This window comes from Camellia sinensis, chromosome 10, assembly GCF_055761805.1.
Source record: "Camellia sinensis isolate YWXY chromosome 10, ASM5576180v1, whole genome shotgun sequence".
In the NCBI taxonomy this organism is placed as follows: Eukaryota; Viridiplantae; Streptophyta; class Magnoliopsida; order Ericales; family Theaceae; genus Camellia; species Camellia sinensis.
The window spans coordinates 56,260,012-56,394,938 of record NC_138970.1 but is presented as its reverse complement, the minus strand read 5'-3'; the positions used below and the strand labels follow the sequence as shown (position 1 = coordinate 56,394,938).

Genomic DNA, 134,927 nt, shown 5'->3' with positions numbered 1-134,927 from the left:
TCACATCAGAAAAATTGATGTGACTTGCCAATAAATCTCAACCACACAATGAAACACTCTAGAAAACTTTAAGAAAAAATCACTCTAGAGGATCCTTGCTCCGTTGTGATAGCTTTTCTTCTTTTCTTGAAAGAGCGGTTATGTTAAAAATATTTTTTTAAGAAAGGTTATAATGTAGTTATATTAAAATAAAAATTATAATTCAATTATATTAAAAGTTTTTTCCAAACGAGATCTTCATCCGTTAACTTTGACTATACATAGAATTCAAGTACATAAATATTTTAAAAATTTTATTGTATGAATTAAATTTATTTTATATGTAAACTTTACAATACATAAATCTAATCCAGATCATATTATAATTTTTTAAACTAATTTTTTATGTATAAATTTTGTGTACATATTTTTACTATTTTGGATTTGCGGAAGGTAAAATAATCAATAAAAATATAAGCAATAAAGATATGTGAAAAATAAAAAATAAAAAAATAAACCAAAAGATTTATCATATGATTTATATTTAACTCAGGTAACATTTAAAATGAATGAGCCATAAAAAATTAAAAATTAGCGTATGAGTTTGACTTTTCACCTCACCGCGACACTTTAGCCCAAATTTGCGTTCACGTTAGAAAAGCAACTTTTGGATTCACTCTAGCCTCAACTGATTGGTTTTTTGGGTGATGGTGTTGATTTTGAAACTATTAAATTGATTTAAACGATTCATTTTTATCGTGTAAGTTATTTTAAAAAGTTTAGATTAATTGAATATTTATTGGCATATGATTATATCATATTATATTTATTTTTTTAAAAAAAAAATCTATATTTATTATACAATACTTTAAAATAAACATAATTTTAATAATTTATTCAATATAATCTATATGTTGAACGATTTCAATTATCTTAATCAACTTATCCCAGCCAAAGGTGTTGATTCAACCCAATGTGAAAAAATGAACTTTTGGCCAAATTTCTCAAAAGACCAAAAACAAAAAAAAAAAAACAAAAAAACAAAAAAAAAAAAAAACAAAAAAACAAAGAAAAAAAGACACAAATTATTTTGTTGTTTCACTTCATAAATTGTACGCAAATTTAAAATCTAAAGCATGATAAAATGAAAAAATAAAAATCTAAAGAGAGAAAAAAGTTTAGTATTGTAAATAATGGCAGTCTATTAACTGTGATTATTATTATTATTATTATTTGCCGTATGAGGATGTTAGTGGATCAAAGTTAAAAGGTTTGGCTTTTCTTAAATTGTCATTTCAACTTAAGCAAACGTTTGGACTTAGTAGATTCATTTTGAGATCGATTTCGGTAATTCAAACTGTTTATTTTCTAGGACTCTTTGAGTAGAATATATATGCTAAAAATTTAGATGATTGAAATCATATTTATTTTAAAAAAATGAACGACAAATATAATTTCAAAAATAGTCATCTATTTTTTACAATACAGATCTGATTTAAACATATAGCTACTGATTTCTAATCATCTTAATTTTTACATATATATTCTACTCAATGAATCTTAAAAAATGAATGATTCACATCACCAAAATCGATCTTAAAATTGGTCTACTAAATCCAAACGCTCTATCAAATTGAGATGATCAATATGAGAAAAACCAAACTAGAAGTTAAATTACTATAAAGTATGTTGATATGCTATTTCATTGACTTGAACATGAGATTTTATCTTACTTGCACATGGGCAAATGGTTGTTGTGATGCTTGGGGAGATCCATCTCGAGCCTATTTTAACAATCCAAGTTGTACAACTTATAGTCCCGTTATGTAGATTGTCAATGAAAAATTAGTTTAGTCAGACATTTGTAGTCACATTACTAGATTACATTTGTTTTTGAAAGAATGAATAAGTATTCATTGAAACAAGTCTATTTGTGAATATTCGGTGAAAATCCAAATATTCCTCTTATTTTTCTCTCTGGAATTTCCAGTTAGGAGAGAGGGAGACAGTGGTGGTTTTCCTAATAGAAAACTTTGCAGAACATAAACTAAAAACCATTAAGGATTCAATTCTATACATGAAAACTATATAAATTTCTACTATACAAAATAAGTGAGTACGTACCTTGATCCATGATAGTATTAAATCCTCTTGTAAAAAAGAGAAACCTTGAAAGGAAGACCTTGATCTTTAAGTTCTTTACTTGTCTAAGATTTTCAAACCACTTCTCTCTCTCTAGGTGATGGGAGCCTTTTTGTGGTGACAACTTGAGTTTTTTTTTATGGAGAGTGTGGTTTGGGACCTTACACTATTTATACTAGTATTCTTTCCATCAAGAATCCCCTCATTCAATGAACTTCATTAAATAGATTAATGTATCTTATACATTCATGATACATAATGCATCTTCTATATTAATGAATTCATTAGATAGATTAATGTATCTTACATATTCATAATAGATACATAATGCACCTTTAAGATTCATTCATAATGAATCTATCACATTCAATGCATTGACATTATCTCCATTAGTCTTCTATACATTATGTATATATAGGTGCATTCATCAATGATTAGTCACCATCTAATTGATGTACATGTATCTTACTTAATGAGATGAATCTAGTATAATCATGCATAAGTCACATTAAGCCATATTTAGGAAAAATTCTTACAATCTCCCACTTGGCTTGCATGATTATATTACGTCATTAGATTATCATAATATGGCCAACGTTTTCCCACTAGAAGATTGCACCATCACCATTAGATTCTGTTCAATGAAATTATTAGCCCCAAATCATTGTAGTCAGTGATTTACACATTGATCAAGACTGTACAACGGTTATAGTGTTAATATTTTCCATCAACATGAATAAGTGAATCTTAAATCACAGAGATGACATTAGCAACATAATGGTGATTAATGCTAATTCATTTATAACGGTCCTGTTGTTTACATTTTCTTCTAAATTGTGCACAAGTATGAAGAATGAAAACAACAAACATAATCATTAGTAACAGAAGATGATTATAACATAACATTTATCCCGAACATAATACACTCATTTCAAGTCTAAACATGATAAACTTTCTACTAAGCCCATGCGCGCAACATGTTCTTGAAAGAGCTTAGGTGTGTGACCTTTAGTTAAGGATCTGCTAACATGAGTGTAGTACCAATATGAGAGATGGAAACAATCTGATTCAGAATCCTTTCTTTAACAACTAGATACTTGATATCAATATGCTTTGATCCTCCTGAAGTTTTGTTATTATTGGAGAACCGCACATCAGCATCATTATCACAGTAAATCTGTAAGGGCTTCAAAATTGAATCGACAAGTTGTAATCTAGATATGAAATTCTTTAGCTATACTGCATGACATATGGCTTCATAACATGCTATGAACTCTGCCTACATAATGGAAGAGGCTGTCAGAGACTGCTTATGACTCTTCCACGAAATGGGTCCATTAGCAAGCATAAAAATGTACCCAGAAATGGACTTTCGAGTGTCTTTACATCCAGCATAATCAGCATCTGAATAACCAACCACTTCAAGGTTGTTTATTCTTTGATAAGTGAGCATGTAATCCTCAGTGCCTTGTAAATATCACAACACTTTCTTAACTGCTTTCCAATGATCAAGTTCGGGATTGCTTTGGTATCGACCAAGCATACCACCTACAAATGCTATGTCAGGACGTGTACAAACTTGAGCATACAAAATGCTCCCAACTGCAGAGGCATACGGAATTTCTTTCATTTGTTCCCTTTCTAAATTATTTTTGGGACACTGAAATTCAATAAATTTATCACCCTTAACTATAGGGGCAACACTACTTGAACAGTTCTGCATGTTGAACCTTTTAAGAACCTTTTCGATATAGGCTATTTGGGACAGTCCTAAAATACCACGAGACCTATCTCGGTGAATTTCTATCCCAATGACAAAAGAGGCTTCACCAAGATCTTTCATTTCAAAATTTCTCGTAAGGAATTTCTTTGTCTCATGTATGATTCCCAAATTATTGCTAGTAAGCAATATATCATCAACATACAAAACTATAATGCAGATATTGCTCCCACTGATTTTAAGGTAGACACATTGATCAACCACATTATCCTTAAAATCAAATTTGGTGAGAACTTCATGAAATTTAAGATACCATTGTCGAGATGCTTGTTTTAGACCATATATGGACTTCTTCAGCCTATATACCATATTTTTCTTGCTTTCATCCTGAAAACCTTCAGGTTGGTCCATGTAGACCACTTCATGCAAGTCACCATTCAAAAAAGTTGTTTTAACGTCCATTTGATGTAACTCTAAATCATAATGAGCTACTAAGGCCATGACTATTCTTAAGGAATCTTTATTAGAAACAGGAGAATATGTTTTCTTATAGTCTATCCCTTCTTTTTGAGTGTATCCTTTAGCAACTAATCTGGCCTTGTATCTTTCGACATTACCTTTAGGATCACGCTTGGTTTTAAAAACCCATTTGCATCCAACAGTTGTGGCTCCCTTAGGCAATTCTACAAGATCCCAGACATTGTTGTCTTTCATGGATTTTAATTCATGTTTCATGGCATTTAACCATTGAGTTGCATTTCCATTTTTCATGGCTTGGGCATAAAAAACAGGATCGTTCTCCAAGCCTATATCACACTCATTTAGGTAAACCTCATAGTCATTTGATATGGCTGGTTTCTTTTCTCTTTGTGATCTGCGTAAAGGTTGTTCTGTAACTCGGACAACCTCTTTTCCAATGTAAGAAATCTCTTGTGTACCAATAGGTTCAGGTACTACATTTTCTTGGATAATCGTGGAAGGCGTAAAATCACAATTTTCCTCCAAAGAAATATTTTTGAGATTCATACTTCCACTAATGTTTTCATCCTCTAAGAACACAGCATTTCTAGTTTCAACAATTCTTGTGCTATGAGTGGGACAATAGAATCTAAAACCTTTTGATCTCTCAGGATATCCAATGAAATAACAATTTATAGTTCTAGGGTCTAATTTCTTTGTTTGTGGGTTGAAAATTTTTGCTTTAACAGGACAACCCCATACATGTAAATAATTCAAATTAGGTTTCCTACCAACCCACAACTCATAAGGAGTTACAGGCACAGCCTTACTAAGAACCCTATTAAGAACATGTACATCAATTTTTAAAGCTTCACCCCACAAGTAATCTGGCAAAGAAGAGTTACTCATCATGTCCAAAAGAGTACGGTTTCGTCGCTCAGCTATACCATTTTGCTCAGGTATACCAGGCATTGTGTAGTTAGCAACAATCCCATTCTCAGCCAAAAATAAAGCAAAAGCACTTGGATTTTGACCCGACTCATTGAATCTACCATAATATTCACCACCTCTATCAGATCTTACACTTTTAATCCGTCTATCAAGTTGATTTTCAACTTCAGCTTTATGGAGTTTGAACATATCCAGTGCTTCTAAGTTTTCATGAATAAGATACACATAAGTATACCTAGAAAAGTCATCAATAAAAGTAATAAAATATTTATGTCCAGAAATAGTTGGAACAGTAAAGGGACTACATATATCAGTATGAATTGGGTCTAATAATTCAGTAGTCCTAGTAGCACCATTTTTCTTTGTCTTTGTGTATTTTCCTTTAATGCAATTCACACAAATACTAAAATCAGAAAAATCAAGTGAACTTAAAATTCCGTCTTTAATAAGACGTTCCATCCTTTCTCTTGATATGTGGCCCAAACTCTTATGCCACAACATGGATGAATTTTCATTCACTCGCTTTCTCTTTTTATTTACCAAGTCGTTTACATTAAAGGATAAAAGAGATTGTACATAAGTGGAATCTAAATTCAATGAATAAAGATTACCATATAAAATACCAGAATCAATCATATGAGAATTGTGGAATAAGGAGACTCTATTATTTCCAAACTTAAATTCATAACCACAGGAATCAAGTTGTGAAACAGAAATTAGGTTTCTAGTAAAAACAGGAACATAAACTGTGTTTACTAAATCTAAAGTGAAACCAGAGTCTAAAATTAGACGGAGGGTGCCAATAGCCTCAGCGTCCACTTCTATTCCATGCCCAACCGTAATGGTTCATTCCCTTTTATTTAGTTTCCGACTTGTAAGGTATCCCTGCATGGAATTTGTTATGTGAATACTTGCACCAGTGTCAATCCACCAAGAATTTGGTGGAACATCTACCAAAAAGGATTCATAAGACACAAAGCATTTAGTGTTATTTTTCTTGTCCAACCAACTTTTAAAACCTGGACAGTCTTTTCTTATGTAACCTTTTTTTGACAGAAATGACATTGAATCTTATTTTCTTCATTAGCCTTGTGAGTTTCATCATTTGCATTCTTCTTCTTCTTACTTTTGCCTTTCTTGAAAATCTTTTTGGTTGGACCCAAAGTGGTAAGGTGAGCCATATTAGGCTTTTCAGCTTTAAGCCTCTCTTTTTCTTGAACACACATGGCAATTAACTCACTTATCTTCCACTTATCTTTCTACGTATTATAATTGATCTTAAAAAGACCAAATTGTGCAGGAAGAGAAGTCATAATGAAATGAACAAGAAAACCTTCAGAAATTTCCATGTCCATTCCCTTTAATTGAGAAGCCATGTCATTCATCTTTAAGATATGTTCACGAACACCACTCAAACCATCATATTTCATTGTCATCATTTTAATCATGAGAGTACTAGCAAGGGATTTCAAAGTTCCAATGAATTGTTCTTCAATAGATTTCATATAGCTCACTGCACTTTCAGAAACAGGGATTGCTCCTTGAATTGCAGGCGTAATTGAGCCTTTCATAATCATTAGACTTAAGCGATTAGAGCGTTCCCATTTTTCATATAAAGCCATGTGTTCCTTAGAACTTGTATCATTAGGCTTTGTAGGAGTTGACTCTCTTAATCCATAGTCTAAATCCATATTCCAATTTGTTCCTTCCATTTCTTAAAATTAGTTCCACTCAAAGCTTCAATACCAGACAAGTAACTATTAATTGCAGTAGGATTCTGTACGGGGAGCAAATATTCCGGCGTGCCCGTATTCCTTTCTTCCGAGCTCCGTTGATATCCGATCACCTGCGAGCAAATAACGGTGAGCTACCCGGCAGTGTGTGGCCGGAAAAACCCTCCGACGGTCAAGTTAGCACACACCTTAGAGGGAATAGAGAGAAGGGAGAGAGTGTTTGAGTGTAAGGATTTCTTACAGAGATGTTCGTGTTGCGTATGGGGGGCGCAGACATGCTTATATACCTTCTGAGCCCCATATCCACTCCCAGTCATCTCCTGACACGTGGCTCTGCTATCCCATCTGTCAGCATAAACCATGCCATTCACCACCTAACCTCAACTGCCTGACTTCACAGTTGGAGCTCGGCAGCCGAGCTGCTCTACCTCGGCCATGTCATGCTTCATACTCATGCGCCTAACCGGACAAACACGTGGAGGACCGGGCTAGGTAGCATCTCGGCAAAGCCTAGCCCGGGCACCTCCTTTGGTTGGCCTTCCTGCCGGTCAATCAACTACCTCGGCTGACCGCGCCTTTCCGGGCGCCGGTCTCTCAGCCTGTCTGGCTTCGACCATCCTCGGACCGAGCATCCTGGTCTGACCGGTCACTTCCTGGCCGGGCAGTTTCTGTACGGTCCGGGGTGGCACACACTCAGTCCAAACTCTGCCCGGCCCAAGTTCTGGTGGCCCATTTCCGGGCGGATAGTTGATCAGCTCGGCCCCATACACCGTCGGGCCCTCAACCTGCTCGGCCGTCACCTCGGCCCAACTCCAGATCATAAATTACCCTCTCAATTGCCCCTTAATTCCGTCCACGAAAGCGTGACTGGGATTACTCACTTCGACCGAGATGACGCTTCCCCGGTTCCCAAGATGCCAAAGCTTCACCGAGCTAATCTGCAATCCTTCCCCGGTCATGTTCCTCGGCTTACAGCCTTTTCGTCGAAAGTAGCTCGGCTGGCTCTTCGTCTCTTCATCCCGTCGCTTCAATCCTGACGTAGCCATAAATGGGGACACGTGGCGGGCTCCCATTGGTCATCGAGAAGCCAACCCGCCGTTCTTGTCAGATTTTGAATTTGGGCGGTCTCTTTCACCTATACATACTCGCCCCCCATCGTTCCATTTCTTCCTACTGCTGCCTCCATTTCTGACGATTCTGAAGCTCAAGCTCGACTGCCATCCTTCGTGATTGTGGGATTAGGCCCTGCCCTTTTCTGGTAAGTCATTCTACCTTTATTCTGTTGCCATTTCCTTCCACATTACACACATTAGGGTACAAAAACGTAGTTCTTAGGGCATAGGCCATAGAATCCGTCCTAAACATCCCACTGTTCTTGGTGTTCTTCGTTTTCCTGAAGAACATTGAAGAACTGGGATGAACCGGGCTCCCGGTCTTCCTTTGATCTAAAAACCAATGAAACCGAGCAAATAACAAGTTTGTCTCAACCCTAGCAAAAACCGAGATAACAAAAGGACTTGGTCGCTCATCCGGGCTAACATCTGGTCTGCTTGGGCGACCGGGCTCCTTAGATAGAGTAGACAACCGGGGTGGTTTGGCACTCTTAATGACCGAGCTAAAATCCTGCTCCTTTTGCGCGACCGCGCTCACACTTAAACTTGCCCTCCTTTTTCTGCAGAGTCCAAGGGGACCACTGTCGTTCCTGAGTCTCTCAGAACCGAGCAGCAACCAATTAGCACAGTGCCAAACCACTCAACTGGGCTATACCAAGCCGGCCAGAAATGGGGAAATTCCGCTTCCTAGTGGATACTCCGGCTGCGCTGGCTGCGTTCAGGGAGGAGTACGGCGTCCCGGCCGATGTCCATCTGGATCTCGCAGAGGAGGAGACCACACCTTGGGGTAGGGAGGAGTGCCCCTTCACCGTGCTGTCAATTGTCGAGGGGGGCCTCCGTTTCCCGCTCAACCCTCTTATAACCGAGTTCCTCCGCCGCACCGGGCTGGCACCCACACAGGTGTCCACCAACACTTATAGAATAATCAACGGCGTTCACGAATTGAACAATCGGCTAGGCACCAACTTAGGTCTAGCCGAGATACTGAGGCAATACACGATGGGCCACACCGGTGATGGCCTAGCTTACTATTTGAAAATAAGACCGGGCAAGGAAAAAATCATAACCGGCACCCCGGATAAAGATATGCATGACGACGATTTTTTCTGGGTGTCCGGTAACTACGAAACAGCCGAGGTACCGGGCTGGTTTATAAACAAAAACTTCGGTTCTTCATGTAAGCCGCTCACCTTGCTCGGTTGGTCCAACTCTTTACTCTGCATCTAACCGGTTTTCCTGTTTCCTTTGCAGCAATCCAAGCCTTACAAGCCAACTATAAATTCCCAAACGTCGAGGCAATTCGGGCCGTGCTTAGGTACCGTCACCGAGATTGCAACGAATTGCTCGGCTACACCCCGACTTACAGATATTTCGCTCCGCGCCGGAGCAGAGTAACTGACTTCCTCAGAGCTCCTTCGCCACCTCCAGATCCTACCCTTCCAGACGTTCCACTCATTCGCCTGACCGAGGAGCAAAAGATGGCAAAGCGCAGCAGAATCAAGAACCTACTCACCGCCACATCCGCCGAGCTGCCGAGCGTCGTAACCCGGTCGCCAGCCGCCGGTCAATCCAGCGGTGCTGTGGTCGCCCTTGCCTCTCCATCTGCCGGGCAATCTAGCCGGGAACCCTCTGCACGGCGCGCCGGGAAAAGAGCTCGGGCAGACCCGTCTGCCGAGCTCGTCACCGAGCTTACCACCGAGCATCCAACAGACGCCCCCGCCCCGGTGCCGGCCTGGCGCCCACATTTGAAGCACCGGGGCCAAGACATCCCGGCGACGGCTTCGATCAAGGGTGACAAGGAGCATCTGCTCGCCTTTGATCTGTCCAAAGCTCTGCTACTACCGAGCGACGTGGTCGGCTGTGACCACGTCCCTGACACTCGGTTGGTTAAGTCGTCAGTGAAGTCCATGGCCAGGGTAAGTCAATGCAGCTCTTAAAATTTTCCCAAGTGTTTGCCCGGTTTCGTTTCTAATCAACTTTGTTTCTTTTTGCAGGCCATTCAAAAACAACATCTGGTTTTGGAGCGCATCCACCGGCTCAGGCAGAAAGCCAACGACACGGCCAGCCAGGTCGAGAGCCTTCAAGCCGAGCTCGGCCGGGCTAAGGCTTCACTTGAGATGGCCAACACTGATAATAAAGGCTGCTCGGTCAACTGAATGCAGCCGAGAAAAAACAAAGCGAGCTCCAGACCGAGGTGGATACCTTGAAGAAGTCGGAGAAGAAAGCTTGCCGGGCTGCCAACAATGCGGGTTTCAACGAGGCCGAGAAGAATTACAAGAAGCAAGTCTTTGCAACACAAGACATATACTTCAAGGCTGGCTGGAAATCCGCTTGCGAACAGCTCGGCCAGGGCTCTGACACCGACGTTTTTTCCAACCCTCCCAAAGCTTCACTACCGGTCTACCTCGTGCCATATGCAAACGATGTTTTTAGCGCTTTACAGACTGAGGCCGAGGAGGGACTTGAAGATGGGGACGGGGAGACAGATTCTGAGGAAGAAGAGGCCGAGGTGCCTGAACAGCCCGGCAACGATGAGCCCGGCGCCCAAGAAGCAAGCCAAGCTATTGACCTTGATGCTGATGATGCCGAGGATGAGTTCACCAATCTTTCCCCCTTAGTTTAGGTTTCTTTTTCCTTGTTTTTGTATTTTTTGCTTTCAACACTGCTGATGTAACCGGGCTTGGTCCCCACCTTTTGTAATGAATTTCTTATCAATGAAAATTTCAAATTTTTGCCAAGTGTTTGCACGGCTGTAATCAGTTCTGTCTTCAGCAAGACATCTCGGTATAACTCATAGCTTGAACACTTTGTCGACCGGAATACATAACACGGTCGAAGCACTTCAGCAGAACAAGACAAATACATGAACCGAAATAACCACCTCGGTTGTAACACAATCGGACAAATCAACACTTCCAACCGGAATATAACATCTCGGTTGGGTATCCTATGTTGGACAAAACGCCAACTCTTCCAACCGGAGTACATCATCTCGGTTGGGGATCCGAAGTTGGACAAAACACCAACTCTTCCAACCGGAGTACATAATCTCGGTTGGGAATCCGAAGTTGGACAAAACACCAACTCTTCCAACCGGAGTACATCATCTCGGTTGGGAGTCCTAAGTTGGACAAAACACCAACTCTGCCAACCGGAGTACATCATCTTGGTTGGGAATCCTAAGTTGGACAAAACACCAACTCTTCCAACCGGAGTACATCATCTCGGTTGGGAGTCCTAAGTTGGACAAAACACCAACTCTGCCAACCGGAGTACATCATCTTGGTTGGGAATCCTAAGTTGGACAAAACACCAACTCTTCCAACCGGAGTACATCATCTCGGTTGGGAGTCCTAAGTTGGACAAAACACCAACTCTGCCAACCGGAGTACATCATCTTGGTTGGGAATCCTAAGTTGGACAAAACACCAACTCTTCCAACCGGAGTACATCATCTCTGTTGGGAGTCCTAAGTTGGACAAAACACCAACTCTGCCAACCGGAGTACATCATCTTGGTTGGGAATCCTAAGTTGGACAAAACACCAACTCTTCGAACCGGAGTACATCATCTCGGTTGGGAATCCTGAGTTGGACAAAACACCAACTCTGCCAACCGGAGTACATCATCTCGGTTGGGAATCCTAAGTTGAACAAAACACCAACTCTTCCAACCGGAGTACATCATCTCGGTTGGGAATCCTAAGTTGAACAAAACACTAACTCTTCCAACCGGAGTACATCATCTCGGTTGGGAATCCTAAGTTGGACAAAACACCAACTCTTCCAACCGGAGTACATCATCTCGGTTTTAAACATTAAAAGAACAATCCAAGTGCTAGTGCTAGGCGAAATTACTTCTATAAATTGACAAAAAGAATTACATTCTGCTTTGCAAGCCAAAAAATTTCTTTACAAAAAGAGGAAAGTAAAAGCTTAAAAATAATACAGTTTCAAGTTGGCCGCATTCCATGGCCGGGGTATGGCTTTTCCCTCTAGATCCTCCAAGTGGTAAGCCCCCTTGCCAGCCAGACCAGTGATCTGGTAGGGTCCTTCCCAATTTGCCCCTAGTTTGCCTTCTCCTGGCACCAGGGTGTTGCCCATAATCTTCCTCAAAACCCAATCTCCAACTTTGAACGGTCTGGGGTGCACTGTCTTGTTATACTTCTTGGAGAGCTCTTGTTGGTAGGCGGCCACATGGATGAGGGCTTTCTCCCGGCGCTCTTCCGCTAGGTCGAGCTTCAATGCAATAGCCTCGGCATTTAGCTCGGGCTCGAAACTTTCGCTTCTAAGGGTGGGCATTCCAACTTCCAAAGGTATGACCGCCTCCATGCCATAAGCCAAAGCGAATGGAGTTTCCCCGGTCGAACGCCGCGGGGTTGTTCGGTATGCCCAAAGGACGCTAGGTAATTCTTCAGCCCACTTGCCCTTAGCCTTTTCCAACCGTTTCTTCAACCCATCCAGTATAGTCTTGTTTGATGCTTCGGCTTGACCATTGGACTGCGGGTAGGCCGGGGTGGAGTTGTAGAATTCTATCTTCAGATCTTCACAAAATCCTCTGAATAGGCGACCGTCAAACTGGGTGCCGTTGTCAGAGATCAAAATCTTGGGGACGCCAAACCGCGTGACCACGTTCTGCCAGACAAATCGCTTCACGTCTTTCTCTTTGATGGTTGCCAAGGGCTCAGCTTCAACCCACTTTGTGAAGTAATCAGTGGCCGCGATGAAGAATTTCCGGTTGCCCGGTGCTGTTGGCAGTGGTCCCACTATATCTAGCCCCCACATGGCGAAAGGCCAAGGACTGGTGAGGGGAAGAAGTTCCCTGGCAGGTTGGTGGATCTGATGGGCGAATTTCTGGCATTTTTCGCACTTGCGGACATATTTTTGCGCGTCGGCCTGCATGCACGGCCACCAGTATCCCTGCGAAATAGCTCGGTAGGCTAAGGACCTGCCCCCGATGTGGCTGCCACAAATGCCTTCATGAATTTCAAACAAGAAGGCCTCCACACTATTCGGGTGCACGCATTTGAGATAAGGACCGGTGAAGGACTTCTTATACAACGCGCCAGATGGAGAGAGCCAAAACCGCTCTGACTTCACCCGGATTTTGTGTGCTTCTTTCTTGTCTGTTGGAAGAGTCCGGTCTCTGAGGAACAGGATCAAGGGGTCCATCCATGAAGGACCTAGCTCGGCGCAGAGTACATCCGTCTGCCCGGCGTTTTCAATGCTCGGCCGCGGAAGAAAGTCAATCAACAGGGGGTTTGGAGACGTACTATCTACCATGGAAGCGAGGCCGGCGAGTTCATCAGCCCGGCTGTTTTCTTCCCGGCCAATCCGTTGGACTCTGATTGCCTCAAACTGCTTGATATGGTCCCTGACCAGAGCTTGGTACTTCGCCATCCTATCGTCCTTCGCTTCATAAATCCCTGAAACTTGGTTAACCACAAGCTGGGAATCACTGTATACCAGGAGCTCGGCAGCCTTCATTTGAATCGCGCTCTTGAGCCCGGCGAGAAGCGCCTCGTACTCAGCCTCGTTGTTAGACGCCGGGAAGCCAAGTGTGATAGAATGCTCAATGGTTAGGCCGTCCGGGGATATAAGAACAATACCTAGGCCGGCACCATGGCGATTGGACGCTCCATCAACAAAAAGCTTCCACATGTCCCCCACAAAAAGCTTCCAGCAGTCAGATGGGTCCTGAGAGTTGCGAAGGGCAATGGGATCACAACTGCTCGGCTGTGCGGTGTCAAGTTTGGTGTTGACCGGTTCAAATTCAGTGCCCCTTGGTGATTCGACACCGGACTCAGCAAGTTGGTCTGTAATGCTCAAGTCCGTAGGCGAATCACCAGGTTGCGGTGTGAAGCCGGCCGCAGGTTCTGAGCTGTCTGGAACCATTCCTTCCCCCCTTGATGATTCGGCACCGGACTCAGCGAGTTGGTTCAGAATGCCCAAGTCTGTAGGCGAATCATCAAGTTCTAAGCTGTGTGGAACCATTCCTTCCCCCCTTGGTGATGCGGTACCGGACAGAGTGGATGGGTTGGTGATACACAACTCCGTCATCGCATCGCCGGGTGGTATTACCGTGCAAATTGAGGGAACTTCGATGGTGCGCGCTAACTCCGCGGCGCGACCTTCTTCAGCTGGTTGTTTCTCGGTTGGCATTGTGTGCGTCTCATCATCTGCCTCGGCAATGTCGACCGGGCATACCGGATGAGTACCAGGTGAGAACTCGGCAACAAAATCGGCCAAGGTTTGGGCTTTGATTACGGTGCGCGGCTGGAACTTCACATCGAACTGTCCCAACTCGACCGCCCATTTTAAAATTCGGCCTGAAAAGTCTGCGCGCTCAAACAAGGCCTTGAGGGGAAACTCGGTCAGTACGACGATGGTATGGGCGTGAAAATAATGTGCCAATTTCCTCGAAGCCATCATCAGTGCCAACGCAAGCTTTTCCAGCGGCAAGTACCTCGTCTCAGCCGGCAGCAAGGTCTTACTTACGTAAAAAATTGGGAGGTGCTTGATTCCTTCAGCCCGGACTAACACCGCACTTACTGCGTGCTGGGAGACGGCAAGGTAAAAGTAGAGTTCCTCACCGGGCTCTGGTGTAACCAACAGCGGCGGAGAAGACAAATAATCCTTGAGCTCGGCCAAAACTCGGTCACACTCGTCATCCCATGAGAACTTTGACTTCAATGCTTGAAAGAAAGGGCGGCAGCGATCTGATGACCGGCTTATAAATCGATTAAGCGCGGCGGCCATCCCGGCCAGATGCTGCACGTCCTTAGCCGAGCTGGGCTGCTTCAACTCTTGCACGGCTCTAATCTGAGTAAGGTCTGCTTCGATGCCTCGGTTCGTGACTAAGAACCCCAAAAATTTCCCGGATCCCACACCAAAGGCACACTTCGAGGCGTTCAAGCGCAGCTTGTGCTTCTTCAGAATGGCGAACATCTCGGTTAAGTCGGACAAATGGTTTGCCTCATGTCGGCTCTTTACCACCATATGATCGATGTAAGCCTCCATTGTCCGACCGAGCAAAGGAGCAAACATTTTGGTCACCATCCTCTGAAAGGTTGCCCCGGCGTTTTTCAAACCAAAGGGCATAACTCGATAGCAGAAGAGTCCCCTTGGAGTCGTGAAAGAGGTGATCTCTTGGTCAGGCCCATGCATGGCAATCTGGTGATAGTCGCGGTACGCATCCAAGAAACTGAGCCGATTGTGTCCAGCCGTCAAATCCACTAGCTAGTCAATGCGCGGCAAAGGGAAGCTGTCTTTTGGACAAGCTCAGTTGACTGTCTTGTAGTCGACACAAACTCGCCACTTTCCATTCTTCTTAGGCACCACTACCGTGTTGGAAATCCACCGAGGGTAGTGCACTTCCTGTATTGCTCGTGCCTCAAGCAAGTTTTTTACCTCCTCTGCTACTACCTCGGCGTGATGCAGCGCCGATCTCCTTGTTCGCTAGATGACTGGCTTTGCTCCAGGGAAGACATTGAGGTGATGGCAGATAAAACTTGGGTCAAGGCCAGGCATGTCGTAGGGCGACCATGCAAAGACTTCGATATTCGCCATCAAAAACTCAATCATCTCGGTTCTCTCCATGGCCGAGAGACTTGAACCGAGCAAGAAGAATCTGTCCGGCTGCTCGGCATCAATCCGCACCTCAACCAATTCTTCAACAGCCTTGTCTTCGGCTTTGGTGCCAACATCATCCAAGACACTCCGGTCCTCCGGTCCCTCGATCATTTGAACGAATCCTTTGGCGGCCCGGCTCCCGTTGACCGCCACGAAGCATTGCTTGGACATGACCTGATCACCCCAAATCTCCTCGATTGCCCCCATAGCCGAGGGGAATCTCATCACCTGGTGGTAGGTCGATGCTACGGCTTGCATGGCGTGAAGCCATCCTCTTCCAAGGATAAGGTTGTACGTTGAAGGCACCTGTAGCACCCAAAACTCCACTTGCTTGACCACGAATCCCGCTTTGACCGGCAGGATAATCTTTCCCAACGGCCACTCCGGCTGCGAGTTAAATCCAACCAGTGGCGAAGTGGCCGGAGCCAAGTCTGTCTCACGGAGTTTGAGCTGTTTGAACGCATCATAATACATGATCTCGACTGAGCTTCCCTGATCGATCAAGATCCGTCTAACATCAAATTCTTTGACGCGTAGTGTTACTACAAGAGCATCGTTGTGCGGCGTCTGGATACGCTCTAAATCTCTTGAGGTGAAACTTATCACGTCTTTCTCTTCTGCCTTCCCCCTTTTGATGGCAGGCTGTACTGACAGAACTTCCCTCATATGCTCTGCCTTCTTGATCATGCCCCGGAGTTCGCAAACACGCTCCGGTTCCACGATGCCGTGGATGACATTAATAACTCCCTGTGGTGGTGCATCCCGGTCATCCTGTCCCCTGGGATCGACCGGAGCCTGATTCGGTTTCACGCCGCCATCAATGTAAAGGTCCAGATGCCCGGCCGCAACCAGTTCTTCCAAGTGTTGTCGCAAAGGCAAACAATCCTCAGTCCGGTGGCCCCTCTCCCGGTGAAACGTACAACGATACCGCGAATTGTAGCCCTTTTGTCCATCGCCCAACTTAGCAGGAAACCGGACATACTCCTCGTCTCGGATTTCACTAAGTATGCGATAGATTGGAATCTTGAAGACCATGGTTATGCCAGTCCTCGCCTTCATTCTTCTGTTTGCGTCCTCATCGTCATCTCGGGGGTAATCATCCCGGTCATTCCGACGTCCTCTACCCCGGTTTTTACGATTTGAACCTCGGTCTGATTCCTCTGCTCGGTCATTTGAGCGGCTGGACTCTTGCCCAACTGCGTGCACTTTGCCTGCTGTCTTCTTGTCTGTACCGACCGGAGTGGCCTTCACGGTGGAAGCTGACGCATCATCCTCTACTCGGATGTGCTCATTGATGCGCTGCATGAGCTGGCCCATGGAGGTCGGCTGGTGCATGGTAAGCGAGTCCCGCAGTCTATGTCCGACCGGGAGACCACGCTTATATTGCGTGATTGCAAGGTTGACCGGGCAATCCAGGATCTCGTTGAAGGTCTCCCAATACCTTGAATTGTATGCTTTCAGTGTGTCGCACGATTCCATCTTGACACTCAGCAAGTGATCGACTTCCTTTGGTGTTTTTGTGTTTGTTTTGAAGCGCGTAACAAACGCTTCGGCCAACTGATGCCACCGTTGTATGCTCCCTTCCGGCAACCTCTCAAACCACTTTAAGCCCAGCTCACCTAAACTGGACGGGAAGATTAGGCACATAAGTCCGTCATTTCGCCTATGTCCGACCATGACCTGTCGGAAGTGGCTCACATGCATATAAGGATCGGTTTTGCCGTCGTAGAGCGTGAACTTAGGCTGGTGGAAGCCTGCCGGAAGCGGTGTTGTTTCTATTTCCAGGGAAAAAGGGGTGGCACTCAGCCTGGCCAGGTCTGTATCTTCAAATATTGGCACTGCTTGGCGGGGTGGAGGCATTCCGACCTCCTCGCTGGTGTGAGCCCCGTAGGAGAGCCGCTGGAAAGCTGGTATTCTCTGAGCTTCGCGCCGGTGAGCCCGCTCCCTCAACACTGCCCGTAGGTCCTCTGACTGAGCAGAATAAGAGTACCTCGACGTCGTCGCCGGACGTGAGGGTTTGTAGGTACTGTCTTGCGCGCTAGACTTTTCTGCATGCACGTCGGAATCACCAACCTGGTAACTCCTGGTGACGGAAATGGACTGAGTACGTCGCTGACTCTGATCGCCTGACCGGCGGGATGGGGTGCGCTCACTGTGGTTTCCCACTCCAGCTACACCTTTCCCTTTGACATGCCGCTTAAGATCCTCCATCTCCGCCGCCATCCGCCTGATGACAGCGTCTTGGTCCCTTAACTTGCTTTCCAGTCGCCTGGCGTGTGAGTCTCTCCGCCGGTGACCGTCTGGACTCCATGAATGCCCATGACTCCTTCCGCGCTTATCCCGCGCGTCTCCTGACTGTCCTCCAGTGGGCGTCCCCAAGTCAGCCATTGGGTGGATGGCAGGAGGTCCCTCTCTCCTTCGGGTATACTCCGGGGTGGCTCCGTCGATGGCGGACAACGGGAACTCGTCGTTGTTCGCCATGGACGGCGATCAGATGAACCTGGAAGACAAGGTTTTGTCTGTCAAGCTTCCCACAGACGGCGCCAATTGTACGGGGAGCAAATATTTCGGCGTGCCCGTATTCCTTTCTTCCGAGCTCCGTCGATATCCGATCACCTGCGAGCAAATAACGGTGAGCTACCCGGCGGTGTGTGGCCGGAAAAACCCTCCGACGGTCAAGTTAGCACACACCTTAGAGGGAATAGAGAGAAGGGAGAGAGTGTTTGAGTGTAAGGATTTCTTACAGAGATGTTCGTGTTGCGTATGGGGGGCGCAGACATGCTTATATACCTTCTGAGCCCCATATCCACTCCCAGTCATCTCCTGACACGTGGCTCTGCTATCCCATCTGTCAGCATAAACCATGCCATTCACCACCTAACCTCAACTGCCTGACTTCACAGTTGGAGCTCGGCAGCCGAGCTGCTCTACCTCGGCCATGTCATGCTTCATACTCATGCGCCTAACCGGACAAACACGTGGAGGACCGGGCTAGGTGGCATCTCGGCAAAGCCTAGCCCGGACACCTCCTTTGGTTGGCCTTCCTGCCGGTCAATCAACTACCTCGGCTGACCGCGCCTTTCCGGGCGCCGGTCTCTCAGCCTGTCTGGCTTCGACCATCCTCGGACCGAGCATCCTGGTCTGACCGGTCACTTCCTGGCCGGGCAGTTTCTGTACGGTCCGGGGTGGCACACACTCAGTCCAAACTCTGCCCGGCCCAAGTTCTGGTGGCCCATTTCCGGGCGGATAGTTGATCAGCTCGGCCCCATACACCGTTGGGCCCTCAACCTGCTCGGCCGTCACCTCGGCCCAACTCCAGATCATAAATTACCCTCTCAGATTCAATGCTGCAAACACATAATAACCATTACATAATATAATCAAGAAAACTACTTTTCACATCTCATAAAAATAACACCACAAGTTAAATATATCTAACTATAAAACATAATTAGTTAGATACGAAATTAAATTATCCTTCCATTGGGCCGAATAACTATATATTTTAACAATTCATAAAAGTAAATGAGATGACTAATAAAAATAAACAACATAAAATAAAATAAAATAATCATTAAGACCGTAACGAGTTTATCACCGTTGGGCAGAAAAACTCAATGTCTCTTATTTTATTTTATTAACTAAAACACGTGAGAAGTTTATCACCGTTGGGCGGAAAAACTTATTGCTATATTTATTATACTAATCATCTCGGTTGTTCAAACATACATAGTGTTGAACCTCCGTTTGGCTGATCAATAATGTTTCAACTCATATGGTGTGTAACAAAACGTTATAAGTGCATAAAACATTATCTTAATTACCACTTGTTTAATAATTTTCAATTTTTATTTTAATATCAATAGAATAAAAGATTGGCCAAAAAATAAAAATAAAATTGGACAAGTGTAAATCAAGGTTTTGCACTTGCTACACAAAAATCATCATAAATGAAATTCATATTTATACGTTTCGTGCATCAGAATTGAGAACCATGGCTCTAATACCAATTGATAAAAAACTTTGCGGAACATAAACTAAAAACAATTAAGGATTCAATTCTATACATGAAAACTATATAAATTTCTACTATACAAAATAAGTGAATACATACCTTGATCCATGATAGTATTAAATCCTCTTGTCAAAAAGAGAAACCTTGAATGGAAGACCTTGATCTTTAAGTTCTTTACTTGTCTAAGATCTTCAAACCACTTCTCTCCCTATGGGAGCCTTCTTGTGGTGACAACTTGAGTTTTTTTTTTTATGGAGAGTGTGGTTTGGGACCTTACACTATTTATACTAGTATTCTTCCCATCAAAGAATATATCCACTCATTTAATGAATTTCATTAAATAGATTAATGTATCTTATACATTCATGATACATAATGCATCTTCTATATTAACGAATTCATTAGATAGATTAATGTATCTTACATATTCATAATAGATACGTAATGCATCTTTAAGATTCATTCATAATGAATCTATCACATTCAATGCATTGACATTATCGCCATTAGTCTTCTATACATTATGTATATATAAGTGCATTCATCAATGATTAGTCACCATCTAATTGATGTACATATATCTTACTTAATGAGATAAATCTAGTATAATCATGCATAAGTCACATTAAGCCATATTTAGGAAAAAATTCTTACATTTCCCACCTCTCTGATCTCTCTATCCTCTCCTTTTCCCTCCACCCAATTCTTCTCCAAATCTGGTCCTTAACCCAGATCTAATATTTGCCTTACTAATCCGACCATTACCGTCTTACCTTCTCCACAATTGAGCCCAAAATTTTAAGATTTGGTTTCAGATCTTCTCATAGTCTGAAAGTTGGATAACGCGTTTGTTTCATGTTAGGTAACCACCTCAACTTCAATGTTCTATCTTGACCAGCAGAAATGGGGTCTTCAATTTCCAAATTAAAGGTTGTGGATAAGTTTAGTGGCGACTTAGATCTAGTGGTTTTTTTTTTTCTGTTTGATTTTCTTAATTTTTAGTTTGTTGAGATAATAATCATTCCCTTGGCGATTTATTTCCCTCCATCATGGGGGCTTTTCTCCTCTTGTATCCTTCATTTTATGGAGATTATTTAACTCTTTTTGAGATCTTATGGGTACTAGATTGATTAGCTATTTATCGGTTTTGCAATAATAAAAAAAAAATTGATAACAAAAATCTTTATTTATTTTTATTTTATTTTAGAGTTTCACAATTACATTAAATTTATAAGTTAAATTTTACAACTCGCCTATTCTATTGGTTCAAAACAATTAAAATATTCAAATCAAACTGCCAATTTTAAAGTCCTGCGAGTTGGGAACAAATTAAAAATTATCAACCTTTCAAAAGCAATTTAATTAAAATTATTTTTCTTAAACCATCCAGAACCATCCAAACCGACCCAATACACAACCATCCAGAACCATCCAAACCGACCCAACACATGCCTATTAACAACCAAAAGCATCAATTTGATAGAACCCTAACACATTATTGCCCCCTATTAGTAGGGTCAATAATGATTCAAATTACAAAAAATTTCATCAACAATCATAGACAATGCTTAGATATTTTTTTCATTTTGCCAAATGAAAGAAGATGCCAGAAGACACGCAAACCTTGAGTATTTTTTTATTTTATTTATTTTTTTTTTTAAAAAAAAACTCCAATTGTAACGAATTGAAAGAAAAACACCCAACATGAATCAAAGAAGGCTAGAATACCCAATCCAAAGGTAATAAGTTAGCTAGATAAGCATGAGCAGTCCAATGGACAGCCCCATTAGCTACTATGCAACACCATTTAAAGGACAAGTCCCCCTTCTCCGGATATGCCATAAATCTGATATCTTCAAGAATAACACCAGAGATGGATGTAATGAAGGATCAAGGGGCACGTGACCCCCTCATTTTTTTGAAAATTATACTAATACACATGAATATTAAGAGTGTCTCCAATATATCCCTTGTAAAATTATACTAGTGCCCCTCCTAATTATTTTAAGGTACCTAATATTTTTTATTTTTCAAAGAGAACCCTTATATGATGTTTAAAAAAAAAATAATGATATCTAAACAACATGTTTGTACAAAAAATCTATGTAATAAGTTATCTTGTACACTATTAAAAGTTTTTTGCGACGGCATTAAGAGTATTAGCGACGACATTTTATCGTCGCAACGGTAAATGACTTTTTGCGACGGCAAGAGGGGGGTCGCAATTGGGGGCGTTGCAAAAGAGTTTTTGCGACGGCACTAATGTTTTGTGACGGCATTTTAGCCTTTTACAACAGCACTTTACAGTCGCTAATAACGTTTGAAATTTTTTGACTTTTTGTGACCGCACTATTTTACCGTCGCTAAAAATGTTATTTGAGACGACAAAAAATACCGTCGCTAATAGTCTTTTTTTTGCAACGGCAAGAACACTGTTTTTGCGACTGTGTGGTGCCATCGCAAAAAGTATTAAAAATATGAAAATTTCTATTTTTTGCGACAGTGTACTCCCGCCGCAAAAAGTATTAAAAAAATAGTAAAATTTCTATTTTTTGCAACAGTTTAGTGCCGTCGCAAAAAGTAAAACCTGTAACAAAATCAATAAAAATATTAAAATTTCTCCATAATAATTGCATAATAATATAAAACATTCTGTATAAAAATAACAATTTCTCCATAATAAAATATTCTTCCATTCATGATTACACATTAACAAAATTATCACACTACATAATATTCCATAATACATATATAATGTTTAAATACATGATTTTGTTCATAATTCAAATTAACATAAACCAAAATTAAATATTTTTCTCATCATTCTTCGTAGATAACAAAAACAAAAGTTAGCCACATTCTTCACAGGCATGCATTCCACAAGCACTCTTCTACATGAGAAATATCTGAAAAATAAAAATAAAAATAATTAATGACAATATAATTATGTGTTAATATTTGACTGAAATTATTGTGTAAAAAATTTATGACACTTGCTACACTACCAAACAGATACAGGCATTAAAAAAAATTCAGGATCGTAATAAACAAAATAATAATTTGTAAATAAAATTTTCAATCAATAGACATTTACAAGACAAAAAGTATCAAAAAAAGATTTTATAAAATATTTTACAAAAACAAAAACCAAAAAAAAAAAAAACAAAAAAAGATCAAAATATAATAAAAAAACATGATAAAAGCACTTTTTCCACATTGATCACTGTTACAGTGAGTCGTGATTAACATCAATTATCCATAACCGAAGATCATTTTGATTGCAATCAAAACCACGATAATGAATCGTAATGCACATCACTTTGAAACATAATTAAACATCATAATAGGATGTAACTATTTATTATTTATAAGTAACATTAATTTACACTAAAAACTTAAATATGGTATATATAATGTGTATTATAACATGACTTTAGCTAAAGGCTTCAAATAAATTGAAACTTAGTGTGGGAAAGTGTTAGGACTTGGGGGGGACATTTACAAACAAATATAGTATATAAATTAATATTTTTGAAATAGATGCAGAGGCCATGGGGTCCCCCCAACCACCCCCTGCATCTGCCATGCCTTTGTATCTAATGTTAAGAAAATTGAATGAGAAATCCATTTATGTATAATCAGAGGCTTAATAAGCACTTACGAAAAAAATGTCAAATTAAACATCCCTTTAAGACACCAAAAGAGCCCCGAAAAAAACATTTAAAAAAAATGCATAAGCAATAATTAGAGTAGGCAGGGAAAAAAGACTTTGAAAGTGCAATAAAGCACCAATGCATAAGTTCAAATTACATGATCTAGCTTATACATGAATTGCATAATTAAATATCCTTGATGATTGGCTACTATCTCTATAAATGGGAATTTAAATCATGTCAAAATCACATACAAGAAGTTGCACTAATCAGAGACCTAAAATTCATCTGAATGATATGATTCTAGAGTGCCGACCACATGAAAAGACATTGAAAAAAGTGTTTTCCTATAATATAACTGAAAATCGGCTTTCTTCCTTTTATTTCAAGAACATGCATGATAGAATCAACTCTAGAGCATTTTCTAAGTAGGTGGTCAATATATGAGCACATTTTTCCACCTGAGAGATGTCATGGATAGTGTACCCACCGTTTACTAATATCCTCCCAAGTAAGACATTCATTGTCCAGGCCATAGTAAAGCCGTATAATATCACTCTCCCATTCTCTTAGAGTTGTACTAATTAGTTTGTTTACCTCATCCTACAAAATGAATTATTGGTGTTAATTTTCCTCACTAGTCTAGAAAGTGAAAACAACATCAAAAAATGTATATATAGACAAAAAAACTAGGTAGAACAAAAGGCTAAAAATCCAATTGGCATATCATAGCAACACAATACAAATAAAAGAGTGTCTCTATGTATAAGAACTATATATATATATATATATATATGCATGTGTGTATGTGCATGTATATTGGTTGTGTCCCCTTCTTGTTGCTTTCAGTGAATTTTACTTAATTGTAATAAAAAATTACAAAAAAATTGGCATGTGCATATCCAGGTGCTAATATATAGTCATGCATGCAGCTAGTGAAAAACCACCAATCAGCCCAAAATAAAGGGGTTCAGGGTGGGTCCACGTCCACCCTTGGACTACAAAAAGATCACCCCAAATTTACCCTGACTGCCAATAGTTTGGTTAGCATAGACCTTCCAATCGTATATCCCACTAACTAGGAACTTTTATTGGTAGAAGTTGTTCTTTCATTTATGTACATATGTATATTCTTTCCAATAATGTTGTTATTTTAGTACCAAGACATTTACTTTTTCACTTTCTAAACTTGGCATATGGCTCAGTCATAACCAAGCCGATTATAGTTGATCCAATAATGATTGGGTCGTGTTTGCATTTACCAACTTGATTAGAGTCGAGTTGAACAATTTTACGTACATCTGAAAACCTCAACCACCAGTAACCCTGGAAAGAATTTGTGAGCCAGTGGTCTTTACCTTCCAAACATCGGTTTTCTCAAATCTACAATGTCGAATAAAACAAAAATTGTTTTGCAAACTTTAAATACTTAACTACTTTCAAAGTCTTTTTTCCCTGCCTACTCATAGAAATACTTAACTACTTTTCCAACTCCTTGAATGGATATTTATGATATATGGTGACGACTTTAAAACCGTAGAGACATCACATCAATTGGTGAGTCTTACCTCAAAGTTCCTTTAGAGCCCTTATTTTATAACTCTCAAACATTTTTGTCTAAAAACCAAGGTCAAGGATCAGGCAAGAAAAAAAATTAGAGTCAACCAACATATAAATTACTAATATTATTCATTATATTGCTGTAGTTTTTTATTTTATTTTATATTATTTGAAAAATCTAGAAATCCCCTAGATGTTGATTTGTGATTATGTATCAATTTTAAGCAGTGTATAACAATCCCAATCAAACAATCAAAACAAATCGACACAACGATTTTACGTGGAAAAACCACAATTGGACACCTCCAATTGTGATAAAAAAAACCACGGGCAACAGGCACAAAACAATCCACTAAGAAGATATAAAGGAATTACACAGGTATACTCTCAATTACCTAGTGAATCCACGCCCTATTTGAACCAACCTCTATGTGCCTCTTCCAACCCCGTCTTCACCTCGAAATTGTCTTGACGATGAGCTACACCGGAATCCACCAAAGCTTCAGGCTCAAATTCTTCAGAATCCACCGAAGAACAACTCTCTCTTTTGTGTAGAATTAAACAAACAATCCTTTGATGTAAACTTCTAAAACCATGAATTGAATACTCAATCAAAACATCAAAGAAAACGAGCAAAATATCCCCAGATATAAACCTTAGAATCCAAAAAGAAGATCTGGAGGACTTCACCAAGTTTTGGGAGAAACCCAACTACTTATAGAAAACCAAAGTAACCCTAGTTTTGGAAGAAAACCAATTCCTTATAGAAATCCAAGAAACTGTGTTCGCGCGATCTGCTCGAGCGTGGTAATTTCCGCTCGAGCGGAGGCTTCAAAATTGTGTGATTCATATAGGCTTCACGCTGCTTCACGCTCGAGCGAAAGTTTCCACGCTCAAGCGTTAAATCACACCATCCAGTACTTTTTCAGGCGAAGCAGAGATGCTGTGAGCTTGCAATCCCCGCTCGAGCGTCACTTTCCCCGCTCGAGCGAGACGCCCAAAATTGGAAAATCTGGAAAACTAGATCCTGTTACAACTTCGGTTTTGATCCATGGAAATTGACAAAGGCACGATTCGGGTTGGATTCGCATCTAATGAACTCATAGCCTCACTGAAATAAAATGTGCGAAAACAAATACAACTGAAAGGAGTTTTGTCAAACGGGGTTGCCAAGAATAAAACCTAACATTATTTTTTTTTTTTACCCCTGATACATGGGAAAGAAATATTGCTTAGTTTATAAAACACAAAGAAAGCTCTTTGTGGTCCACAACTTTGTAGATGGTATATACAACTTACAAGCATATATTTCAACAAAAAAAAACAAAAAAGAAAAAAGGATAAAAAAATCAGGCTAACATATTTCAATCAATTCCTTTGGTTCACAAACATTAACTTCAAGTTTCTTTTCCTTGGCAAAGCTGATATGTTCATTCGATTTGGTAGAATCATATCACCAATAGCACATTCAACTAATACTTGCATTTTCCAGACTTTGGGTGCATCATTGACAACCAGATATTATCTCAACAAGTTTTGCATTTTCAGGCACTCTCTTTGGCCTCCATATGGCATTGTTTTGTTTAAACTATACACTCAACTCTAGTGAATCTAAGGCTACTCCTATAAACGAATATTAACATAACCCGTTTTGGATTTTTTTTCTACCAAAGCATGGATGAAGAAAAGGAAAAAGAGAAAACATTTCATTATACAGTTGCAATGCAAAAAGAGAAAAGGTTTATTTTCCCAACTTGAAAATCAATGTGTGATGCTATTATCAAACAAAGAAAACATGAAATCAAAATCACAAGCTAATCAATTGAGGAAATTCAAAACAAAGGCCTAATTTTTTTTAAGAACATCGAAGCAAACATTTCAATTTTTTTTTTGAAAAAAAAAACTAAAATCAAACTTCATTGAATAGATCCTCTCTAAAACACGAAATCAATCAACCAAAATATTATCTTGAGCATACTGTAATCAGGTCGAACAGATAAATCAAAGGAAGAAACTATCGGGCGCTGCTGAATTCAGACAATGAGGCTTGAGGAAGAGGAGGCCAACGCTGCTGCTGCTCTGACACTGCTCCGACGACGACGACGACGCTGCTCCTCCGCCGCTCGCCGTCGATCGAGAGAGAGAGAGAGAGAGAGAGGTAAGAAGAGATTAGGGATTTTTCGGTTTGAGATTGGGGATTTTGGGGGGGGGGGGTATGGATTTTTGGGTTTGAAATTGGGGATTTGTGGGTTCGTCAGTTTGAGATTAGGGATTTTGAAGGGGGAATGGAAAAAAAGAGGAGGGGGAAGGGAGCGGGAATGGGAAAAAAAAGGGGCAGGCATAAAAAATAAGAAATTTTTTTTTAGTCACAAATGAAATTTAAATAACAAAATAATGCCGTTTAATTTTTTTTTTTTTTTTTTTTGTGACGGGTAGTGCCGTCGTCAAAAAATTTTATTTTTTGTTAAAATATATATATTTTTGTAGTTAATGAATTTTTTTTTTTTTTAGTTTCTAAGATTGAAAATTTATTTGTTTTATTTTTATTTTAATGAAAAAAATATTATTATTTTTTATTTGGTAGAAGTAGGGGTAATATTTTAATGAAAAATATTTTCCACTAAAATAAAAGTTAATTTTCTGTAGTCAATGAAAAATATTTTTCTGCGGCCTATTTTTTTTTGTTACTAAAAATCATGATCTAATTTTTTGTGGTAGAGGAAATGGAGTGGCAATAGTGGTGAAGGTGGTGGATAAGAGATGATGGTGATGGTGGTGGTGATGGTGATGGCGAAAGAGATTAGTGGTGAAATTGTGGTAATGGTAGTGTAAATGGAGTGGCAGGGGTGACGGAGAGGTAATGACAGTAATAGTGGTAGTGGTGGTAGTGGAGTGGTGGTGATGGTAGTAGTAATGGTAGTCGTAGAGGTTAAGTGGCAACAGTGGAAGTAGTGGTGGTGGTGGAATGGTGTTTGCAGTAGTGGTAAAGGTGAAAGAACATATGGGTGGTGAGAGAGAGAAATGAGTGAGAGACAGATAGAGGAGAGAGACAGAGTGATGAGTGAGAGAGAGACAAAGTGGTCGCTAAAAGTGCATTTTCTTGTAGTAGATCGATAAATCGAGAGGGAGCTCAGTAAATAGAGAAGATGAGAGTGAGAGAGTGAGCAACGCAAACACAGTAGGGGAGAGAGAGAGAGAGAGAGAAAAAGAGAAAGAGAGTGAGAGTGAGAGACAGAAAAGAGACATAGAAAGAAAAGAGATGGACGAGAGAGACAAAGAGAGATAGAGAGAAGAGAGATGAGCGAGAGAGACATAAAAAGAAGAGAGACGAACGAGAGAGACATAAAGAGAAGAGAGATGAACGAGAGAGACAAAGAGAAAGATAGAGAGAAGAGAGATGGGCGAGAGAGATAAAGAGAAGAGAGATGGGCGAAAGAGACAGAGAGAGAAAAGAAATGAGAAAAGAGATGAGAGAAGAGATAGATGAGTGAGAGACACAGAGAGAGAAACAGATAGACAGACAGACAGATAGAGAAGAGTGATGAGTGAGAGAGAGAAAGAGAAAAGAGAAATGAAGATGAAAACATAGATAAAAAGATATAGACAAAGAGAGAGAGAGAGAGAGAGAAAGAGAGAGAGAGAGAGAAAGAGCGAAAAGAGATAAATGAGAGAGAGACAGAAAGAGATGAGCGAGAGAGCGAGAGAGATAAAGAGAAAAGAGAGAGATGAGAGATGAGAGAGATAAAGAGAAGAAAGATGGACGAGAGAGACAAAGAGACAGAAGAGTGATGAGTGATGAGTGAGAGAGAGAAAGAAAAGAGAGACAGAGACATAGAGAGTAAGAAAGAGACAGACAGACAAAGAAGAGTGATGAGTGAGAGAGAGAGAGAGATAAGAAAGACAGAGATAGAGACACATAGAGAAAGAGAGAGACAAACAGACAGAGAAGAGTTATGAGTGAGAGAGAGAAAGAGAAGAGAGACAGAGACAGAGAGATGAAAAAATGGGTGAAAAGAGAAATGTTCAAAAGAGTAAGACGACATCGTTTTTATTTTTTTATTTTTTATTTTTTGTAACAGAAAAATACCGTTGCATTTATTTAAACCATTTTATGACTATATATATATGAAACCGTCTCAAAGCCACAATATATATATATATATATTTTAACTTCTTTTTTTTTTGCAACGGTACGTATTACAATAGCAAAAAACTCTTCATTTTTTTTTTTTTTGCGATTGCAGCTAGTACCGTTGCAAATACTCTATTTTTTGCGACGGGAAGTTGTGCCGTCTCAAAAAGTCACATTTTTTGAGACGGGAAGTTGTGCCATCTCAAAAAGTCACATTTTTTGGCGACGACAAGTTGTGCCGTCTCAAAAAGTCACATTTTTTGAGATGGAAAGTTGTGCCGTCTCCAAAAGTCACATTTTTTGCGACGGCAAGTTGTGCCGTCTCAAAAAGTCACATTTTTTGAGACAGTAAGTTGTACTGTCGCAAAAAGTCATTTTTTGCGACGACAAATGTGCCGTTGCAAAAAGTTTCGTCTCATAAGCCCACTTTTCTTGTAGTGGTAATTCCTTCATTTTCAATCAAACCATCCACTATTGTCTTTGTAATTTTACAAATGTTATTGACACATCATTCTGATAAATTTTTTTATATGAATTTTATGTTTACAAATCACTTTTAGTGAACTCTATCTCGAACACATTGATACTTTTTGTATTCCTCACCCATTCTCTCATCATACTTTATAATCTCTTCAATTTTCTTTAATCTTTAAAAAATAAAAAATAAAAAATAATTGAGTATTGAAATTTTTATTTTTTTGGGTATGTTTCTTTTAATCTATCTTGTAATAAAAAAAAAATTAAAAATTCTAGAACATATATTCTAATAAGGTGTAATAAAAAAATTTCACCTGTGTGTTTATAATTATTTTTGATCTTCTACACTAATTTATAACTTTTCTAAGAATTGAAGGATAATTAGAAAGTATAGTACCCCTATGTCAAATTCCTAAATCTGTCACTAAATAGCACCACAATCCCAGAGGGAACATCTTCCGAGACACTCGACTGAATCACTCTCTTGTCATCCCCTTCAAACCTCAAGTATGAATACGGTTTGTTAGATGCAAAAAAATACAAAAATTTTGAGAGTTCAATTTTTGGATAAATTACAAATACACTTCTTGAGATTAAATATCTAAAATACAAAATAAATCTAAGATTAAATTAACAAAATTAAACATTCATAATTTATTTATTGAGAAATTCTATTAGCACACCCCACATACTCTTAGTTCACACCATCATTCATAATTTTTTAATTACAATTTTATCCTTCAATCAAATATCCAAAATACCATCATCTCTAATTCATACCCCTTATTCAGAAACCCTAACCCTATTGATAGCCACCACTACCCGCCACCATCATTGGTCGGCCAACCACTACTGTAATGACCCCGACCTCCGATTAATTCTAATTCATGATTAATTATTCTTAATAGTAATTTAGGAAAGATTTGGGATTTATTTGCATATGTATTGCATTATGTATGTGTTTCTATTTGTTCGGTGTAAAATGATCTGTTCATGTTACGACTTTAAATTGCGAATTGAAAGCCTTATCGGTGCCGGATTTCGAAATTGATTAGTGTTTTAGACTAGTTAGATTTTATGTGATTTTATGGTAGATTTAATTTAAATTCGATTTGGAATGTTTAAATCAGATTAACTAATGTTAAACTAATTGAACCTATGTATTTACCCTTTTGCCATTGTGAGTGGGCTACTTGTTTCATCTTGTTAGAGACTTATTTCACACCACTTCATCATCTTTTGAAGAGACCAAACCGTGGGTTAGAGCTAGAGATAGGAGAACATTTGATTTCAACAAAATTCCTTAGGGAATTGGGGAGATTTTGAAGAATTGTTGAGTTGCTCAAGAATTTTGTTTAGTGGAGCTTAATTAAGGTGTTTAGGTAACAACTCAATCCCTTGATCTTGTCATTGAGCCATCTAGAACTTGTTTACACATGAAATAGGTGAAATTATGGGTTAATTGGGCTAGAATTCTGGGAACCTTAATTAATTCATGCATGCATGTGCATATCTTGAAGTTTAAAGTTGTTTTCATGGAAATTCTTGCACGCATGTTTACATTTTGGTTGAAGTCCATGATTTCATCTTGTTTTTGAAAGAATTGGCTCTCAGGAGCATGAATTGGAAGCCTTGAGGTTGATTAAATTCATGCATCTTACATATTCTTCATGTTCTTGAAGTTTATTTGAAAATTGTGTTTAATTGAACCACCTTTGGGCTTTGATATCTCAAATTGATCTTTGAAACATGTCATATTATGAGTTTACAAGTGTTCCCAGAAAATTAGCCCAAAAGGATCGAATTTGATGCATTGTAGTTGAGTTTTGAGCTTGAGGTTCGAATTTGGAAATTCCAGATTTTGGACTCACGCTCGAGCGTAAATACTGGGTTCATAAAGTATGCTCGAGCGCGTAAAATGATGCTCGAGCGGGAATTTCGTGTATCCAGTACTTTGTCTGTGTTTGCAGTTCGCTCGAGCGGGGTAATGCACGCTCGAGCGAGGACTTGTGTCTCACGCTTAAGCGGGTATCGAGCGCCCATTGAGCGTGAATTTCTTGCATCCAGCACTTTTACTGTAGCTTGCAGTCCGCTCGAGCGGAGTAGTACACGCTCGAGCGGATTCCTTTTATTTGCATGTCCACTCGAGCGTAGAAGGCCACGCTCGAGCGGGACCCCTGTTTCAGCAAAGTTTTGAAAAGTGTTTTAAAGTGCATCTTTGCATCCTCATTCCATCCTAGGCATTCCTAGGCCATGTTTAAGACACTATTATGAGGATAAGAGATTAGAAATACACTAAGAGCCAACGAAATAAATTTTGTATAATTAGAACGTGTGTTTCAAGTGTGTATCTGTTATGTGTCGTGTAAGTCACGTGCCACGTCTTGTCTGATCGGTCTGCTCTGTCTGTCAGTCTCCGAGCCCACTGTGAGTAATAACTCTGTAAAGTCATGTTTAACCTAAGTATTTTATGACTGGTATGATATGATCTGTTTTCTGAAATGCTATCTTACGAATTATGAATGAATGTCCAATTTTTTGAAAAGTATTTGTGGCACCCTTAGTTCACGTGACCCTCGCCCAGGGGTAACAATAACGCGGCCAATCTGCACATGGCCCTTGCCTGGGGGTAACAATACCATGGCTACTTGCGCGCAAGTTATGGACCTTTGTGGTCGTTGGTACCAACTATGTATGTGGGTCTCTGGACCAATCTGTTCTGATAGCTAATGGGTGTACCACATATGATCTTATGCAAAATCTGAATATGCAAATGTATATGAATTTATTTCTGTTTTGAAGTCTGATTATGCTCTGAATTAAATACTGGATTCTAACTTGTGATGGACATCATTCATATAACCCCTTTACTCTGTTATTATTCACTAGGATTTCGCTCACAGTTTATATTATATATGTAGGTGAGCCGGCATGTGACCAGGGCCAGAATTGACGACCCTCTGTACCGTTTTTGTCAGCCAACCGCTGTGCCTCCCGAGGAGGTTCCGGTCGAGTCTAACGCCAAGGCTGTTTTTGTATTTCATGCTAGTCTTTGTGTAAGCACTGTACAGTCAGATCTTGGGAAGTTCACTTCTGTAAATATTTTGTAAATACTGTGTATCTAGACTGGCATGTTTATATATATATTTATATGTTTTAAAATGTTCTGTCCCATGTACATTATCACAGCTCATTGGACCTTGTCTATTTTGTATTATTGCTTCCGCAGCTCCGTACTATTTGTTAATCTGTTCAGAGGCCTTTGGTAATCCACGGATTACTGGCCGGTTACGGTACTAAACCCATAAGGGCGGGTTTGGGTCGTGACAGAGTGGTATCAGAGCACGTGTTCTACCGCACACACAGGTCCGTATGAGCTTAGGATGTCCTAGTAAGAGTTAGGGGCATTCCATCTACATGTGTGGGTGTGTGATAATTCAACTAAATGTACATTTGAATCAAATAACTTGAAGGAAACAAATGAGATTATGCCTGTGTTTATTATCATTTGATGTCTGTATAGTAAGATGGACAATTCAAGGGGAAGTGGTGAAAGCGAATCTTCAGAGGCCCGCATGGGCCGAATGGAACAGATGTTGGCAGCGTTGACTGAAGCCTGGACACAACAACAGAGACAACAACCTTTGCCCCCTCCGCCTCCACCAGTACAAGCCGAGGTAGATAATGCTGACATTATCAATCTGACACAGAAATTTATGAAAATGAAACCACCAACGTTCTATGGTGGAATTGAACCTTTGAAAGCAGAGACATGGCTACTTGAAATGGAAAAGTTATATGAAGTGTTCCCTTGTACTGAAACTCAAAAAGTCCTCCTAGCTACCTACACTCTGAAAGATGAAGCCCGCAGGTGGTGGTTATTGATCCGAAATGGCAATAGGAATATGACATGGCCACAGTTTAATTCTATCTTCTACGACAAGTACTTTCCCCAATGTTTCAGGGATCAGAAAGTGCCGAAATTCCAAGAACTTAAACAGGGAAGGATGGCTGTAGCAGAATATGAAGCCAAATTCACTGAGTTGGCACATTTTGCTCCACATATGGTGGATACTGATTTCAAGAAAGCACGGAAGTTTGAGGGAGGGTTGGACCTAGAAATATTTGACCGAGTGGGTGTCCTAAAGTTACCTACTTATGTAGAGGTACTTGATAGGGCATTGATGGAAGAAGCCACAATAGCAGCTAAGAAACAAACTACAACACCAACAACAGAATGGAGAGGAAAGAGGACTAGACCCAGTTTCAAGAAAGGCCGGTTGTTTTCGAAAAGGCAATATACAAGATCCTTCGGTAGCTCTAGCCAAAGTAGCGAATCTACTCTAAACTACCCCGACTGCGGAAAGAAGCACAAGGGTGCCTGTTTTCGAGCATCAGGTGCGTGTTTTCGCTGTGGCAAGACTGGCCACATGGTGAGGGATTGCCCGATGAGATCCAATGAGGTTAACCATCCTATGACAAGTTCCACCGGGTCTGTTTCTGCAGCAAGACCAAATGCAAGGACCGATGTTATGGGGAATGCAAACAATGAAACATTAGGGCAAGGAAGAGCGTTCGCCTTAGTGCCTGGTGATGTACCCAACACCTATACTGTGGTGTCAGGTACACTCTCTATATGTTCTCAAAATGCATGTATACTGATAGATTCTGGCTCCACACATTCCTTTGTATCGCATGCTTTCTCTCGAAAATTGACTAGACCATTAGAACTCATGACATATGTGTTGTCTGTATCTACGTCGTTTGGGGATTCTATGATGTGTGCTCATATTTATCCAGCATGTGATGTTATGATTGGCGATATGGTGTTATATGTGAATTTATTACCCTTGGACATTAGTCATTTTGATTGTATTTTGGGGATGGACTGGTTGACTAAATACTGTGCTACCATTGACTGTGCAAATAAAACTGTTGTGTTTAGACCACCGGGTATGCCTGAATTTACTTTTATTGGAAATGGGGTAGTTCCTCCCCCGTATTTGATTTCGGCTATGAAAGCTGTAAAACTCCTTAGGAAGGGATGTAGGGGTTACCTGTGTTGTATACTGACTGCACCATCTGACAGTACTATTGTAGAAAGAATCCCTGTTGTTTGTGAATTTTCTGATGTGTTTCCAACTGACTTACCTGGGGACTTAGTTGATAGAGAAATTGAATTCACTGTTGAGGTATTTCCGGGGACACAACCCATTTCCAAGACTCCCTATAGAATGTCTATCTCTGAATTGAAAGAATTGAAAACCCAACTTCAGGAACTGTTAGACAAGAAATTTATCCGTCCTAGTACTTCACCTTGGGGTGCTCCAGTTTTGTTTGTCAAAAAGAAGGATGGGTCTTTGAGATTGTGTATAAACTATCGGGAACTGAACAAAGTGACTGTCAAGAATAAATACCCTCTGCCCTGAATAGATGACTTGTTTGATCAACTTCAGGGTGCCCAAGTATTTTGCAAAATTGACCTCAGGTCCAAGTATCACCAGTTAAAGGTTAGAGCTAAGGACAGAGAAAACTGCATTCCGAACTAGATATGGACATTATGAATTTTTAGTAATGCCGTTTGGGATGACCAATGCACCCGCAGCTTTCATGGATCTTATGAATAGGGTGTTTAAATCATATCTGGGTGACTTCATTGTTGTATATATTTATTGATGACATTTTGATTTATGCTAAAGACAGGGAAGAACATGAGAACCATCTGAGAACCACCTTACAGATTTTGAGAGAAAAGAAATTGTATGCTAAATTGTCCAAGTGTGAGTTCTAACTTGACAGTGTGGCATTTTTGGGACATGTGATCAACAAGGATGGAGTTTCTGTCGACCCCCAGAAAATTGAAGCTGTCGTGGATTGGCCTAGACCGACAAATGTGACAGAAGTCCGAAGTTTTCTGGGACTTGCAGGTTACTACCGGAGGTTTGTGAAAGACTTTTCTAAGCTCGCCTTGCCATTGACTCAGTTAACTCAGAAAAATATGCCATTTGACTGGAATGAACAAAGAGAGGCAGCTTTCCAAGAGTTAAAAACCAGGTTAGTGACTGCACTAATCTTAACTTTGCCTAATGGTACTGATGGGTTTCAAGTGTACAGTGATGCTTCTTATAAAGGCCTGGGGTGTGTGCTAATGCAAAACGGAAGGATGATTGCCTATGCTTCTAGACAACTCCGACCTCATGAAAAGAATTACCCAACACATGATCTTGAATTGGCAGCCATAGTGTTTGCTTTGAAAATATGGTGTCACTATTTGTACGGGGTAACTTGTGAGGTTTATACAGACCATAAGAGCTTGAAATATTTCTTCACCCAAAAGGAGTTGAATATGAAACAGAGACGTTGGTTGGAACTAATCAAGGATTATGATTTGCAAATCTTGTATCATCCAGGAAAGGCTAATACCGTAGCAGATGCCTTGAGCCGGAAATCTAGTGCGAGTTTGTCATGTTTGTTGTCCAACCGAAAAGAATTGCCATATGACCTAGAACAAGATAGGCTGTTGACTACTATTTCTGCCTAACCTGCTATTCTTGATGAGATCAAACAAAAACAATATGATGATGAATACTTGAAAAAGATTATAGAGGAATTTGATTCGAAGCTAAGGCCAGGATTTGTGTTTGAGAATGATGTGCTGAAATTTCAGAACCATCTTTGTGTACCCGATTGTGATGATTTGAGGAAACGTGTTGTGATCGAAGCTCACAGTAGTAAGTTTGCTATGCATCCGGGGAACACGAAGATGTATCATAATTTGAAACAGAATTTTTGGTGGCCTGGAATGAAAAAGAGTATTGTAGACTTTGTGGCTAGATGTCTACATTGCCAACACGTTAAAGCTGAGCATCAACGACCCGCTGGTTTGCTACCACCGCTCCCAATACCGGAATGGAAATGGGAGTACATCAACATGGACTTCATTGTGGGATTGTCTCGTTCTTCTCGAGGTATGGACTCTATCTGGGCTATAGTTGACCGTTTAACTAAGTATGCTCATTTTCTGCCTGTCAAAACTATTTATAATGCTGATAAATTGGCCAATATCTATATGACTGAAATTGTGAGATTGCATGGAGTGCCAGTGTCTATTGTGTCTGACAGGGACTCAAAGTTTGTATCGAGATTTTGGAAGAGTTTGCAACAAGCTTTAGGGACTTAATTGAGACTGAGCAGTGCCTATCACCCACAAACAGATGGCCAAACTGAACGAACGAACCAAACTTTGGAGGATATGCTCAGAATGTGTGTGTTAGACCTCCAAAGGAATTGGGAGACCTATTTGCCATTAGCTGAATTTGTGTACAACAACAGTTACCATTCAAGCATTGGAATGGCTCCTTACGAAGCTTTGTATGGAAGAAAGTGTCGTTCTCCTATATGTTGGGCTGAAGTAGGTGGTAGACCTTTGTTGGGACCAGAACTTGTGCAAGAAACCATTAAGAAAGTGAAACTAATACAGCAGCGTCTGAAAACTGCACAGAGTCGGCAGAAAAGTTATGCCGACGTTCGAAGAAGAGAGAGGGAATATGAAGTTGGGGACCATGTGTTCATAAAGGTGACCCCGATGACGGGTCAAACTCGGTTTGGTGTTAAGGGCAAGTTGGCACCGAGGTATGTTGGACCTTATGAAATTCTCGAAAAGATCAATCCGGTGTCGTATCGGATAGCCTTACCTCTTGTAATGGAACATATGCACAATGCCTTTCATGTATCGATGCTTCGGGAATATTTGAGAGATCCACTCCACATCATTGAACCGACATATGTGCTTTTGAAAGATGACTACACTTATGAGGAGAGACCTATCCAGATTGTGAATCGCCGGGTCAAAAAGTTGGGGAATAAAGAAATACCATTGTTAAAGGTCGATTGGCAAAACCACGGAGGAACCTATGTAACTTGGAAAACCGAGGAAGACATGATGAAGAGATATCCGAATTTGTTCCCATTAGACCCAATGTTGATTCCGAATGAAGGTAATTCGAGTTTGGAGGACCAAACTCTTTTAAGAGGGGAAGACTGTAATGACCCCGACCTCCGATTAATGCTAATTCATGAATAATTATGCTTAATAGTAATTTAGAAAGGATTTGGGATTTATTTGCATATGTATTGCATTATGTATGTGTTTCTATCTGTTCGGTGTAAAATGATCTGTTCATGTTACGACTTTAAATTGTGAATTGAAGGCCTTATCGGCGCCCGATTTCGAAATTGATTAGTGTTTTAGACTAGTTAGATTTTATGTGATTTTATGGTAGATTTAATTTAAATTCGATTTGGAATGTTTAAATCAGATTAACTAATGTTAAACTAATTGAACCTAGATATTTACCCTTTTGCCATTGTGAGTGGGCTACTTGTTTCATCTTGTTAAGGACTTATTTCACACCACTTCATCATCTTTTGAAGAGACCAAACCGTGGGTTAGAGCTAGAGATAGGAGAACATTTGATTTCAACAAAATTCCTTAGAGAATTGGGGAGATTTTGAAGAATTGTTGAGTAGCTCAAGAATTTTGCTTAGTGGAGCTTAATTAAGGTGTTTAGGTAAGAACTCAATCCCTTGATCTTGTCATTGAGCCATCTAGAACTTGTTTACACGTGAAATAGGTGAAATTATGGGTTAATTGGGCTAGAATTCTAGGAACCTTAATTAATTCATGCATGCATGTGCATATCTTGAAGTTTAAAGTTGTTTTCATGGAAATTCTTGCATGCATGTTTACATTTTGGTTGAAGTCCATGATTTCATCTTGTTTTTGAAAGAATTGGCTCTTAGGAGCATGAATTGGAAGCCATGAGGTTGATTAAATTCATGCATCTTATATATTCTTCATGTTCTTGAAGTTTATTTGAAAATTGTGTTTAATTGAACTATCTTTGGGCTTTGATTTCTCAAATTGATCTTTGAAACATGTCATATTATGAGTTTAAAAGTGTTTCCCAGAAAACTAGCCCAAAAGGATCGAATTTGATGCATTGTAGTTGAGTTTTGAGCTTGAGGTTCGAATCTGAAAATTCTAGATTTTGGAATCACGCTCGAGCGGAAAACTCTACGCTCGAGCGTAAATACTGGGTTCATGAAGTACGCTCGAGCAGGTAAAATGACGCTCGAGTGGGAATTTCGTGTATCCAGTACTTTGTCTGTATTTGCAGTCCGCTCGAGCAGGGTAATGCACGCTCGAGCGAGGACTTGTGTCTCACGCTCGAGCGGGTATCGAGCGCCCATCGAGCATGAATTTCTTGTATCCATCACTTTTACTGTAACTTGTAGTCCGCTCGAGCGGAGTAGTACACGCTCGAGCGGATTCCTTTTGTCTGCATGTCCGCTGGAGCGTAGAAGGCCACGCTCGAGCGAGACCCCTATTTCAGCAAAGTTTTGAAAAGTGTTTTAAAGTGCATCTTTGCATCGTCATTCCATCCTAGACATTCCTAGGCCATGTTTAAGACTCTATTATGAGGATAAGAGATTAGAAACACACTAAGAGCCAACGAAATAAGTTTTGTGTAATTAGAACGTGTGTTTCAAGTGTGTATCTGTTATGTGTCGTGTAGGTCACGTGCCATGTCCTGTCTGATCGATCTGCTCTGTCTGTCTGTCTCCGAGCCCACTGTGAGTAATAACTCTGTAAAGTCATGTTTAACCTAAGTATTTTATGACTGGTATGGTATGATCTGTTTTCTGAAATGATATCTTACGAATTATGAATGAATGTCCAATTCTCTGAAAAGTATTTGTGGCACCCTTAGTTCACGTGACCCTCGCCCGGGGGTAACAATACCGCTGCCAATCTGCATGTGGCTCTCGCCCGGGGGTAATACCGCGGCCAATCTGCACGTGGCCCTTGCTTGGAGGTAACAATATCATAGCTACTTGCGCTCAAGTTATGGACCTTTGTGGTCGTTGGTACCAACTATGTATGTGGGTCTCTGGACCAATCTGTTCTGATAGCTAATGGATGTACCACGTATGATCTTATGCAAAATCTGAATATGCAAATGTCTATGAATCTGTTTCTGTTTTGAAGTCTGATTATGCTCTGAATTAAATACTAGATTCTAACTTGTGATGGACATCATTCATATAACCCCTTTACTCTGTTATTGTTCACTGGGCTTTCGCTCACAGTTTATATTATATATGTAGGTGAGTCGGCATGTGACCAGGGCCAAAGTTGACGGCCCTCTATACCGTTTTTGTCAGCCAACCGCTGTGCCTCCCGAGGAGGTTCCGATCGAGTTTAACGCCAAGCTGTTTTTGTATTTCATGCTAATCTTTGTGTAAGCACTGTACAGTCAGATCTTGGGAAGTTCACTTCTGTAAATATTTTGTAAATACTGTGTATCTAGACTGGCATGTTTATATAAATATTTATAAGTTTTAAAATGTTCTGTCCCATGTACATTATCACAGTTCATTGGACCTTATCTATTTTGTATTATTGCTTCCACAGCCCCTTACTATTTGTTAATCTGTTCAGAGGCCTTTAGTAATCCACGGATCACTGGCCGATTACGGTACTAAACCCATAGGGGCGGGTTTGGGTCGTGACAACTACTACCAATTGGCCAACCACCACCAATCGGCAACACTATGAAGCCACCACCATTATGAAGTGGTCTTCCCTGTTGCCACTTTCCCTCCTCTTCTTTTTGCCTGTTGCTGCTACCATCATTGCCATCAGTTACAACTCGCGGTCTAGGGTTTTAGAAAGCAGTATCATGATGGAAACTGCAAAGGCAATGGCTATAGAGGAAGGGATGGTCAAAGCTAGTCAAGTGACTGATTGGAATTTGCAAATAGTGTGTGGGTTTAGAGTTGGAGAGGACGGGGTAAAGGGTTTGGAGTTACAAGGGCTGCCAGTGATGGCAGTGAAGACAACATGAAAGAAAGGGCTATGGTGGGCTAGCTAGAGTGAGAGTAGCGCTAGAGAAGGCAATGGTGACTGGTAGTTATAGTGATGATTGATGGGTTACCCCAATTAGGGTAAACTACTAACAGATCCTAATAGTTAGACTTAATCTCCATCAAGTCCTATTGAAAATAAGTCTTGGTAAAATTGTCGGTAAAAATATTTTTTTATAACAATTTTTTACATACGTCGTTAAAAATTAACAATTAGCAACTTTTTTTTTTTGTGATAATTTTTATAAATTGTCGCTAAAACTTACAATTAGTGACATTTTTTTATGTCAAATTTTTCTTATAGGATCTATTGGACTATAAGTCTACTTATTAGGACCTACACGTAAGTTCCCCTACCAATTATGGTTAGAATTATGATTAATATGTTGATGGTAAGGGTATTTTGAGAATTATGTGAGATTATGAGGTGTCAATTGAAAAAAATAATAAATAAATAAAAATGTGTATAGTGTGAATTAAATGAATGGTGTGAACTCATAGTAATAGTATTATAAAGTAAAACCTCTCCTATTTATTACAATGTTGAAATTTAGGATACTTTTTATAATTTTTCCATAATTTTTCAACTAGGAGAAGAAGAGGACAGATTACAACCACAGAAAAAAGGCAAGGACGTGGGCGCAAGGGAGAGAAACGTAGGAGATCAACATTACGTCATATCAAGAAACGTGTACGGTTGATAGCATCCATTCTCTGTCCTTCCTTCCACTATAACCACTATAAATTGGGGTCATGAGTTCATTCCCTATTACTCGTTCAACTCTTGAGAGCTTTTCTTGTTGTTTGCATTTATTGCTTTTCAACTCTCTCTCTTTTTCTTAGAACTTTCTCTCCCAACTTTTTCCCTCGAAAATGTCTTGCTGCGGAGGAAACTGTGGCTGCAGCGGTGGCTGCAAGTGCGGCAACGGCTGTGGAGGGTAGGACTTTGTTTTCATTTTGATCTCTGTTTGTTTCCCTTGATTGTTCTGTCTTGAAAATTTCCCCGGCAGGAAAGTTTTTCCTTGTTAAAATTTAGTACTTTCTTTCTTTAATTAGAACATGGGTATGTTGTATATTTTGACAAAAATACGAAACTTTGAAAATCTTTTGGGTTAATTACCAAGATTTCTTCAATTATTAATTAATATTATTTTAATTCTTCATCTATGAATTCGTACATGTTAACTTGTCAATTTTAAAACCGCACAAATATGACTTTTTTTGGAGGTGATCAGCGAAGATATATAGAATTGAAGGGCTAACATGTACGGGTTCATAGATGAACAATAAATTGATATTTACTAACAATTTAGGGAGTGTTGGTGTAATTAATCTAGGGAGTCTTTTGGCAATATACTATTTTAATCAAAAAATTACTACCAAATAGTCAACTCTTTTATTTTTTTATACTTGTTTTTGAAATTACAAACAGGTGGGAATCAGGAAAAAAAAATTAAAGAGGAAAAATATATATATATGACACATCACATCACATATGAGTTTCACTTCTTGTCACATCATTGGAGTTCTCTTTAAAATTCTCAATTTTTATTAAAAAAAAAAAATACCACGCTCCAACTTTCACCAGCTTATAATTCTCCCCTTATGAAATAATAATAATAATAATAATAATAATAATCAATTAAAATAGCCCTTCTCCAAGACTACCATAAATATTTTTTTAATACTTATTTTTGTCAAAAAGTGGAAAAAATAGGTTCTATGAAAGCAAACAGATCTTTCATAGACAATTAAGCTGTGCTTTTGGTTTGGATCAAGGATTTAAGAGGGATTTATGGAAGAAAGAAAAAAATATTTGTGAAGAAGAGAGAGAGAGAGAAGTAAAAAGCAAAGCAAAGAAAAGTGAATTCTCTTTTTTTCTAGTTTCTTTTTACAAATCATTAGTTAAATTTTTTATTCAAACAATTTTTTATTTTTATTTTTTACAAATCCTTTCTTAAATTATGCCTCCAAACAGAGCCTGAGAACATCTCCAATGGTTCAATATTTTTTTTTCATCAAATCTGAGTAAAATAAAAAAAGATTTCCTCAATCTGATATCACACACTCCAACGGTGTTTTTATCAAAACACCGGATGTCTAGGTGGACAACCGGCTGATCGACCGGCCGGTCGACCGACAAGAGCATTTTAGGGCTATTCTTGAGCTTATTGATATTAGCAAGCTGAGCTTCCCTACTCCGCAGCATTTCTTCGAGCAGGTTGTCTTCAATTGAAGTATCATACACTTTCCCTTCGCCAAACCCAAAAGGCTTGTTCTCAATCCACTCTTCATATTCATCAAAGGCACAAACATCTCTTCATCTTCATCATCATCATCATCATCATCATCTTCAAAGTCATCATCGAAATCTTCCATTTCCAAGAGCCTATTATTGTCTCCTCTTCCTCCACTTCGACTCTTTAAAGCAGAAACACAATTTAGTAGGAATTTGATGAAGAACAGGACAGAAATTGAGATGGGTCAATCCATCTGAAAGAAAAGAGAGATGGGTTTGGTGGGTTTTGGATGGAAAAGGAAGAAATTGAGAGATGGTGTGGTGATGGGTGGTGTTGCAGGGTGGTGGAAACCCTCCTAGGCTGAGCATTGTTGGGGGCTATGTCTCTCTCGAAACTTTCCGTTCCTCTTCAATTTTGTGCAGTTAATTAACCGGATGACCAAGTGCACAACCATTGGAGATACATCCGGTTAATTAATGATTTGGGTTTCCTTTCCTCTTCAATTTCGTGCAGTTATTTGGTGATACATTTGCTAAACCATTGAAGATGGTCTTAGATATTTTTTTTTATTTTTTATTTTTTGTTTTTTATTTTTAGATGGTGAGCGTTTGTTAGTTTGTTTTATGTTTTTGTATTGTTATTTGACTATCGCTCTAACACAGACCATAATATTATAGAGCAATTTTATTTTAATTTGTATCATTACAGTTTGTATTAATATATTTTGGTTAAAAAAAAAAAGAACACCAATGATTTGACTATTGTAACAATATAAACTCTCAATTTTTAATTTTGTCAATCTAAAGTGTAATTTTTTATTTATTTTTAATCTAAATCATCTATTTATTTTCGTTAAGTAAACAATAACATTTAATCATTTAACTTGATGCAGGTATATATTAAAATATTTAAAATATATATTTTTTAATTTAATAATTAAAATATTAATATTTTGTCAATTTTACTTCACAATAGGCAAATGATTTAGATTGAAAACAAATCAAAAAATTTAAATTTAAATTAATAAAATTTAAATTTTATGATTTATTTTGTTATAATTTCAAACCTTGACTCTTTTTTTAAAAAAAATTCAAAAAAATTATCATTCCTTCCTCTTACCGTTGCCAGTTTTTTTTTTTTAATTTTATTTTAAATTCTTTCTGGATTACCAATTATTGAAATATTTATCCAAATAATAATTCATTAATGTTGTATTGGGTTAGGAGATTTGGAAAAGAATTAAAAAAAAAAAAGAAAAAAGTAAAAAATAAAAAGTAAGCAAAATATAAATAAAATATATTTATATTTTATTTTATTTCATATATTTTTTTCTTTTTTGTTTTTAAACTTCTTTTCAAATCCTGCAACGAAACACAGCGTAAAGATCCGCCCTTAATTATTTTATGATTTGGAATGCTAAAATTTCTGGATAATATGATGACAGATGCAACATGTACCCTGACATGAGCTACTCAGAGACCACCACTACCGAGACCCTTATTGTTGGTGTTGCCCCTCAGAACACGTATGTATCTATTCTTTACACACACATATATATATATATATATATATATATATATACATGTGTGTGTGTGTGATCTTTGTAATTTTAAAATTTTTAGATAATTTGTTTGATAAATTAGAAAAATATATAGTAGTTTAAGGTAGTTTGACTAGTAAGAAATTTTTTTAGTTATTATTGGATATAACAATTATTGAACATGGGAGGCATTCTTGAAATTTAGAAAGATAATAATGATAAAATTAGCAAATATTGAATATGAAGAGCATTTTGAGAATAATAATAAAGTGTTTGTATCAGGTATGATGTACGGTTTACATAATAGAATAGATGTGTTTTGTAAGATAATTCTATATAAATTGTAAAGACGGAAAAGTAATTGCATTTTACGGAGTGCAAGTGAGTTTGTATCTCCATGAATTTGTCATTTTTTTTTCGATCTTCATCATTCATCTGGAAAAAAACATTATACCCAAATCTTTTACATCTTATTTTTATTTTTATTTATTTTTTAATTTTTTTGGTGTGTAGATATGTACCCAACTCTTAAACACCAGATAAATAAACAATAAGAAAACGAATTTTAAATCATTGCATTGCAAGTGAAAATTGTGTTCCAAAGGAACATCTCACTTGTCCTTTATTAATTTATAATTATTTTTCTAATTTTTCTTTTATCCAATATAAAAATCTAAGAACACAAAAACCAATCGTGGGCTTACACAATTTCTCACATAACATGGGTCTGAGTTTTTTTAAGTTCTACACTCAAAAGGTCATGTCCGATTCTATAATTGGTTTTTGTGCCAGCCAATAAAAAATATCATATATTCTACAATCTAATTTTATTAATAACACTTGTTTTTGCAAATTAATTTCCATTGCAATTTTTTTTTTTAATTAAATGGAAGTTAAATAGATATCTGATACATATTTCTAATTTTATGTGCAGACACTTTGAGGGATCTGAGATGGGTGTGGGAGCTGAGAATGGTTGCAAATGTGGAGCCAACTGCAGCTGTGACCCTTGCACTTGCAAATGAGCAAATGACAACTTCCTAACTAGCCTTCTACAAAGCCAGAGATGAGAAGATGGTTCTCTCTCAACAATAATCTAAATTATGAAGGTTTTTTTTAGTGTTTTTCTTATAAATGAAGTGGACATGGTCATTTGGTGTTTGTTTGGCTATGTTTGTATAATGTTAGGAAGTTATATATGTATGTTTAGAGTTCGAATGTCTGTCTGAATGGAAACTCTACTTTGTATGTTTAGAGTTCGAATGTCTGTCTGAATGGAAACTCTACTTTTCTGTTACATTAATGTCGTTTTCTTTGATTTTTAGGTGCATTTTTATTTTTTTGCTTCATGAAATCAGTGAAAATTTGCTTTTTGGCATCGGAAGGGATAAGATAAGGACTTTGGTATCTTATCCATAAAAAAGTTAAAAAAAAAAAAGAAAAAAGAGTAAATTACAAATAAACCCCTGAGATTTGTTTAAAATATAGATTGTTCTTGTAATTTGAAAAATTATAAATATTTCTTTATTAAAATTTTTTATTTAACAGAATTAACTAAAAAAAAATAAAATTCATAATTGTTCTCCTATACAATAATAAAATTACTTAAATTATTAATTAAAATATATTTTTAACATCATTAAAAAATGTTAATTGATTTGATGATTTATTAATAAAAACGCTATTTGTTATGAAAATAGAAACCTCAGGGAGTAGAATGTAATTTTCAAAATCACAGGGACAATTCTTATTTTAATCAAGTTTTAAGGGGTGTATTTGTAATTTATTCTAAAAAAAAATCAAAAAAAAAAAAATTCCAATAGATCAAACGTGTATACTATGTGGTGTGTCAAGTGTATTGGACTATACTTCATTAATTTTGATTATGTGTCCTTTTATTATAAAATTGAGTCCTGTTGGGGATCCCCAGCACCCCCACATCCACGTGGGGGCTGCCAATGAAAAAAAAAAAAAAAATGTTTCGGACCAATCAAAAGGGACTCCAGCACCCCCCACTGGGGTCTCATGCATTTTCCTATAAAATTTTATATATTATGTGGTCTATCTTTTCAAATATATCAGACCATGTAATTAGTTTTTTTTCTATTTTATCTTTTAAATTTTAGATAAATCAATTATATATCTTCCTATTATAACATGAACGCACAATCACTTGATGGGTGCGATCAATAAACTTCCCCAAAAAAAAAGGGATTTTAGTAGTTATGTATTTTTTAGTGTAAGAGGAGTTAAGTTTAAGCCCACTAAATTAATTAGGCCCAATAATCCAAGGTTGATGGGCCCAAATTTATCGCAAGTCCAAGACCGGTGGGCCCAGATTTATCACCATCAAACGGGCTGAATGGCTCTAAGCCTCGAAAGGGTTCGGATCCACGAATTTAGAGACTTACTCGGGCCCAGACTCGAAAGGGTATTAGGCAAGCCTAGAGATCCGAGGCACTCGGACTCGAAAGGGTTCGGATCCACGAACCTAGAGGTCCGAAATACTTGGCTTCGAACGGATTCAGACGCAATCTAGAAGTCGCTCCGTTAATGAGTACCAGAACACTTGCGGGCTCGGAGCTTTCCAGGATCTACGCACCAGAACCATGGGTGTAATGGAGTTCGAACAAAGGACCCGATCCCGAGGACGGTGAGTGGAGACAAATTCACTCTTCGATTAAACTAGCCTATACCCGGGTCGAGGTGGCACGACCCCGGGGGGTCCATGAGACTCGGCAATATTTTGCGGCAGGACGTCCTCTGGGACTACCCCTGACCCTTTGGGATGATTGGGGATCATTGGTTAGGTGTGGCTAAGAAGAAGGGTTCGCCGAGGGATTGATCTCCTCTTCGGGGTTTTCTCATCCTCGGAGAAGTCACCTCCTCGGAGAGGTCACCTCCTCGGACAAGGTGGTTAGAGAGAATATCCCCCATGTGCCTTGCACATGGGCTCCATCCTACATCATGAGGTGCCTATAAATAGCACCCACCCATAGCTTTACAAATGATGGATTTTGGAGATTTTTAACTCTTGGGAAAGAACTAATTTCCCTTCTCCATTATCAACCTTGAGAGTGAAAGTGGGAGATCGATGGGAAAGCCTTGCCATTATTCTATTCTCTAGCCATTTTGCCTTCTTCTTCACCCAATCTCTTATCTCCATCATCTCCTTTGTTGTTGTGTTCCTAAGTTGAGATTATTGAAGAATCTAAGCCTCTCATCATATTCTAGAGAATTCGAAGTTGTTCTTCAAGGATCTTCGAAGATCTTTGAATTTTCCAACTCTTTTCTTGAACCCTCTCCTACATTTTTGGCGACTCCACTGGGGAGGCGGATTGGTTCATGGTCTCAACGAGATCTGGAATCCACACAACTCCAACAAGGATGGCGGGAGAAGATGAAGTTCACCAACAAGGATCCTCTAATGGTGGTGATGACAGAACCATGGCTCCAGATCAACCACTTTTGCTTGAAGCCATTCAAGGACTTCGGAATACTCAACAAGAGATTCTTACCACTCTTCAGAATCTCACTCACACCATGTTGGTGATGAGTTCTAACTTTGCACCGGCGCCAAACGGAAATCAAACTGGTGGTAGAGTTATTCCCGCCGGAGCGCAAAATCAAATCCAATGAGAAGTAGGCCCCAATCAGCCTATGGCTCATGGCAACACGGCCACAGTAACACATGCTCAAACCACAGTAGGCGGCGGCAGTTTGCCCATGCCCGGGCTCCATGGCGTGCCAAGCCAAGATCCAATGGTGACTAGGGGAGTTTCTGGTGTAATGAATGGTGCTCCGGCGACTGTTGGTGTCCAGGAAAACATAAGGAGCATGATGGCGCAAAAAGGAGCTCTGTCCGTACCTAATCTTGTCACGCCACCAGTAAATGTTACCCAAGCACCAAGCGGGCCTCCTTTGGTGCCGACAACAAATCTGCAAGCACAACCCAGTATAGCGGCGCCGTACGGTGGACTTTACGGGCCTCAATTCAATGTCCCATCACCAACTGGCTTGTCTATAGGCGCTGATGGCCAATATCGTCAAATGTCCTCACTAATGATGAATTCGCAGCACCAGAATGGCCAAGTCGCCCCTAGTTCAGTCTTCGGGACCACAAGCCAAGTCCCGGGAATACCACCATCAAACTCTCTCCCTCAGCAGTTTCTCACTCTCGCCGATGTGCTCGATCTCGAACGGGGCAAGAGGACCTTACCCTCTTTGCCTGATCCAGACGTCAAGCTGCCTTACCCTATTGAGATGCTGAGCTATCCATACCCTGAGGGGTATATAGTGCCGAAGTTCATCAAGTTCGACGGCAAACAAGGAAATGCCCGAGAACATGTTGTGCGATTCATCGAGACTCTGGGTATTCATGGTTCAAACCACGTCCTCCGACTGAGAGAATTCTCTAAGTCCCTCACCGACCGAGCATATAGTTGGTATGTTAATTTGGCCCCAAACTCTGTCCGAAGTTGGGAGGAAATGGTTAACAAATTCCACTCCAAGTTCTTTCAAGTGGCGGAGAAGGTGACCACACTTACATTGTGTAAAGAGAAGCAACAAGAAAGTGAAGACATCCTTGACTACGTCAAAAGGTTTCAGGACAAGGCCGTAGATTGTCATGAAGCAGTTGAGGGGAGTTATCTGGTTCAAATCTGTCTAGAAGGGGCATTGAGCAGGTACAAAATGTTTCTAGTTAATCACAAGCTACCCACCTTCTCGGCATTAATAGAAGCAGCTCGGAACATTAGCATTCCTCAGGCTCAGGAGTCCGGATTTAAGGCCAGTTACAAGACTAGTTTCAAATCGTCTCGTGGACCTATTGTTGCTGCTGCCTCTGCCCCAGATACTCGAAATTCACAAGGAGGAGGTCATAGAGGCCAGAAGAGAAAGCAATATAATGGCGAAAAAGGGAATGTTTCTTATCCATGTGGAATCGAGGAAGTGAAAGCTCTAGTTAAGGAATGGGTGGCTAACGGAGAGCTAAAATTGCCTTATGTTGAAGAAATGCCATCAAAAAAGGACCGTCAGAGCCCTGAATTCTGTGTCTACCATCGTACATTGAAACATCCGACAGAGAAGTGTTGGACTCTCAGGAAAATCTTCAGAGATAAAGTCGAGGCAGGCGAATTGAGGTTCAAAAAGAAAGGGACTCAAGACATCCGAAAACAACCATATCCTCAACACCGAGACAAGGGCAAGAATGTTGCTATGATAGCTTATGAAGGCCCGATGATCGAGGCTATCGCCAATCTCGATGACGATGATTGTTATCTGGACGACATCCTCGAGCCAGAGGGTGAGCAAGTTTACTATGGAAGTGCTCTCGATCCAGAGGGCAGAACATTTATGACTCATGGCGAAGATCCCTTTGATCCAGAAGGAGGAGAAGAGTACTACGGAAGAGGAGGACACCATGTTTATGTGGCATCTTATTTTGAAGAGACCGAGGAGATGGTTAACTACGAGCCTGCAAGAGTGGAAAAAGATCCGGATCACTATGCCAAAACCTTGCAAGACTGTGTAAAGTTCAAGCAGTTCTTTGACCAGCTTGGACTTTCCAAGGAGGCAAGAACAGAAATCACCAAGTCTATCATTAATATAGCCGAGGCACACCATGAGGAATGCATGTCGACTGAGGGATCTATCTCGAGGAAGGCAAAAGAGCAATCTAGTGCCATTACTTTCTCCGAGGTTGATCGGAAGTATCCTTTTTCTCACAACCGCCCGCTTTATGTGACTGCTTTTATTAACGGGGTTGAGTTCAAAAGGGCCTTTCTAGATAGTGGAGCCTCTATCAACATTATGACTCGCGCTACTCTAGAAAAGGCCGGAATCTCTGAAGAACGCATTGTGAAGCAGCCGATAGTCATCACTGGCTTCGGTGGGGAAAGGAGAGTTACTATCGGATGCGTAACAGTTGATTTAGCCGTCGGAGAGATTCGCTCGGCCACCAAGTTCCATATTATCGATTCTGAGGCAAATTATCACATCATTCTAGGGAGGACCTGGATGCATAGATATGGGGTTGTACCATCAAGTTATCATCAGTGTGTTAAGGCTAAATGGGGAAAGAAGACGGTGACAATTCAGGCTACAGAAAGGCCGTTCGAGATCCATGAAGCTCATTATTCTGATGTCATCTACTTCACCGAACTGGCTGTCGAAGAAGTTCCCACCACCTCTAAGCCTCGAGGGGTCAAAATTCCTCGTTGGGAGGATATCAAAGATGACAAGGAGCCGATGACAGAATCAAGTAAGCGGGCGATGTCTAGACCAGAAAGTCCGCCTATTCCTCGGAAGGTGATGAAAGTTCGAGAAGGAGGCAAGATGGTGTACTATTTATGAAGGTGCGGGGAGTCGGTTTCTTCAGTCACCGACTCCGAGTCAAAAGAAGAGCCTCCTGACAATGATATAGTAATAAAGCCTGAAGTGGCTCCAGAATGTATGCAAGATGGGCCGAAGCCTCAGCCCGAACAACTTATTGAAATAGATCTGAGTGATGGACAAGATGCACCGAGGCCAGTATTCGTAAGTTCGAGCCTTAGCCCAGAGAAGCGGGAACAGTTGTTAAAGTTGATAAGCCGATACTCAGATGTGTTTGCTTGGTCATATAAGGAAATGCCCGGACTAGATCCTGACCTAGTCTCCCACTATCTTGATGTGTTCCCAAACTCCAAGCCAATTAAGCAAGCTACTCGAAAATATCATCCAGATCTCGAAGAGAAGATTAAGGAGGAGATTGAAAAACTTCAACAGGCTAGTTTCATCCGGCCAATACAGTACCCCACGTGGTTAGCAAACATCGTGCCAGTAAAGAAGAAGAATGGCCAAATCAGAGTATGTGTAGACTTTCGAGATTTGAACAAATCTTGCCCGAAGGATGAATTCCCTCTTCCTCACATCGACACCCTCGTGGATACTACCTCGGGACACCAGATGTTCTCATTCATGGATGGATTCAGTGGATACAATCAGATTAAGATGGCTGAAGAGGACGCAGAAAAGACCGCTTTTAGAACACCTCTCGGAAACTTCTTTTATACAGTCATGCCTTTCGGACTCAAGAATGCCGGTGCAACTTACCAAAGGGCTATGACTGCAATCTTTCATGACATGATCCATCATGAGGTGGAAGATTATGTTGATGATCTAGTGGTGAAATCCAAGAAAGAAGAAGACCATCTCCGAGACCTTGAGAAGGTATTCAAGAGGTGCCAGAAATTCAAAATGAGGATGAATCCTCTCAAATGTGCTTTCGGGGTGACGGCTGGGAAGTTCCTCGGGTTTCTTGTACACACACATGGTATCGAGGCAGATGAAGACAAGGTCAAATCTATCAGAGTAATGCCCCCCCCCCCCCCCCCCCCCCGCATTCTCAGAAGGAGTTAAAGAAGTTCCTCGAGAAGGTGTCTTATATTCGGAGGTTTATCCCAGCACTTGCGGAGATCTCTGCCTCTTTCGGTTCATTGTTAAAAGGAGATGCCAAGTTCGAGTGGAACCAGGAGCACCAAAAGGCCTTCGAGAGAATCAAGGCAGCCTTGACCTCGCCTCAGACCATGATAGCCCCGCAGCCCAGGGTGCCTCTAATGTTGTACTTAACTTCAACCCCCAAGTCCATAGGGGCATTATTGGTCCAAGATGTAGATGGAGCAGAACGCCCGGTGTATTACATCAGCCGGAAGATTCGAGGAGCAGAAGTCCGATATACTCCGGTAGAGAGACATTGTTTAGCTTTGGTATTCACTGCCCAAAAGCTCAGACATTACTTCTTAGCACACCAGATTCAGATTGTTACTAAAAGTGATCCAATCCGATACCTCCTCAGCAAGCCTGCTCTAACCGGGAAGGTGGCAAGATGGTTGTTAGCACTGGGTGAATTCGAGATGACATGTGTAGCCCCCAAGGCGATCAAAAGCCAAGCCTTAGCTGATCTCCTTGCTCAATTTCCAAGTGGTGACTATGAACCAGTGAATGAAGAATTAAGAGGAGAGGTGCATGCAGCTATGGCTTCCGAGGAAAGCTTCTGGACATTGAGCTTTGACGGAGCAGCAGCCAGAGGGAAGGGAGGAACTGGGATAGTCCTTACAAGCAAAAGTGGGGAAAAGTTATATTTGTCTTATAAACTGGATTTCCATTGTTCGAATAACGAAGCCGAGTATGAGGCTCTTATTTTAGGCTTGATAATAGCTGATAAGCACAGTATCAAGAAGATTCGGATCCAGGGGGACTCAAAGCTGATAGTGAAGCAAGTTTCAGGACAGTTCGTCTGAAAGGAACCTGCCTTGGCCACATATCGAACAACAGTCCAAAGGCTTCTTGACAAATTTCAGAAGGTCGAAATAGAGCATGTGCCTCGCTCCGACAACAAGTTTTCAGATGCCCTCGCAACATTAGGGGCAAGAGTTGACATTCTAGAGGAAGAGGCAACAATTGTTATCAAGAAGAGAACAGAACCTTCAATAATACCCGAAGACAAAGACCTTCCGGAGGACTGGAGAGGTGAAGTCCTCGAACAACTCAGAAGCAAAGTTGGAAAACTGACTATGGCCAAGCTTGCCCAATTCACAATTATTCAAGGTGAACTTTACTTCCGAGGGGGTACCGGATTCCTAGCCCGGTGTGTTGGCCAACAAGAAGCGAGCTTCCGACTACAACAGATCCATGAAAAGTCTTGCGGGGATGGGGATATCAGTCTGTACAGAAGAATCCAAAGACAAGGTTATTATTGGCCCGAGATGGAGAAGGACTCGAATCAATTACAGAAGGAATGCCCCAAGTGTCAGTCATACATCCGGGAGGATGAGAGTTGCTTTGAAATTGATACCCCTGACTGGAGGCAAGTCTACATTGACTATCTCAAAGAGGGAACACTACCTGAGAGCCCGAGGGACATTGCACACCTCAAGAGGAGAGCGAGGCGGTACTTTCTTGATCAGGGCAAGCTTTACAGAAGAAGTATTGAGGGCACTCCCCTGAGGTGTCTCTCCAAGGAGGAGTCAGATCTAGTCCTCGGAAGAGCCCACGAGATTGAACATCAAGGAAGGGCTCGGCTGTTCGAGCAACTTATACACCTTGGGTATTACTGGCCGACCATGGAGTCAGATGCATCCCATCACGTGAAGAGGTGCCAGACTTGTCAGAAACACGAAAATTTGATCCATGCTCCAGCTGTAGACCTGCATAGTATCCGAACGCCATGGCCGTTCCATACCTGGGCTTTTAATCTGATAGGGCCCATCTTCACATCTTCTAAGGGGTACAAGTGGATTCTCGCAGCCACAGAATTGAGTACAAAGTGGGTCGAAGCAATTCCTCTGAAGAACGCTACGGGGCCTGCAGTCGCGAACTTCATCAAGGAGAATATCATTTGCCGATTTGGGGTACCAAACACTATCCTCTCGGATAACGGCACTCCCTTCATAAACAAATATGTGAAGAGCCTCCTAGAGACTTACCAAGTGAAGCATCACAAATCCACACCCTACTATCCAAAAGGGAACGGGCAGGCGGAAGCCACAAACAAGACACTGATAAGGATTCTGAGCAAGATGATGGATGAGTTTGGGGGGACTTGGTCCGAACAGTTGATAGTAGCCCTATGGGCGTATCGCACTTCAAAGAGAAAGCCAACTCAAGCAACTCCTTACTCCCTTGTGTATGGGTCTGAGGCAGTGTTACCTATAGAGTTGGAAACGCCATCTGCTCGAATGGCTCTCGCCTCAGGGATGGTATTGGAGCCTCGAACCACCAGATTGGAAGCGTTAGAGGAAAAGCATAACAGAGCTGCAAAAGTCATGGAAAGGTATCATGAGTCCATCGCCCGAGCTTATAACCAGACTGTGATACCAAGGAAGTTTGAAGAAGGTGATCTAGTATGGAAGATTGTAGACCCAATCATGCGAGGACAATCTTTGCCCAAGTTTTCTCCAAAATGGGAAGGGCCCTACAAGGTGGTTCAGGCCAGCTCAAGTGGGTACTACAAGCTTGTAAGGGTTGAAGATGGCTTCCGAACTGGACCGCTCAATGCAAAGTTTATCAAGCATTACTACCCATAGTTGGACTCATCTATGTTGAAATTCATTTTCATTTTCTTACTTTGTCTAAAAGTCGTATTTCCCTTACGCTATGAAGAAGCTGGTTTTCTCTATGGTGTATGTTTTATCCCATCACTTGCAGTGAATCTATTATACTTTTGCCAAGAAAATTGAAGAACTAATGAGAATATTTCAGCTTTTATAAACATGTGCATATGATTGTTCTTTCCATTGTGTCATTCGAAATAAATATTTTATCAAGTAGAATGAGAAAACAATGCGAAAATATCCAAACAGCAAAAATTTTGTCATTTCATTGCATTGTCCTAGATAAAACATTTTTATCGAAAGGGGCAAGAAAGTGATAACAAAAAAAAATAATAATAATAATAAAAAAAAAATCAATCTTTCCTAAAGACACCCTCGAAGAAGCTGTCCGTCACATCTACATCTGGAGGACAAACAGTAGAGTGTGCCTCTAAAGTCTCCAAGGCCCGAGCATAACCCGACTCAAGTTCACGAAGAGTTGCCTTTGTCTCATCTATAGAGGTGCGATAAGAGGCAAGCACAGACATAAGTTCCAGCCGATGACTGGCGTTCGAAGCTATATCCAGGCGCTTCCGAAGCCATGATAAGTCCACTTGGTGACGCTCCATGTCAGAGATCCCCTGATACGCCGTCTCGACTACTTTCCCATTAAGGTCACACAACCGTTGCCTGTCCAAGCTATATAAGATAGTGGCAAAAGACTCGAGAAGAGCAGTCTGAATGAGTGGACACTGGCAAGCAAATGAAGAAAAGGTCTCCGGGTAACTCGAATGCACAAGCTGTAGAACTAAAGCAAACTCAGGAGCTACCCAATAATAGAGAAATGATACTTTGCCAGAAGCCGAAGGAGGAATTGGGGCTGGAAAGCTGCTAGTCTCAGGAATCTCCCCAATGTCTATCGGGTTAGATGAACCACCCGGAGGGGTAACTCCCGGCAGAGGTCCCGAGCCTGAGAATGCCGAGCGATAAGGGGAGAGACCAAAAGCATCACTATCAATGTGGAAATCACTGAGATTCAAATCCAAAATATTCGAAGGCACTGGCGATGAAGAACCTCTGGCAGTCGTCTCAAAGGCAGGTGTTCCCCCTTGAGAAGGAGAACCGTGAGGAGTTACAAAGAGAGTCGGAGTAGAGTCCGAGGCAGGTGAAGGCAGGACCCCGGTAGCAGCTAACACTGGAGCAGAGTCTGAGGCAGGTGAAGGCAGGACCCCGGTAGCAGCTAACACTGGAGCAGAGTCTGAGGCAGGTGAAGGCAGGACCCCGGTAGCAGCTAACACTGAAGAAAAGATAAGGAAGCCTTATTAGAGGTAGGGAACAGGAAAGCCATTTGAGTAAAGATTTCTCACAGATAGAAATAAATGACAAACTTCAGAAAGAAAGATTACCAGAGGGAGAATCAATATGCAAAGCCGGAGCAACTGAAGGACTCCTAGCATCAGCAAGGTCACTTGGCCGTATAGAGAGCACCTGATCGATCTCAATGTCTGATGAAGCCTGAACAGTAGCAGTCATCCCTGAAGAAGGAAGGAGGGCCGGAGGATGAGAATCACCATAAGTGCCAGAGCGAGTCTCAGAGATTTCTAGCACATTCACCTCCACACCATTCCCAGAGGCGCACCTCGTCTCTACATTGCTTCTAGAAGCATGGCCTACGGCATCAATTTCTGTGGCATCAGTCCCTCCAGTAATCTCAACATCAGAACGGTGAGCCCCAATAACCTCGTCACCAAGATAGCGCTCCTCCTCAGCTACGGTAGGGCGGTGACGACGCATGCGTGGAATAAGGTCACAAAAATGGTCGAAGGACTCAGCCTCATCATCATCATCATCTATAACTGCTATACGAGGGGTGCGCATCTTCACAAGTCTTGCAGACAAAGAGAGGGTGTCGTCCAAGTCTGAGTCCGGCCTGGGGGAGACAGCATGGCCAGGAGCCACGGTACTGAGAACGTCAACAACCGCAGGATCCTACACAACATGGGCAAATAAAAGTTTTCATTTTAGAAGGTATAGTCGCAAAAAGAAAAGTAGCTTCAAATCAAAAATTTCGGGTACCTCATGAAGCCTTTTGGAAAGGCGAGGAGCGGAAGGACTAGCATCAGAAGTCCTCTTGTGAGCCATCTTCTTAAGGCGGGTCGTCCGAGGACCAGAGGCCTTATTCAAAGGGACTGGCTCCGGAGAAGTAATTGCCAAGCTAGAAGCAGATGCCTGAGCAGAAGGGTCAGTTGGAGCAAATGAGGTGAAGAAACTCTCGTACATGTGGTCAGATTTTCGGCTCTCGGGTAGCCGAAGAGAAAAATCCTTCTTATAAATCGGTGGAGGCAAACATACGATCGGTCTGCTCTGGACAAATGCAATAAACGCATCGATATTCTTCTGCCAATACCGCCTGAAAGAGGGGGTGAAACCCCCTACTCGGCTCAAGCCTGGCATCGTCAAAGAGCCGGATATGGGAAGCACGGTGTGTACAAGCCCGCGACTGAAGCGCCCGTAGCTCTCTGAAAATGATAATAAAGGAGGTGCTGGCCCCGGGGCACATTGATCAAACCCGAATTGACATGCTACACGGTCAGGCCTATAAACGGCACTATCAACGCCTTCCTCATGCCATACCGGTAATGAACTCGGACGGATCATAATCAGCATATCAACAAAGGGTGCAGGGATGTTCTTCGGCAAAGGAAAGGACACCGAGCGGGAGGAACCATGATAGATAAGCGATGTGGCCACACCCACAGGTGGGCATACATACGGTCGTGCCACAAAGCGTCGAGGATCATCCACTAGAGTATTCAAGGATAAGGTAGAAATGGTACGTGACCAACGTGTAATCAACGGCTGGCAAGACTTCGCTTTCTCAAATGTCCGAGACCCATTAGTATCGTGCACGGGGATGCTATCTTTATCCACTATCTCCCGAAGAACCTCCGCCTCGAATACAGTCGGAGCAGGGGCAAATTTTGGGAACCTCTCGAAGAAGAAACAAAGCAGGAACTGGCTGTGAATGAAGGAGACAGGCTCATATCGACCCACGGAGCGAACCATATCTCGATGTAGTAGATCCAGCCGATAATAGAGATTCCCAAGAAATAAGGGAGCCAAAGGGATCCGATCTCCTCTGAAGAGCCTGACTGCCAAGGGGAAGACGAAAGGATTGAGGGAATCCGGAGGCGTGCTCGGAAGAATGAAGAATGAAAGGAAGCAAGCCAGAAATCCTAAGAAATAGAGCCTGGAGTCATACATCGGACCGGCCTCATACTCCCGAGAGTCAGGGTCAGCATCTCTGGCCAAGGGCTGAAGATCTTTGAAGAAGTGGCGGATCCATGCAGTATAGGAGGCACGGTCCGTCCTTACTCGACTAGTCCCCCTCGCTGAACCATCAAAAACGGAACTCCACCGACCACAAGTTTGAAGATTTAGCTTCAGAGATTGGATCAAAGAATCATCTTCGGGGGGTGTCTGCTCAGGGTCGAAGGCATCAGGGCCGGTCACTTCCAGACGCAGCAACATGAACACATCCTCAAGGGTGGGCCCCATCTCGTGCTGGCCAAGTATAAAGGTGTGTGTCTCGGTGCTCCACCGAAGAGCCATGGCTTCCAGGCTAGCATTGTTGCGACGGATGGATAGGGATCGAGATATTTTCACTGGGATCAATAGGCGAGCCTCTTGATGCCGCTGACAGAAGCTCTTGTCCGAGAGAACATCATCGACCCACTCCTGCCAACCAAAAGGAGGGTTTGAGAAGGCCTTGAACTGAGGATAACAGTATGGAAAGTCCCCCCGCTCAATCCGAAAGCGTAGCACCGAGGAAGGAGAAATGAGGGCCTCATGTCCAGAGTCAGTGTCCTCAGTGAGACATAATGGAGCCCCCTTCGGAGATAGAAGAGAAGTGGTGGAGGTAGCCGCCCGCCAGAAGGGGTCCTTTCGACCAAAATAAGGAGATTTCCTCCACTCAGATGCCGGAGGTACATCCCTCTCTTTCATGGGAGCCGGTTCTGATGACCCCGGAGCTACGGGTTTCTTTCGAGAAGACATATGGTTGGAATAACAGGTATAAATAACAAAGAGTTGACCGTATTAAGATTCAGAATATTGAAATTAAAGAAACATATTCGAATGAAATTTCGTCGTCAACAACTCATTTTCTCGGGTATTTTTCAAGCTCAATAAATTACAGTACCAATATGTGTATCAACAACATACAGATTTTCGGTTTCTATCATCGATAAGTGGTGCAATATCATAGGTCGTTTTGTGATGAAGTTCAATTGGGTCAATTTCTCAAAGTCACTATGTTCCATATTAAAGGTCCAATTTATATGGGGCTCAAAATTTGGACAGAGTGAAGTTCAATAGCAAATTTCAAGCCCGAGATCCGAAGCATATTACATTGCTCACCAGTAGCAAGATTCAATGGATCATTATGCAAATTACAAGAATGTCCGTTCCAAAGTCCATATTCATAAGCCCAGGGTTTTCTCTCTCCATGTCAAAAATGGAGCTCAAATACTAGTCAACAAGTTATATTCGGCCTTTTCTCGGTGATAAAGTTCAACAAAGTATGTTCAAGCCAAGCACCTCAATAAGGTTTCAAGTGCCAATGTATGTTTCCATATGGCCAAAATCACGGTGTTTGAGCCAAAAAAAATGTCATTGGGATTGCCACAAAAATTGAGTCCATATTCAGATTCAGTTTGCCCTCTACATTGCCACAAAAATATATTTATATATATTTAAATATATTTACATTCGGAAGAGGGGGCCAAATTTCATACTTACAAATTTGGGCAGTTAGAGAGGTGAAGTCTGAAGCCGATACTGGAAATTTAAGCTGAAATCAGAGAGGCTTTACAGACTGTAATAAACAAGACTGGGCTAGGCTTGGCAGGACCACACACGTTGCGTTGAGTGGGCGAATGTGTGTGGTCGGCGTCGGACAAGTTGAAGTCGGAAGCAACGCTGGTACCACAGAAGAGTCAGCAACCACACACGTTGCGTTGAGAGGGCGAACGTGTGTGGTATGCGTTGGAACTGTTGAAGTCAACAGTGATCGGAGCTGGAACAGAACTTCTGATTCGTATTGCCAGAACTTTTGAAACTGCAATATTTTTTTTTTGTTTTTTTTTTGAGATTCTGTCTGCAGATCATATGCTTTTACTCCTGTGTATGAGGCTGCCACAAGGCCCATTGAAGAATCCCCTCCTATCAATTCTGGAAAAGTTGAGCCAGATGATTCTGATGGCAAAGCCAAGGCTAATGTGGGTAATCCAAGCTCTAAACAAAAATATATATATGATAATCAATATATATGTATATATATATATATATTTGCCCAAAGTTTGTCAAGCAGTAAAAAAAAAAAAAAAAACTGAAGCACCAGCAGATTTAATCTAAAGCAAGCACCAGCAGATTCGAAGCTAAAAATATATATATATATATATAATAAAATAAAATATATAATATATATATATATATATATATTCGAAATGCCTACTGAAAGCAGTCCAGAATGAAGCCTTCTTGGAGAGGAAGAAAGGAGCTGGGTCTGTGCTGGAATGAAGCCTTCTTGGCGTTGCTGGAAGCTGGTGCTGGTGCTGGTGCTGGCCTGCCGTGACAGTGGCTGGGTCTTCGGCGGCGTTGATGGAAGCTGTGATGGAGGTCTGTGTGAATGGCAGCAGTGTAGTTTGTTGAAGAAGACAAGCACGTCGGTGGCCTCTAGCAGTCTAGAATGAAGCCTTCTTGGAGAGGAAGAAAGGAGCTGGGCCTGTGCCTGTTGAAGAAGACGAGTTGGGTCTGCGTCTGTGGCGGCTGCGCAAAAAAAAAAAAAAAAAAAAAAAAAAAAGCAACAATCAGAAACTCCAGACTCACAAAAGAAGATTAGCATTTGAAGATCCATTGCAAGAAATTCATAAATGTGTTTTGTGAAGTACAGAAATGAGTCTTCATAAAAGCTTACCCACAGATTAAAAAAATATAGGAAGGAGAAGACGTTTTCGACAGAAATTAGTTTACAGATCTGAAGTAGTGTAGAAGAAATAAAAGAAATGGGTAGAGTAAGCACTGTGGAAGCAAGGCAGGGCCGCGACGCGAACGATGTGCAGCCAAACCAACAGCGACGCTGTTTTGGCGAGGTCGGAAAATGATGACGTCGGAGTGATGGTGGTCAGTGGCAGCGGCCTAGACCGAAGCAAGGCGGACAAAGATGGTGATGGTGCTTGGGGATGCGACGATGGCCAGTGTGCAAGCTGATCACGGTGGCCTTTGGTTTGGTAGCTGCGGAGCGCCAATTGAAGAAAAGCTGGGTTGGTCTCTCGATCTAGAGAGAGAGGCGCCGCTGTGCAACAAATAAAAAGAAATGAGCTATAGAAAAGGTGAGTGGCTATTGATTAGGGTTGCTATCCTTATCTTTGAATAGAATAAAAAAAGGGGTGTGATGGAATGTCCTCTCAAATATTCTACATATATATATATATATATATATAACGGCCCAAGCAATTACGGGTTTTAAATTTGAAGAAAGAACGGTGGGTTTCACTTTTTAGAGGGAGAAACAAAAGTGGGTTTGGATGATTGGACTCCACAAAATAAATTTTATTTATTTATTTATTTTTATTTTTTTTTGCTGAGTACATTTCAAAAAGTGAGCTCACATTTGCAAAAAAGGATAAGAATGGTGGATTTTGTCTTTAGCTTCCATATATATGTATATATAAATAAAGAACCTGATTGATTTTAGTGGTTTCAAATATTTGAGAAAGAAAAAAATGTGTGTAGCCGTTATCTCTTCAAGAAAAATGGGTGTTTTATTTATTTTATGTTTTCACATGTTGTAAAAACAAATCAGTTGCATCAAAAAAAAAAAAAAAAGAGTTCAAAAAAAAAAATAGAGTTATTTATTTATTTATTTTTAATATTATTTATCCTTAGACTCTGTCAAGACCAAATATTCTTGAAGACGTAATGTGAAGCATGGCTGATAAGGTGAAATTATGCATGTCCGAGAAAATTACAATTTCTCATACACGCAAGGGGCAAATGTAAGAGGAGTTAAGTTTAAGCCCACTAAATTAATTAGGCCCAATAATCCAAGGTTGATGGGCCCAAATTTATCGCAAGTCCAAGACCAGTGGGCCCAGATTTATCGCCATCAAACGGGCTGAATGGCTCTAAGCCTCGAAAGGGTTCGGATCCACGAACTTAGAGACTTACTCGGGCCCAGACTCGAAAGGGTATTAGGCAAGCCTAGAGATCCGAGGCACTCGGACTCGAAAGGGTTCGGATCCACGAACCTAGAGGTCCGAAATACTTGGCTTCGAACGGATTCAGACGCAATCTAGAAGTCGCTCCGTTAATGAGTCCCCGAACACTTGCGGGTTCGGAGCTTTCCGGGATCTACGCACCAGAACCATGGGTGTAATGGAGTTCGAACAAAGGACCTGATCCCGAGGATGGTGAGTGGAGACAAATTCACTCTTCGGTTAAACTAGCTTATACCCAGGTCGAGGTGGCACGACCCCGGGGGGTCCATGAGACTCGGCAATATTTTGCGGCAGGACGTCCTCTGGGACTACCCCTGACCCTTTGGGATGATTGGGGATCATTGGTTAGGTGTGGCTAAGAAGAAGGGTTCGCCGAGGGATTGATCTCCTCATCGTGGTTTTCTCATCCTCGGAGAAGTCACCTCCTCGGACAAGGTGGTTAGAGAGAATATCCCCCATGTGCCTTGCACATGGGCTCCATCCTACATCATGAGGTGCCTATAAATAGCACCCACCCATAGCTTTACAAATGATGGATTTTGGAGATTTTTAACTCTTGGGAAAGAACTAATTTCCCTTCTCCATTATCAACCTTGAGAGTGAAAGTGGGAGATCGATGGGAGAGCCTTGCCATTATTCTATTCTCTAGCCATTTTGCCTTCTTCTTCACCCAATCTCTTATCTCCATCATCTCCTTTGTTGTTGTGTTCCTAAGTTGAGATTATTGAAGAATCTAAGCCTCTCATCATATTCTAGAGAATTCGAAGTTGTTCTTCAAGGATCTTCGAAGATCTTCGAATTTTCCAACTCTTTTCTTGAACCCTCTCCTACATTTAGTAGTTATACATTGTGGTAAAAAAAGAAGGGATTTTAGTAGTTATATATTGTGGTCATGAAATCAATGAAAATTGAATTTTTTGAGATGCGGTTGTGAGCCGGCCTAACTAGGGTGGGGACAGCAAGGTTGATTTGTATATCGGCAACGATTATTTTGGTAAAAAATATTTTTTATATTTTTAATATAATAGAAAATAAAAATTAATAAAAAATATTTTTCATGATCACTGAAAAATAAGTTTTTTTGAATAGAAAATATTTTCACTTTTACAAAGGTGTAAAACATATTTTAAATTAAAATTTTATTGATATTATCACACCATCATCACCACGGCCACGATCACTATTACCGTCATCATCACCATCACCGTCGGCCCACCACCACTACATAAAAAAAATATTTTTTATCCAAACAAATGAAGGGTAAGAAGTCTATAAGTTAAATTTAGCAATTATCAATTAAAATAGTTTTATAGAGTTGTATTGTAACTGTTTTAGGTAGGGTTGCAAACAAGCCGAGCCGAGTCGAGTTCTGCAAAGCTCGAGCTCGGCTCAATAGAATTTGATCATGTTCGGGCTTGGCTCGAGCCTGAGTCGAGTTTTGAAAGTTGCACTTGAGCTCGGCTCGCTAGTGTAGACACTCCATTTTTGACCGACCTCAAGACTCAGACGTCATCGATTGAGTGCTTGGTGATTGTACATGTTGTGCTCGTTCTGAGGTTTCGGAGTTTCGGCTGAGAGCCTTACCCTCGGACCTTGGAACCCTTTTGTGCTTTGCCTCGGTTTGCGAACCAGGTCTTGTTTTCTCTTCCCGAAGGGAGGAAGAGGTCTTGTAGACCATCTTTCAGTGGCCATGGGCTAATTTTCATGGTCGTAGGCCACTTTTCCTGTTTGGAGACCAGTTTCCGATTTTCGGAGCCATCGGTCGTGCGCCTCGGTTCGGGACTGGTTAACTTTCTCCGTTTGCTCCGATTTTTGGCACACACCTTGTTTCCTCTCTCTAGAGGACACTGTGGCCCGGGAGACCACCTTCGTGGTCGCACGCCACTTTCGATACTTAACAGTCAGTTTTCGGGGCACCCAGCTACGCGTTTTGGCCCCCGAACCCTCGTTTTGCATCCGTCTTGGTTCATTTTCGACATGGACCTTGTTTTCATTGTTTGGAAGGTGGTACAAGGGTGGGAGACCACCTTTTCTCCTTGGAGACCACTTTTCCCCCGCCGGCCGGTTTTCTTGTCAGGTAATTGGTCTCCCTCATTTTTGGGCCAGAATTGCTGGTCTCCCACCACACCACTAGTTTGCATTCAGTTGGGAGACCACCAAATGGGGCTGCTGACCACTTTTTGTTGAGTTGACCCTTTTGAACTGGCTGGCCGACCACCTGAACTGGTCGGTCCCTTTCCTCCTATCTTGTCTCAGTGAGTTGATTCCAACTGTGCCAGCTGGGAGGCACAGACTGGATCCTCCATATGGAGGATCTTCCACCTTGGTTTGAAGTTTCTTGGAGAAGCTTTAGTCCCTCTTGTCTATAAAGGAAGGCCTCCTCTTCTTTTGCAAGGGTTGGAAAATTTGGCTAAAGCATACACACATGCATCTCCCCCTTGTCTCTATATTTTGTGTTCAAAAGTGCTAAGTTCTTGCCCCTTTGCACACTACCTCTTAGCCTAACACCTCCAACACCAACCTAAGCTTCTTGGAGGGTCTTGAGAGGTCCTAAGGAGCTACATTTTTGGTCCATAAGCTGCTGGAGTTGCTGAGCTACAAGGGTAACACCATATTCCCTCTTTTGAGCTTTATTTTGCTCCATCTTTTAGCCATACTTGAAAACATTTTTGAGCTTCGGTGTAAACTGAAAAAAGTCTTATTTTGAGGTCCTTAACATGTTTGTTTTAGATCATTTTCCTGTTAGGGGTCATCTACCCCCTCGTATGCTTCATTTCACCTTGTTTTGAGACATGCATTTAGGCCTTTTGTTTTGAGCTTTGTTTGCCCTTTTGACCACTGAAATCCAACAGACTTTCAGTGGTTATTATGTGTTTTTGGGAGCCAAAATCAGAAAGGGGTGACCCTCTCCCTCCTTGTTTTGATTTCTAGCATATTTGGCCTAACAAAGGAGCCCTTATTTGCATGCTTCCAAGCCATGTTTCAGGCCATTTTTGGTGAGTTTTGGGACCTGCATAGGCTCTGTCCAGAGCTTGTTTTGCCATATTGGGTGTCCATCTTGCATGTGTAGAATAACCCTCTTCATAGCCTATCAAAGGAGCATGTCATTCTTGCATGCATTGACCATGTTTCAATGAGTTTTTGGGTTTTATTTAGCATGTCATACCTCTGAATTTTGCTGATTTAGTGACCTCTTGAATGCTTCATATACTTGTAGTGTAAACCATCTTCACTAGCTTATATTGCATACTATTTTGGTCTTTGATTCTATCACTTTTTGGCCATGCCTTAAACTGATTTTGTGCATGTTTTGGACTGCCTTAGCTCTATTTTTATACCTCATGGTCGAATGATGCTTGCTATGCATGGTTATAGAATAATACCCTTGCTTAGCCTTGAGTTTGGAAGCCTATTACATACTTATACTGAGGTGTTTTCATGTTTTGGGGCCATTGAGCATGTCATTTCAGAGCCTATACTTATGCCATATTCCCATGTTTTCCATTCTTTAAACGTGTTTGAGAGTTGTACATGAATGCCTCATTTATGGACCACTGCAAGAGCTTCATTTTCGTGCCTTTTGAGCCACCATTTTAGTCCATTTTCCTACTATTTTGGGCCTGCATAGGGACTGTTTGGGGCTAGTTGGGTCATTCGAGCATTGCTTTGTGTACCTCTAGTGTAATGCACTTCACTAGTTTCGGTATCCGGGCCATCTAGCATGCATTGTATGAGGTGTTTACATGATTTGGGACCATCTTGCATGTCATTTTAGAGCTGGAAAATGTGTGATTGTATGCCATATTTCATCCCTTGCCATGCTTTGGTAGAGTTGCATTTGGTGCCTTATGTTTGGTCCCTTGTATTTGTGCATATCTGCATGTGTTTTTGTTGCCTAATTTCATCATGTTTGGCCACTGATTTGAGTGTGGCTGAGGCCCATTCATTTTAGTTTAAGTCCATCTTGCATTGTGTATGCCATGTCCATGTTGTCGCATGCTTGATTGTCGCATTGTGTATGCCTTGATTACGCCTTTGTGTATGTCCATCGTCATATGTGCGTTGTGTATGCCATATAGCGTTATGTGCATTGAGTATGCCATTCGTAGTTCATAGCATTGCGTATGCTAGTTGCACCTTTGCATGTCATTCCTTGCATGTTTGCATGTCTTAGTTGCATTTCGTTTAGGATTGCATGGTAGTTGTTGCATTGTGTTTGCATGACATGCCATTCTAGTTGTTGCATAGTGTTTGGAGTAGGGTTTAGTCCAAACACGGGAAACGAGGGACGTTTCGTACTCCAAGTGACGAAACGTGCCTCGATTCTCGGTCGCCGACACTCCGGATTACCCATGATGGAGTTCAGGCTTTGTTGTGTTTATATGTGCATTTATTTTACATCGAGTCGTGCAATCCGACTCCTCGGCCATCATGCACCAAGATGCGTGATTGGCGGCACGAGGATTGAGGATTACACTCCCTAGAGCTTATGCAATGACGGGGAGAGTGATCGTGCACACATATGTTGAAAATACTTTGCCATGCCCCTTTCTTGCTGTCTGTTACAGCAAACCAGAAACCAGCAGCAAAAACTAGTCGGTAGTATCCCTACAACATGGTGGAGTTTCAGCCTTCTGGAGTTTTGTACAGTGTTCTGGGACCAGTTGCAAACAGAGGCAAATCGGGGCATCGTGATGGATTTTCCGGCAAGGCGACTCGAGCATGCCATGCATTCCTTGTCATTCAAGACCGAGTTGAGGTAGTCCATTTCATATGTTTTGCATGCTAGCTTATTTATTTTAGTTAATTTGTTAATTAATTATGGTTGTGTAATAATTAGCTGTAATTCGTTATTCATTCGGTTGTGTATTATTTATTCGGACCCTCCGAGAGAGGGCAATGTTGTAATAAGTGTGCGTGTGTGTGATGTATGTCTTCCAACCCCACGTCTTTCTCCCTTTTATTTACCAGCTTATGATGGTTAGTTTTAGGGCACGTTTAAATTAGCATCATTATGCTCGTATGTTTGCATTCATTCATCTGTTTTGCATGCACCGAGCTCGGCGTATCATGCTAACTGCATTGTATTTCAATTCCAAGTTGAATACATGTATTGATTGTTGCATCTCATATGCCATCTTAGAATAGCCGAGCCTATTGTAGTTGCATTTTTGCATGTGTTGCATTAGGCATTCTTAGCATAGTTAGGATTCATGCATGATTTCTAATTAGTTTCTTTCTTTGGCTCGGAGTACTCGGTAAGTGTTTATGTTTTAGCATCCTTGCATGTGTGTGAGTGACTGCCATGATAGCATGCTTACCATGAGGCTATTTGCTTATGTGATATAACTGCCTGATTGCCTGTGGGTGAAGGTTGGATTACTTGAATTGGAACAATTCATTAATTACGAGTTTTAAGCCCACTTGAGAGTGGCAAATCACCATATTTTCTAAACCCACTTGAAGGTGGCAAAATCTGCATTTTAGCCTACTTGCGAATAGCAAACCGCTTTAAAAAACAAACATGAGGTGCCGTTTGTAACACTTACATTTTCAGTTTTCTGTTTATATTTACAAAAATTTTAAAACTAAAATAAAAACTTGTTTGGTAAAATTTTTTATTTATAAATCAGTGGTCTCAGTTTATAAATTTGGACAAAAAATGTGTTTCCGTTTTCAGTTTTCAGTTTTTTTTTTTTTTACCACCCAACACTAGCCACCACCCGCCACCATTTTCCACTACCGTCTTTCGCCACCACCACCACCTGCCACCACCACCTGCCACCACCACTCACCACCCACCTGCCACCACCACCCACCACCCGCTACCACCACCCACCACCCCACCACCTACCTGCCACCCACTCGCCACCATCACCCACCCCTCGCCACCACCACCACCCACTACCCACCTGTCATCCACCAGCCACCACCCGCCACTACCATCCACTGCCGCTACCCGCCACCTACTTGCCACCACCACTTACCACCCACCTACCACCACCATCCACCACCAGCCACTCACCACCACCAGCCACTTGCCACCCACCCGCCATCACCACCCACCACCACCACCACCACCACCATCACCATCACCCACTCGCCACGCACCTGCCACCACCACCCACTTACTACCATCTACCACCCGCCACCGTCACCCACCCATCCAGAGAAAAAGATTTGAGGACTAAAACCCTAATTTCATAACATATATATAGGCTCGCGAGCCCAACCGAGTTAAGCCTTACCAAGCTCGGGCTTGGTTCATTAAGAAAACGAGCCTAAAATTCTAGCTCGAGCTCGTTTATTAAGCAATCGAACCAAGCTCGAGCTGAGCTCGAGCCTGTTCACGAACAGCTTGGTTCGTTTGCAGCCCTAGTTTTAGGTAATTTTTAGTGTGATCCATAGGACTGAGTAAGGAAATCAAAAATTTCGCAATTCAAATTAGTCCAGTCCAATCAAATAGGTTTGGATTGGTTTTTTGAATCTGTAATTCGATTCTGGTTTGGAAAATTAGAGAATCGGTCTCTGCGGATCAGTTCTAGATTTAAGTTCACGGTTCCGAATTAGAACCAAACTAGAAAGTATGTAACTTAAAATTATATACATACTATACACCTTGATGCATATAATCCTAGATATCATGTTTAAGTTATGATTTGAAAAATTATGGGTAGATTTATGAATATTTGCTTAATGTTATGTTTTTGTTTGGTGTGCATGTTATTATTATTTTTTAAATTTATGATAAGTTTATTTGTTTTGAAAATGTTATATGATTTTTCTTGTGAATAGATTATGTAAAACCGTAATTCTAAAATGAGCCGAACCATATTTAAATGATTTGGTTTAGATTAGTTCCATGATTTTAAATATATTGGTTTGTGAAAAATCTAGAAATCCCCTAGATGTTGATTTGTAATTATGTATCAATTTTAAGCAATAAACGACAATCTCAATCAAACAATCAAAACAAATCGACACAACGATTTTACGTGGAAAAACCACAATTGGACACCTCCAATTGTGATAAAAAAAACCACGGGCAACAACCACAAAACAATCCACTAAGAAGATATAAAGGAATTACACAGGTATACTCTCAATTACCTAGCGAATCCACGCCCGAATTGAACCAACTTTTATGTGCCTCTTCTAACCTCGTCTTCACCTCGGAATTGTCTTGACGATGAGCCACTCCGGAATCCACCAAAGCTTCAGGCTCGAATTCTTCATAATCCACCGAAGAACAACTCTCTCTTTTGTGTAGAACAAACAAATAATCCTTTGATGTATACTCTTTAAACCATGAGTTGAATACTCAATCAAAAAACATCAAAGAAAACTAGCAAAATATCTCCAGATATAAACCCTAGAACCAAAGAAGAAGATCTTGGAGAAGTAATCCTAAAATCTGACAGAAACACGTACTTATAGAAATCTGAATCGCGATGCTCGCTCGAGCGAGGAACCAAAAATGCGTGTTTTCCATAAGTGGCTTCGCTCGAGCCACGCACCCTTCTCTCGAGCGTACATTCATCTCTTTCAGGTTTTTTGCCAAACGCAGCCTTCGTTCAAGCAAGCACTCCCCGTCATAATCAGCGAAGTGGCAATCCTGAAAGCATTAACATCACAAACTTCTCTGCAAGGCACAATTCGGGTTGGATTCGCATCTAAAAACTCATAGCCTCACTGAAATAAAAAGTGCGAAAACAAATACAATTGAAAGAAGTTTTGTCAACCGGGATTGCCAAGAATAAAAACCTAACAGTTTGGTTCCAATTTTTATAAAACCGTAAACAACGGATTGGTCTTGGTTTTACCCCAAATTGAACCAATCCGAACCATAATCACCCCTAGTGATCCGGTTTCAATTTACATTAAAGTTGCTTTTATATATTGGGTAATGTTATCATAAATAAGTTATGTCATTTGTAAATTTAATTATTATAATTGGCATAACTCAATATTATGAGAGTTATAACTGTAAAAACAAATAAGTTATAACCAGACACAGGTATAACAAAGAACTCTTGAATCATAAGTAAAATAATGTCATTACTAACCTTACAATGAATGATAACTAACAATACAATAGATTACAAATAAAAACACAAAAATCGTAACTAACAGTGCATTCTCTCCAATAATATTACATATTTTTGAAAAATATATTCAAAAAAGTACTTGAAAAATTATATTAATGCATCACATTCATTTTAAGTGTGGTTTGCATTCTCTCCGTTCCTAATTTTGACTGACACATAGGCCTATCATGAGTTTCGTTTAAATAATTTAAATCATTTATTTTGCACGGCGAATCCACTATGTATATTATTTATTAAAAAAATTATGTTAATCTGATAATCTTAACTTATTCATTTATTGTATTTATTTGTAAAAAATTAACGGTAAATATGTTTTTAAAAATAAATCATCCATTTTATTGTTTAACTTGCAACTGATTTATAAAATTATCCTTTGAATTGTGTTGTATTCGCTAATCACGTAATATACTAGGTGAACTTATCTACTTAAGCCAGTTTTGACTCCATGAATGACATCATTTCTAACTTCATCGTATTTATTACTGTTAGATATATATTATGTTAGATATATATTATTATACGTATCTAATGTATTGTAGATGTATCTCATCTCCTTTTCTATACTTATCTCTGATGTATCTCTATCTTCTTTTATATACTTATCTAGGTTTCTTCTCAGCCTATAAATACAGGCTTCTTGTATTTCATTCATTAATTCAATATAGAGTTTTTCTTTTTTCTTCTCTCTCTACTATCATAACATGGTATCAGAGCCTAGGGTTTTCTCCTAGCCTTTTTTTTTTCCTGGTTCTGTCCCCTGTTGGTTTCTGTTGGCTTCTACGTATCTTGTCCATCACTGTTTCAACATTTGGACTATACCAAACTCTTTGTCTCTTCCAGACGAAGCCAACACCACCAAACTCACATCCATCGGACACCACACGCACCCTCACGTGCCACCCAAAGACCGGCGCGTCGGTTGACATCTGTTCCACTCTCACCACGCTCCCGCACACGTCGTCTCAACCGGTTTCCCTCAGCTTCTGTCCCTTGGTTTCCACCTCAGCTGCCATCGGCTCGCACATCGGCTTTCTCCTCAGCCGATTCACTCTCGACTTCCGCCCGACTTCTTTTAGCTGCGTGCCTTGTTTGGTTCAGCCACTGACGTCAACCCTTTTCAGCCACTGCCTAGCTATTGACATCATTACAGCTCAGTGTTGATGTCAGCCCTACTTGTCCTTAAGGTTTTTCAGCCTTTTGAATCTGTTGGTGACCTCTGTTTTGGCAATTATGGATCATACTGACAACATCAAATTTGTTTCTATTATACTTGATGGGTCTAATTATGTTAGTTGGGCCCAAGCTTTCTCTACCTTCATTAAAAGGAAACGCCTTTGGCAGATTATTACTGGTGCTCTTTTCAAACCCATCCAGAAGGAGGATGAGACTGACTCTGCCTTTGATGACCGTCTTGACAAATGAGAAAGTAAGAATTATCAAATTATCACCTGGTTCCGGGCTACCTCAGTTCCTTTCATCAACCTTCCGTTTGGACGCTTTTAGGATAATGATTCCCTTGCCTTTCCTACCAAAGCAATTTCGGATTTCTTGAAGGAACGTTATCAAACCACTGGCCATGCTCATCAATATCAACTGTTACAGACTCTTCATCACATGCGCTAGGCCCTCAGTTAGTCTCTCAATGACTTTTTATCCCATATGTCGTCTGTTTGGGACCAACTCGCTCTTTCTGAACCTTCATGGGCCCATTTTGAGGATGCACAACTATTTATTACTTATCGGAATCATCAGCTACTATTACAGTTTCTTATGGCTCTTTATAGCACTTTTGAGCTTGTGCGTGGTTCTTTGCTCCATTGTTTGCTCTTGTCCACTTTAGATCAAGCCATTACTGAGCTCTTATGAGAGGAGACTCGTTTTGGGATTCTCAAATCTCAAAACATGGATTTTGTTCTTGCTACACCATTTTCTCAGAGTTCCTCATCTTCACAGCCAATCATATGCAGTTATTGTTGCAATCGAGGCCTGCCAGCCAATCATTCTCTTGTTCACTGCTAGGTTCGCAAATGCTTGACTTGTCACAAGACTACTCCAGGCCATCTCCAAAGCAATTGTCCTCGAGCTACATCCACTACTTCATCTAAGAAAAGGGCTTTTTATTCTGGGTATCAGTCCAAATCTGGCCATGGTTCTCGCTCTGTTGCTGTTGCCTCTGAGGGTTCTTCTACTCATTCTTTCTCTATGGATGATGTTGAGTCCATTATCCACCAGGTGCTCGCCAAATCTGGTACTCCTCCCTCTACTGCTCTTTCAGTAACCTCAAGTAACTCTTCATGGTATTTTGATTATGCATGTTTTAATCACATGGCTTTTGACTCCACTCTATTTTCTTCTTTATCATCATCATCTTCTGCTCCCACTATACACACTGCTAATGGTTCTCATAGGCCTATTAGTCACATTGGCCAAATCTCTACTTCCATTGTGTCTCTTTCTGATGCTTACCATATTCTCGCCCTTCAGTTGAACCTTATCTCTGTTGGTCAGTTATGTGAACTTGGTCTAACTATTTCCTTTTCTGCTAATGGTTGTTTGGTGCAAGACCCTTAGACGAGATAGATCCTTGGGATAGGCTGTAAGCATGGACGTTTGTTTGAACTTATCCATCTTCGCAGTCTACACAAATCATTTACTGCTACTGCTGCATCTACTATGTCTTATTTTCATCTTTGGCATTGTCGCTTAGGACATATCTCTTTTAGTCGTTTGAAAACTTTTGTTTCTAGTGGTCAGTTAGGTTGTGTTCGTCTTGAAGATGTCAATTGTTTATCTTGTCAAATTGCTAAACAACCTGCATTACCTTTTAATAAAAGTAATTATATTTCTACTGCTCCTTTTGATCTTGTGCATTCAGATATTTGGGGACCTTCTCCCACCCTAACCATGGGGATGTCTAGATATTTTGTGATTTTTGTCGATGATTTTTCTCGTTGTACTTGCCTTTTCTTCTAAAAAATCGCTCTGAACTTAAACAGGTTTACTATGATTTCTCTGCTATGGTCCGCACTCAGTTTTCTCGTACAATTAAGTTTTTTGGTTCTAATAATGCTAAGGAGTACTTGGATTCTGATTTTCTTTCTTTTCTTCGGGCTCATGGTACTTTATCTCATCAATCTTGTGCAGGCACCTCCCAACAAATGGATGAGCCGAAATAAAGCACCGTCATATTCTAGACACTACTCGGGCTCTTCTTATCTCTTCTTCTTGTCCTGAAAAATTTTGGGGGGAAAATGTCCTCACTGCCATCCACATTATCAATCGTTTCCCTACACCTGTAATCGCTAACACTTCCCCTTACGAGCGTTTGTATGGTTCTCCTCCTGACTATACCACTCTTAAAGTTTTTGCTTCTGCTTGTTTTGTTCTACTTCAGCCTCATGAACACACTAAACTAGAACCTTGTTCTCGTCTTTGTTGTTTTCTAGGGTATTGTATAGAACATAAAGGGTATCGTTGTTGGGATCCTATCACCAAACATCTTCGTATTTCTCGTCATGTGGTCTTTTGGCAACACAAAATGTTCTCTACACTTTCCAAGTTTCACTTCCCCCAGTTCACCCACTCCCCTGTCTTTATTGATATTTCTATAAATTGTTTTCTGATGACTTTGATGTAGATTCTGGCCCCATGCTTCCACAGCCACCTACGCCTATCGTCCATCCTGAGGATCTTATGTCTGCTGATGGCCTTAGGCGTTCTCCCGCTCCTATGGAGGTTCCTCCATCTCTACCTCCCATTGAGGTTCCTCCTCAACCTGAGCGTCATTCTACATAGGTACGGCAACCTTCTATTCTTCTTCGTGATTATATTGTTGGTTCCACTGCCTTTTGCTCTCATGAGCCTATTTCTTATTGGGAAACTTCTTATAACCCTCTTTGGCAACAAGCTATGACCGATGAACTGCAGGCTTTCGATCACACTCATACCTAGGATGTGGTTGATCTTCATCCTGGAAAGCATACTGTTAGTTGCAAATGGGTTTACAAGTTCAAAACTCATTTTGATGGTTCCATTGAGCGTTACAAAGCTCGCCTTGTCGCCCGGGGATTTACTCAAGAATATGGGATTGACTATAAGGAAACATTTGCTCATGTTGCTCGTTTTACTTCAATTCGCCGCTTACTTGTCATTGTTGCTGATCGTCACTGGAGTATTTATCAGATGGATGTCAAAAATGCATTTCTCAATGGTGATCTCACTGAGGAAGTTTATATGCAACCACCTCCTGGTTCTTCTATTCCATCACACAAAGTTTGCAAACTCCACCATGCTTTGTATGGTTTGAAACAAGCTCCGCGTGCATAGTTCTCCAAGTTCAGCTCAACCATTCGAGACTTTGGTTTTTCTTCCAGTGCCCGTGATTCTGCCTTGTTTATCCGTAAGACGGAGCGTGGTACTATTCTCCTTCTCCTCTATGTAGATGATATGATTATTACTGGAGATAACACAGTGGGTATTTCTAGTCTCAAACAATTTCTTAATTGCCAGTTTGAGATGAAAGATTTGGGTTCGCTTAGCTACTTTCTTGGTTTGGAAATTTCTCAAGATTACTCTGGTTATTTTCTTACCCAGACCAAGTATACTTCTGATCTCTTGGCTCGTGCTAGCCTTACCGATCGCAAGATTTTCACTACTCCAGTTGATTCTCAGACTTGTCTTACACCCCTTGACGGTCCTCTATTATCAGACGCCACTTTATATTAGGGGTGTGCAAGAAACCGATTAGCCCGATGAACCCGTTCGATCCGAATAGAACCGAGGCTCTACGATCGGATTCATCGCTCTGGACGGTCGCCAATGGTTTCATATTCTATAAATTTGTTACCTCACGGTCGGTCAATGGATTCATCTGAAAAATAATTATCAAAATCGAACCGATGGAGATATATATTATATTATATATATTCAAATAAATATTGGTTTACCTTGGGAATACAAACCTCTCTTCATATAATATTTTTATATTTACCTTGGAAATACACGCCTATCATTTGTCTTTATCACTTTGGAGTTTGATACAAAGTGACTCAATTCTCACGTTATCACAGAGTTTGAGACAAACTGTCCCACTTTCCTAATTTTTCCATAGTTGTTCAAAGCCCCTTCTCTCTCTATCTCTCTCTCTCTCTCTCCTAAGCTCTAAGAAATTTCTCAGAAAACTAATCTTTAATCTCGATCTTATCTCTCTTCTTCATATCTGATCTCCCCCTCTCTTTCACACAAATGATTTTCCAGAAAACAAAGCAACTCTCAGCTCTCTTCCTCATCTATTTCTCACTATTTTACCTCCCATCATCGATCCAATTTCTTCTTTAATGGTGGTGGTAATGGAGAAGTGTTGTCAACAAGGGTGTGGAGATTTTGGGCAATGGCGGTTGTGGTGGTTGGCGGCTGCTATTGAAATGAGTGAAGGTTGTGGCATTAATTAAGCAACAAGCAACAATGAGAAAAGAGTGGTGAGTTTCTTCTCTCCCTCTTTTTTCCCAATTTTTACTTCTCTCTGTCTCACATAGATTTGTAAGTAGATATACATATATATATATATTATATGATTTTTATTTGTTGTTTTGAAATTTGATTTCATTTTTTGACAGATTTTTTCCACACTTATCAGATTCTCAAAATCAATCGAACTGGCCGTTAAACCGTGTTCTTTGGTTCGGTTGATTTCGAACTTCACAATGGTCGGCAATGGATAACACATTTTCTCACCCGATGTTGTCGATTCGGCTGACGAGCTAGGGGTAAACTTGAGCTGAACCACCCCGTGCACACCTAAACTTTATATCGTCAACTAATTGGCAGTGTTATCTATCTCACGGTTGCTCGTCTATATATTGCTTATGATGTTCACATTGTCAGTCAATTTATGGCTGCTTCTCGCTCTCTCCACTATGATACTCTGGTTCGCATTTTGTGCTATCTCAAAGGAACTTTGTTTCATAGTCTTCACTACTCCCCTCACTCTTTTCTACAGCTGCATGCCTTTTCTTATGCCGATTGGGTAGGGGATCCTATGATAGTCGTTCCACTACTGGGTTTTGCTTCTTCTTGGGCAACTCTCTCATTTCCTGGCGTAGCAAGAAGCAAACCATGGTTGCTCGTTCTAGTACTAGAGCTGAGTATCGTGCTCTTGCTGACACTACTCAGGAGCTTGTGTGGCTTCGTTGGCTTCTTTCTGACATGGGTGTTTCTCATTCTGCTGCCACCAATCGTTATTGTGACAATTAGAGTGCTATTCAGATTGCACATAATGATGTCTTCCATGATCGCACCAAGCATATTGAGATTGATTGCCACTTCATACGACAACATGTTACTAGTGGCCATGTTGGTCTTCTCTTTGTTACCTCTGCTGATTAGACTGTCGACATCTTTACCAAAGCTCATTTTCCCGGACGCTTCTCTGATCTCCTTTTCAAGCTCAAGTTAATATCTGACTTACCACCTTGAGCTTGAGGGGGAGTGTTAGATATATATTATTATACTTATGTGATATATTGTAGATGTATCTCATCTCTTTTTCTATACTTATCTCTGATGTGTCTCTATCTTCTTTTATATACTTATCTAGGTTCTTCTTAGCCTATAAATGCATGCTTCTTGTATTTCATTCATTAATTCAATATAGAGTTTCTTTTTTCTCTTCTCACTCTACTTTCATAACAATTACTAATTGAATTTAATAAATGAAAGCACTCACTATTTGTTTTCTTCTAATTTTTATTTTCTTATTATTTTTACTTTTATTTAAAGTTACATTTTATATATTTTTTATTTCTACTAATTTAATCAGTAGAGGCATATGAGAGGTTTCTTACGAGTTCCACTCACAATGATCATCACAACACCCCGATTTTTCATATTAAATGTCATATTATTTTAAAAAATAAAAATTAAACAAACTAGAAAAAAAATATTTTTAAAAATTCAACTTGCTCTAAAAATTATAAAAATAATTTTGGATGTTTTTAATAGCCTTGTTTGGTGTAACTTTTGCAAACTAAAAGCTAATAATCAAAAGTAGAATGTAAAAGCACAACTTTACTTGCTTCTCAATAATTAGTTTTTTTTTTTTTTTTTTAATACTTGTTTAAGTTATTTATGGCGCTGTTTGGGAAGCCTCGGATGAGGCTGTTATAGCCTATTTTCAAAAAATAGCCAAAAAGCGTCACTGTTGAAAACTTTTTCAAAAAAAAAAAAAAAATAGGCACTGCGCTGGACAGTGTAGGCACAGCCTACACTGTCACAGCCGAAAAGTGACACATCAATGGGAAAATTACCATTTTGCCCCTTTATATTAATTTAAAAAATAAAAAGTTAGGGACAAATTTGTCATTTTAAATTTAAACATCATTTCAACACACTTTCCAATACAAGAACCCAACTAAAAATTCATCTCATCTTCCCAAACACAAAACTAAAATAGCCTACTAAAATAGCCAAAAAGCCAAATAGCCTACTAAAATAGCCACTTCCCAAACGAGACCCATATCTCATAAGGTATAAGCAGACAATACACCAAACACCCTTATATAATTTTAAAAAATAAAAATAAAAAAGAAGAAGAAGCTAAAAACATCTTCATAAACTACACACATAGTCCGCATTAATGTATATCTAACATGTTGGAAAAATGGTTTAATATAGGCATATTTTTGAGCTCAAGTTTGAGTGGGCCCCAAACGTCTTTTGGGTGGGTCCGAAGAGGTGAAGTGTTTGGGGGTGGGTCCGAAAAAGTGAAGTGTTCCTTGTCGCGTGGCAAGTAGGGGTGTGCGCGGTGCGGTTCGGGCGGTTTGAAAGTAAAATTACAAACCGAATGGCGGGTTAGCAGATTGGCGGATTGACAAATTGCGATTTGGGTGGTTTTTGGTAGATTGAAGAATATTCTAACTAATTATCACACATTTGCATAATATATAACACTAATTTGTATAATATTTTTTAGATATATAACACAGTAATTTTACATAATATGTTTCATATATATCCCCACTAATTTGTAATAAATTTTATATCGTAAATCTCTCTTACACTCATTTTTGCATTGATATTTCATTAGAAGTTAAAAAATATATACGTATTTACTATAGCGGAGCGGAGCGGTTCGGTTGGCGGATTATAAATTTTAAAGTTTAAAACGCGGTTAGCGGTTAGAGCGGTGTGGATTGATGCGGATTTGTGCAGTTTTAGCGGATTGGGCGGTATTTTGCACAGCCCTAGTGGCAAGTCACACGGTGAAGACGGAATGTCAAAACCATTTTTGAGTGAATGTGAAGTTGACGTCGTTTTCAGATCTAACATTAATTTTTTAGATAAAATTCATTTGAATTTTTTCAATAAAAATTATTGTGGGATTTTAATTTAAATCTAAATTCAAAATTTGGGTTCCTTAGTGATTTCCTAAAGTTTGTACTTCTTCCTTTATTAATTAACCTATTCAAATAGTTTAATATATATATTTTCCAAACAGTTTTATAAAACTTTTTCACCTTTAGTATTTTTTGATTAAACTATTCAAATAGTTTAATAATAAAATATATTCCAACAGTTTAGAACTTAGTCCACCAACGGCTACTTTTTCAAATTGTTTGGAAGAAAAAAAACTGTTCCATGTACAATGGGCAAAATCTGTTTGAAACAGTTTGTACTTGTTCATTTGAATTCACATCTGTTCATTCAAATTATGGTACCTGTTCGGACAGCAGTTTTGCCTATATATACCAACTTTCCAACAGTGGTTAGGATCCGAAAAAAATCAGTCTGAATATTTGTCTCTTTGCTGTCCATCTTGTTCTAGTGCATTTATTCTTCATATATTAGTTTTAGAATAAATATTCAGAGAGTGAGATCACAGGTTTGGTTTGCCGAACAATTTGTTTTGGAGTGCTACTACAAATTGGTTAAGATCATTGTATCCTGGGAGATAAACTCCACTCAACCGTAAGCACCGTAGCGGGCCGAATCTGTCTTAAGGACAGAGTGTCACACACTCGACTTGGTCTTTGAACTATTTATTCGGTTCTACAAAATAAAAACTGTAAGTTTTATTTTATTTTGTTTGAATTGTTTCAATTTATTTTATTTACATAGAAGATTGTTCCAACACACAAATGAAACAATTTTCAAAATTTAATTTCATTGATTAGATATATATATATATATATATATTTAAATAATAAAAAAACTTTATACAGTGAAATTTCGACTACCATCACCACAACCAATTACCATTATCTCTACCATTTTTCTAGTTGATAAACATGACATTTCTCAAAATTAAAATGAAATTTATTTGTACAAAGCATTTTGTTGTGAGTTTACATTCACACTCGTAGACATTCACTTTCTTCATCTATTGCACAAAATAAAAATAAAACAATGAGTTCAATTTTGATCAAGACTGGCCTAAGATTTTTGTAACGCCCCCAAAAAAATATACAATGAATATAACAACAATCATGGCTCTTAAGAGATACCGGAATAATCTCCAACACCTTTCATTACATAATCCCAGTGTCTATACAAAATAATCCCACATGCGATTATATATTCAAGGGATTCTAGCACATGAATCTATAGCATGTAAGATATTCAATCAAAAATAAATGAATGCCCTTGAGGGCTCACAAGTTCTAAGGCTTAAGCCCGCTTACACAAAAGATGGTTCCTCGGACCCACACATATATAGCCCTTGGGTTACAAAATATAATCTCCACAAAATAGAGCCTCGTGCTCTCAATACATACATCCACGCCCTAGTTTGGTGGGTTCACCACATCTTTTCCTGAACCAAAATCCCATAGGGTGAGCAAAGCCTAGTAAAGAATTCTTAACAAAGTATATACATTTTATACAAGTCCAAAGGAATGAAATGCATATGCCATGCTATGCTCTTTTGAAAGAAAATCACATTCTTCTCATCTTTTGAAAAACCATCATGCTCAATGATATTATAATATCTTCAACAAGTTTAAAGTTTATCAATTTAATTCAAGGGGCGGTAACTATGACTTAGGTAATCCGTAAGTTGGTGTCTACAAGTAGGCATAACTAGCACTACCAATATATCACTTTACTAGTTGCTAACCAGAAGGGAAGTGGTACCTCCTCCGCGCATGTTTTCGGTCTTTCACCACGGACCCTCAAACCAACTTAACCAATTTTATCTACACCTCCTATTTGGACTTACCAACGTATTTACCCCAAAGCAATTCCATAAAAAAATTCATTCACAAACTTCTTTCTCAATGCAAAAATTTCCAAACTCAAGTCAAAATGTGTAATAACCAATTAAATGAATATGCAATGCAATAATTTTCAATGCCATATAACATCTCTTCATTTTCAAATATTTCAATGATAATTCCATGACAATCAAAATTCCCATTTCTTCCTTTCGACGCTATTTCACAAAATAGCCACATATTCAATGAATTCTATCAATTAAAAACAACATTTCCATATTTTGTATTTTTCTCAACAATTTAGTCCTTACAAGACTACATACCATCCATGCACACCAACCTCCAAAATCACCACTTCTCACGTTCCATGAAACTCATCATTTACATATATGTATAAACAAGAAATTTTCCCACCTTTTATTCGTTTTGGCACACAAAATACTGTATCAACAATGTCAACCAAATGTTTCCAATATTCTTTTAAAACCCCCAATTTGTAGGTTTTTCCCAACCACACTACACACATACAAATCTTTTGAAAGAATTTCTTCAAAAAAAAAATTTCTCCTTAGCCAATGCAATTCAAAACCCTCAAGAAAACTATTTCATGAGAAACAAGGAGCAAATCCCCTCCTAAACTACCCACATTGTTGAGCCAACCATCAATATTCAACATTTACAAGAGAACTTCGAAAATCAACAATAAATCTTGCAAATATATATATATATATATATATATATATATAACTCTAAGAAAGTCCCTACTTCAAATTTTGAAGAAGAAAATAAGATGAAACCCTTGAAATCAACGGTGCCAAAACCCAATCTCCACTGCACACAATGTAGCCCTCGAGGAGTTCAACTTTGATGAAGGAACTTGGGTCAAAATGTTTACGGATTTAGAGAAATCAAAGATCTAGTGAGGTTTGATGTAGGTAATGTAGAGAGAAGGAGGAGAAAAGGGTTTTTAAAGAGAGAGAGGTGTATAAAATGACATGCACTCAGCCCAATGAAAGAAGAAAAAGTAAATTTTCAGACTCAGCGTCTCCCGCACGTGCATCTCCCTCTTTTTCGCACCTGCTGCTTCACGTGCATTTATTTCAGGTCTTTTCCTATTTTCCGCACGTGCGGCCCCTCTCCTGCATGTACGGCCCAAGGCCCCGCACGTGTGGCCCTGGTCCTCCAACCCAAAATTTTCTCTGTTCAACTCCAAACATTCCGGACCCGATCTCACACCCTCCGAAGCAAGTGAAATTCAACATCAGAATAAACAAGAACAAAAATTTTGAGAAAAAACTTTCAAACACAACAAACCCAAACGATTAACAAGGTTCAAAGTCAAACCAACACCCCAAGAAGACAAACCCAAGGTTAAACGAGGCAAAACAAAACGAGTAGCGCACCCGGTCATCACAATTTTCGAGGCCTAAGGTAGAATCTTAAAATTGGGGTCTTTCTTGTATAAATAATAAAAAAATATTTATTTAAATTATTTACTCTAAAGGTGTATAATGTAAATTCAAAATTAATATAATGCAAGTCATGCCTATAATGAATTAGATCTATAAATATATAGTTTTTGATTTCGTCTTTAAGAGAAACATTTTTTAAAATCAAATTTGAATTTGATAAAAATTTAAAAAGATATTGAAGATAAAAGAAGAAAAAAAAAAAATTTCCCCATCAAATTTGATGAAAAGAAAATTTTGGGATATGAAGAGAATTTTAGAAAGATTTTCATAAAATTTTAATGAAAGAGTTGGAATAATTCATATCAAATCAAGTATTTTACTCAAATCTATAATTAAATTAAATCGGAAATAAAAATAAAAAATGAAGAGTTAGAGATGCTCTAAAAACCTTTAATTTAGATTGTGAAGTTATATGAGTTGGTTTTGACCATTATTTTTAAACCTACTAATACCATAAGGTCCTGTTCGTTTTGAGGTGTAATGGATGGGAGGGGATTAGAATGGAGGTGGGGTTATTAGGGCCTGTTTGGTAATCATTCCGTTTTCAGTTTCAGTTTATATTTACAAAAATTTTAAAAACTACCATAAAAACTTCTTTGATATTTTTTTTGGTTTATAAATGGTTGTCTCAGTTTATAAATTTAAGGAAAAAACGTAAACTCAAAAAATGAGTTTACATTTTTAGTTTTCAAAATTTTTTTTTCAAATATTTATTTTCAATTATTTTTTTTTAAATAATTTTTTTTTCAATTAATTTTTTTTCAAATAATTTGTTTTTCCATTAATTTTTTTTCCAATTAATTTTTTTTCAAATATTTTTTTCCCAATAATTGTTTTTTTCAATTATTTTTTAATTAATTTTTTTTCATTTTTTAAAATAATTTTTAATTCAAATATTTTTTTCAATTAATTTTTTTTCCCAATTAAATTTTTTTTCAATTATTTTTTTAATTAATTTTTTTCATTTTTTTGCAAATAATTTTTTTTTCAATTAATTTCTTTCCAATTAAATTTTTTTTAATTAATTTTTTTCAATTATAATGTGTGTGATCCCATTGTCATAAATAATAAAAATAAATATAAATATTTTAAGTCTGAAAAAACATATTTTTTAGTTTATATTTTTAAATATTTTGTTCAAACTAAACGCGTTTGTAATTTATGTTTTTCCAAAAAAAAAAAAAAAAATCAATTTATAAAATTTTTGTAAACATAAACCAAAAATGTAAACGTTACCAAACGCTACCTTAGTGTTGTGTTTGTTTGTAGGGTTGAGGAAGTGATTATAATGGAGGAGGGGATTAAGTTAGAGGTTGGAATGGAGATTGGGATGGAGGAGGTGGAGGTGGAGGTGGAGGTGAAGATTATATTAGAAAAATAGTGAGGGGATTTGAATTTTTTTTATTTATTTTTTTTATTTTTTACATATTGGGAATTTTTTTTAAAAACATTAATGTTTAATTTTTTTATATTTTTTTAGTTGTTTTATTATTTTATATAAAAATAATTTAACAATTTCTATACTAACAAATATCATCAAAACAAACACAATTTTACTTAATCCCCTCACTATCAATCCCTTCATTAACAATCCTCTCACTATTAATTCCCTCACTATGAATCCCCTCCATTCTACTTTTGAAAACAAACGGGGCCTAAGAGTTAAAATTATCCAGGGCCCTTAAAATTTGTCAAAATTTGGGGGCCGAAGGAGGCCGCCTTGCTTGTCTTGGGCCAAGGCCGGCTCTGAATTTGATTAATTTATCTTTGAAACTAATCTCAAAGTTTTAATTGAGTTGAACTCGAGTTACATGATTTTGTATGCCATAAATTCAAACTGAGTTGAGAAATTAACAATCTTCAAAAAAACATTTAAATTTGTCTTGTATGTAATGAGCAGATTTTGAATAGGCTTTTAAAACGTTGAGCTTGAGTTGAGCTCCACTAACTCAACTTGTTTTACAATCTTAAATTGAATATGTAGTAAAAAGAAATGTAGAGGTGACTTTACTCTATTTGGTTCTTAAGAAAAAAATGAAATTGAATTGATTGATCATTCTTTATTAGTGCATCCCAATAAAATGGTTATTCTATTACAATGATAAATGACGTTTCTATTTTTAATACATTTTTTTTTTTTTTTAATTACCCAAATATAAAAATAAATATTTTGATAGAATAATTATTGCATTCAATTCTATTGAACCAAGTACTACCATAATGTCTATTCAAAATCACAATTGAACAAACCTTTAAAGACCTTTGAGCAAAGAGTGAGCACCATGTCTAAACGGACTTTTATCTGCCCCGAGTCCGTACCTCTTGCGTGTTGGGCCAGCCCGAATGAAGCTTGGGCTAGGCTTGGGCTTAGCTGTTGAATCCTAGTCCCAAAGAGCGGCGCCACTCACAAGTGGACAAACGAAAAGAAAAAAATATAAAGGTGATTACTCAATTAAGTCCTGTGTTTTAGACTTGTGATCCATAAAATTATATATGCATATATATATATATATATATATATTTTGTGATTCATTAGTCTTTTTAGATGTATAATGACTTATTTGCCCATCACATTAGAATGTCACATTTGGAAAAAGTACACTAATTTTAGTGTTGCATCATATCCACCACATTGAAGTATCAGATCTGGAAAAAGTATATTAAGGAGTTTTTAATTTTTTTTAAAGTGTCACATCATACTTGTGACATTGGAGTGTCACATATTACATTTGAGAAAAAATATACTAAGAAATTTTTACTTTTTTTAGAATATCATATCATAATTTTTAGTTTTTTTTTAGTATCATACCATATCCGCCACATTGAAGTGTCACATTATACATTTGAGAAAAATATAGTAAGGAAATTTTACTTTTTTGGAGTGACACATCATATCTGTCACATTATCACATTTGGAAAAAAAAATATACTAAAAAGTTTTTAGTTGTCACGTTATATCCACCACGTTGTCACAATTGAAAAAAAGTACACTAAACAATTTTTAATTTTTTGGAGTGTCACATCGTATCAGTCACGTTAGAATGTCACATGTTAAATTTGGAAAAAATACACTACGGAGTTTTTATTTTTTTTTTAGTGTCACATCATACCATACATGTTAAAGTGTCACATTAATACTTGCTACATTAAAGTGTCACATCATATCTGCTACATTAATAAAAAGGTATAGTCGTCCACCAAAACACTATCAAAATCGAGAATATGACCACATGGAAAAAAAACTTTCCATTAATAAGACTTAACAGATCAATAGAAAAAATTTAGTATTAATTGGAGTATTTGTTTGTAAGATGAGATTAGTGGTAAATATAAGGAAAAATTATAATTAAAAAAAAAAAAAAAAACATTACACTTTGGCCCTTGTAATAAAATAAATCCTCAGTTTTAAATTTTATCAATTTAAATTTTAAACTTTTAATTTGTTTTTAATCAGAATTATTTGCCTATTTTTATTAAGTAAAATCGACAGAAAAATAAGTATTTTAGCCATTAAACTTAATGCAAATGAGTATTTTAGACATTTTATGTATATTTACATTTGGTTTTAATGATTAAATTATTATTTTCTTTTGACAGTTTTAATTAACAAAAATAGGCAAATAATTTAAATTGAAAACAAATCAAAAAATTATAGTTCAAATTAACAAAATTAAAAATTCATGATTTATTTAATTAGAAGGTCAAACCCTGAATTATTATTATTATTATTGTTATTATTATTATTATTATTATTATTATTATTATTATTATTATTATTATTATCCCCCCCAAAAAAAATTATAAAAAAATGGGTGAAACACCAATAAATCTCAAAATATGATCTTGTGAACTGTTTAGTCCTTCCTTTTTTTTCTTTTTTTTCTTTTTATGAACTTGAAGGTCTCATTAAAGTGAAAATTACATAAAAAGATAGTCATTTACATGTTTGGGTTTAATTTTTTAGGGATAAAAATAGATTTCTCAAAATGTAAAATTACACATTTGGACAATCCGCACGATAGAAGTTTTGAATTTTTCCTCATTCTGAAACAAATCCCACATTACACATAAAAACGTAAAACTCTAATGTAACACTCAAAAAATATAGCACTCTAATGTAACACATTAACATTTACATTATGACCAACTATTTAATTATAATTTTTTTTTTGATGCCCAGAACACTCCTAAGGTATGACCTTTAAGATCCACCCTTACAAGTTAAACTGAAAGAAGCTAACCAATCTACCTAAACCGTCGAACTTCCACTTGAGTAGTAGGAGATTCGAACCCTGATCAGTAAGGAGATGAGCAAACTCCCTTACCAACTAAGATGGCTCCTTGGTGGTAAATTACGAATAATTAACTTCTCATTGTTATCTATATTATATTGTTATAAAAGATTTCACATATTACTTTTGTGATATCTTATATATGTCAATATCTACATATATAAATATATCAAAAAAATATAAATGTAAATTTATATATGTTACTGTATTCATAAATTGTTAATCTGTAACGCTATATTACCACCGAATACTTTAATTTTCTAACATGTATCACTTTAGTAATATAGTTATATTTGTTAAGAAAAAATTAGGAAATTGTGTATTATTGTCCTATCAACTTATGTTCAATACATATATATATATAGATACATATCACACAAACAAGTGTCAATGACAAACACTTTCAATAACAAATTAAAATTTTGCAAAACATCTCTGTCACGACAATAATTGTACTTTTTTTCCCTCATAGAAAAAATCACATTATTGAGAGAAAATAAATTTTAAAATTCATAACAATATGATATCGTCTCAAATTCTTACTCATCAAAATATTTTTATTACAATGAGTTATAATGATGAGTACGAAGAAAAATAAGAAGATAGTAAAACAAAAATTACAAAAGATCTATGACAACATACTCTCTAAGCAAAGTTAGATGAATTGAAGTAGGGATTGTCCTATCTGGTGTGAAATTCAAGAAAAACAATGTACCTCATGCACACATTTTAGTCAAATTATAAGAAAAAAAAAATCAAATGATATCCAAACATTATCGCAGCAACTCAATGATACAGAAAATAAGTACATCAAATAAAAAGCTTCAATCAATTTTTATTATATGTTGATTACTTACAGATGCCATAATAAATTATATAACTTGACAGCTTAATGAAAGTGACCCTGCAAACACTTATAAGTATGGATCTATAAACATTGTGAAAATAATTATGAAATTCCCATATCGATCGAAATATAAAGCTACAATATCATTCCATTTTTCTTTAAAAAACCATTCCACATTTCTACATAAAATAAAAATATACTAATGATTAATGTTGTATTTTTCATCATGCAAGATATTCATAGCATAGAAAGCGAGACTCAACAACTCTTGATGTATAAAAATATATTATATATTGATATTAATGCATTCTTAAACCAATAGTATGCAAATAATATGTAATAGTGGGTTTAATGAATTTGTATTATGAGATAAACTATTAAATAAAATTGTATAATTAATTTCATACCTTCAATTATATTATGTGTACGGCTTATGAAAAAGTAAAGTGAAAAGTTGATAAAAAAAATATTTGTGTAATACTATATATTTAAAGGACCTGCTTATTGTTTATTGTTTAAAATAAGATTGTGATCTTAACAATCTAACTATAAATTAATGTTTATGTTTAGAAAATTTCTTATTTATCATTTAAATTTTTCAGTCGAGTATGTAATAATTTCTTACTTAGTTGTATTTCAAATATAGATTAATTTACCCATACAAGTCTCCATACTTTGTATACATATCACATACTAATTTAAGAGACACGCATAATACAATATTAACAGTTGATAAAAAATCACTAGTATAAAAAAAGTGTAGAAGATCTTGTCCTGTGTTCATTGCTGCAATTATTACAATGAACTAGTTTCATACTTTCAAATCCCACACTAGTTTGTTTATATTATTTCTATTATGCGGTTCAATTTCCACTTGGAAATATTGTCAATTATGATTTAGTTTAACCGTTGAATTCCCATATTTATCTTTTTAGATTCCAATCCAAAAAGGGAAATGTCAATAGTTTAAGTGATCTTAGACTCAATGAAACATTAGAATCAAGTCATTCAATGGTCTAAGTCCACTACATTATTTTGTATTTTTCCCATTATTGGTTGAGACCCAACCTTCGCAAGAAGAAAATGAAAATGTAAGACCTTTACTCATATTTTTATTTGATGTGTCCCATTAAAAATGATTAAAAAGATTAATAATTTAGTGGTCTGTATAATAAAATAATTAGAGGGTTAAATTGAATGTCACATTTTCTTTCTTTTTTTCTTTTTTTATTAACGAAAGTTAATAATTAATTTTTAAATTAGTATTGTAGGAGAGTTTAACTCAAACCTTCTCCTTACAAGAACTTAAGACTTGTCTCCTAATTTTACTTTTTTTTTTTTTATTCCTTGGAAATTAAAGTAGATAAAGGTGGCCATGACATCCGTACGATGGTTTAGGGGATGTTTCGCATTTTCGCCCCCTTAACGCCCTTTTTCAGTTAAGTTTAGAGCGTTTTTGGCTCTAACTCCCAACCTACACATGCTAATTACATTCCGTCTATTGTCACAGGTCCTATTTGCCACAGAGAAGGTGGCCGTGACATCCGTACGGTGGTTCGGAGGTTGATTCACATTTTCGCCCCCGTAATGCCTTTTTTCGGTTAAGTTTAATGCATTTTCGACTCTAACTCCCAAACTACATGTGCTAATTACATTCAGTCTATTGTCACAAGTCCTGTTTGTGATGGAGAAGGTGGTCGTGACATCCGTATGGTGGTTTGGGAGCTGTTTCGTATTTTTGCCTCCTTAACGCCCTTTTTCGTTTAAGTTTAAGGCATTTTCGACTTTAACTCCCAACCTAAACGTGCTAATTACATTCCGTTTGTTGTCACAGTTCCAATTTTCCACAAGGAAGGTGGTTGTGACATCCATACGGTGGTTGGGGGATGTTTCGCATTTTCACCCCCTTAACGCCCTTTTTGGGTTAAGTTTAATGCATTTTCGGCTCTAACTCCCAAACTACATGTGCTAATTACATTCCGTCTGTTATCACAGGTCCTGTTTGTGATGGGGAAGGTGGCCGTGACATTTGTACAGTGATTCGGGGGCTGTTTCACATTTTCGCCCCCTTAACGCTATTTTTCGATTAAGTTTAAGGTGTTTTCGACTCTAACTCCCAACCAAAGTTAAAACTACTTTATTTGTCTTTGTAATGCACAATAATTGATATATTTGTATTCCAGGACATGGCACGCAACAAAGTGAATGGGAAGGAAACACTAAGTTTAATTGTCATGGGGAAGCTGTCATAAGTTTAAGCCGTTTTCGGCTCAAACTCCAAGCCAATGGGTCCTAATTACATTATGTCCACTGTCACAGGTCATAATTGTCATGGGGAAGCTGTCCGTGACAGCCATACAGTGGTTTGGGGGCTGTTTTGAATTTTCACCCCCAGAACGCCCTTTTTCAACTAAGTTAAGGCGTTTTAGAACACTTAAATTGATAAACGAAGGCAGACCCATTTTCCTTCTATTTATGTCATTGTAACTCTTGTATACCAGAAAGCATGTAACTGTTTTTGGGTGGCTAGCAAACTTTAGTTTTAGCATGAAATCAGTAGGATCTAATCTTAGGAACAACCATTAAATCTCAACCTTGAATTTATTTAACTTGCCATTTAGCCCAACCATGCAGAGAGTTATAACCTATTGGCTCTATTCCTTTTTTCTGCTTTGACAACCCTTGTGCAAGCACGAAATGAAACCACAAAACCCAGCTCCCAAGATTGCTCACCTTGCAGACCATGTTACTCTCTCTCTCTCTCTCAAAAGAATACTCTGTTTCTGAATTAAAGATGATCTAACCATTGGATTTGCATATAATTCAAAGCCAATTAATTGCAACAAAAAGGGAAAAACCAAGGATGAGAAAACAAAGAAAAAGCCCAAGAAAACATGTTTCAGGAATGATACAGAGATTCATGACAACAAGATCAAATACCTTAATAGCTCACATGGAGTCTCTGCCAATAACTTGTATCACCAGACCAAAGCATTACAAAAGGAAAAAAAAAAATGTTTAGTTAGCTACCCACAAAGGCCAAGCACCAGGCCAAAGCAACCAACAACAATATTGAACAAGCACAATACATTTTGAAAATTTCTTTGAATACCTCTATGATCAACAATTTGAATCTTAACAGGCTATGAACCAGGTGTAAGTACAGAAAAATGTCAAAGAGTAGCATAGAAATCCTTGCAACACCAACACTTTCCACAAGTTACAGGAAGTTAAAGACTTTCAAGAGTGAATCCATAAAAATACAAACATACCAAAAGATAATTAAAAAAATACAACAGTAGAGAATTGAAGTAGGTTTCAAGAGTGCTAATTGCATGCCGTCTGTTGCCACAGGTCCTATTTGTCACGAGGATGCTGCCTATAACATCCATGTAGTGATTCGGCGGCTATTTTGCATTTTCACCCCCCGAACGTCCTTTTTCGACTAAGTTTAAGGCGTTTTCAGCTCTAACTCCCAGCTTAGGTGTGCTAATTACATATCGTCTGTTGTCATAGGTCCTATTTGGCATGAGGAAGCTGCCTGTGACATCCATATAGTGGTTCGGGGACTGTTTTGCATTTTCGCCCTCGAACACTGTTTTTCGACTAAGTTTAAGGCATTTTTTACTCCAACTCCCAACCTACGTGTGCTAATTACATCTCGTTTGTTCCCATAAGTCCTATGTGTCACGTGGAAGCTACCCGTGATATCCATAGAGCTGTTCAGGGGCTGTTTTATATTTTTGCCTCTCGAACACCCTTTTTCGACTAAGTTGGATTATTTTTAATTTTTTTTCAATTAACTTAAATGAATGTATGTAGTTCCTTGTCTCAAAATAGGTTGGAAGGAAATTGAATTGCATTAGTAATCTTGTTAGGCTTCATAAAATTTACACAATCTTGTTGTGCTAATTTACTCTATGTGAAACCTAATCATTTATGTACTCTATTCAACCATTTAATTTACTGTAATCAGTTCAGGGAAAGTGAATTTTTCATAGAAAACATGTGCTTACCTTTTCCACATCATAATGAAGTCCTTCAGAGTATCCAAACACTAGGTGTTCTGCTGCTAAGTCTTCTAATATTATGAATCAAAACCTATTCAAAGTCTGGAAACAAAAACAATAGAAAACAAAACCCATTATCAACATTGAAAATTATATACAAAACCCATTTTCTAATAAACAAGACATGTCTCACAAAACATGCCTCACTTGAGTGAAAATCCCAAACTTTGAACTGGGTATACAAATGAAGAATTTTCTGATCAACTTTATAAGGAATAGATGGAAATGGAGAGGGAGATTACACACATAAGATGGGATGGAACTACTACTACTACAAACAACACCAGCAATCCTATGAAAGGTGTTGGACCATTTTAATATCTTTTATTTATTTATTTATATATTTTGTTCATGAATCTTCCTTTTGTCTTATTCATGAATGGAGTTTAATTAGAATTCATGAACTTGGTGGTGAATTCATATTTGGATACACTCTCTCTTTTCTCTAGGTTCATGGTCATTATTGTTTTTTGATGTATTTTGTAATGTCTTAATGGCTTATAAATAGTTCCTCTCTTCAACTCTTTTCTACAACAAACACATCAACTATTTTCTGTACAAGAGAGATTACTAGTAAAGAAAAGTGTTTTTCTTGGTGGAGCTTTGGGTTCACCATCTTGTGCAAAGTTGGCCTGAATCATACGACAAGTGGTTGGGTTGTTGTGTCCTGGAGGAGACAAGTCATAATTTTGTAACTGCTGCATCGATATTTTGGTTCTTCCTACCGCAGTGGGCTTGATCTCCTTAAAGAAAACGAGATATCCGTGCCTTAACCTGATCTATTTGTATCTCATTTTCTTTGCAATTTTTTATCAATAAAATATAATTTTTCTGGTATTTTCACCAACAATTTTAAGGAGATCAACCATGGATCAAGTGTCAGAAAAAACCAATGATGGAATTGGAGATCTCAACAAGCCTTTCAAGTTCAAGAGAGTTCATTTTAAGAGGTGGAAAGGAAAAGTTCTTTTTTACCTTAGTCTTTTGAAAGTTGCATATGTTCTTACCGAGAAGAACCCAAACAAAATCTCAACCGAAGAGATGAATGATGAAGACTACGAGACACATGCAAAAGTGACTTTCTACAATACAGATGAGTATAAATGTCGCTTTTATCTCTTAAATTTCCTTGCTGATTAATTTTATAATTATTACCATGACACCACTTACACTTTGTCTTCTATTAATGTTTGGTATGCTCGCTTGTGTCATATTAACAGTAAATATGTGGGAATCATGAGTAGTTTAGGATTAATTCCTAAAGTGACAAAAAAAAATTGAGAAATATGAAGTTTGCAGTAAAGCAAAAACTACCAAGGGGCCTCATAAAAGTGTTGAAAAACATACCAAATTGCTAGAATTATTTCATACTGATTTGTGTGAGTTTGAAGAAATTTTAACTCGGGGCGGTAACCGATATTTTATCACTTTTATTGATGATTTTTCAAAATACACAAACGTATATTTATTAAAAAATAAAAGTGATGCTTTTGAGATATTTAAAGAATTCCTTCTTGAAGTGGAAAATCAATTCGGTAAAAAGATTAAGAGAATATGAATCTCTTGGATTCAACTCTTTTGTTCAGTCATTGGGAATTATTCATGAGACTACTCCACCATATTCACCTTCATCTAATGGAGTAGTTGAAAGAAAAAATAGAACATTAATTGACTTGACGAATGCCATGCTTATTGATTCAGGTACTCCCTCAAATCATTGGGGCGAGACTATTTTGACAGCTTGCCATGTGATAAATAGAGTGCCACAAAAAAAGACCAAAATTGTACCTTATGAGTTGTGGCGGGGGCATAAACCAAATCTAGGTTATTTGAGGGTTTGGGGTTGTTTAGCTTTTGTGAGGCTTACAGATCCTAAACGACCTAAATTGGGTAAACAAGCTACCACCTGTGCTTTTCTTGGGTATGCATTGCATAGTACAGCCTATAGATTTTGTGATATGGAAAATAATATTATTTTTGAATCAGGTGATGCTATTTTTCATGAAAATAAATTTCCTTTCAAATCTAGAAATAGTAGGGGTCAAATAATTTCTAAAAATATTTTATCTATGCCTAGCTCTTCTACTCCTTCTCAAGTTTTTCAAGAACAAGAAAATTTTCAAATCTAACCAAGAAGAAGTAAACGAGCTGGACTTGAAAAAGATTTTGACCCTGACTATTATCTTTAAAATGTGGAAGAAATTCCTCTTACGATACAAGAAGCTTTATCATCAACTTATGTTATTTTCTGGAAAAAGGCTATAAATGATGAAATAGATTCACTATTTTCAAATAAAACATGGAAGCTAGTGGATTTACCTCCAGGTTGTAAAACTATTGGGTGTAAATGGGTCCTTCGTAAAAAACTTAAACCGGATGGAACTATAGATAAATAAAAAGCGAGGCTTATCGCTAAAGGTTTTAAGCAACAAGTTGATCTTGATTTCTTTGATACTTTTTTCTCCGGTTACTAGAGTTACATCCATTAGACCGTTGATAGCAATGGCTACAATTCATCGATTTAAAAATTCATCAAATGGATGTGAAAATAACATTTTTAAATTGAGATCTAGATGAGGAGATTTACATGTACCAACCCGAAGGCTTTGTGGAGCTTGGCCAAGAAAGCAAGGTATGTAAGCTAACTAAATCCCTTTATGGTTTAAAACAAGCTCCTAAACAGTGGCATGAGAAATTTGATTCCTGCATGCTTGAGAATGGCTATAAGACTAATGAATGTGATAAGTGCGTATATTATAAAACTTGTGAGAATGCACATGTGATTATTAGTCTATATGTGAATGATCTACTTATCTTTGGCTCTAATTTGCATATTATAACTAAGACTAAAAATATGCTCAATAACCACTTTGATGTGAAAGATCTTGGTGAAGCCAATTTTATTTTGGGAATTAAAATTACCAAGACTAATTATGGCATTTTTCTTGATCAGTCACATTATGTTGAGAAAATTTTAAAGAAATATAATTTTCTAGATTATAAACATGTTGCTACTCCTTTTGATGCAAGCATACATTTATCTGTTGTAACAAATGAAAAAGAAGTGATTAATCAAAAGAAATATGCTAGCGTGATTGGTAGTTTGAGATATGCTACTGACTGTACTAGACCTGACATTGCATATGCTGTTGGAGTACTTAGCAGGTTTACTAGCAAGCCAAGTCGAGATCATTGGCTAGCCATGGGAAGAATTATGAGATATTTATCTGGTACCAAAAATTATGGTTTGTTTTATAACAAGTATCCTGTGATACTTGAGAGATATAGTGATGCCGATTGGAACACTTTGTCAGGTGATTCTCTCTCTACCTCGGGTTTTATTTTTACCTTGGGTGGTGGTACTATATGCTGGAAGTCTAAAAAACAGACTATAATTGCTAATTCTACTATGGAATCTGAACTTATAGCATTAGCTTCAGCATGTGAGGAAGCGAATTAGTTGAGAGATTTGTTACATGAAATCCCTTTTTGGGAAAAACCAATTCATCCTGTGTTAATTCGTTGTGATAGCACTGCTGCTATTGGTAGAGTGAATAACCATTTTTATAATGGTAAACCCAGACCTATTCGAAGGAAACACAGTAATGTGAGATCCTATTTGAGTAATGGCATCATAATTGTGAATTATATAAGATCTTGTGATTTACGGATCCGTTAACCAAGGCCTTGGCGAGAGATAAGTTTTGGAATACATCGAGGGGGATAGGTTTGAAGCCTATAAAATCATAAACCATGTATGAGAATACCCAACCTAAGGACCAGAGATCCTCTAACTAGGTTCAATGGGAAGAACGAATCATATAGTGGTTGTAAAAAATGCACTCTTTAATATTTTGCTGCCCATCCCTATGATGTAAGTGCATTTGTCTTGTAATGTCGGAGGGTTAAGTTTTTATACTCTTAATGAAATTCTGTAGCTCTTGTTGAGCGGGGTGTCTAAATTACAGGAACATCCTTGACAGATTTCACCTATGTGAACACGAAAGTGGGGTCGCTTTCTATGAGAACAAGGTTTATTCTCAAATATGCTCATGAAAATTGGGATAAGCACAATGTCGTAATGTGCTGGCTATTAAAGCTCATGTCAACACCTGGATTATTATGTGTGAGTAGTAATACTTTATTTCCTCTAAGCAGTCATAGTTCAAGTCTGAGACCACTACTGACTCTGGAGTAAAGGTTGCTGTTTCACTAATGAAGGTTCAATGCAGAGCACACCTTCATGATGCATACTAATCTATCGTTGTTTGGCAATCTCTCTTATCCTTGTTGATATTAAAATGAGTAGGGGATTGTTGGACCATTTTAATATCTTTTATTTATTTATTTATATATTTTGTTCATGAATCTTCCTTTTGTCTTGTTCATGAATGGAGATTCATTGCTTTGGTGACTTTTTGTCTTGTTCATAAATGGAGTTCAATTAGAATTCATGAACTTGGTGGTGAATTCATATTTGGATACACTCTCCCTTTTCTCTAGGTTCATGGTCATTATTGTTTTTTGATGTATTTTGTAATGTCTTAGTGGCCTATAAATAGTTCTTCTCTTATACTCTTTTCTACAACAAACACATCAACTATTTTCTATACAAGAGAGATTACTCGCAAAGAAGAGTGTTTTTCTTGGTGGAGTTTTGGGTTTACCATCTTGTGAAGAGTTGGCCTGAACCATACGACAAGTGGTCGGGCTGTTGTATCCTAGAGGGGACAAGTCATACTTTTGTGATTGCTGCATCGGTATTTGGGTTTTTCCTACCGCAGTAGACTTGATCTCCTTAAAGAAAATGAGATATCCGTGCCTCAGCTTGATCTATTTATATCTCATTTTCTTTGCAATTTTTTATCAATAAAATATAATTTTTCTGGTATTTTCACCAACAAAAGGCAGTTAGGAGAACCTCATAGCTCCTGAAATACTATATTTTCCTTCAATTTCTATGAGGCAGTTTCAGCTTGCCATGGCTACCCAAGTTACTGATGGACCACCCCACGCGTCTCACTAATCCTACTTCATATGTTTTGTCATTGCCTCTTCTTATTGGTTTGTTGTTGATAATGATGATGATAATATAATGATGATGATGATGATGATAAACCACTGTTCATAACATTGAACGCTGTTGATTGAAATAATGAAAGGTTTTGATGATATATGTATTGGTGATTCACATAGATATATGCAAAGAGCTCCAAAATCTTATTCATTTTTTTTTTAATGTTACTTTTCCCAAAAAGTAGCATCGGATAAACAATCGCATATTTTTGGAACCATAAATCTTTTGAAATTGGTGAATTCAAAAATAGTACATGCTATTATTAATCCAATCTCATAGAATTAAGTAACGAAATATGATTTTGTCCTTGTTATAAACAACAAAAGCTCCTTTATATAGTGAAGTGTCTTACAGAATTTCATATACATAACCAACATGAAAAATTAGTTTTATATCTCTAATTTAATATCATTATACTAGTAATTATATTACTTAATCCTACTTAACCTATCTCTTAGTCTTATAGAATTCATAATCTTACTCAATTTATACTTATCAAACAGGACATGTCCTGATGTCTTAAAAGTAACTTTAACTGCTAATTTATCAGGACACCAAATCTTTTACAAAACATATTTTTCAGGATAGGAACGCAAAAATTAAGTCAAAAAAATAAAACCTTAACAATAAAAAAAAAAATTCAATAAAGTAGATAAATCAAAAGTGTAGCTTAATGCTAGATATACACCAAAGACATTGAAGAAGAAGCACACTTTGCTCTTGCACCCCAAGGTGTCAAATAACTAAAATGAGAGGCAACATCACTTGCCACACAAACAATCTTAGGCAACTCATGCTTGTCATTTGATTCGCCAAATAAATACAAAATAACCTTTAAAATGCCTCTTCTTATCATCCTTCAAAAAGATTAATTTCAAAGCTACTGTTAGCATTACAACTTGCCAATAATCTAATAAGCCAGCTCAGCAGCAGCCAAGGCCACAGCTCAGAACAGAGCTGCAAGAGTCATAAGAAAAGTCACAAGAGCTACAGCTCAGACAGCAGCCAAGGCCACAACTCAAACCAGACCTGCAGCAGCTACAGCAACAACCAAGGCCACAGCAACCACAGCCAAGGCCACAGCTCAGAACAGAGTTGCAGCATCAGCAGCAGTCCCAATATCAAGCATGTGTGTATTCCAAAGCAAGTTGTAATTGAGTTGTTAGTTTGTTAGAGATTAACTATAGTTTGGTTAAGTAGTTATAGTCAAGTTAGGTGGTTATGGTTAGGTTAAACAGAGATTATTAGATTTGTATAAAAGGAAAACATCACTATAATTGAATTCATTGAATACAAAATACTATATCTTTGATTCTCTTTATAATCTATAAGCAGTATGAACATATGCATCTTAAAAATAACTATTTGGCAATTTACTTCCTTGAACATCTACATATCAATGTGTAAGTATGACTACTACTTCTCTTCTGGTTCAAAATAACTCTTTTTTTTTTTCTTTTTTTTTTTAGAGTTTTATCTAACCCACTTGAAAATAATCAGAAGATACCACCACATTTGCATTTATAATATAATCTTTTCATGAAAATTATTGAAAATCCACCCAAGTGGAAATAATGTAGGTCTGATCCATTCAATTAAAACGTTAAAATTGAAATCTCATCTCAATGTATGGTTCTTCCCTGCCAAAAAACACTAGCCAAATTTGAAACCTTGAAAAGAAATGAAAGGTGTAGCCAAAGCCATTGATTGTATAGTTTGAAATTTTACAATTCTGAAAGCTATTAAAACCAATACATACCCTAAGAGTATTTCTGTCTGTGTATGAGTTGTTCTCATATTAATCTACTTGTTTTTTTTTTTCTTCAAACAGGAGTGGATGAAAATGATCAGAACTTTGCTTTACAATCACATTTTAGCAGCCATACAGCAGTTTTTGGATTCTTAATTTTATTCTCTCTTGTTTCATGATATTCTTTCTTGGGTCTAGTGGAATAACAAATAAATTTATTAAATATTAAAACCCAAACCAATATGTGACTTCAGAATACAACAGAAGAAATAGAAGAAAAAGATGAGTAGTTTTTTATTCGGGCATTGCATCAAACAATTGGAGGGCGAAAGATGTAACAGGAAGAACAAATTCATGGGAAAGAACAAATGTATGAAAAGTACAAATCAACAACTAGGAATCCAATTCAATATCAGGACAAACCAAACTCAAACACAGAGAGCCAAGAGAGTTCTCAATCAAGCAACCATAGGATAATGAAATTAAGAATTGGATTGCACAACTAATGGCATATGGAAGTTGAAAAAGGGGCATACCTCGTCTGTTTCTTGAACCAGATTGACAACAATTTGCATGATGAATGTTGTTTCAGGAATAGACCAATTGGTTGAATGTTGTTTGTGGAATGAACTATGTTTCTAAGTTGAGGGTAAAATACTTCAAATCTCCATGAATATATTCATTATTTAGCAAGAGAGATCAAGCCTCTGCATCAAAAAAAAAAAATACAAAACAAAAAAAACCCTAAATCTAGAACAAAAATTATAACCAATTTACTCGTTTCCTAGAAATGAAACTCCTACAGCATCAAAAAACAAAACAAAAAAAAAACCCTAGAGTTATAGTGAAATGGGTAAATAAAGGAAGAGAGAGAGAGAGAGAAATACCTAAATCAAAATCAATGGGCTTGAGACAGTGAGTGACAGTGGCGATGAGACAATGTACCAATCGAGAGCGATAGGCAGTTCGATCGGAGTGAGAGCAAACAATGTGTTGATTGGTTTTTCCTTTAGTGTATGTACCAATACATACAGAGAAATTAAAAAAAAAATTAAACATAAACCAAAATCAGGCGGCAAAATTGTGTTCCCACCAAAAAAATTTAGTTTTATTGCTGAAATCATTTTGATCACTAAAAATAACCTTTGCCGACCATACTTTTTTGTAGCTAAACATAAAAGTAAAACAATGTTAATTATTTGGTGACTAAACTATTTTAGTAGCCAAAAAATATTATTCCACGACTAAAACATTTTTGGTCACCCAAAATAAATATTTACAGACTAAATTTTAGTTGCCAAAGATTAATATTAAATATTATGCATGATGTTTGCCGACTAAATTTGTTTTAGTAAGCAAAAAGTAGAATACAACGACTAAATAAATCTTTGTAGCAAAAAATCAAAGCTAATGCCGACTGATATGTCTTTTAGTTGCCTATTGGGTATTTTTTAGCGACTAAGTGGTTTTTTTGTCACCTATTGAGTAACTTTTTAACGACTAATTGTATTTTAGTCGCCTATTGGGCGCTTTTTAGCAACTAACTACTTTTTAGTCGCCTACTGGGTCACTTTTTAGCTACTAATTGTATTTTTAGTCGCCAATAAGTAATATAAGGCTTTTAAAAAAATTTAGTAGCTAAAATATGAACCATTGCCGACCAATACAAATTTTAGTCGCCAAATTTGGTCGCCAAAAGTGCAAATTGTTGTAGTGTCCACATTTTTACATAAAATAAAAATATACTAATGATTAATGTTATATTTTTCATCATGCAAGATATTCGTAGAATAGAAAGCGAAACTCTATAACTCCTGATGTATAAAAATGAATTATATATTGATATTAATGCATTCTTACACCAATAGTATGCAAATAATATGTTATAGTGGGTTTAATGAATTTGTATTATGAAATAAACTATTAAATAAAATTGTGTAATTAATTTCATGCCTTCAATTGTATTACATGTACGGATTATGAAAAAGTAAAGTGAGAAGTTGATAAAAAAATATTTGTGTAATACTATATATTTAAAGGACCTGCTTATTGTTTATTGTTTAAAATAAGATTGTGATCTTAATTATTAATGTTTATATTTATAAAATTTCTTATTTATCATTTAAATTCTTCAACCGAGTATGTAATAATTTCTTACTTAGTTGTATTTTGAATATAAATTAATTTATCCATACAAGTCTCCATATTTTGTATACATATCACAGACTAATTTAAGAGACACACATAATACAATATTAACAGTTGATAAAAAATCACGTATCACGTGCAATACACATTTCCAACCACTAGTATAAAAAAAGAGTAAAGACCTTGTCCTGTGTTCATTGATACAATTATTACAATGAACTAGTTTCATGCTTTCAAATCCCACACTAGTTTGGCCTCTTTCGGCAACATAATTTTTAGTCACTTTTTTTTGTTTGTAGCAAAAGTTAAAAGTTGGCTTTTTTGACTTTTTTTTTTCATTTGAGAAGTTGGTTTTTAGCCAATGGTAAAATTATAATTCTACCCCTCATGGGTCAAAATGTGATATATGGGTGAAGTTGTAAATATTTTAAATTAAATGGAAGTAGTTTGGTCATTTTATTGTGATTTGACATCATAAACAAATATTAATCAAAAAAATCAAAAGTAACTTTTTACCAACTTCTCAAATTATTTGTCTAAAAAAGCCAAAAGCTTAGTTAAAAGTCAAAAAGTCACTTTTTACTATCTTCCCAAAATAAGTTTATATTATTTCTATTATGCGGTTCAATTTCCACTTGGAAATATTGTCAATTATGATTCAGTTTAACCGTTGAATTCCCATATTTATCTTTTTAGACTCCAATGCAAATCTGAAATGTCAATAGTTTAAGTGATCTTAGACTCAATGAAACATTAGAATCAAGTCATTCAGTGGTCTAAGTCCACTACATTATTTTGTATTTTGTCCATTATTGGTTGAGACCCAACCTTCGCAAGAAGAAAATGAAAATGTAAGACCTTTACTCATATTTTTATTTGATGTGACCCATTAAAAATGATTAAAAAGATTAATAATTTAGTGGTGTGTATAATAAAATAATTAGAGGGTTAAATTGAATGTCACATTTTCTTTTTTTCTTTTTTCTTTTTTTATTAACGAAAGTTAATAATTAATTTCTAAATTAATTGAAACAATAGTTTGATAGAGAGAGAGATAGAGAGAGAGAGAGAGAGAGAGAAAATGATTAACTCTTATATTGATCTGTGTTGTGTGTCATTTACAAAGAGAAATGCACTCTCTTTATAGAGAGGAGAGGACGCATCGGATGCCAAGGTGAGGCACCGAAAGTAGAAAGGAAAAGCCAAAGAAGAGCGTACTTTATATTACTTTACATAAACTAATGCTAACATGCTAACAGCTATACAATACACTAAAACTTTATATTACTTTACATAAACTAATGCTAACATGCTAACAGCTATACAATACACTAACATCCCCCCGCAAACTCAAGGAGGGAAAGCATCAACCAAGTTGAGTTTGGAAACAAGATCACTGAAGCGCCCAGGAGGATGAGCCTTGGTGAAAATATCAGCAGGCTGATCGGCAGAAGCAATAGAAAGAAGATGAACAGTACCACAGGTAACATGCTGGCGAATGAAATGACAATCAATCTCAATATGTTTGGTGCAGTCATGAAAAACATCATTGTCAACAATCTGAATGGCACTCTGATTGTCACAATAGAGAGAGGTAGGACCAGAAGAAGAAACACCCATATCAGCAAGGAGCCAACGAAGCCAGAGAAGTTCCTGAGTAGTGTCAGCAAGAGCCCGGTATTCAGCTTCAGTACTAGAGCGGGCAGTGAGGGATTGTTTTTTGCTACACCAAGTAAGAAGAGAATCTCCTAAGAAGAAACAGAATCCCGTGGTAGAGCGTCGATCCGTAGGATCCCCAGCCCAATCAGCATCAGAAAAGGCACACAATTCAAGAGACGAGAAAGTAGAGTAGTAATGACCATAGAACAGAGTGCCTTTGAGGTAGCGAAGGATGCGAAGTAGAGCAGTATAGTGAGGAGTGCGAGGAGCCGACATGTATTGACTAACAATGTGAACAGCATGGGCAATGTCAGGACGAGTCACTGTGAGATAGACAAGACTTCCGACGAGCTGACGATAAAGAGTAGCATCAGAGAGGAGATCCCCATCGAGAGGAGTGAGACGAATCTGAGGATCAACTGGAGTAGAGGTAGTTTTGCAATCAGTAAGACCAGCACGAGCCAAAAGATCGGATCCATATTTGGCTTGGGACAAATAGGAACCAGTAGAATCATGAGAGGCTTCAAGGCCTAAGAAGTAGTTAAGAGTACCAAGATCCTTCATCTCAAACTGTCGGTGGAGAAAACGTTTGAGGTGGAGAATACCAGCTGCATCATTACCAGTGATAATCATATCATCCACATACAGAAGGAGAAGGGTGGTACCATGAGTAGTAGTCTGTATAAAAAGAGCAGAGTCATAGGAGCTAGAGGTGAACCCGAAGTCATGAATGGTAGAACTGAGCTTAGAAAACCAGACACGGGGTGCTTGCTTGAGGCCATAGAGGGCACGCTGTAGTTTGCAAACCTTATGAGGGAGAAAAGTGGACCCAGGGGGAGGTTGCATGTAGACCTCCTCAAGAAGATTACCATTGAGGAAAGCATTTTTGACATCCATTTAAAAGAGTTCCCAGTGGCGAGCAGCAGCAACAGCAAGTAAACTGCGAACAGAGGTAGGCCGAGCAACAGGGGAGAATGTCTCCTCATAATCAATACCATATTCCTGGTTGAAACCCTTGGCAACAAAACGAGCTTTGTGTAGACGTCCCCGAACGCCCCGGGAGGATGAGTCCCGTTCTGTTCGCTTTGGGCTCACTACAGTTCGGACTCTCGAATTGTCACGGTTCTTAATCTGAACCAAAGAGTCCAAATCCGGCAAATTGTTTTGAGAAAAAGATTTTTGAAAAGAAGTGCCAAACATAGACTGCTTTGCCAGATACAGAGTCGCCACCTAAATATTTTATTTTGGAAAAATTTAGGAAACCCTAACTCGGTGCCAAAGGCCGCATGTCCGTCATCACCAAAGTTGCCTCGGCTCGGGAACTTGGGTACGATTGGGGAAGGTCAGCTATGAGCACCCCCTCTCGCCCGATCAAAGATCGGCCTCTACTAACCGTGATATCTAGTTTTGAAAACATTATGCGTTCTTATTCCGGTTATTAGCCTAGATTTACCATGTTATGCGCACAGCAAACAAGTATAGACCGGGTCGCCTGAATTGGAACAAAACATTTCATGTTTGTTTGTTTGAAAATGGTTTGATGATGCTACCCGCAAGTAAGCTAAGACATGAATTTTGCCACCTTCAAGTGGGCTTAGAAAATATGGTTTTGCCACTTCCAAGTGGGCTTAAAACTCACATTCAATGCATTGTTCCAATTCAAATAACCTAACCTTCACCCACAAGCATTCAGGCAGTTATATCACATAAGCAGCTAGCCTCATGGTAATTATGCTATCATGGCAACATTCACACACATGTGGCATGCTAAAGCATAAAAGCTTACCTAGTACTCCAAGCCAAAACAGAAACCAGTTAGTAATCATGTGCATGATCCTAATTCATGTTAAGATGGCTAATGCAACACATGCAAAATGCAACTAAGATAGGCTCAGCTAATCTACAATGACTTGTGAGATGCTACGAATAACACGCATTCAATTTGGAATTGAAGTACAAATGCAGTTAGAATGATGCGCCGAGCCCGGTGCATGCAAAATGAATGAATGGATGCAAACATGCTATCATACTGTATGCTAATTGAAACATGCCCTAGACTAACCATCGAAAGCTAGTAAATAAAAGGGAAGAAAGACGTGGGGTTGGAAGACATACACACACTCACGCACACTTATTACACAATTGCCCTCACTCGGAGGGTTCGAATAAATATTACAGTCCGAATAAATAAGACTAAATTAATTATTACAGAATTTTTAATTAATTTACAAATTAAATGCAGAAAGAAGGTGGCCACAGCCCCGCCTCGGGATGCGTGAATGATGCATGCTTGACTCGTCTCGCCCGGAAACTTGCTGTTATAGCATTGTTGCCTCCGTTAACACTACCCTGCTCCTCTGAGGACTGTGAAAATTCTTGGGGCACCTCTGAACTGATTCTTGATCACTCTAGAATATCACCGGCCAATTCAAAGCACCACCGGCCATAGGGATGGGCTTATCGGCTAACTGTTGTACCACCGGCCAGCCACCAATGGTCGGTCGGCATTGTAGGTGGCCGGCCGGCCATTTCTTCCTGCAGAATCCAACAGTTGACAGCAGCAGAGGACAAGCAGTGTATGGCATGGAATTTTCAAGCAAATGTGAGCATGGCCACACTCCCTATCATGCAATGGACTCAAGAGAGCAGGGCCCTCGACCCTCGGGCCATCAATCACGCATTTCAATGCATGATGGCCCAAAAGCCAAGTGTGCAACTTCGATATCAAATGAAATGCAAGCACAAAACACATCAAAGGGCCCCAACCCCTATCATGATTGATCAAGAGGCAAGGGATGCATGCTCAATGAAATGCAACCTAGGCATGGAGGCTAAATATGCAACACGAACATGCAAATGAGCAATGTATACTAGGCACACAACCTAAACATGTAAGCAAACATGGCATGCAACATCATGCGATGATGGACTTAAACTAACATGGATAGCTCGCAAGCATGCCAAAATCAGTGGCCATATGATGAAAATGAGGCAACCAAGATGCATGCAAACATGCACAATGCAATGGCCCCGGGCCTAAGGCACAAAACACAACTCCACAAAGGCATTGAAAGGATGAATTATGGCATACAATGGCATATGTTCCATCACTGAAGTATGTTGCTCAATGGTCCCGAAACATGCAAATACGCCACCCAATGCATGAAATAGCCCCCGGAACTCAAAACTAGGCACATGTATTGAACTATAACTATGCAAAGCAAGCATTATTTGACCATGAAGCACAAAGACAGAGCCAAGGCAGTCCCAAAATATGCACAATACTAGTTTAAAGCATGGCCAAAAAGTGCTAACATGTAGGGCTAAAACAATATGCAAGATTGGCTAGTAAGCATGATTTATACCACACCTATATGAAGCATATGAAATCTCACCAAACCAGCCAAAAACAGTGAACAAAACATGTCAAAATATGCCCAAATACCCACTGAAATGAGGCCTACACATGCAAGAACGATGAGCTCCTTTGATAAGCTACAAGAGGGGTTACTCTACACATGCATCAAGGATACTTAGCACAGAAAAACCAACTCTGAAAATAAGTTATGGGGGTCCTAAAACCTACTGAAAAATGATAGAAACAAAGCTTGGAAGCTTGCAAATAAGGGGTCCTTTGGAAGGCCCAAAAGGCCACCAACCAAGACAAGGAGAGAGGGGGGGTCACCCCTCTCTGATTTTAAGGCTCAAGAACCAAACCAAGGCCAATGCAAATGCTCTAATGCATAGCCCTAATCATGAGGAAATGAAGCATGCAAAGGGGAAGATGACCCCAAACAGAAAAATGCCCTTAATAAAACTTCAAGAGGTGCTCAAAATAAGACTTTTTTTAGTTCATGGAAAATCTCGAAAATGCTTGCAAGTAAGGCTAAGCTAGGATGCAAAATTAGCCCTAAAAGAGAGATGGAAGATACAAGGAGGTAGATGACCTCAAACGGAAAAGTTTTCTTAATCAAACTTCAAGAGGAGCTCAAAATAAGATACTTTACAGTTTATGTTGAAGCCCAAAAATGCGTGCAAATAAGGCTAAAGAACGAAGCAAGATAAGGCTACAAAAAGGGAGATAGTGACTTACCCCTGTAGCACAGCAATGCAGCAGCTTCTGGACCAAGATGATGAGCTCTCAACCTCTGAAAATCAGCTTCAAGGCACTTGAATGGATGGTGGAGGTGGTAGGCTATGAGGTGTAGTGCAATAGGCCAAGAACAAGACCCTTTTGAACCCTCTAACACACCCAAATGTAGAGAGAAGGGGAGATATAGAGAGAGAGGGTGATATATATCATATATCAGATGTAAGGTCTGGTTTTTTGCTGAACCAAAAGAAAGGAGGAGGAGGGTCTCCTTATATAGACAAGGGAATGGCTCCACGCTTCTTAAAGAAGCTAATAAAAGAAGGGTCAAAGGGGCCAAGCTTCCAAGAGAAGCTAACCCAAAGGTTCAAGCTTCTTGAGGAAGCTAAGACAAAGGGTCAAGCTTCCTCAAGAAGCTTAAGCAAAGGGTGCAATCTTCTAGAGGAAGTTTGGATCAAAAAGGATGCAAAAGGGCCAAAACAGCCACATACGCATATGGAGGCAGGGTCTGTGCACCCCAGCTGGCACAGCTGGCATGCACCATGCCTGCAAGAGTCAAAAAGGTGGTACCGGCTAGAAAAGGAGGCCATCGGCCAAATAAATGGTCGGTCGGCTACTTATTTGGTCGGTCGGCTATTTTGACTGGCTGGTCAGCGAAATTGATGGCCGGTAAGTGGCTTCCAAGGCCAAAAAGTGGCCGGTGGGTGTCCATATTGAAGCCCCAGAAGTTAGCTTTCCAATGGTGCAAACCTTGCATTAAAATTCCTCATGTGCAAAAAGTTATGCCCTTTTTGGTGAAGCCGCGCAGATTCGGTCCAACCGGAATGATGCCCTACTTCAATCAACCATATCTCCCCCACCCGGACCTGGCTTTAGGAGATTCTTGAGTGAAAAATGAAACCCCAGAAGTAAGCTTTCCAATGGTGGTGGCCTCATAGCTAAAATCCAAGTATGCAAATGAATAAGCCCGATTCAGCGAGGGCTGCTCGACTCTCTCCTACCCGGATTCATGCCGAACTTCTCCCAAACTAGTTTTCTCCTCTCCTTTCCTCTTTTCTTCAACTCCAAACCCCTAAACAAAGTGTTTTGAAATATTTTTCAAAGATTTCATCTCTCTTTCATTCATCTCCACTTTGTCCTTGCTCGGTTTATCGAAAAGCGCAATATTTACCGAAATGCGAGCGTCGGAACATTGTAGGAACTTTATTTTCAAAACATTTTGAAAGAGAGGGTTTTAAGATCTAAAATCTTTTGATCAAGATTGTTTTGGTCCAAAAGGGGTATGAAGTTGGGATTTGACTCTCTCATTACTGAAGAATTTGAACCTTTGCCCTGCACACCTTTTACCACCAAGTAAACCATCAGTAACGCCCAAGTCTTAAGGGCGGTCAAAAATGGGGTGTCAACACTTTGTAGCGTTCAATAGAGCCATTAGAATGAGTCTTGATTTTGTAAACCCATTTGCAGCCAATCGCAGTCTTGCCAGGAGGAAGATCAACAAGATCCCAAGTATGAGTCTTATCCAAGGCCTGGAGTTCATCAGTCATAGCTTGCTGCCAAAGAGGATTAGTACAAGCCTCACGATAGGAGGTAGGTTCATAAGTAGAAAAGGCAGCAGATCCAACAATATAATCACGAAGATGGATAGGAGGTTGAGTTACCCGACGTGGTCGACCCGTAGGAGGATCGGTGGGAGGAAGAACCGGTGGAGAAGGAGGTGGTGCAATGAGAGGTGGACCTTCAGGAAGAGCAAGCTGAACGGGATCAAGAGTGAACAAGGGCGTCTCGATGAAGGAAGAACCTATATCAAAAGCATCAGAGAAGAGATCTATGGAAGGATTAGTAAACAGTACATTAGTGGCAAGCGCGGGTAAGTGAAAGAAGGATAGGGAGGAAAACATTTTGTGCTCCCAAAAAACGACATGTCGGGAGATGCGAAGACGTTTAGAGAGAGGATTCAAATAGCGAAAGCCTTTATGTTCAATTTCATACCCAAGAAAGCAACAAAGACGAGAACGAGGTTCAAGCTTGGTCTGTTCATGGGATTGAAGCAAAACAAAGCAGGCAAAGCCAAAGACCTGAAGATTGGTGTATGGAGGGGGAGTGCCATGTAAACGTTCAAAGGGAGTTTGATTGTGGATGACAGGGGTAGAAGCACAATTGATAGTGTAGACAGCAGTGAGGGCAACTTCCCCCCAAAAGTTTTCAGGACAAGAAGAAGAGAGAAGGAGAGCGCGAGTAGTGTCAAGAATATGCCTATGTTTCCGTTCAGCATGGCCATTTTGTTGAGACGTGCCAGCACAGGAACGATGAGGCAGTGTACCATGACTCTGAAGAAAAGAAAGAAAATCCGAATCCCGATATTCCAAGGCATTGTCAGAGCGAAAATTTTTGATGGTTTTGGAAAATTGGGTGTGGACCATTTGGGCAAATCTATAATAAAGGTGTTTAAGTTCAGACCGAGTTTTCATGAGAAAAAGCCAAGTAAACCGGGAAAAATCATCAATAAAAGCAACAAAATAACGAGATCCCCCCATAGTAGTAGTAGGGGAGGGTCCCCAAATATCCGAATGTATAAGATCAAAAGGTGCATGGGAAACAAAAGTACTTTTATTGAATGATAAAGCAGGTTGTTTGGCAAGCTGACAGGGTATACAATCGAAATTATCTGGAATTACATGACCCAATTGTCCACTAGAAACCAAAGACTTTAAGTGATTAACAGAAATATGCCCTAAGCGACAATGCCAAAGATGAAAAGGAGATAATGAGGAAGCAGATGCAGGAGCAGCGATCTGAGGAGAGTCAGGAACATGAAAGTGGATGAGTTCATAGAAACGTCCGTGCTTACAGCTGATCCCAATAGTCTACCCCGTCTGAGGGTCCTGCACCAAACAATCAGTAGCAGAAAATGTGACAGTTAGACCAAGTTCACATAATTGACCAATAGAAATAAGGTTTAAGGTGAGAGCAGGGATATGATAAACTTGAGATAAAGATAAAGAAGATGTGGAAACAGTACCAACATGACGGACAAACATGAGAGAACCATCAGCAGTATGAATTGAGGGAATATGAGGAGATGAAGAGATGGAAGAAAATATAGTAGAACTGGAGGTCATATGATTACAACAGGCAGAGTCAAAGTACCAAGAAGAGTTACCTGGGATCATAGACAAAGCAGTAGGAGAAGGTGTACCAAAAGAAAAGAGAAGGTGTTTGAACATGGTCTCTACATCCATTTGAGAAAAGAGAGGGGTAGACGAAGTAGGTGACTCGGAGAAACCCTCAGAGGCAGCAGCAGCAGTGTGATGAGACTGATTCCCAGAAGCAGTAGTAGTGTGATGAGACTGATTCCCGGAACGATGAAAGCTCCCCCGGGAAGAACCACCGCGAGAGGAGTGGCTATTGGAAGATGAGCGGGAGGGATTGCGAAAACAATCTTGTTGTAGATGGCCAGGACCAAGTTTGTTGCAGTATCGGCAGGATCTGACAGGGCAATTGACCAGGAGATGTGTTGACGGAAGGCCCCGATTCTGACAATAGAGGCAGGCAGTGGTCCGTTGGGTAAATGATGGCCGATACGGAGGAGTGGCAAGAACAGAGTCCACATTATGAGTTTGGAGAGTACCGAGACCAGTCTCCTCTGATAGCAGCTCAGAAATAGCTTGTTCAAGAGTGGACAATGGATGACGATGAAGAAGAGAGGCACGTACGAGCTCAAAAGAGGAAATAAGAGCCATGAGAAAGTGCGCCAACCTCTGCTGATTACGATGGATAGTAAATAAAACAGCATCTTCTCGGTGAGGCCAAGTCGGTTCGGAAAGAGCAAGCTGGTCCCAAACAGAGTACATTTGAGAAAGGAAGTCATTGATGGACTAACCGGATTCTTGGCGCATCCGGTGAAGTTGGCTCTGAAGTTGATATTGATGAGCAAGACCAGTAATCTAGTATCGTTCTTTCAAAAAATCCCAGATGTCTTTTGCAGGAGTAGTTACAAAGTCAAGCTGAAAGTGACCAAACTGAAGACTGATAGAGGTAACAGAGGTATTTCGAAACCAGGTAATGATTTGGTAATTCTTACTGTCCCATTCCTCAAGTCGGTCTTCATATGTAGCAGTAGCAGTAGTATCAGTAGTTTCATCAGTGTCTTTCACCGGTTGGGTTACATCCCCGGTGACAATTCGGCAGAGCTTCTTTTCTTTGAGGAAGGAAGACATGGCTTGGGCCCACAGAACATAGTTGGAACCATTCAAAATAACAGAAATGGGATGAGAGGCATCATGACGATCCATAATAATAGTTGAGTAGGGCTAAATCGATAGGAATAGACTTGAAGGAGCAAAATTAGGTAAAACAGAGTGTACCAGTGAGTCCGGAAGGTCGAAAATAGTTAGGAAAGGTGTGTTGTGTAGAGATGATGTCAGCAGGATGTAAAATGATGTCAGCGGCGCACGTTAGCAGAACGGCGCACGCACGGCTCACGGTAGCAAGCTGGTGCACGTGGGTGCACGTTAGCGAAATGGCGCAAGCGCGGCTTACGGTAGACAGATGGTGTACGCGGGTGCACGATAGCGGAACGGCGCAGGCGCGACTCACAGTAGACAGATGGTGCACGCGGGTGCGCAGTAGCAGGCACGGCGCACGAAAGCGCAGAGCTGTAGGCACATGAGGGCGCGTGTGAGAGTGGCAACGGAAGCAAAGACGCGCCGATCACAAAGGCGGCGCGTGGGAGCGCGTGAGGGCGTTTCTGACGACGGGCGTGGTGCCGTTGGAATCGTAAGGAGATTCCGAGCTATTTGGTGTAATGCCACTGTGTACGAGACTAAGCACCAAAATTGAAGAATGCCAAAATTGTATAACTGGACTCTGATACCATGAAACAATAGTTTGATAGAGAGAGAGAGAGAGAGAGAATGATTAACTCTTATATTGATTTGTGTTGTGTGTCATTTACAAAGAGAAATGCACTCTCTTTATAGGGAGGAGAGGACGCATCGGATGCCAAGGTGAGGCACCGAAAGTAGAAAGGAAAAGCAAAAGAAGAGCGTACTTTATATTACTTTACATAAACTAATGCTAACATGCTAACAGCTATACAATACACTAACACTTTATATTACTTTACATAAACTAATGCTAACATGCTAACAGCTGTACAATACACGAACATTAGTATTGTAGGAGAGTTTAACTCAAACCCTCTCCTTACAAAAACTTAAGACTTGTCTCTTAATTTTACTTTTAAGAGTGAAATTCAAGACCTTTTAATAACCAAAAGACTAGGCACATAAGTTACCACCCGTTGATTGAATGTGACACCTACTAGTGATAATGAATCAAAAAGGACATAAAAATGGAGGAAAATGATTCACTTGCTGTCCATCAAAAGGGATTCTTCGCAACACAACAGAGGGACGAAATTCATTTATACTGTGCTTGGTTGAGGGATTTGAGGAGGGATTTGGAAAGGGAAATGGAAAGGTAGGTAAAATGTAAAAAAAATATACCTACATTTCACATAGTTTCACACACCTTTTCCCTTTCCCTTTCTAAATTCCTCCCCAAATCCCTCATCCAAACACAACATTAGGGCCTACAACAAATCAATTATAGTGATAAATAATTTTGTTCATTCACGTCATGTGAAAGGTCGATGAACAAAATTCTCTTTATTTTTGTTGGTTATTTCCCGTGAAACTGTTCTAATCAACTAATTTATTATATTTTGTTAAAACCATCACTGAAATAACTAATCATTGATTGACTAAAAGATAAAACTGGACCCATATTATGAGAGTTTGATTTTGTTCATTCACCTACAATTTGTTTGGCAATTAACTAGTTTAGTATTCTTTTTATTTTTTACAAAAGGCTATGCAAAATGATATAAAGGTGATATGACTCAAATAAGAGAATGCAATCCAAAAAAGTCAACCTTTGCTAAAAAAAGTCGAGAAATCACTAAGACGTTTGTTATCTTTTAAAAAAGTCAAATATCACATTAATTTATTTTATTCATTAAACGTAATTTTTTTAGTAACTTCCCAAATTTATTAACTTTTTCAAAAATTAAAAAAACCCAAAAAAAACAAATAAGCTAATTTGATAAATTTATACTCCTTTTTTACTTTTTCTAAAGACATTTTAGCATAAAAAAAATTTAGCCAATAAGGCCTCGTTTGGGAACAGGCTAATTTAGTAATTTTTTAACTGTTTGGCTAAAATATGAGTTAAAAAAAACTAATATGTTTGGAATGACTTTTTGACTTTTTACGAAAAGATGTGCAAAAAGTAGAGAGAAAAGAAAATATTTGACTTTTTGGCATAGGTTGTTGGCTTTTTGGCTAATTTAGTAACTTTTTAAGCTTTATTTTTAATAAATAAACTCAATTGTAAGTAGGGGTGGACAAATCTCGAGTCCGGCCAAGTTCGTTTTGAAATTGCACTATATAGTATGGGAATATATCATCTCAAGCCTAATTCAATTTGACATTAGGCATAATTTAGTTATTTCAAACCCAAACCTGAAATAACTTCTAAATCCCGAATCGGCCCACTTACCCCAGTAAATATGAGATATTAATTTTTTATTCTTTATTTTTATCTTGAAGGGATATTAAATTATTTAAATCCTCTTAATTATTATTTAAATTTGAAACATTAAAAAAAATTATTAGTAAAATAAATATAGTCTTTTAATAAATATTTTAATCTAAACTTTAGAAAGAAGTATATGCTTTTTTGTCTTTACATTTTTTCTACTTTATTATAGCTAAAATAATATAAAATTGCAATCAATATTCTATAAATGGATAGGATGGGTTGGGTTGTGCTAAACTTCCTTATCTCAAGAACGACTTAAATATTAAATAGGTACAAAATCTTAGTTTAGCTTTGTCCGATAAACTAAATATTTTTTATACTCTTCAAATATTAAGTTAGGTTGGGGGAAATGAGCAAACGAACCATGGCCACCCCTCATAAGATGAAGGAAGAAAATCGGATTTATGAGCCCACTTTTCTAATGTTTAGTCATTCATTTTAGAGATATTTAAAAATAAAAATAAAAATAAAAATAAATGACCCCAGAATAAAACAGCCCATGTGGAGTTGTAGGGAAAAGGAAAAAGACATTGTAGATTTTAATTCATTGAAATCAGATTTGCTCATGGTAGAGAAGAGGATAACCATTCTTTATAGTCCAGTGCTTGAGAGAATATAAATTTTTCTCTTAAAATATGTATACTTATATTGATGGTGTGATATAGGTAATGATAATTATATTAAACCTTCCTTTCGTTAGTTATTGTTAATTAATTGTTGGAATAATTGACTTACAATGATGCCAGGCAAAGTCTCCATAAAATCTTTAACGCGAAATTACAAAAGAAATCTCATAGTTTGAGCCTTATAACAAAATAATTTTTTTATTTTATTAATTTAAATTCTAAATTTTTTATTTGTTTTCAATTTAAATTATTTGTCTATTTTCGTTAAGTAAAATTGATAAAAAAAAATTATATTTTAGTCATTAAACTCAATAAAAATGATATCTTAAACATTTTATGTATATCTACATTGAGTTTAATAACTAAAATACTTATTTTCCGTTGGTTTTACTTAACAAAAATAGGCTAATAGTTTGAATTGAAAAGAAATCAACAGATTAAGTTTAAATTGATAAAATTAAAAATTTAGAACTTATTTTATTTTTTTTAGAAAGAGGATTTATTTTGTTAAACGCTCAAACCTTAAGATTTTTTTATAATTGTTCCAATTTTTAATTATGTCCACTAAAGTGTGTCAAAAAACTAGACATCTCACACCAACTCATCGTACAAAATTATATACAATTAATAAATTTTAACCAGTAGTCTAACTGATCAATCAAATAGGTTGGACTGGTTGAGTGATAAAATTGACTGATCAATTTGTTTATTTCGTATAATTTTATACGATGAGCTGGTATTAAATATCTAATTTTTTTGGTACATTCCTACACATAACCACCCTAAAAAAAACAAAATAAACAAAAAAAAAATAACACACAAAGTCAAAAAAAAAAAAAAGCGCTTTCGAGCAAATCTGAGACCTCTAATACTACTAAAGCAATTTAATTAAAATTATTTTTCCTGAACCATCCAGAACCATCCAAACCAACCCAACACACGCCTATTGACAACCAAAAGCATCAATTTGATAGAACCCTTACACATTACTACACCTTATTAGTAGGGTCAATAATGATTCAAATTACAAGAAATTTCATCAACAATCATAGACCACTCGCTTAGATATTTTTTGCATTTTGCCAAACGAAAGAAGATGCCAGAAGACACGCAAACCTTGAGTATTTTTTATTTATTTTTATTTAAAAAACAAAAAAACCTCCAATTACAATGAATTGAAAGAAAAACACCCAACAAGAATCGAAGAAGGTTGGGATACCCAATCCAAAGGTGATGAATTAGCTTTAGATAAGCACGAGCAGCCCAATGGACAACCCCGTTAGCTACTATGCGGCACCATTTAAAGGACAAAGTCCCTCCTCCCTTGATATGCCATAAATTTGATATCTTCAAGAATAACATCAGAGATGGATGTAATGAAGGATCAAGGGGCACGTGACCCCCTCATTTTTTTGAAAATTATTCTAATACACATGAATATTAAGAGTGTCTCCAATATATCCCTTGTAAAATTATACTAGTGCCTCTCCTAAATTATTTTAAGGTACCTAATATTTTTTATTTTTCAAAGAGAACCCTTATATGATGTTTTAACAAAAAAAATAATGATATCTAAACAAAATGTTTGTACAAAAAATCTATGTAATAAGTTGTCTTGTGGTTCCTTCATTTTCAATCAAATCATCCACTATTGTCTTTGTAATTTTACAAATGTTATTGGCACATCATTTTGATGAATTTTTTTATATGAATTTTATGTTTATAAATCACTTTTAGTAAACTCTATCTCGAACACATTGATACTTTTTGTACTCCTCACCCATTCTCTCGTCATAGTTTATAATCTCTTCAATTTTCTTTAATCATTAAAAAAAAATTGAGTATTGGAATTTTTATTTTTTTGGGTATGTTTCTTTTAATCTATCTTGTAAGAAAAAAAAAATTAAAAAATTCTAGAACATATATTCTAATCAGATGTAATAAAAAAATTTCACCCACGTGTTTATAATTATTTTTGATCTTCTACACTAATTTATAATTTTTCTAAAAATTTAAGGATAATTAGAAAGTATAGTATCCCTACTTCACATTCCTAAATCTGTCACTAAGCCTCCGTTTGGGAAATGGGTTGGCTTTTTGACTTTTTGACTATTTTAGCTTGGGCTAAAAAGTTTGATTTGGGAATGATTTTTTGACTTTTTGGCTTTTTTGACTTTTTTGTGAGAAAATAATGTAATGATTATGGGTTAGATGTGATGTTTCATTTGTTGTGGCTAAAATAACCTATTTTATTTTTTGTGACTAAAATAGTCAAAAAAATCTAGAAACCTTCTTCCCAAATAGTGCCAGTAGCACCACAATCCCAAAGGGAACATCTTCCGAGACACGGGACTGGATCACTCTCTTGTTGTCCCCTTCAAACCTCAAGTATGAATACTGTTTGTTAGATGCAAAAAAATACTACAAAAATTTTGAGAGTTCAATTTTTGGGTAAATTACGAATATACTTTTTGAGATTAAATATCCAATATGCAAAATAAATCTAAGATTAAATTAACAAAATTAAATATTCATAATTTATTTATTGAGAAATTCTATTTGCACACCCCACATACTCTTAGTTCACACCATCATTCATAATTTTTTAACTACAATTTTATCCTCCAATCAAATATCCAAAATACCATCATCTCTAATTCATGCCCCTCATTCAGAAACCCTAACCCTATTGATAGCCACCACTACTAGCCACCTTCATTGGTCGGCCAACCACCACCAATCAGCAACACTATGAAGCCACCACCATTACGAAGTCGTCTTTCCTGTTGTCACTTTCCCTTCTCTTCTTTTTGTCTGTCGCCACTGCCATCATTGCCATCAGTTACAACTTGCGATCTAGGGATTCAGAAAGCAGTGATGGGGGGATCATAATGAAAACTGCAAAGGCAATGGTTATAGAGGAAGGGATAGTCAAAGCTAGTCAAGTGACTGATTGCAATTTGCAAAGAGTGTGTGGGGTTCAAAGTTAGAGAGACAGGATAAGAGGTTTGGAGTTATGAGGACTGCCAGTGATGGCAGTGAAGACGACATGAAAAAAGGGGCTATGGGGGGCTAGCTAGAGGAAGAGTAGCGCTAGAGAAGGCGATGGTGATTAGTGGTTGCAGTGATGATTGATGAGTTACGATTATGGTTAGAATTATAATTAAAATGTTGATGATAAGAGTATTTTGAGAATTATGTGAGATGATGAGGTGTCAATTGAGAAAAATAATAAATAAATAAAAATGTGTATAATGTGAATTAAATGAATGGTGTCAACTCATAGTAATAGTATTATAAAGTAAAACCTCTGCTATTTATTACAATGTTCAAATTTAGGATACTTTTTATAATTTTTTCATAATTTTTCAACTAGAAGAAGAAGAGGACAGATTACAACCATAGAAAAAAGGCAAGGACGTGGGCGCAAGGGAGAGGAACGTAGGAGATCAACATTACGTCATATCAAGAAACGTGTACGGTTAATGGCATCCATTCTCTGTCCTTCCTTCCACTACAACCACTATAAATTGGGTCATGGGTTCATTCCCTACTAGGGGTGTGCATAATACCGCCGAAACCACCGAAACCGCCAAAACCGCACCGAACCGCACCGCCAAGGCAAATTTGTTATTATTTGCCAATCGAACCGCCGGTTTTTGGTAAGAAAAATGGCAAATTCTAGTTACACTTTTATCAATCCGCCGGTTTCTATTTTTCTTCCAAACCGCACCGACCCGCACCGCTATTAAATGATGTTTTATAAGATTCTAAAAATTCTTTTTTACTTAAGTTTGCTTGTTGTTCTATACCTTAGAATATAGTATTACATTACTGCTCGAGGGGAATTCAAGATGTCAGTAACCCAAAATAAAGTTGGATTCCAATTCACTTTTCAATCTTTTTTTTTTTTTTTTTTTTTTTTCTGGCCATGTTGCAAACTTGCATCAGCTCACTTTTCAATCTAAATACTTTTCAACAGTAAACATTTTCAATAAATTGTAAACCCTGAATGATATAATTTAATGTATTGTATTTGATCATTGTAGCTTCCACAGATTCTTGTAATGAACTGATGGCATAGTCGTTGATATTATCATGTTATTGCTACACTTGCTGCATCAGAAGAAAGTTTCGCAAGATGCTTAACATCACGATATATCTCGTCTTTTTTTTACTCTTTGATTTAAGTTTTGTAATTTGAATTATATTTTTTATAAACCGCCAATCCGCCCGAACCGCCAAGGCAAATCCGCCATTATTTGCCAACCGAACCGCTGGTTTTTGATAAGGAAAATGGCAAATTCTAGTGACACTTTTATCAATCCACCACCCGCCATACGGTTTCTATTTTTCTCTCAAACCGCACCGACCCGCACCGCGCACACCCCTATTCCCTACTACTCGTTCAACTCTTGAGAGCTTTTCTTGTTGTCTGCATTTATTGCTTTTCAACTTTCTCTCTTTTTCTAAGCACTTTCTCTCCCAACTTTTTCCCTAGAAAATGTCTTGCTGCGGAGGAAACTGTGGCTGCAGCGGTGGCTGCAAGTGCGGCAACGGCTGTCGAGGGTAGGACTTTGTTTTCATTTTGATCTCTGTTTGTTTCCCTAGATTGTTCTGTCTTGAAAATTTTCCCGGCAGGAAAGTTTTTCCTTGTTAAAATTTAGTACTTTCCTTCTTTAATTAGAACATGGGTATGTTGTATATTTTGACAAAAGTACGAAACTTTGAGAATCTTTTGGGTTAATTACCAAGATTTCCTCAATTATTTATTAATATTATTTTAATTCTTCATCTATAAATTCGTACATATTAACTTGTCAATTTTAAAACCGTACAAATATGACTTTTTTGGAGGTGGTCGGTGAAGATATATAGAATTGCGGAAATGCATGAGACCCCCAGCAGGGGTCATGCCTGATTGGTTAAAAAAAAACAGTTTTTCTTTTTTTTTTTTTTTTTTTTTTTTTATCCATTGCCAGCCCCCCACGTGGAGGTGGGGGTGCTGGGAGTGCATTCCTGCTGGGGGTCTCCAGCAGGACTCATAGAATTGAAGGGTTAAAATATATAGGTTCATAGATAAAGAATAAATTAATATTTACTAACAATTTAGGAAGTGTTAGTGTAATTAATCTAAGGAGTGTTTTGGCAATATAATATTTTAATCAAAAAAAAAAATACTACTAAATAGTCAACTCTTTTATTTATTTTTTATACTTTTTTTTTTTAATTACAAACAGTTGGGAATATTTTATACCTTTTTTTTTTAAATTACAAACAGTTAGGAATTGAAAAAAAAAATTAAAGTGAAAAAATATATATATAGACACACATCACATCATATATGAGTTTTTATTTTTTTTATCACATCATTGGATTCTCTTTAAAATTCTCAATTTTTATTAAAAAAAAAAAATACCACGCTCCAACTTTCACCAGCCTATAATTCTCCCCTTTTGAAAAAATAACAATAATAATCAATTAAAATAGTCCTTCTCCAAGACAACCATAAATATTTTTTTAATACTTATTTTTGTCAAAAAGTGGAAAAAATAGGTTTTAAAAATGAAAGCAAACAGATCTTTCATAGACAATTAAGCTGTGCTTTTGGTTTGGATCAAGGATTTAAGAGGGATTTATGGAAGAAAGAAAAAAATATTTGTGAAGAAGAGAGAGAGAGAAGTAAAAAGCAAAGAAAAGAAAAGTGAATTCTCTTTTCTTCTAGTTTCTTTTTGCAAATCCTTAGTTAAATTTTTTATCCAAACAATTTTTATTTTTTATTTTTTACAAATCCTTTCTTAAATTATGCATCCAAACAGAGCCTTAGATAGTTTTTTTATTTTTATTTTTTATTTTTAGATGGTGAGCGTTTGTTAGTTTGTTTTATGTTTTTTTGTATTGTTATTTGACTATCGCTCTTAACACAGACCATAATATTATAGAGCAATTTTATTTTAATTTGTATCATTACAGTTTGTATTAATATATTTTGGTTAAAAAAAAAGAACACCAATGATTTGACTATTGTAACAATATTAACTCTCAATTTTTAATTTTGTGGTTTCGTTTGGGAAGGAGATTGACTTTTTGACTTTTTGACTTTTTTTGGCTATTTTAGCCTGGGCTAAAAAGCTTGGTTTAGGAAGGACATTTTGGCTTTTTTGATTTTTTTAGCTTTTTTGTGAGAGAAAAGTGTAATGATTATGGATTAGATGTGATGTTTTTTTTTTGTGGCTAAAATAGCCTATTTTGTCTTTTGTGACTAAAATAGCCAAAAAAACCTAGAAATCAACTTGCCAAATGGAGGCACTAAACTAAATTTTTTATTTATTTTTAATCTAAATCATCTATTTATTTTCGTTAAGTAAACAATAGCATTTAATCATTTAACTTGATGTAGGTATATATTAAAATATTTAAAATATATATTTTTTAATTTAATAATTAAAATATTAATTTTTTGTCAATTTCACTTCACAATAGGCAAATAATTTAGATTGAGAATAAATCAAAAAATTAGAGTTTAAATTACTAAAATTAAAATTTTATTATTTATTTAGTTATAATGTCAAACCTTGACTCTTTGTTTTTAATTTTTTCAAAAAAATTATCACCCCTTCCTCTCACCATTGACAGGTTTGTTTGTTTATTTTTTATTTTTTTTAATTCTTTCTGGATTACCAATTATTGAAATATTTATCCAAATAATAATTTATTAATGTTGTATTGGGTTAGGAGATTTGGAAAAGAATTTTAAAAAAAAAGAAAAAAGTAAAAAATAAAAAATATGCAAAATATAAATAAAATATATTTATATTTTATATAGTTTCATATATATATATATATATATTTTTAAAAAAAAATCTTTTTAAATCCTGCAATGAAACATAGCGTAAAGATCCGCCCTTAATTATTTTATGATTTGAAATGCTAAAATTTCTAGATAATATGATCACAGATGCAACATGTACCCTGACATGAGCTACTCAGAGACCACCACTACCGAGACCCTTATTGCTGGTGTTGCTCCTCAGAACACGTATGTATCTATTCTTTACACACACACACATATATATGTGATCTTTGTAATTTTAAAATTTTTAGATAATTCGTTTGATAAATTAGAAAAATATATAGTAGTTTAAGGTAGTTTGACTAGTAAGAAATTTTTTTAGTTATTATTGGATATGACAATTATTGAATATGGGAGGCATTCTTGAAATTTAGAAAGATATTAATGATAAAATTAGCACTATTGAATATGAAGAGCATTTTGAGAATAATAATAAAGTGTTGGTATCAGGTATGATGTACGTTTTACATAATAGAATAGATATGTTTTGTATATAAATTGTAAAGACGGAAAAGTAATTGCATTTTATGGAGTGCAAGTGAGTTTGTATCTTCATGAATTTGTAATTTTTTTTCGATCTTCATCATTCATAAATTATACCCAACTCTTTTACATCTGATTTTTTTCTTTTTTTTTTTTTTTGGGGGGGGGGGGTTTGCGTAGATATATAGCCAACTCTTAAACACTAGATAAATGCAAAATAAGAAAACGAATTGTACATCATTGTATTGCAAGTGAAAATTGTGTTCCGATGGCTCATCTCACTTGTACTTTATTAATTTATAATTATTTCTCTCATTTTTCATTTATCCAATTTAAAAGTCTTAAGAATGCAAAAATCTATCATGGGACTTACACAATTTCTCACATAACGTGGGTCTGAGTTTTTTTAAGTTCTACACTCATGTTAAAAGGTCATGTCCGATTCTATAATTGGTTTTTGTGCCGGGCCAGTAAAAAATATCCTATATTCTACAATCTAATTTTATTAATAACACTTGTTTTTGCAAAATTAATTTCCATTGCAAATTTTTTTTTTTTAGCTAAATGGAAGTTACATAGATATCTGATATATATTTCTAATTTTATGTGCAGACACTTTGAGGGATCTGAGACGGGTGTGGGAGCTGAGAATGGCTGCAAATGTGGAGCCAACTGCAGCTGTGACCCTTGCACTTGCAAATGAACAAATGACAACTTCCTAACCACTACTAGCCTTCTGCAAAGCTAGAGATGAGAAGATGATTCTCACTCAACAATAATCTAAATACATATGTAATATGTATTTATATATGTATAACATCTCTGTGCTTGTGGGTATGAGGCTTCTTTAAATTATGAAGGTTTTTTTAAGTGTTTTTCTTATAAATAAAGTGGACATGGTTTCATGGTCATTTGGTGTTTGTTTGGCTATGTTTGTATAAAGTTAGGAGGTTATATATGTTTGTTTTGAGTTCGGATGTCTATCTGAATGGAAACTCTACTTTTTCTGTTAGATTAATGTCGTTTTTTTTTTTTTTTTTTTTAGGTGCATTTTTATTTTTTTGCTTCATGAAATCAGTGAAAATTGCCTTTTTGGCATCGCATGGGATAAAATAAGGACTTTGGTATCCTATCCATAAAAAATTTTAAAAAGAAAAAAAAAAACACAAAATTAAAAACAAAAACAAAAACAAAAAAAAATCCAAATAGATCAAACGTGTATATTTCATTAATTTTGATTATGCGTCCTCTTATTATAAAATTTTATATATTATGTGGTCTCTATCTTTTCAAATATATTAGACCATGTAATTAGTTTTTTTCTATTTTATCTTCTAAATTTTAGATAAATTAATTATATATCTTCCTATTATAAGATGACCGCACAATCACTTGTAGGGATGGCAATGGGGGGCAATGGGGTGGATATTAATTCCCCATCCCCATTCCCCTATAATAAATTTTCTCCATTCCCCATTTCTCATTCCCCATGGGTACCACCCTCCCCATTTCTTAATGGGTATGGATTTTCCCCCACCCACTTTAATCCCCATTTTTATTTTTTATATTTAATGTTAACAACCACTTTTTTTTTTTTAAAGGTCCACAACAAAAACTAAATATACCTTCAATCTTTTTTCTTTCTTTTTTAATATATTTAATGTTAACAATTTTTATTTTTTATTTTTTATTTTATTTTATTTTTTTTAAGGTTCACAACAAAAGTTAAATATAACTTCAATCTTTTTTCTTTCTTTTTTAATATATTCAATGTTAACAACCTTCTCTCTTTTTTTTTATAAAGGTTTTATCTAAATATACCTTTAATCTTTTTTCTTTCTTTTTTAATATATTTAATGTTAACAACTTATTTTTTTATTTTATTTTTGATTTTTTTTAAGGTTCACAACAAAAACTAAATATACATTCAATCTTATTTTATTTTATTTGGTTCAACAACAAAATCAAATACACATTAATTAATTAATTAAAAAGTTTGTTTTATAATAATCAAATATATAATTTTGAGACAATCAAATAAATTTTAGTAATTGAAAAAAAAAATGTGGATGAACGTGGAAAATTAAAAAAAAATTACAACCATCTCTCTCTCACACTCTCTCTCCCCTACATGTTACAAGAACCTGATTACAATGTTATAAGAGCCTGTTTGAAAAAAGTGTTATAAGACCCATATTAAATTGCATCAGGGCATAAATAAGGAATTGTTTGTTGATCTCTTAGCCACGGATATTTTAGACATTAAACCATCTTTCTCTTAGCAAATTTGAACCATTCATTTTAATTTATCCAAAATCTAATTATACCTTTAACAAATCTGAACCATTCATTTTAAGATATCTATGCCTTACCACACCCAATCCATCCTCCATCTTCTTCCTTTAGTCCCCCACGAAGTTTGTTGTTTGTTACTTTTAAAAAACAAAAAATGTTTTTTTCAATTAAATTTTTACTAATTTCACAACACCATCACCATTATTCTCACCTTCACTGTCACACTACCATCACCATAGCCACTACCATCATCACTGCCGCCATCATCCCACCACTATGTCACAATCTCTACTTTCACCTTCGTTCCATCACCACCACCACCACCACCAAATATAAAAAAAATATATTTTTAATTTTTTTTATAAAAAATATTTTTCATTAAAAAATATTTTCTATCTAAATAAATGAAGCATAACATTGGGAAACAAGCTGATTTCAGTTAAATCTGTTCATAACTAAGAAAAATTCTTTTATTTTAAAAAAAAAATTATTTAGTAAGACTTTGTATCCCCTTTTTGTTTTTCCAGCAAATAAATCTTTGTACCCATCCTTTCTAACCAATCACGACTCATGCTTGTTTTGATTCTCTACAATTTCCTTATTTTCAAATACATTCATATATATATATATATATATGTTGTATAAATTGTGTGATAACATAAAACAAATAAATTCATACTCGTTAATTGAAATTTCAGAACAAGCAAACCATTCTGAAAATTACAATACATAACAAAATAAAATAACATAGAAAAGCAAACCGAAACCTGCACTAGACAGTGTCCTTAATTTTTTTAAATAAATTTAAAAAATTCTAGATATGCATAAAATTTGACAAGAATAATATGACAATGTTAATTAATGTGTATTTGATTTTATTGTTAAGCCAAATAAAATAAAATAAGATTGAATGTATATTTAGCTTTGGTTGTGAATCTTAAAAAAAAAAAAAAAAAAATTGTGAACCTTAAACCTTAAAAAAAAAAATTAAAAGAAAAACAAAAGAAAAAAGATTGAATGTATATTTAGCTTTGGTTGTGAATCTTAAAAATTAAAAAAAAAAATGGTAGTGAACCTTAAAAATAAAAATAAAAAATTAGATATATATTTAGCTTTGGTTGTGGATCTTAAAAAAATAAAAAAATAAAAAATTGGTTGTGAACCTGAAAAAATAAATAAATAAATAAAAGAAAAAAAATTGAATGTATATTTAGTTTTGGTTGTGAAAAAAAAAAAAAAAAAAAAAACATATGGGGAAATTAGTGGGTACCCATCCCCAACCCATCCCCTATGGATATTTAAAGAATATCACTTACCCTACCCAATGGATAAGAAAAAAAGGGGAAACCCATGTATTTGGGTTGGGTCTCCATGGATACCCACAGGGTAGGTTATCCATTGTCATCCCTAATCACTTGATGGGTGCGATCAATAAACTTCCCAAAAAAGAAGGGATTTTAGTAGTTATATGTTTGGCAAGTTGAGTTTGGGTTATTTTTTTTGTTAAAATTCATAAAAAGATAAAATAGGTTAAAATAGTGAATAAGACAAAATGTAACATCAAACCTACAATCATTTCACTTTTTCTCTCACAAACATCACATTCAACTACAAAAAAATGTAATCATCTTCCTAAACATAAAAATTTTAACATACTAAAATAGTCAAAACTAAAATAACCTACTAAAATAACTAACTTTCCAAACACAATCAATGAAAATTGAATTTTTTGAGATGCGGTTGTGAGTCGGCCTAACTGGGGTGGGAGGGACAGTGTGGTTGATTTGTATATCGTTATCGATTACTTTGGGGTTTTTTTTTTTTTTTTGTATTTTTAGTATTTAATATAATAGAAAATAAAAATTAATAAAAAATATTTTCTATGATCAATAAAAAATAAGCTTATTTGAATAGGAAATATTCATTTTTAAAAAGGTGTAAAACATATGTTGAACTAAAATTTTATTAATATTATCATACCACCATCACTACGGCCACGACCACTATTACCGTCACCATCACTTTTGCCATCAGCCCACCACCACCACCAAACATAAAAAATATATATATATTTACCCAAACAAATGGAATATAAGAAGTCTATAAGTTAAATTTAACAGTTATCAATTAAAATAGTTTTATAGAGTTGTATTGTAATGGTTTTAGGTAATTTTTAGTGTGATCCATAGGGCTAAGTAAGGGAATCGAAAAATTCGCAATCCAAATTAGCCAAGTTCAATCTAATAGGTTTGGATTGGTTTTTCGAATCTGTAATTCGATTTTGGTTTGGAAAATCGAAGAATTAATCTTTGCGGATCAATTTTAGATTTGAGTTCACAGTTCTGGATTAGAACCGAACCAGACCGTCTATAACTTAAAACTATGTACATACCATACATTTGATGCATATAATCCTAGATATTATGTTTAAGTTATGTTTTGAAAAATTATGGACAGATTAATAAATATTTGTTTTATGTTATGTTTTTGTTTGGTGTGCGTGTTATTATTATTTTTAAAATTTATAATAGGTTGAATTTTTTTGAAAATGTTATATGATTTTTCTTGTAAACAGATTATGTAAAACCGTAGTTCTAAAATGAGCTGAACCATATTTAAATGATTTGGTTCAGATTAATTCCATGATTTTAAATATATTGGTTTGGTTCCAATTTTTATGAAACTGTAAATAACGAATTGGTCTTGATTTTACCCCAAACTGAACCAATACGGACCATAATCACCCCTAGTGATCCGGTTTCAATTTACATTAAAGTTGATTTTATATATTGGATAATGTTATCATATATAAGTTATGTCATTTGTAAATTTGATTATTACAATTGGCATAACTCAACATTATGGGAATTATAACTATAAAAACAAATAAGTTATAATTAAACACACAAAAGATATAACAAAGAACTCTTGAATCATAACTAAAATAATGTCATTATTAACCTCACAATGAATGATAACTAACAACACAATAAATTACAAATAAAAATACAAAAATCGTAACTCTTGGTGCTTTCTCTCCTATAATATTACATATTTTTAAAAAATATATTCAAAAAAGTACTTGAAAAATTATATTAATGCATCACATTCATTTTAAGTGTAGTTTGAATTCTCGCCATTCCTAATTTCAACTGACACATAGGGTCTATCATGAATTTCGTTTCAATAATTTAAATCATTTATTTTGTAAGACAAATCTACTATGTATATTATCTGTAAAAAAATTACGGTAGTCTGATAATCATAACTTATTTATTTATTGTATTTATTTGAAAAAAATTAACGACAAATATATTTTTAAAAATAAATCATTCATTTTATTGTTTAACTTGCAACTGATTTATAAAATTATCCTTTGAACAAGTTGTTTGGGGTGTTCTAAATAAGTGTACTTTTTGACTTTTTAGACAAAAAAGTTGAGGAAAAAAATATGATTGTTTGGGATAACTTTTTGATTTTTTACGAAAAAATGTGTATTAAAAATTATATAAATTAGTGTATAGGAGAAGCTTGGGCAGAGTAGTGTCTAGAAGAAGCTTGCCTCCTTTTCGGGCATTGAACTTGATGGTATTGTTCGCCCACTGGTCCCGTTTTGCTAATCGGAACCGTTCAATGTGTAGAACTCGTTGAGTACTATATGCTTGTAAAAAATTACGGTAATTGGATATCGATAGCTATCTGATCGGATTAGAACCGACAAATCTCATAGAACTGGTACAGTTCACACTCATATAGGTAATTCTTATGAAGAGTATCTTGCCATACTCCACTAGGTATTCCTAGATATAAGAATCATTGAAAGTATTACTTAACCTAAAACGTTGCAGACATCACTATTTCATCATAGAGACGGATAGGAGTTTGACTCCCCAGTGATCGTTTTGAGTCATACACAACTTGGTTGTCCCTTTGAACCTAGATCTTGAGATCTCCAGTCAACTAGGTTGGGTTGCTGTTGTGGTAACTTTTTATTTAATAGGCTTAAATCTCATTCCCCTCGATGAATTCTCAATTAACTCTCTTCCTAACCCTTTAGTTAGTGGATCTGCTTTGTTGTCTTTAGACTTCACATATTTAATGGAAATAACTCTATTAGAGATTAGTTGTCTCACGATGTTGTATTGACGGCGAATGTGTCTCGACTTACCGTTATACACGTGACTTTGTACTCTACTTATTGTTGATTAACTATCACAATGTATGGATATAACAGACCCCAGTTTTGGCCGCATTGGAATATTTTCAAGGAAGTGACGAAGCTATTCTGCTTCTTCCCCAACTTTACTTAAAGCTATAAACTCTAATTCCATAGTAGACCTAGCAATGCAAGTCTGTTTAGAAGATTTCCAAGATAGAGCCAGACCACCAAGAGTAAAGACATACCCATTGGTAGATTTTGAGTCTTTAGTATCCGATATCCAATTTGTATCACAGTATCCTACAAGTACTACTAGATATCTAGTATAATTTAGCTCAATGTTACGAGTAAATCGGAGATATCTTAGAACCTTTAAAATAGCTTTTCCAGTGTTCTACTCCTGAATTACTCGTATATTTACTTAATTTACTTACTGCATAAGCTATACTTGGGCGAGTGCAATTCATCAAGTACATTAAGTTTCCAATGATTTGGGCATATTCTAACTAAAAAATATTTTCCTGTACATTTTTAAAAAGAAACAAATTAACATTTACAGGTGTTCCAGCAAGATGATCATCATCTTTGCTAAATTTGTTAAATATTTTCTCAATGTAATATGATTGTGACAAAGCATATTCTTATGACGTTTTGGTAATTTTCATACCAAGAATTACATCAGCAATCCCCATGTCCTTCATGTCAAAATGTTTATTCAACATTTTCTTGGTAGTTTTAATCATGTCATTATTACTACATATGATAAGCATATCATCTACATAAAGACATATAACCTTTGTTTGTGTTTTTAATATAAACACATTTGTCACATTCATTAATTTTAAAATTATTTGACATCATTGCCTTGTCAAATTTCATATGTCATTGCTTTGGAGCTTGTTTTAAACCATATAATGATTTAACTAATTTACATACTTTCTTTTCTTTTCTTGGAACAGAAAATCCTTCTGGTTGTTCCATGTAAATTTCTTCATTTGACTCACCATTTAAGAAAGCTGTTTTCACATCTATTTGATGAATTTCTAGATTGTATAAAAATGCAATGGCAATTAGCATTCTAATGGATGTTATTCTAGTAACTGGTGAGTATATGTCAAAATAATCAAGACCTTCTTTTTGTCTATATCCTTTAACCATAAGTCTTGCCTTGTATTTGTCAATTGATCCATCCGCCTTTATTTTTCTTTTGAAAATCCACTTGTACCGAAGAGATTTACAACCTGGTGGCAAGTCTACCAATTCTCAAGTGTGATTTTACAAAATGGATTTAATTTCGCTATTTACAGCCTCTTTCCATAAAGGAGCCTCAAGACTAGACATAGCTTATTTGAAAGTTAAATGCTCATTTTCTAACAAAAAAGTTAAAAAATCTGGACCAAAAGATTTTGAAATTCTAGCACGTTTACTACACCTAGGTTCCTCTTCCTCTTTTTGATCTAACTTTTGCTCTAATTCTTGTTCTTGTTCTTGATTATGACTAGTACTAGTATCATAAGATCTTTTATTAGTACTAATCTCTTGTCCAGTTTGATTAGGAAACACATGCTCAAAGAATGATGCATTCCAAGATTCTAAAATAATATTTACATGCATTTCAGAATGTTTTGACTTATGAATCAAAAATCGATATGCACCACTATTCTTGGCATAACCAATGAATATGCAATCAAGAGTTTTTGGACCTATTAATGTTTTTAGGATTAGGAAGTCACTTTAGCCAAACACCCCCATACTTTTAAGTATTTGTGGGATGGTACTCTCGTATGTCACATTTCATAAGGTGTTTGATTCACTTTCTTTCAGGGTACTTTATTAAGAATATAATTAGCAGAAAGTATTACTTCCCCCCACAAGTTCTGAGGTAATCCAGAACTTATTAACATGACACTCATCATTTCTTTTAAAGTCCTATTTTTCTTTTCTGCAATTCTATTTTGCTGAAGTGAGTAAGGAGCGGTGGTTTAATGAATTATTCTATATTTTTTTCAAAACTCACTAAAAGGTAATTCATGTTTACCACCTCTATCACTTCTTAGTTTTTTAATCTTTTGACCAAGTTGATTTTCAACTTCATTCTTATATTGAATGAAAGTTTCCAAAGCTTTATCCTTGATTCAAATTAAATAAACATAACTATATCTAGTATAAACATCTATGAAAGTGATAAAATATTTTTTCCTATCTCTAGTTTGAATTAATTTAAAATCACAAATGTCACTATGAATTAATTCAAGTGGTTCCGTACTTCTTTCAATTGAATGAAAAGGAGTTTTGGTTAATTTTACTTCAACACAAATTTCACATTTATGATTTGGATCAATTTTAAATTTAGGCAAACAATCCATATTAATTAATCTACGCAAAGATTCATAATTAACATTTCCTGATCTACTGTGCCATAAATTAGAAGACTCAAGTAAGTAAGAAGAAGATGTATTATTATTAATCATAGAAGAACAATTGTCATTACATTCATTTTGAAAAGGTCATCATTCATGTAACCTTTTCCTACATACATCCTATTTTTGGTAAATACAAATTTGTCACTTTCAAAAACTAGCCTAACCCATTTTTACTCAACAAAGATCCGGAGACTAGATTCTTGCGGATGTCCAGCACATGCAGCACATTATTGAGTGTGAGTTCATTTTCAGATGTCATTTTCAGAATAATCTTTCCTTATCCTTCAACTTTAACGTCGAGGAGTTTCCCATGAAAAGTTGTTTGCCATTGTCCACCACAGAATAAGATGTGAACATCTTTTTATCGGCACAGATGTGGAGAGTAGCACCCGTGTCCACGCACCATTCTCTAGGATTTCCGACAAGGTTTGCCTCGGAAATAACTGCAGAAAGATGTATGCCATCTACACCATTGGAAATTTTATCCACTTCGGTCATATTGGCTTGAGTAGACTTCTTGCTTGATCTTCCTTTGCCTTTGCGCTTGCTACAGCAATCTTTGGCCCGATGTCCCTCTTTGTCACAGATGTAACATTTGCCGTTGAATTTGTACTTTTTAATTTCTCATCCTTTAGAGCCTTGTGAGGAGCTTTCTCCAGAATACTTCCATTTCTTTACTTTTGGTGCATGTTCCACCACATTTTCCTTTGACTCCATTGAATGCTTACCAGCCCGCTTATCAGAATTGCGGTTGTCCTCTTCAATCCTCAAATGCATAATCAATTCTTCTAAAGTCATTTCTTTGCGCTTGTGTTTAGGGTAGTTCTTGAATTCCTTCCAGCCTTGTGGTAATTTTTCAATTAAGGCAGTAACCTAAAAGGATTCACTGAGAAACATGCCTTCTGCATGGATGTCATGTTGAATGAGTTGGAGATCTTGAGCTTTGCTGATCACAATCCCGTGAGAATGCTCCTACTCTAAAAGATGATAAAATCGACCGATAAGTGGTTGCTGCGGTCGATGCTTGGAAACATGTTGATTTCCTTTGTCAGAACTACATCTTGAACGGACTTGATAACACATTGTACAACATCTATAGCCCTATCAAGAAGGCAAAGGAACTTTGGGAGTCCTTGGAGAAAAAATATAAACACAGAAGATGTTGGTTCAAAGTATTTCGTAGTAGGCAAATTTCTAGACTTTGTGATGGTTGATTTTAGGAGCCAGGTTAAGAGTAGTAAGATAGAACAGCATTTTCTGCTGCCATCTTTTAAATCCAGTTTCTAAGAACTTCTCTGGCTATTCACCGTGATTGATTGGCACAATCACAACAAGAAAAGGGGTTGGAGCAATTGCAGTCATCATACCAGTACTAGTTTGAACATTATTTTGCCTAGTTTTAGTAGCCATGAATTCTAAATTATAAAACAAAATTATAATTAGAATTTTATACTACACAGAAAGTTAAACCATAAACACAGAATTTTAATTCTGTAAATAAAAGAAATAAGAATTGTAACTTTTATTTCCAATTAATTTGAAAATAAAATTTTATTTAAACACATTAATTCCACACAGAAAAATATTTTTGTAACACTTCAAAAATTAAAATACTGAAAACAAAATTTCAATTAATGAAAACTCAGAAATTATTTCTGAAAACCAAAATTAATTTATGACCAATTTCACTAATGAATATTCTGAAATTATTAATGATAACCAGTATATTACTACTAGTTGTCAAAGAAAATAAACAGTATATTACTATTATTTGTATTTTCCAACCAAAATATTACTTTGTATAAGCATAGAAAAAAAATTCTGTAAAAAGAAGAAATGAAGAAAAGGAAACAACTGACAAATTCTGTATAAACAGAATAATTCGATTACGCCTTAAGATTGTAATAACAATCTTCTGTGTATGAGAAAATAATGTGTAACAAATCAAACAAATAAAAATAAATTACTTACAGAATTTATTTATCAAAACGAATAAGTACAACAAAATGATCAAGTTGAGTGTGTGACACTCTATCCTTAAGAGAGATTCGCACCCTTCAGGTGCTTACGGAATAATGGCGTCTATCTCTCAAGATACAATGATCTTTCATAGATTGTGTTTGTACTAATGACAATCTATTTCAGCAAACTAGAACCTGTGTTCTATACTCTCAGAAATTTCTCTAAAAACTAATATGAAGAATAATGCAAAGAGTGAGCAAAAAGGGAAAGAGAATTGATGTTTCTGATTGAGAAAATCTGCTGGCATGATTCTGTATTTATAGGCATAGTTGGTGACTATTGGAAAAATACGAACATATGCAAACTCAAACTGAATAGATGCAAAAATCTGTTTGACACCAGTTTGATCTGTTGGAAACTACTGGGCAATTTTAAATCTGTTTAAAATAGAAGTGACATTTGGGATTGCTGTGAAAGTCACACTGGTTGGGAGCAAAAATTTGAATTCAAACTGTTTGGTACAAAATTCAAATTTTCCCGCAAGAATTTTAGAAAAAATTCAAATAAATTTTATCTAAAAAATTAATGTTTGGTGGTTTGGGCCAAATCCTACTTTGTCCATTACTCCTCCCTTCACAAAACTTCGGTTGCCCCTTGGAGCCCAACTCAAGTATTGTCACCTATAACTTATATACACATATAAGTTCTCTTAAGTTTTTAATGTGGGACAACCATTTAAGGAAACCTACATTTGACTTTTCAATTTCTCATTCCATGAACCGGAAAACAACATCAACTTCTCATTCATTCATAAATGATTTTGACGAACCGTTTGCACCGTGTGACTTGTCATGCGGCAAGGAACACGTTACCTCTTTAGACCCACCCCAAAAGACGTATGGGCCCCAGTCAAATTTGGGCTCAAAGTTGGCCCAAATAAGCCTATAAAACCATAATTTCCAACATCTTAATGGCCTTGTTTGGTGTAACTTTTGCAAACTAAAAGCTAATAATCAAAAGTAGAATGTAAAAGCACCTCTTTACCTGTTTCTCAATAATTAATTTTTTTTTAAGACTTATTTAAGTTATTTATATCTCATAAGGTATAAGCAGACAATACACCAAACACTCTGATATAATTTAAAAAACTAAAAATATAAAAGAAGACGAAGCTAAAAATATCTGCATAAACTACACAAATAGTCTGAATTAATGTATATCTAACACGCATATGAAACAATTTTCAAAAATTCAATTTCATTGGTTAGATACATATATATATATATAATAAAAAAAAAACTTTATGCGGTGAAATTTCGACTACCATCACCACAACCAACTACCATTGTCTCCACTATTTTTCTAGTTGATAAACATGACATTTCTCAAAATTAAAATGAAATTTATTTGTATAAAGCATTTTGTTGTGAGTTTACATTCACACTCGTAGACATGCACTTTCTTCATCTATTGCACAAAATAAAAAAAATAAAAAAAAAAAAGAGTTCAATTTTGATCAAGGCTGGCCTAAGATTTTGGAGGTCTAAGGCGGAATCTTAAAATTGGGATCTTTCATGTATAAATAATAAAAAAAATATTTATTTAAACTGCTTACTCTAAAGGTGTATAATGTAAATTCAAAGTTAATATAATGCAAGTCATGCCTATAATGAATTAGATCTATAATTTGGTCTTTGATTTGGTCTTTAAGAGAGACAATTTTTTAAAATTAAATTTGAATTTGATGAAAATTTAAAAAGATATTGAAGATAAAAAAAAATTTCCCCATCAAATTTGATGAAAAGAAAATTTTGGGATATGAAGAGAATTTTAGAAAGATTTTCATAAAAATTTAATGAAAGAGTTGGAGTAATTTATATCAAATCAAGTTTTTTACTCAAATCTATAATCAAATTAAATCGAAAAAAAATGAAGAGTTAAAAATGCTCTAAAACCTTTAATTTAGATTGTGAAGTTATATGAGTTGGTTTGGACCTTTATTTTTAAACCTAGTAACACCATAAGAGTTAAAATTATCCGAGGCCCTTAAAATTTGTCGAAATTTAGGGGCCCAAGGAGGCCACATTGCTTGTCTTGGGCCAAGGCCGACTCTGAGTTTGATTAATTTATCTTTGAAACTAAATCTCAAAGTTTTAATTAAGTTGAACTCGAGTAATATGATTTTGTATGGCATATATAATCTTATCAACATAAATTCAAGCTGAGTTGAGAAATTAACAATCTTCAAAAAAAAAATATTTAAATTTGTCTTGTATATAATGAGTAGATTTCGAATAGGCTGTTAAAATGTTGAGCTCTACTAACTTAACTTGTTTTATAATCTTAAATTGAATATGTAGTAAAAAGACATATAGAGGTGACTAAGAATAAAATGAAATTGAATTGATTGATCATTCCTTAGACTTCTCAATAGAATGGTTATTCCATTACAATAATAAATGACATTTCTATTTGTAATACATTTTTTTTTTTAATTAACCAAATATAAAAATAAATATTTTGATACAAATAATTATTGCCTTCTATTTATTCATTGAACCAAACGCTACCATAATTTCTATGCAAAATCACAATTGGACAAACCTTGAAAGACCTTTGAGCAAAGAATGAGCAACATGTCTAAACGGACTTTAATCTGCCCACTTCCGTACCCCCTGCGGGTTTGGCCAGCCCAAATGAAGCTTGGGCTGGCCTGGGCTTAGCTGTTGAATCTCAGTCCCAAAGAGCGGCGCCATTTGGAAGTGGACAAACAGAAAAAGAAAAAAATATAAGGGAGATTGCCCGATAAGTCCTGGATTTTAGACTTGTGATTTATATAATTTTATATTTTTTTATTATTTATTTAGTCTTTTTAGATGTATAATGACTTATTTGTCCATTATATTGGAGTATCACATTTGAAAAAAATATACTAATAAGTTTTTTAGTGTCGCATTTTACTTATCACGTTGAATTATCACATTTGAAAAAAATATATTGAAGAATTTTTAATTTTTTTAAAATGTCACATCATACCTATCACGTTGGAGTGTCACATGTGTTACATTTGGAAAAGGTATACTAAGGAGTTTTTAGGTAGTGTTTGGTTGAGTTTTACAATTATGATTTGAAAATAAAGTTGTATTTTGAGTTTCTGTGTTTTGGAATTATAATTTCAAAGGAAAAAATTTGTTTAGTTATGAGTTTTGAAAAGTGTTTTGAATTAAATTTTAAATTTTTGATGTGACATATGAAATGAGAAAAATTATTTGGTTATAGTTTTGAAAAGAGTTTTCAAAACTTAAACTAAACATAAAATTTAAAACTATATTGAAAATTCTATTTAAAACTCATAACCAAACTCTTTTTAAAATTCAATTCAAAAAAATAATTTGTCATTTTGCTCTAAAAAAATAATTTACATATTTAAAAAATATCAAAAACAAATATAATTTTTTTTCCCCAAATAATAGGTTGTAATTGGTAATTGCAAAAAATAAAATAAATAAAAAAGTACTGTCCCGGTCAACCGGCCGGATGATCGGCCGAACATCCGGGAGGATGTCCGGACAGACGACCGGGTAGACCAAAAATTCAAAAACTTCCCAGTTTACCAAACATGTTTTCAAAATGTGTTTTAAAATTGATTTGGAATTATGATTTGAAAACCTCTACCAACACATAACATTTAAATCTGAGGGTTGAAAATTGATTAGAGTTGCACACAAAACACAGTTTTTTTAGAGTATCATATCATAGTTTTTAATTTTTTTGAGTATGATATCATACCCGTCACATTGGAGTATCACATGTTACATTTGAGAAAAATATATTAAGATATTTTTACTTTTTTGCAGTGACACATCATATTCGTTACGTTGTCACATTTAGAAGAAAAAAAATACACTAATGAATTTTTAGTTGTTACATCATACCCACCATGTCGTCACAATTGAAAAAAGTACAGTAAGGAATTTTTAGTTTTTTGGAGTGTCACATGTTAAATTTGAAAAAAATACACTAATGAATTTTTAGTTTTTTTGGAGTATCCAATCATACCCGTCACATTGAAATGTCATATTAATACCTATTACATTGGAGTGTTACATCATATTAATAAAAATGTATAGTCGTTCACCAAAATACTATCAAAATTGAAAATAATACCACATGGAG

The 134,927-nt window shown here is 37.2% G+C and overlaps 3 protein-coding genes and 1 long non-coding RNA gene across 5 annotated transcripts; 2 read left to right on the top strand and 2 right to left on the bottom strand.

The window, feature by feature from the left end:
• The first annotated feature begins 41,251 nt into the window (after positions 1-41,251).
• Positions 41,252-120,924, top strand: LOC114257878 (metallothionein-like protein type 2). 2 transcript variants are annotated; one of them, XR_014342028.1, is made up of 4 exons: positions 41,252-41,431; positions 44,178-44,258; positions 45,208-45,375; positions 120,699-120,924. XR_014342028.1 is itself a non-coding variant. In XM_082891433.1 (3 exons), the coding sequence occupies exons 1-3, from the start codon at positions 41,367-41,369 to the stop codon at positions 45,296-45,298; spliced, it is 237 nt and encodes a 78-aa protein (XP_082747559.1). In that variant the 5' UTR covers positions 41,252-41,366; the 3' UTR covers positions 45,299-45,527. The 2 variants fall into 2 exon arrangements, 1 of the variants encoding a protein (XP_082747559.1); XM_082891433.1 differs by lacking the exon at positions 120,699-120,924 and having other exon boundaries at positions 45,208-45,527.
• Positions 54,603-56,342, bottom strand: LOC145801120 (uncharacterized). The gene is made up of 2 exons (XM_082891431.1): positions 55,750-56,342; positions 54,603-55,640 (listed from the first exon to the last, which is right to left on the bottom strand). The coding sequence occupies exons 1-2, from the start codon at positions 56,219-56,221 to the stop codon at positions 54,718-54,720; spliced, it is 1,395 nt and encodes a 464-aa protein (XP_082747557.1). The 5' UTR covers positions 56,222-56,342; the 3' UTR covers positions 54,603-54,717.
• On the bottom strand, positions 89,547-98,593 carry LOC145801119 (uncharacterized). Its single transcript, XR_014342025.1, has 3 exons — positions 98,335-98,593; positions 97,984-98,154; positions 89,547-90,662 (listed from the first exon to the last, which is right to left on the bottom strand). It is a non-coding gene; the product is annotated as an uncharacterized LOC145801119 (long non-coding RNA).
• Positions 116,972-120,924, top strand: LOC114257879 (metallothionein-like protein type 2). Its single transcript, XM_082891432.1, has 3 exons — positions 116,972-117,145; positions 119,535-119,615; positions 120,525-120,924. The coding sequence occupies exons 1-3, from the start codon at positions 117,081-117,083 to the stop codon at positions 120,613-120,615; spliced, it is 237 nt and encodes a 78-aa protein (XP_082747558.1). The 5' UTR covers positions 116,972-117,080; the 3' UTR covers positions 120,616-120,924.
• Positions 120,925-134,927: the final 14,003 nt, after the last annotated feature.

What these genes read in the sequence shown, in the direction of transcription:
- LOC145801120 (XM_082891431.1), bottom strand. Translation starts at nt 56,221, where the DNA reads ATGCGCACCCCTCGTATAGCAGTTATAGATGATGATGATGATGAGGCT. An exon ending in GCATATTGATTCTCCCTCTG is followed by an intron (nt 55,641 to 55,749) that starts GTAATCTTTCTT and finishes TCTTTTCTTCAG; the next exon opens with TGTTAGCTGCTACCGGGGTC.
- LOC114257879 (XM_082891432.1), top strand. Translation starts at nt 117,081, where the DNA reads ATGTCTTGCTGCGGAGGAAACTGTGGCTGCAGCGGTGGCTGCAAGTGC. An exon ending in TGCGGCAACGGCTGTCGAGG is followed by an intron (nt 117,146 to 119,534) that starts GTAGGACTTTGT and finishes ATATGATCACAG; the next exon opens with ATGCAACATGTACCCTGACA. An exon ending in GGTGTTGCTCCTCAGAACAC is followed by an intron (nt 119,616 to 120,524) that starts GTATGTATCTAT and finishes TTTTATGTGCAG; the next exon opens with ACACTTTGAGGGATCTGAGA.
- LOC114257878 (XM_082891433.1), top strand. Translation starts at nt 41,367, where the DNA reads ATGTCTTGCTGCGGAGGAAACTGTGGCTGCAGCGGTGGCTGCAAGTGC. An exon ending in TGCGGCAACGGCTGTGGAGG is followed by an intron (nt 41,432 to 44,177) that starts GTAGGACTTTGT and finishes ATATGATGACAG; the next exon opens with ATGCAACATGTACCCTGACA. An exon ending in GGTGTTGCCCCTCAGAACAC is followed by an intron (nt 44,259 to 45,207) that starts GTATGTATCTAT and finishes TTTTATGTGCAG; the next exon opens with ACACTTTGAGGGATCTGAGA.